General features: G+C 38.9%; 3 protein-coding genes and 1 long non-coding RNA gene across 6 annotated transcripts; all 4 read right to left on the bottom strand.

The window, feature by feature from the left end:
* Positions 1–56533: 56533 nt before the first annotated feature.
* On the bottom strand, positions 56534–57600 carry LOC133874347 (membrane steroid-binding protein 2-like). The gene is made up of 2 exons (XM_062312244.1): positions 57144–57600; positions 56534–57039 (listed from the first exon to the last, which is right to left on the bottom strand). Exons 1-2 carry the CDS (start codon positions 57476–57478, stop codon positions 56817–56819), a joined length of 558 nt encoding a protein of 185 aa, XP_062168228.1. The 5' UTR covers positions 57479–57600; the 3' UTR covers positions 56534–56816.
* Positions 57601–60538: 2938 nt separating this feature from the next.
* On the bottom strand, positions 60539–63302 carry LOC133874040 (uncharacterized). The gene is made up of 3 exons (XR_009901194.1): positions 62859–63302; positions 61330–61358; positions 60539–60826 (listed from the first exon to the last, which is right to left on the bottom strand). It is a non-coding gene; the product is annotated as an uncharacterized LOC133874040 (long non-coding RNA).
* A 9777-nt stretch (positions 63303–73079) lies between these two features.
* Positions 73080–93869, bottom strand: LOC133872940 (chaperone protein dnaJ 72). Of its 2 annotated transcripts, XM_062310611.1 has the most exons (4): positions 93361–93869; positions 81348–81407; positions 74230–74299; positions 73080–73370 (listed from the first exon to the last, which is right to left on the bottom strand). In XM_062310611.1, the coding sequence occupies exons 1-4, from the start codon at positions 93753–93755 to the stop codon at positions 73203–73205; spliced, it is 693 nt and encodes a 230-aa protein (XP_062166595.1). In that variant the 5' UTR covers positions 93756–93869; the 3' UTR covers positions 73080–73202. The 2 variants fall into 2 exon arrangements, with proteins under 2 accessions (XP_062166595.1, XP_062166596.1); XM_062310612.1 differs by lacking the exon at positions 81348–81407.
* A 22716-nt stretch (positions 93870–116585) lies between these two features.
* LOC133872280 (heavy metal-associated isoprenylated plant protein 45) lies at positions 116586–117228 on the bottom strand. Of its 2 annotated transcripts, none has more exons than XM_062309758.1 (3): positions 117166–117228; positions 116988–117063; positions 116586–116914 (listed from the first exon to the last, which is right to left on the bottom strand). In XM_062309758.1, the coding sequence occupies exons 1-3, from the start codon at positions 117211–117213 to the stop codon at positions 116589–116591; spliced, it is 450 nt and encodes a 149-aa protein (XP_062165742.1). In that variant the 5' UTR covers positions 117214–117228; the 3' UTR covers positions 116586–116588. The 2 variants fall into 2 exon arrangements, with proteins under 2 accessions (XP_062165742.1, XP_062165743.1); XM_062309759.1 differs by having other exon boundaries at positions 116586–116911.
* Between the last annotated feature and the right edge of the window lie 26951 nt (positions 117229–144179).

The following is a 144179-nucleotide window of genomic DNA, read 5'->3' as shown; positions in this document are numbered from 1 at the left end:
CTGAATCAAAAGTAATAATATAGTAGGTGAGGATGTATGTAGTTATTTCTAACAATGAAACTTCTACATACAAGCTCAGCTATGTAGTATGCTTTAATTGTTTTCTATTAGCCGGTGTCTACTATATCAGCTATGGGAGTTTTGCAAACACAAGCTTATAAAATTGGTGGCTGTTACAGTGTACGCATGACTAAAAATGAAAAGTTCGTTCTTTGCAAAAACTCAGTGAATAGTATACCTCAGAGGTCTTAGTGTATTTATTTATGCTAAGACGGTGGGCTCATAATTCCACCTATACGGATGTGGCAAACCCCCACAACCGTATAGATGATGTTTCTTTTGCTGCAGGTACTCTGGTCGTAGTTGATAACGTAGTAGAAGTGTACTTGAGATATTATGACCGAAGCTCGCCACGACGGTCGTAATTGTGGGACCATGGGCGTCATCTGTTTGATGGGTTTTGTTTATGGCATGTGACGCCTATGCCACTTGTTATTATATAAAGTCATTTATATTATATATTTAATTTGAGAAAAAACTTAAATAGATAGATGTAATATGGGCTCTTGATTGTTGTGCAAATATCTACCTAAATAAATAGGCAAATACTTGTACGTTTTACTCGCAAGTGCAAAAGATCAAAACAATAGTATAGCAGACAAATATGAGACCATTCCCACGAGGATTGGTATAAATTGTATTTAAAGAGAAATTTCAAAAAAAGATATCTTGAATAAGACAGATAAAAGATTGAATTAAAAATAATAATAAGAAAAGATAAGGCTTCAATATCCACCGCTAATCAAACTCAAATAAGATTTGCAATATGCACAATACTACAATCATAACATGATGCTTAATGTTTACCAACCACAAGGGAATGGTATTTTCTCCTAAAGCTATTGATTTCCCTAAGCAACGAGTTAGGCATGGTATCTACTCTAACTCTTTTCTTCCTTGAAGGATTTAGCATGGTATTTACTAAGTTGTTCTTCAAGGAAGCATAAATCTATGGAAATCGGTAAACACACTCAGATTGGAATACGGTATCTATTTCAGTTGTCTTTATGTTGATTAATCCAAGAACCTGTGTCGGGGTTCTTTCGTTACTCTATTATGCCCAGGACTCAGTCATCGAAATTGACATAAATAATAAATCTATACCACATGTATATAATGACTAAACATAAACATGCGAGAAATTCAAGAAATTAGAATTAATCAAGTTAAGCATTAATATATAAATTGTAGCAAAGCAAATTGAAAAACTTAAAGAGACATGATTAAGGCTTCAATCGAGCCCTTACTAAAGTATTAGTTACAACTTATATAAACTAAAATTATATACATAAAAAAAATAAATAAAGGAAGAAAGAAAATAAAAGCTAGAAAGAACCTCTTTCTTGATGTAGCCTTTGATTTTTCCTCAAAGCTTGTGTGTATTTTTCTTCGAAGGTTAAAGGCCCATTTATAAGGATTAGAGAAGCTCTAGAAATCCTAGAACAATTATAAATAGGTCTTCTAGTCCAAATAGAATAATTACAAGTCTTTTCCTTTTATGAAATTTCCATCCAAGTAGGAAAATGATTCCAAAATTTCTACAGATTTGCGGTTCTTTATTGCGGGACGATTTTGGTATAGTAAACTTCCGAATTAGGAAAAACCTATTTCTGACATATTTATTTCCTTTTGTCATAGCTTTCTAACGCCACTTATTTTTTTGCAATACGATACTTAAGCCGAAAGTTATAATTAAATTACAGAGACATGTTCATTCTGGATTCTTTCCAAAAATAACGAACTTTTGCCAACTTCTCTTTCCTTAAATTCAAAATTGATTGGAATTGAATCTATCCAAAAGTGAGTTTGCCGACTTCGTTATACCCGAAAGGGTTATCACCGTTAAATCTTGGGAAATCAAGATGGAAGGTACGGGTCTATATGTGTCGATCATCTGTATGAAACTCTAGTTCATCATCCTCCTGATGAAACCGTCTGTCCTCCATATCATCCCACTTATCTTGATCTTGCTGGCATCGTTCATATCTACTAGGGGCATATTGTATCTGGTCCAGCGGTGGTCTAGGCTGATTAGCCAGCAAGGTTTTGAGATGTTAGTGGACATTTGTGTTGCTAGTGTGTTGCTGGGTTATGACATCCTAGCATTCCTTAAAAGATTCAACGAGTTGAAACAAGCGAGTACCCTCGGCCATGGACAACGAAAGTGTTAGTTTTTGTGTTGACTGCATTCTGTTGGACAAAATCACTATCATGTACTGTTGCTGATTTCACAGGGATCCCGTATCAATTCAGAGTCTTCAAATATTTATAGTTTATTTCTCTGATATGGACAGGGCCTCATTATGACAAGATCAGTGTCACAAGCGTCAAGTAAGAATGCCTGGACTCCAAGAGGACTCTGCAAAGTCTATAGCTCAGCAAAAGTCGGATCCCGAGTTTATCGTCCAAACAGCCTAGTGAAACGTCTAGACATTCATCAGTCAGTAACATAAACAATGATGCTTTCAATTTAGGGTTTAGTCAGTTTTCAAAAGTCTTCTTCAGAGATATGTTTCTAGAAGATTCTGCACAGATTCCAAGTCAAAGAAATCGGATCCCTTGCAACCGTCCAGATGACGTAATATTTTGTCCGGACAACAAGACCCTTCCGTTCGGACCTTCCTCTGTGTCGAGAAGCTTTGAACTGTTCCAACTTGCATCCGTCTGGACGTTTCAGCAGCACGTCCGGACGCCACTCAGTGTTCAATCAGCTATGAGATTTCTTTCTAAAACACAGATATGGGAAGACAGATGCAACAATCTGGACGAGTGGATTCCCGCCCGGACGCGCTCATCCATAAGGCAAGCCACGCATTCAAAATTGCGTGCATCAGATTCACCGTCTGAACGACAGATGTCATGGTCCGAATGCGCCAAGCCTTGATATGGAAATTGCGTGCATCCGATTCACCATCCGAACAACAAATGTCATGGTTCGGACGCACCAAGCCTTGACATGGAAATTGCGTGCGGCTAAAGTGCGACAATCCGGACGATAGGGCAACACCGTTCGAACGCGGCTCAATTCAGGAAAGAATTTCTATGAAATTTGGAAGGCCGATCGCACAGTTGTCTGTCCAGACGCCTTATGTCTACCATCCGGACAACGCCTAGGTATTTCAAGCCAGATGCTCATTTGAACCTGCAGCCTATAAATAGAGGCTCCTAGGCTTGAGAATTGTAAGAATTCAGTAGTACTTAGAGAGTTATATTTTAGAGTTACTGTGCTAATCTACTCACCCTTAAGCCGTTGCCAAGTGTTGTTGCTGTGCTAAAACTGAAGTCTATTTTAGGGGTTGTCCCTAAGGTAAAGGATTTCATTGAAGACCCCTTCAAGTAGGTGACTTGGTTGGGAGGCGTTCGTGTTGGGTTACACGTCAAAGTTCAAGGTATGACAACTGCATAAGGGTATGTGAGTGCTACTGCTTTGTAACGAGCTTTGTCTTCTGAATAGTGGATATCCTGGGTTTGGCTGCCCTGGAGTGGTTTTTCTCTTAATTGAGTTTTCACTTCGTCAACAAAATATCTGTCCCTTTATTTTTCGCATTGTGATATTTTGTTGCACACTATTGCACACAATTGATAAATTAGAAGTCCAATAATTTTCAATTGGTATCAGAGCAGGTACACTCCGTTTAAAGGATTTAATTCCTAAGTGTGATCCTCATCTCTTTGTAACTTCTATTTTTTTTATTACAACTTTTATAATGGAATTCTCTCGGTTCTTTAAAGAAAATTATGATACTAAGCTTTCTAAAGTTTTTGCTAAATTGGATAAATTGTTTCTCTAAAAGAGCTTAAAAAGTTGAAACAAGAAAAAAAGTCTTTCATTGTTCAGTTATCTGAATCACATGTTTTGATTGACTTTTTGAGATATGAGAATACCATGCTATTTGACATTACTGATACACTTGAGAATAAATTAAAAGAATCTAAAGATCTCTTGAAAAAATTCTCAAGTGATAATTTGAAAAGCAAGCTTTGTATTCATTCAGATATTTCTAACAAGCCTGCTTTAATTGTTGATGATATGAGTACTTCTACTTCACATGCTTCTGATTCTGAATTAGATTCTATTGATATTAAGCCTGTGATAGTAGATACAATTTGTTTAGAAAATTCTTGCTTAAATAATCATGTGATGCCAAAGTCCGAGAAATCAGGAACACAATGTAAGTTTGTTCCTACTTGTCATAATTGTGGGAAAATTGGTCATATTAGGCCGAATTGTTATTTGTTGAAATTCCACAAGCCTTGGATTAAGCAGGATGCTCTGAGGAAAAGTGAAGTTGAAGATTCTTCCTCATCAAAATATGTCCCTCCCATAGGAGACATATAAAAGGTAAGGGCAATGTTATTTGTAAGAATACTAACCATAATTTTGCAGAGAATGTCAAGAAGCATTCAAACAAAAGAAGCTTGCCCACCTGTCATCACTGTAGCATCACCGGTCACATCCGACCCAAATGTCCACAGCTCCAGGCTCAGAAGTTGAAGGTTCAAAGGGAGCTGCCAACAAGAGCTACATCAGGCACTCTACCTCCTACGGCATTTCAGGCTCCACGGCATCAGCAGCAGTTTGTTCCTGCCTATCAGAGTGGCAAATCAAAGAAGAACAAATCAAGGCTCCACAAGAGAAAGCTGTAGAAGCCCACTAGCAACCATGGCTATGAAGGGTTGCTGAGCCTGATGCAAGGTATGCTAAGAAGAATGGCCAACATGGACATAACCCGCAAACCATCTCCACGGGTCAAGCAGGTATGGGTCAAGAATGATGAGACCATTCACCCCTTGAGGGGGAGTGGACTCACCTAGTAAAGGTGAAGTCTTCCATGCCTAGAATTTTGGTTCTTAAATCCTAGTGCATGTTAGGTATGTGTGAATTGCATTGTTTATCATATCGTATCTTATTCATGCCTTACATTCTGTTTGACGAACCATTATTCTATCCCCATATTTTCTCTTGTTGTCTTGAGAAATATCTACAGGTATTTTTTTTTGGGACGACTGTTAAAAGCACGTTAGGCGGCTGCTTTTCTATCTAGGTATTTCTAAACCTCTCTCCCTGAGGACATGTTTGATTTTACCTTACATGCTGGGACTAGATGTCATTTCCTTTGCATAAACATGTTTTGTTGTTTTTTTTGTTTATTGGTTTTCAACAAAAAAAAAAAAAAAATGGGGGAGAAGATGCGGAATTTTTTATTTTTTATTTTTTCTTTTGATAGCTTTTCAGATATTGTATATGTTTTTGCCTGATATTTGCTAAGTTTTCCTGTTGCAGCACCAACAAGAACCAAGCAGTATTCTTCTGAATCCTGTGTTATATGCTTATATTCATTGCGTCTGTGCTGAATTAGCTTTATATCTTGTCCTTCATGGTGCAAGTAAAAATTTTATCTTGTCCTTCATGGTACAAGTAAAAACTATTAGGTGCTTCATCTTAGTGGGGAGTATATCAAATGAGGGTGGCTAGGCCTTAGTAAGATAAGGTTTGACTTTTGACTGATCTATCATTGATTTTCTCTCTTGCTTAGAAAATCCAGTCGCTTCAAGTCATATCAGTGAACTTCATACCTTATTGAGAGAGCTATCACACACACACCTTTGCATGAGTTGAGTAATCTATTTAAAATTTCCATCTGCAGGGAAATTTGTGCTTATTGAATACTTAACTCTCATTTATATCTTTGCATATTTTTGCAATGCTATTTGATTGCTTTATCAGTTGATCTCGTATTCGTGTTCTGAAGCTAACTTTAGGGAAAAATAGTTTGCTGCAAATTTTTCTCCAGTTTCAGATTTTCAGTGTGAAGCGTTCAGATGGACCTATTCTTACATCCGGACAAGAGCAGTCTTGCCATACGCTGCCCTAGCAGTAGTCTTCTGGACGGTTAAGTGACACGTCCAGACGGGATCTCTACAGGTTTAAGACTTGCGTCTTTTTCTCTGCCTTACACACATCTCTACATTTTTAGTGATTCATCATGTCATGTTGTGTGTTTTTCTCGCGGATTTTTCTCTATCTTCCTTTATTCCTTTAAGTTTTTGTGCTTTTTAGAATATTGGAATATTTGGTGATTGGAATATTTTCTTGAGATACTGTGCATGAAAATCCTATTATGTTTGTGTGTTGGGTTGATATTGATATATCTGGGTCATTTGGATTGCAATCTTTGCTTTTGTAATACTTGGGCATCCAATTGACAGCTGTCATAATACCACTTTCTTTTTGGGACTAAAAGGATCTAATATTTCTTTGTGGTGTTATTTTGGAAATATTTCCGTTTAAATCTTTTCAGGAATATGTTTTCCAGTAGCTTCCAGTACAATATCTGACAGATGGATCATTTGGAAAACTGACTATTGTTGAAGTCGGATGTTCAAATTCCAAAGGTCTCAGGATTAAGATGAGCTTTTTCACCTAGCTCATGTAGAGCCTTTCGTAGCATTCCCTCAGATATGTATCAGTTAGAGGTTCAGTGGTGAATCTCCTCATTTATCTTGCAGACCAGTTGCTTAGAGGATATCAATCTGCGGATAACTAGTTTAAGGCTTTGCAAAATCGAGACTGAAGGTTTTTCAGTCCATGGTTCCCGGCTTTCGAAACTAGAAGCCGAAGTAGTACAAATCCAGTCTTTTTTACAGATTTATCTCCACTACTTCATTTCAGTGGATCAGCGAGATTCGGTACTAGAAGGATTCTTTTGTTCCTCTCTTTTGGGCTACTTGCAGACTCTTCTCTATTTTCCTTTTTTTTTGGATTATAGAACTTTTTGTTTGTGGATTTTATATACTCTGTTTACCCTTGTCCTGTTGAGACATCAAGGGGGAGTATTTTATTACTGTGGTATTTCTATACTCTGTTTTACCCTTTATCCCTTTGAGACAAAAAAGGGGAGTATATGTTTCATTTGGACTGGGATTGTATGTTTAACCAGTCAAGTAATTTTTGTCTCAGAATGGCCAAAGGGGGAGTTTGTTAGTTTTTGTGTTGGCTGCATTCTATTGGACAAAATCACTATCATGTATGTTGCGGATTTCACTGGGATGCCGTATCAGTTTAGAGTCTTCAAATATTCGGAGTTTATTTCTCTGATATGGAAAAGGCCTCTTTATTACAAGATCAGTGTCACAAGCGTCAAGAAGGAATGCTTGGACTCCAAGAAGACTCTGCAAAGTCTATAGCTCAGCAAAAGTCGGATCCCAAGTTTATCGTTTGAACGACCTAGTGAAACGCCTTGACACTCATCAGTCAGTAACATAAATAATGATGCTTTTAATTTGGGTTTCAGTTAGTTTTTGGAAGTCTTCTTCAGAGATAGGTTTCTAGAAAATTCTGCACAGATTCCAAGTCAAAGAAATCGGATCCCTTGCAACCATCCGAACGATTTAATATTCCGTCCGGATGCTTAACTATCCAAGCATCATCCGTCAAGACAACGAGACATTTCCGTTCGAACCTTCCTTTGTGTCGAGAAGCTTCGAATTGTTCCAACTTGCATCTGTATGGACATTTCAGCAGTACGTCCGGACGCCACTCAGTGTTCGATCAGCTATGGGATTTCTTTCTAAAACACAGATATAGGAAGACAACTGCAACTGTCCGGACGATGTGGATTCCCGTCCAGACGCGCTCATCCATAAGGCAAATCACGCATTCAAAATTCAGACGTCCGAATGACAATCTTCATGGTCTGGACGCTCGAGCTTCATATATGGAAATTGCGTGCAATAGATTCACCGTCCGGACGACAGATGTCATGGTCCGAACATGCCAAGCCTTGATATGGAAATTGCATGCAGCTAAAGTGCAACAGTCTGGACGACTGGGAAACACAGTCTGGACGAGGCTCAATTCAAGAAAGAATTTCTACTAAATTTGGAAAGCCGATCGCACAGTTTTTTGTCCGGACATCTTATGTCTACTGTCGGGACGATACCTAGTTAATTCAAGGCAGACGCTCATTTGAACCTGCAGCCTATAAATAGAGGCCCCTAGGCTTGAGAATTGTAAGAATTCAATTGTGAATTCCGTAGTGCTTAGAGAGTTATATTTTAGAGTTACTGTGCTGATCTGCTTACTCTCAAGCCGTTGCCAAGTGTTGTTGCTGTACTAAAACTGAAGTCTATCTTAGGGGTTGGCCCTAAGGTAAAGGATTCCATTGAAGACCTGATAAGGTTCGAATGTTACACATTCAATCCCCTTAACTTACATATGTTAATTTCTTAGCATTGTCATTTGTTTGATTTTGTGTTGTTTTAATGTTTTCAGGTTTTAAATAAAGATACAAGTAATTCAACTGATTTTGGGCTTAAAACACACTTTGAGAAGACCTAAAAGATATTGATAAGCTTAACCAATTATAATAGAAGACTTCTATGATGTGTTTAAGTTTAATCAAATCAAATGAAGGATTAAATCGAAATTTCTCCAATAAAAGTCAAAATCGGATTGGATTCAAATTTGGATTCTGCATATGTCTCAGTATTTGGATCATAACGTTTGCGTAGTATATCGGATTACAATGAAATTTGTGGCATTAAAAAGCTAATAAAAAATGCAGCAAATATGTCAAAAATAGCTTTTTCCCAATTCGAATATTTACCATGATAAAATCGCCCCGCAATAAAAGACCGCAATTCTGGACGAATTTGGAATCCTTTTCCAACTTGGATTGAAGTTTTAATCTCCTACTTGGACAAGAAGACTCAAGAGATGATTTTTTTGAAATTCTAAGAGCTTCTAGACCTCTCCTAGTCTCTATAAATAGACCCCTAAGCTTCAAGAGAATGTGTGCTTGTGCTTGTGCTTGTACTTAGCTTTAGACAGAAAATTTTTCTTGGAGGCTTGACAAGTTGAAAAGGAGAAGAACATGGCAAGAGGCCATCCCAGCTCCACGATGAGCGGCAAAAATCTTACAAGGGTGTTGATGTAGCCCTTTGCAAGTAACAATTGGTTGATTGTATTTTAATTTAGGATTTTCTATATGCATGATGGTTGTATAACCGTGAGAATTGATCTTAATGTTTATATTCAATCATTATGAATTTCTTATCTTGTCTTAGAAAGTCTTTTATATTGATTGAACTCAATCCTTCATATTTTTTGTGATTATGTGAATAATTGTTATATAATGGTTTTAATTGACATATGATCAAAAGGGTTAGATAGACCATGCTTAGGGAAGACGGATTGTACTACACCCTAGTTTAGTGTAATTTAGGTATACAATTCGTACCAACCGAAGATGAGTTATACCTTTCCATTGATTGTGTGTATCCTATTAAAGACGTAGCTAATCCATACCTAAGGAAGACGGGTCGTACCACATCTTAGTAGTTAGGTGGACAGTCCGTGCCAACCGAAGATGGATTATACTTATTCTTTAGAGGTAATTTTTTGACTACCCTATTCTTTATCTCATCCCTACTCTATTTACATCTATGTCTTTTTCTTTTATGTATTTATTTTTAGAAAACAAAATCAAATCAAACATCTTCTAAATTAAGTTATATTTAATCTCGAAAAGCTTGATAATAATACCTACGCAGTCATTGAGGTTCGACACCCTTAATATAGCCCTATCCTAGAAGGATTCGTACTATTGCGAGTGGTAATTTTATTATTGATATTTTTGTAAAGACCAAGAAACTAAATAGGATATTTAGCAATTAATAAGTCAAATATGGGTTTAGTAATTATATTCTAGGTAATAATATTTATATTATGTAAATATAATAAGTCTAAGTTAAAATAATGGAGTTAAAATAAATAATAACAATAAATCCTAGTTAAATAAATAATTAATTATAAGTGTAAGTTTTAATGGAATTAAAAATGATGGGCAAAATAACAATTTATAAATGATAGAAATAGTATAAAGTGGGACTCCTGATGTAATTAATAAAAGTTGGGATTTAAAAGCAAAGAGAATCCTATCCTGCCACGTGTCATCACCTGAATGGTTAAGAGAAGATTACCCCATCTTCTTTCAACTACTCTTATTGTGCCACATGTCCCACTCTCTCTCCCTCTGTCTTTTCTTTTCTTTTCTTTTCTTCCTTCCTCTCCTCTCTCATCCATGCACAACACCCTCTCTTTTCTTCCTCTTTCTTTTCTTCCATCTATTTTCTTCTTTCTTCTCCTCCAGAGCACGCTCACTGCCACCCCCATTCTGCAGCACCCGATCCCTCTCCATTTTCTTCTCTTTTCTTCTTCTTCTTTGCACGCAGCAGCCTTACGTTGCCTCCCCCTCTTCTTTTTCTTTTCTTTCTCTATTCTCTTCACCACATACGAACTGAAGAGGACCCGATTTGTTGAAGGATCACGATGCCGAAGTGAAGGAGACGGAGAAGCCAACGGTCCATGGGGTTTCGGTATTTGAGAACAAAATGGTAAATCCCTAAACTTTCTTGATACTTTCTTGTTACCCATTGTTTATAGAGCATAAAAATCATGTGAATGGTAATGGGTTCCGATTTTTGAGAGATTATTGTTGATATTCCATCATACCCATTAGGTTTATAGCTTGAAACCACATTAATTCGTGGGGTTTCTAGTTGAGTCTGAATCTATGGTTTTGTTGGGAATTTTCGGGCTTTGTTGTGATGTTGGGTTGATGTTAATTGGTATTGAGTATTCTCCTTGCATAGCCGAATGGAATGGTATGGTGGTGATGGAATTTTCATTTGGTTTCATGAAAGTTGGACCGTGTGGGTTGTTAGTGTTCTTGAAGTTGAGTTTTGGAGTGGTTTGAAATTCTGGTTTGATGGATGTGTTGGTGAAACTTAAATTTGGTTTGAGAGTTTTAAATTGAGTGTTGATGTTGGTTTATAGTAGTTTGTTAGAACTTTGGTTGAGTTCCATGGTGGTTGGATTGATTGGTTGTTATGGGTTGGTTGGTTTGCCTTTGTGGTATTTTTGAAGGAGGTGATTTGCTTGCTTAGGTTGATTTGCTAGAATGGATTAGTTTTTGGATAATGTAGTTTTAGTTAGGTTGGGTTGTTATGGATTGTTGGGTGATGTGGGTTTTATGACTAAATGAGAAGTTGGTTCTAATGTGTATAATAGGATTTTAAAGTATTGATCAAGTAAAGTTTAGTTAATTATGATATAGAAATAAATGGGTATTCCTACGTGATTTTGTAGAAAATCTATTAGTACCTCACTTAGGAGTTAGGAATTCATTTGAATATGGTTTGAGTTGATTTTTGGTAAGGCTTTGGATATTTGGTTGGTATAGGGCCAAGTATGTATGTGTTAATGTGAAATGAGATTTTAGTGTTGGCTTGAAGTTGGTGTAATTAGACCCTCTTGGTTTAAGGGCAAATGCGGTTGAAATGGAGAATGTGATGTTGTGGTCTCTAATTGAATAAATTGAAAATGTAATAGTTAAATAAAAGAATGGACGGATAAAGTAAGTGAATAACTTGATGTAAAAGAAATACAAAAATTGATAATTGTATTAGTCAAATAGACATAGATAGCGAGTTAAGTATTGAAATATTAACATAACTAATATCGAGGTAAAATTCCTAAGAGATAGGAACTAATAACAATAGGTATAATACCTAGTTTAGAAGTCTATGTATATATTTCAAGCTTTAGTAAATAGATGTGTTACAAATAGAATTATAATCTAATATAATATGAGTTATTAAATTGATATGTTAAATAAGGATTAAGTATTAAATGTAAGGTTTAAGATAAGAATGTCATAGAAATTGTAAATAGCCTAAAATAACCCAAAGACAACAAATATAAATTAGTAAGGTTATAGATATGCATAAATACGCTTCGGATTCATTTAGTAATGTAACTAAATAATTAGTGCGTTTATCTATGTATTGTAAGTACCTAAGTGTATTATGGGGTTATGCTTAATAAGCATTCTATACATATACGTACATATATATATATATATATGTATATGGACTAAATACACTTAGTTAGCTTAAGTAGATAAACAAATTATAAGGTTAAATAGTTAATAATGATAATAAGGTAACTAAGTAATTAATTTACCTATTCATGTATACAAAATATTTAAGTGTATCAATGGATTAGGTTTAACTATTGTATGTGTATATGTATATATGTATGCATATACATGTATATGGTTAAAATATATATATTGTTAACTTAGGTAAATGAGTAACAAGCCATTAAAGGATTAACAATGGTAATGTGAAATAACAATAATATATAAGCTAATGAAAATAGAAAACAGGCCTTAGTGTTAAAAAACAAGATAAAATATGAGCCTAAACCTAAATGCTAACCAAATAATAGTTTAGGATACTTGCCTAGTTTTAGAAGCAAGTAACGCATCGTGTGAGCACGCGAGTAGCATATGTGTTATAGAGTGTAGAGTTCAATAGCGTAGTCTAACGGCACCAATGTTTGCAGGATCATGTCATAATTGGAGACTTCAATGGGTTATCAAATATAGAGTCCGTGTGACTAGAATCTAAGGGGATGTTCAAGTCAAGAGTCCAATGCAACCAAGGTGAGTATTCTACTCATTGAGAAGTATTGTTAGTTTGTAATTGGCCACATTCTGTTGGACAAAACCACTTCTTTGTAATGATGCTCTTTAACAGGGATTCCGCTATTTAGAAGTGTTTCCAGAAGATTCTGCACAGTTTGCAAGTCAGAGAATTCGGTTCCCTGCCAGCCGTCCCGACGACATGTAATACCGTCCGGACGCCCAGCTGTCCAAAGCACCAACCGTCCGGACGACGTGTCATACCTTCCGAACGCACATTAGACTAAAGCATCATCCGTCCGGACGATGTGGATTCCCATCTGGACCCTCCTCTGTGTCGAGAAGCTTCAAATTGCTCCAGCTTGCATCCATCTGGATGATTCAGCAGCCCGTCTGGACAACCCTCAGTGTTCGACCAAAGCTTCAGGATTTCTTTCCAAAACACAAATATGGGATGATTGCTGCAACCGTCCGGATGACGTGGATTCCCGTCCGGACGCGCTCATCCATAAGGCAAGTATCGTAATTCAAATCCAGACGTCCAGACGCCAGTCATCATGGTCCAGACGCGTGTGTATCAAATATGGAAATTGCATGCATCAGATCAACCGTCCAGACTCGCGAAGCCTCTATATGGAAATTACTTGCAGTGAACATTCGACCATCCAGACGACAGGGCAACACTGTCTGGACGCAGCTCTCAAATAGGAAAGATTTTCAGCGAAATTTTCAGAATTTCAGTTGCACAGTTGTCCGTCCGGACGGCGCCATGTTTTATCAAGCCAGACGCTCATTTGAACTGTCAGCCTATAAATAGAGGCCCCTAGGCTTGAGAACTGCAAGAATTCGGTATTTAATTCCATTAGTGCTTAGAGAGCTATATTGTGAGATTATTGAGCTGAGTTGATCTCTCTGAAGCCGTTACTATGTGTGCTGTTGATGCGCTTAATCTGAAGTCTATCTTAGGGGTTGGCCCTAAGGTAAATGATTCCATTGAAGACCCCTTCAGGTAGGAGACCTGGTTGGGAGGCGTTTGTGTTGGGTTACACGTTAGAGAGCAAGGTACGACCACTGCATCAGGGGTATGTGAGTGTTACTACTTTGTATCTAGTCTTGTCTTCTGAATAGTAGATATTTTGCCCCGGAGTGGTTTTTCTCATATTGAGTTTTCCACTTCGTTAACAAAAATCTTGTGTTATTTAATTTCCACATTATTTTGTTAGCACATTGTGCACACACACACTTGCTTTATATTAGAAGTCAATTTCAATTTTTCAATTGGTATCAGAGCTTGGTACAGTCTTTTAAGATTCAATTCTTGAGTATTTTTTTTTTTTTGGACTTCTATCTGTTAAAATGTCTCAAACTCTTAATATTGTTCCTGCCTTTGACGGTATGAACGATGGCTATTGAAAGGCACGTATGCAGTTCTTTTTAAAATCTATTAACTGTTGGAGTATTGTTGAAACTGGTTGGACTAAACCAGCGGATGCAGCACTCGAACTAGTCCCTCAGAAGAACGCACGACTTTCAAATGATAAAGCCCTCCATGCTCTATGTCAAGCACTTTCACAGTCTGAATTTGTAAAAATTTCAAACTGTGAATCTGCTCAAAAAGCATGGAAAATCTTGGAAACAACATATAAAGGCACTAAACTTGTAAAATCTGCCAAACTTCTAATGTTGATTTCCAGATTTGAAGAAATTAAGATGTTGGAAGAATAGACATTTGGAGAGTTTTACCCCAAGATGAGTGACCTGAGAAACTCCATGGTGGGTCTTGGGGAGCCTGTCTCAGATATAAAACTCATACGAAAGATTCTAAGATCTTTGCCTGAGCGTTTCAGGATGAAGGTGACTCTTATTGAAAAGAGCAAAGATCTTGAAGAAATGAAGATTGAAGAGTTGGTGGGATCTCTTCAAACTTATGAGCTGTCTCTGCCCCCGGTCAAGAAGCTAAAGACCATCACCCTGAAAACTTCCAAGAAAAAGGTAGAAGCCTCATATGAAGATGACTCTGAGGAAGAAGAAAAAGCTGTGGCTATGTTGGACAAAAATTTCAGAAGACTAATGAGAGATGACCGATTCAAGAAGAAGTTTTCTGAAAAAATGAAGAAAGCTCCCAAAGAAGCTGAACCTAAGGAAGAAGAAAAAAAGGATCCCAAAGGTCCAAGATGTTTTGAATGCTCAGGATTTGGGCATATACGAGCTGATAGTGGGAACCTCAAGAAGGGCAAGGGGAAGGCTTACAGTGTGACTCTTAGTGATGAGTTAGAAGAAGAAGCTCCTGAGTCTGAAAAATTTCTAGCCTTTGTGGCTCCACTTGTTGAAGAGGAGGATTCTTATTACTCGAAGCATAGTGATAATGGGGAAGAACTCAAGGAGGCGTACAAAACTCTCTATATAGAGTATGAAAAGCTGAGGGAAGGACATAAGCAGCACCTCCATGATCTGAATAGTTTGCAGACTAAGAAGAGTTCATTGCTACTCAGAATACAAGAGCTCAAGGAAAAGCTACTAGAGACGCAGCTCCAATTAGAAAGAGTCACTGATGAAAAACTGACTCGCATGCTGTCCATTCAGAAGAGCCCAACCGACACAACTGGTCTCGGGTATATAGCTCCTCCAACTGACACTCCCTCTACTTCCAAGACTGTATATGTCAAACCTGCAGTCCCAGAGCCTCCCCCCATTATTGAAGATAAAGGGAAGGACAAGATTAATGATGATGTTCCAGGAACTCAGAAGCCTCTTTCCATCAGAAGATTTCCTGTATGCCACCACTACGGTCTAAGTGGGCATGTCCGACCCCAATGCTCTCTCCTTAAAGTACAGAAGGCGAAGGCCAAGAAAGAAGTGCCCAGACAAGCTAATCATGGCACTAAAACTCTGACCTAGCATCAGACTGCATGGTATCAGGCTCTTTACCAAGCTCCATGGAGGCAAGCACCAAGGCATCAAGCTTCTCAATATCAAGACCCTTGGTCTCATGCACCTTGGCACCAGGCATCTCAGCATCAGCAACCTCAGCAGCGATTTGTACCTGCCAATCACAGTGGCAAATCCAAGATCAAATCCAAGCACTCTAAAAGGTCGTAGAAGGTGGAAGAGGATCAATACTACAGTGAGCCACCTATTTGGATGCAGAGCATGATGAAGTGGATGGGTCAGCAGATGAAGTCCTGCCAGTAACCACCCACTAGAAGGTAGGCTTGGGTCAAGAAGAAGAATAACATTCACCCCATGAGGGGGAATGGACGAACCTAGCAGGAGAAGGTGTTCATGCCTAGGATTTGGTTCCTAATCCTAAGGCATCAAGTTTGATTGCTTGAATTTTACTTGTTATATTTTGTATGCAATCTAGGAACCAATTTTTTTTTGCCCCCTATTTATCTTGAGAGAGCATTGGAGGTACTTGTTGAGGAAGACAGAAAAAGCAGGTCGAGCGACTATTTTTTTATATTGGCATCATCGAACTTTCACAGGTTTGATCTTGCCTTACATATGATGTTATTTCCATATTGCCAAAGAGGGGAGTTTGTTAGTTTGTAATTGGCCACATTCTATTGGACAAAATCACTTCTTTGTAATGATGCTCTTTAACAGGGATTCCGCTATTCAAAAGTGTTTCTAGAAGATTATGCACAGTTTTCAAGTCAGAAAATTCGATTCCCTGGCAGCCGACCAGACGACATGTCATACCGTCCGGACACCCAGCTATCCAAAGCACCAGCCGTCCGGAAGACGTGTCATATTGTCCGGACGCACATCAGACTAAAGCATCATCCGTCCAGACGACATGGATTCCAGTTCGGACCTTCCTCTGTGTCGAGAAGCTTCAAACTGCTCCAACTTGCATCCGTCTGGATGATTCAGCAGCTCGTCCGGACGACCCTCAGTGTTCAACCCAAGCTTCAGGATTTCTTTCCAAAACACAGATATTGGAAGATTGCTACAACCGTCCGGACGACATGGATTTTCGTCCGGACGCGCTCATCCATAAGGCAAGTATCGCAATTCAAATCCAGACGTCTGGACGCCAGTCATCATGGTCCTGACGCGGGTGTATCAAATATGGAAATTACGTGCATCAGATCAACCGTCCGGACGACCATACTCTTCGTTCGGACGCGCGAAGCCTCTATATGGAAATTACTTGCAGCGAACGTGCGACCGTTCGAACGACAGGGCAACATCGTCTGGACAAGGCTCTCAAACAGGAAAGATTTTCAGCAAAATTTTCAGAATTTCGGTCGCACAGTTGCCCGTCCGGACGGCCTATGACCACCGTCGGGACGGCGCCCAGTTTTATCAAACCAGACGCTCATTTGAACTGTCAGCCTATAAATAGAGGCCCCTAGGCTTGAGAACTGCAAGAATTCGGTATTGAATTCCATCAATGCTTAGAGAGCTATATTGTGAGATTATTGAGCTGAGTTGATCTCTCTAAAGCCATTGCTGTGTGTGTTGTTCCTGCGCTTAAGCTGAAGTCTATCTTAGGGGTTGGCCCTAAGGTAAAGGATTCCATTGAAGATCCTTTCAGGTAGGAGACCTGGTTGGGAGGCATTCGTGTTGGGTTACACGTTAAAGAGTAAGGTACGACCACTGCATCAGGGGTATGTGAGTGTTACTACTTTGTATCTAGTCTTGTCTTCTGAATAGTGGATATTCTAGGCTTTGCTGCCCCGAAGTAGTTTTTCTCATATTGAGTTTTCCACTTCGTTAATAAAAATCTTATGTTATTTAATTTCCACATTATTTTGTTAACACATTGTGCACACACACACTTGCTTTATATTAGAAATCAATTTCAATTTTTCAAGTATGATTTTCATATATGATGAATTGCAAAATATATAATGTTCTACAAACCTGAACCAACAGTATGTTGATTATGAACTGTTTTAGATGATTTGAATACTTTTGAGTATATTGAAGTTATGATGATGTTTTGAAGTATGAATATGATATGTGGAGTTTTAATGAATGGTGTGACTATATGTTACGGTTGGGAGTTTTGAAAATTGTGTTTGCAATGGAACATGAATGTGATTTTAAAGTGAGTATAAAGTTTGGGAACATGATGTTTATGAAATTGATACATGAACGAAAGGTGTTTGAATTGATTTAAAGGGGTATGGATGTGTGCTATGGTTGGGATTTAAATTAGGCAAATATTGATTGATGAATTTATGTGTAAAACTGTTTATGGAATCTTATTGAAGGCATGTGTTAAAGCATGATCATGGAATTGGAAAAGATATGTATTGTTTTAAGGCATGAAGCATGAGCATATAAACGCTGAACATGGAACGAAGTGAGGTTTACAACCCACGAGAAACGGTAATCTCAAAGGGACAAGTCCTAAGGGCAAGCCCCATACAGTAATCTCAAAGGAACAAGTCCCTTGGGCAAGCCCCATACAGTAATCAAAGGGACAAGTCCCAGGGGCAAGCCCCATACAGTAATCTTAAAGGGACAAGTCCCAAGGGCAAGCCCCATACAAAAATCTCAAAGGGACAAGTCCCAAGGGCAAGCTCCATACAATAATCTCAAAGGGACAAGTCCCAAGGGCAAGCCCCATAGAGTTCACTACCTCGGGGCAAGCCCCATACAATTCACTATCTCAGGGCAAGCCCCATACAGGTAAACTTGCATGAGCATGTATAGCATTTTTTATTTGAATGTGATGTTTTTATACTATGAGTAGTTTTGCTAGACGTATTAGTATGCATAAGAATCTTAATGGGAAAGAACTTATGTACATCTCTATCGGATGGTTACATGATTTAAATGCCACTGTTTTTAAGTCTCACTGAATCAAAAGTAATATAATATGTAAGGATGTATGTGGTTGTTTCCAACAATGGAATTTCTACGTATAAGTTTCAATATGCTTAAAATTTTTTCTATTAGTCAGTGTTTGTTGTATTAGCTATGGGGGTTTTTTAAATAAAAGTTTATAAAATTGGTAGCTGTTATAGTGTACGCATGACTAAAAACGAAAAGTTGGTTCTTTGCGAAAACTCAGTGAATAGTATACCTCTGAGATCTTAGTGTATTTATTTATGCTAAGATGGTGGGCTCATAATTCCACCTGTGCGGATGCAACAACCCCAGCAACCGTGCAGGCTCTAATGTTGTGACTGCAGGTACTCTGATATAGTGGATGGTTTGGTAGCAGTGTACTCTGGATGTTATGACTGAAGCTCGCCGCGACGATCATAATTGCTGGACCATGGGTGTCCACTGTTTTATAGGTTTTATTTATTGTGACCCTTACGTCACGTGTTATTGTATAAGTCATTTCTGTTGTGTAATTAATATGTATCTGGTTTGAAGAAAGACTTAAACAGATAGATGTAATATGACTCTTTGGTTATGATTAGATCATAGTAGAGTTTATATTGTGATTTCCGCTATTCAGGTTTATGTTTTCCGTTGCATAGTTAAATAAATGTTACTCTGATTTACCAGGTACATATTATGGGGTATGTACCATATGTTGGCTTTGCGACACATCGTCATGCCACTGTGAGGACTTGTTTATGTTTGTATATAAAATTAAAAAAAAAAGGGTCGTCACAAAACGATCACATCAATTTTTGGCGCCGTTGCCGGGGACTGCTTAACGGTTGCGTTATTATGTTTCAAAGATTAAATCTAGCTTCATTATTTTTTGTTTCTTTTTATTTTTACTCTTGATTTTTGTTTCTAATTTTGCTTTTAGTGTTTTTTTTTTCCCTTTTAGTTTTCCTCACTCAGCACCATCAACATCTGCAGCAGCTAAATTCCAGCATTCTTACGGGCCGTTTGTGAGCTTTTTATTCTGTTTTTACCTTTATTTTCTTTTGTTCTATGCTGGGTCGTCGTTCTCTATCATTTCCATTTATTTGTTGTGACCCCGACATTGAACGCACTCTTAGACAACTTAGATCCGAAAGGAACTCTAATTTGCTAGGAGAGCGCACCACTGAGACTATGGGTGACAATAACCCTAAGGCTTTGAGAGATCACTATCTCCCTACCACATACACTTCTCCAATATGTCTCAGGCTGCCGGATGTTATGGCAACCCACTATGAGATTAAGCCTAGCACTATACAAAGTTTACCATCTTGTCTAGGACTTAGTATTGAAAATCCTTACTAGTTTCTCGGTGAATTCCTAGCAATCTGTTCTACCATTAAATTGAGCGGGTTCACCGAGGACGCTCTAAGGATGCGTCTCTTTCCCTTCTCCCTCAAGGAAAGAGCCAAACATTGGTTTCATTCCTTAGCACCAAACTCCGTTACTTCTTGGGCTCAATTGCAACAAGAATTTCTGAATAAGTATTTTCCCATAGGAAAGACCAATGATATTAGGAGAGCTATCACTAGCATCTCCCAATATAAGGGAGAACAACTGTATGAGACCTGGGGAAGACTCAAGGACCTACTTAGATCATGCCCACACCACGTTGTCTGATGAATATCTTTTGTTTTGTTTTATTTATGTTTTCTTTTATTCACCAAAATCAAACCCTTTTTTGGAACTAGGTTAGGATTTGATTAATTTAGTCATAAATTTTGTTTTCAAAAACACAATTCCCTGTAGGATTGACCTCGCACTTGCAATCCATTAACTGCAAACGATGCGTGCACAATTAAAATTTACATCAAGTTTTTGGCACCATTGCCCGGGACTGCAAACGATTATGTTATTAAGTTTTAAAGATTGAATTTAATTTTTTGATTCTTTTCTGTTTTTATTTTCTTTTATTTTTATTTTGGTTTCGTTAATTTTATTTTTTTTCAATTTTTGTTTTAATTTTCCTTTATTTTATTTTATTTTTGTTAATTTAGTTCATGTGGGGAGGCATTCCAACACCTCATAGACCATGTTCATATTGCTATAGTCCTTATCACCATGTTAAAGATTGTCTTACTGTAGGACAATTTTCTAACTATTCATATGAGCATATGAACGCACAATTCTCTAGACCAAGGAATGACCCTTACTCTGACTCCTATGACCCGGGATGGAGTAACCAGTCTAATATCTTATGGCAAGCTCAAGCTCTTGAAAATTATGCTCCACAATTTCATGAACTGTACCATCAGGCATATCTGCAGTTCAATGATCAAGTGGCCTATCCACCATCTAACTACCATCCTCTCCACCAGCAATGGCAAGCATCTCCATATTGTGCTGACTTTGAGGATAACTGACAGCCTTCTTCTTAGGCTACACCATCACCTCAATCAGATTCTGACGTTCAAGCTCAGATATTGAAGCTTATGGGTGAGATCAATCAGAAACTCACTCAGACAGTGACCTCTCTCAGTCAGACATTGAACTCTCACTCTGAATCCATTGCCAAGATAGAAGCTCACAAAGATGAGCAATCTCCCATCTATTGGCTTCCACAACAACAATCTCAACAGGAACAATACACTCAATCTCAGGCTGAACCACCTCCTCCAATGAGTCCTAACTTACAAGATCAGATGATGAAATTTATGAGCAAGATGGATCAAATAATAGACTCTTAGACTTAGATTATGAAATCTCACCAGGAAAAATATACCCCTCAATTCTTCGCCGAGATGGAAGCCAAGATGGATGCTCACTTTGAACAAATCATGAACCACCTCAATAGAGAAGAAGAAGAGTTTCAAAGATAGTCGGTGTCCAATCTTGATGGACACTACATGGTGGATGAGAGTGCTTCTTATCATGAGCAAGCCATCACCACAATGAAGAATGGAGAAGTGTTCAAAACTCACATGAAATAGAGGAAGAAGGAGCAAATTGAGGCCCCACAAACTCTACATCGGGCAAAAGGCAAGGAAGTGAACACTGAGGCTCCTTCATCATCCACTCTTATTCTCGAAACGCCATATGAACCCCAAGCCCCTATTGCTTATGACTTACCAAGAGGTCAGGAGAGTAGTTTGTTAGGGCTGTTAGAAGAGCAAAAAAAGACCATCGAGGTAGAAAACTTCCTTGTGTATTATCCTCACTTTACTCCAGTTCATGATTCCCTTCCAGATGAGAAACTGTTTGAGAATACTCAGAAGAATCTACCTCGATATGCGGATATTTGGAATTATCTTTTTGTAGGTAAAGTTGATTCTCTTTGGTCCAAGAGAAGAAAAGATTGGTGCTTCAAATTTAAATTTAAAGGTCAGAGAGCACTGAGCGCATCAAGGATGTAGATTCTGTTGGCCTGACGGATCCCATATATTTTGACTAAATGAGTCAGCTTCATAGGTTCGAGCACAGGCCCTATGTGCTCGAGTCCTCCATCAAGCCAAGGTACATGATCTCCTTCCAGGTTTATCTTCTCCATTGTTGTTTCATTCTTAGTTTATATTTTTACAACAATGTGCTGCACTTGACTAGTTTTTGGTTGAAGTATCACTGTCTTTTTCAAGACGTGTTTTTACAATAAAGTTTGGGGGTATGATATGCCCCGTATCTGCTCATTCAGATATTCCTATCCTCTTATTGTTATGTTCAATTCTATACACACATTGGGGACAATGTGTGATTCAAGTTTGGGGGTATGAAAGAACGAAACACTGTCCAATATTTTGCTATGTTATTCTTTAGCATGCTGTTGATCATTAATTTTGATTTGTATTTCATTGGTGAGCTTAACATGTTGAATAGATGATCACTTGAATAGGGAATTAAGAAGTTTTGTTATTTTCTTTGGCAGCATGAGATATTACCTATTTCAATTTGATTCTCACAAGCACACTAGCATGTTGTCTATGTGGTATGAAATTTGAAATCAATTATGTCTATTATCAATATCTTGGATGCAACTGGGTAACTTATTAGAGGAATAACCTTGGCATAAAAAATAAAAAAAAATAAACAAAAAAAAGAATAATATTGATCACTTTAAGCTTTTCACTGAGTAACCGGATCTTTTGCCTCATTAAGTGTTAGTATTTTGGCATCATTCTGTGTTTGGACAAAATCACTTAAGTGTAAAGATGCTGTAAACAAGGTTTCCACTATTCAGAGTCTGCAAGCCAGAAGAATTCAAGTTCCCTATCAGCCATCCGGAAGATCGAGCCATCCCGTCCAGATGCCCATCTGTCCACTGTTCCATCCGTCCGAACGACGTGTTCTACCGTCCGGACCGCCAAGATAGATCAGCATCATCTGTCCGGACGACATGATCATTTAGTCCGGACGCTATACTGTATCGAGAAGGTTCTATCCAGCTTGCATCCGTTCAGAAGTTTCAGCAGCATGTCCGGACGACTCTTAGTACTCGATCAGTTTCTGATTTCTTTCCAAGTTCCAAGAAAAGGAAGATCAATCAACCGTCCGGACGATGTGATATCCCGTCTGGACGCGTGTCTCCTTAAGGCAAGAATCGCAATTCAAATATAACCGTCCGGACGTTTGATAGATATGGTCTCGACGCGCATTCATCAAAGAAGGAAATTGCTAATTCGACTTCAACCGTCCGGACGACTGCTTCTCATGGTCCGGACGCTCATCCCCCATGGTCCGGACGTGCGAAGCCTTATAAGGAAATTACTTGCAGCGGACGTGCGACCGTCTAGACGATGTGCCATCCCGTCTGGACGAGGCTTTTAAACAGGAAAGATTTCCCCGCAAAATTTTTGGAAAATCTTGTCGCACAGTTGTCCGTCCGGGTGGTCAATGTCCACCGTCTGGACGGCGCCCATGTATATTTTGCCTGACGCTCATTTGAGCCCCCAGCCTATAAATAGAGGCCCCTAGGCATTGAGAACTGAAAGAATTCGGTATTCAATTCCACAACTGCTCAGAGACGTGATATTTCCTCTGAAGCCCTTTTCAAGTGTGCTGTTGCTGTGCTACAACTGAAGTCTATCTTAGATGTCGGCTCTAAGGTAAGGAGTTCCATTGAAGACCCCTTCAGGTAGGAGAACCTGGTTAGGAAGCGTTCGTGTTGGGTTACACGTCAGAGATCAAGATACGACCACTGCATCGGGTATATGTGAGTGTTACTGTCTTGTATCTAGCTATGTCTTCTGAATAGTGGAATTCCTGGGTTTGGCTGCCCCGGAGTGGTTTTTCTCTTAACTGAGTTTCCACTTCGTCAATAAAAATCTGTGTGTCATTTACTTTCCGCTGTGCTTTAATTTTTGTTGACACTTATGCACACACTTTATTTTTAGAAGTCAATTTCATTTTTCAAATGGTATCAGAGCTTGGTACACTCTGAGAAGATTAATTTCTTGAGTGTTATTTTTGACTTCTATATTTTGATATGTCTCAAACTCTTAATTTTGTTCCTACCTTCGATGGTTCAATCTATGGCTATTGGAAAGCTCGGATGCGATTCTTTTTAAAATCTATTGACTGTTGGAATATTGTTGACTCTGGTTGGACTAAACCAGAGGATGCAACTCCCGAAACAGTCCATCTAAAAAATGCCCGACTTTCAAATGATAAAGCCCTCCATGCTCTATGCCAAACACTTTTTCCCTCTGAATTCGCCAAAATTTCAAACTGCGAATCAGCCAAAGAAGCATGGCAAATCTTGGAAACAACATATGAAGGCACGAAATTAGTTAAATCTGCCAAACTTCAAATGTTGAATTCAAGATTTGAAGAAATTAAGATGTTGGAAGAAGAGACTTTTGGAGAGTTTTACTCCAAGATAAGTGACCTTAGAAACTCCATGGTGAGTCTTGGGAAATCTATCTCGGATGTAAAACTCATCCGAAAAATTCTAAGATCTTTGCCCGAGCGTTACATGATCAAGGTAACGACAATCGAGGAAAGCAAGGATCTTGAAGAGATGAAGATTGAAGAGCTAGTGGGATCTCTTCAAACATATGAGCTGTCTCTGCCCCCGGTCAAGAAGCTGAAGACCATCGCCCTAAAGGCTTCCAAGAAGAAGGTAGAAGCCTCCTCTGAAGATGACTCTGAGGATGAAGACAAAGCTGTGGCTATGTTAGCCAAAAATTTCAGAAGACTGATGAAAGATGATAGGTTCAAGAAGAAGTTTTCTGATAAAATAAAGAAACCTCTCAAAGAAGCTGAACCAGAGGAAGAGGAGAAGAGAGATCCCATTGGACCCCGATGTTTTGAATGCTAAGGCTTTGGGCATATCCAGGCGGATTCTGGGAATCTTAAAAAGGGCAAGGGGAAGGCATACAATGTGACTCTCTGTAATGAGTCAGAAGAAGAAGCTCCAGAGTCTGAAAAATTTCTGGCCTTTGTCGCCCCACATGTTGAAGAAGAAGACTCATATTACTCGGAGCATAGTGAAAATGAGGAAGAGCTCAAGGAGGCCTACAAGACACTCTACATAGAGTATGAGAAGCTGAGGGAAGGCCGAAAGCAGCACCTGAATGATCTGAACTGTTTGCAGACCGAGAAGAGTTCATTGCTGCTCAAAGTACAAGAGCTCGAGGAAAAGCTACTAGAGAAACAGCTCCAACTAGAGAGTCACTGATGAGAAGTTGACTCGTATGCTGTCCATGCCCAAATGACAAGACTGGTCTCGGGTATGTAGCTTCCTCTTCAAATGTTCCTTCTTCATCAAAGACTGTATTTGTGAAGCCTACAGTCCCAGAGCTTCCTCCCGCTGTTGAAGATAAACAGAAGGAAAAGGTCAATGATGATGTTCCAGGCACTCAGCAGCCTCATTCCATCAAAAGACCTCCTATTTGCCATCACTGTGGTCTAAGTGGGCATGTTCGGCGTCAGTGCTCCCTCTTGAAAGCTCAAAAGGCGAAAGCCAAGAAAGAAGCGCCCAAACAAGCTCATTATGGCGCTAGACATGCGGCTCAGCATCAGACTCCTTGGCATCAGGCATCCTATCAAGTACCATGGGGACAAGCATCAAGGCATCAGTATCAAGCCCCTTGGTCTCATGCTCCTCAGCATCAGCGGCCTTAGAAGCGGTTTGTACCAGCCAATCACAGTGGCGCCTACAAGAGCAAACCCAAGCAAGTGAGAAGGCCTCAGAAGATGCAATACTCTAGTGAGCCTCCTATCTGGATGCAGAATATGATGGAGTGGATGATGCAGTGTTAGTATTTTGGCCTCATTCTGTGTTTGGACAAAATCACTTAAGTGTAAAGATGTTGTAAACAGGGATTCCACTATTCAGAGTCTGCAAGTTAGGAGAATTCAAGTTCCTTGTCAGCCGTCCGGACAATCGAGCCATCCCGTCCGAACGCCCATCTGTCCATTCTTCCATCCGTCCGAACGACGTGTTCTACCGTCCTGACCGCCAAGACAGAATAGCATCATCCATTTGGACGACGTGATCATTCCGTCCGGACGCTATACTGTATCGAGAAGGTTCTACCCAGCTTGCATCCGTCTGGATGTTTCAGCAGCACGTCCGGACGACTCTCAGTACTCGATCAGTTTCTGATTTCTTTCCAAGTTCCAAGAAAGGGAAGATCAATCAACCGTCCGGACGCGTGTCTCCTTAAGGTAAGAATCACAATTCAAATATAACCGTCTGGACGTCTGACAGATATGGTCCGGACGCGCCTTCATCAAAGAAGGAAATTGCTGATTCGACTTCAACCATCCGGACAACTGCTCATCATGGTCCGGACGCGCGCATTGCAGATATGGAAATTGCGTGTTGAAGAATAGCCGTCCGGACGCTCGTCCCCCATGGTCCGGGTGTACGACCGTCCGGACGATGTGCCATCCCGTCCGGACGAGGCTCTTAAACAGGAAAGATTTCCCCGCAAAATTTTCGGAAAATCTTGTCGCACAGTTGTCCGTCCGGGCGGCCCATGTCCACCGTCCGGACGGCACCCAGGTATATTTTGCCTGACGCTCATTGAGCCCCCAGCCAATAAATAAAGGCCCCTGGGCATTGAGAACTGAAAGAATTCGGTATTGAATTCCACAACTGCTCAAAGACGTGATATTTCCTCTAAAGCCCTTTTCAAGTGTGTTGTTGCTGTGCTACAACTGAAGTCTATCTTAGAGGTTGGCTCTAAGGTAAGGAGTTCCATTGAAGACCCCTTCAGGTAGGAGAACCTGGTTGGGAAGCGTTTGTATTGGGTTACACGTCAGAGATCAAGATACGACCACTACATCGAGTATATGTGAGTGTTACTGTCTTGTATCTAGCTATGTCTTTTAAATAGTGGAATTCCTGGGTTTGGCTACCCCGGAGTGGTTTTTCTCTTAACTGAGTTTCCACTTCGTCAACAAAAATCTATGTGTCATTTACTTTCCGTTGTGCTTTAATTTTTGTTGACACTTATGCACACACTTTATTTTTAGAAGTCAATTTCATTTTTCATTAAGTATTGAGTGTTCGCGTCAAAAAGTTGAAGTTTTCTTTGATTGATAAAATGGCTAAGTTTAGCTTCATAGCCTTTTTGACTCGAGTTAGTAAGTCTTTAAGGTGTTTTACACCTAGTGTCCTAAAACCACCTGGTTTGGGAGTCATTGACCTAACACTTGTTACATGAACAATTAGAAAGCTTAAGGGAGCTAAGCATTGTACAACCTGCATATATAAAAATAATAATAATAATAAATATAATGGAGAGTCCAGCGAATTTTGAGTGTTGAATCATTCATGATTGAAATTAGTTTTGAAACCTCATGACTATGTGTTAAGTTCACTTTACACTAATTGAATCTTGTGATATCTCATAATGCCATGTTAGTAGCTTAATTTTTAATTCCCTGAAATTGTGAAGATGGAGTTTATTTTTTTTAAGCTTGCCAATGAATGAGAACTATTATTTTTATGATGCTACATTCTTGGAGATAACATGGTAGGAACAATGTTTGTGGGTATCATTCCCAGCAAACCCTCACGAGACTTCACTCGTCCACTAGGGAGTCCTAGGGGTTTAAAAGGCTTGTTACATATGCTAAATGCAATTGTACATCCCACGAAAGAATGATTTATCTTGTTGTTTTTTAATTTTATTTCTTGTTTTGTATTGCTAAGGAACTAGCAATATGTAAGTTTGTGTAACGCCCCGCCTTTTACAAAAATGTGTAAGTGAAAATTTTAAATTTTCACGTGACATTACGACATCATTGGAGTTAAAATTTGGCAGGGGAATATAATATATCCAACAGTCTTGGATTAAGTAACACGACAGAGCTTCTAACTGAATGACTTCTAGACATTTATAAAGATAATACTTAGAACAAATACATGGAAGCAAGTGTCAATAGTGACACAAAAGAATACATGGAAATCATTAGCAATCTTGTCAACATAAAATGTTATAAACACAGAAGACTACAAACAAAATACAAACTATGTATCCTTAGCTTTTAAACCTCTTGAGCTCTAATCCTCATTTATTAAACCTACACCATAATTTGAGCCAACCAGAAGTTGTTGACCTCTTGGTTTCATGTTTCACAGAAACCCTCCAAAATTGGTGGGAAAAACATCTCACTGATGAGTCCAGAGCCAGCATAAGAAGTGCTGTAAAGACCAATGAGGAAGGAATTCCTATATTCAATGAGAAAATTGGATTGGGAGATTCTGATGCTGTCAATACTTTGTTCTATACAATTGTAGAACATTTAATTGGCACCCTTAGTCACCTTACGTCTAGGATTCATGACCAGCTAAGTAACCTTAGATGTCCAACCCAAGTGACTTTAGATAGTACAAAGATGTATTCCTCTCTAAAGTCATGCTAAGAGATGATAGTAACCAACTATTTTGGAAAGAGAAGTTCATAAACGGTTTGCCTCATTTGGTCACCCATAAGATCAAACAAGTCTTAGTTAATGAGAACAACGTGATAGAGTATGATAATCTCGCCTACAGGAATATCATAAGCTCTATCCAAAAAGAAGGCCTTAAGATGTGTATCGATATGAAAATATCAAACCAAACCAATAAGGATAAGAAAAAAGCTAAATATGAAATGGGTAATTTCTGTGAGCAATATGGTCTGCTTTCGGTAGCACCATCTAAGAAGCATAAGAAGTCTCGTAAGCATGAAGAATATAGAAAGCATAAGAAAAGGTTTAAAAGATTCAAGAGAAGAAGCTTTGAGCCGAATGATTTCTATAAGAAAGATAAAAGAAAACCCAAGAAAAGATTTAAAAGATTTAAAAACAACAAAGATGGTTGTTATAAGTGTGGTAAGTCAGGTCACTTTGCAAAGGATTGCAAAGGTAAGGAAACTATTAAGCAGCTAAAAGTCTCTAACGAAGAAAAGGAAAATTTAATAAGAATGTTAGAGATAAAAGACACCAAACCAAGTGATTATGAGTCTGAAATAAGCTTAAGTGAAAGTTATTGCTCTTATAGCAATACTAAGTCAAGTCTTGATATAAGTCTTGGTTGTAATGACACTTGTTGTAAAACAATTAGTGTTATGACCAAAGAAGAAGAACAAGAAAAATTGCTTCTTGATCTTATAAGTAAAATTGAGAATCCTGAGTTAAAGAGACAATACTTAGAAAAGTTAAGAAAACTCTTAACAAAGAAAGAAGTCTCTAAGTGTAAAAGCCAAGAGATAAGCTTAAGTAATACACTTAAAAGATTTGATAAGCCCAAGGAACAAATCACAATAAAAGATTTGCAACTTGAAGTTAATCAAATTAAGTCCGAAATTAGAATACTCAAGGAAGAAAATCAAGATTTGAGACATGATGAAAACATCAGAAAAGTTGAAAAAGCCCTTTCAGCCTTAGAACTGAATAGGATTCACAAGCATAAGTTTCCTCCTACAAGTCTCACCAAGAATTGGTATCCTAGGCCTACCCCTCTGGATATCCAATTTGAAGAAAGAAGTTTTCAAAGTCAATTTGCAATCTCTGCTGATAAACTATACGAATGGAACATCGATGGTTTAGCAGAACAACAAATACTTGATAAGTTAACCCTTATGACCAAAAGTAAGAACTCAATCTGTTGAGTCTTTGACTTAATCAAGCTAACAGACTTAGAAATTGCATTTCTTTTGAAGGCATCTAATTGACCATTTCTCTGTTCACTCCACTCTCACCACTTCTTATTTCTAAGCTTCTTTAAGCTATACTCTGCTTTCGCCCCCTTTTGGTATCAAAGCCGTAAGTGTTGAGTTGATTCCTGCTTAATCAGTCATCCGCCCAAGTGGCAGGTTATTTTGCTTATTCTGCTATTGTTTCAGTTTGTTTGTTGCATCTATTCTCTGTTAAGATTCTAGGTTAATAGGAAAAGGACACTGCCATCAACGTGCCATCAGCGCAGTCTAGAGCCGAAGAAAAGGCTAAGTAAGTCGGGAGGATACACGGATAGGACACAGACGTATGACCTGGGACACCTAGTTGGAAAATAGAGATGAAGTGTGATAGAGAGATTTCTCGCGGTAGAGGGATCGAAACAATAAAAGTTTGAGTCAGGTAACCCTAAACTTCCAAAGATGAATAGATTGTTCAGATCTAATTCATCAGTAAGCTCTAAGTCCACTAAGATCCCTGAGATCCTAGAAGTTGTCAACGAAGAACACGTTGAATACCATGATGAGGATTCCTTCATTGATGCCAATGATTGGAATATCCCTAAGGTCCCTAGTAAATAAATTTATAGGAAGAAGTGGTCAATGGCATCATTTAAAACAGAACAACATGTTAAGACTGTTGAACAAGTCTATGCTCTGAACAAGGAGCATGAGTTATGTCTGCTTTTTAGCCCAGAAGCTATTAAGAGACATAGAAGAGAAGGCCATAACTTTATCCACATAGGATTAGTTCAGGTCGCCATTAAGCCCTTAACACGAAGAGGTCTTAAAGCCTTTGTAATGCTAGGATTAAGAGATGCACACTTCACTGACTGGAAGGATAGTCTCCTTGGAGTCATTGAGGCAACTATGCATGATGGGCCAGTCTACTTTGACTGTTACCCTGATTTCACCGTAAGTTTAAGTGATCCCCATATATTAAAAGTTCTAACCCTGAGCATCAGAACCCAAGGATACAGAGTCCTTGAAGGTGTTCAACCTTTAGCCTTGATATATAGGATCTACTATAAGTGCACTGGAACTAACATGAACTTCCAGGCAATAAACAGAAGCCCAAGGAATCAAACCATGTTGATTCAAAGTAGCCAGAGTAATGCGAATATTCGCGTTCCTCGAACTATTAAGTGGACTGAAGTTAGTTTGCCCAAAGAATGGGGGCTAACTAATGAAAGTTTTCAGCCTGAGATCATAACTCATAATCTAGACAACCTAGATTATATCCAGCAGTACTTGGATGGTACTATTAAGATCAGGTTCGATCGACCCGAGTCGAACCCTAAGTCTCATCTTCTCATAGAAGAAGTTGAAAGATCTAGGTCATCTAGATCTGAAGCCCCAAGGTCTAGTTCATCCCGACGTTCATCTCAACCTCCTAAGGAAAATACTCCAGCTAGGCATTCGTTTCCTGGTTCAACCACAACGGAAGAACTAAAGCGACGAGATCTAGAATTGGAAAAAGAACTAAGAAACCTTAAGTTGAAAGGAGTCCAAACGACTTCTCAAGTGAGTCACCCATGTTATGTAGCCAACACCCAGCTAGAAGATGAAGATTCCTAGGAAGGAAATGCTTCTCCTACGGAATCAGATTTTATAGATGAGTTAGTAGTAGACCCCCAATTGCGTACCCTAAGGAAGCCCTTCCAAATGAATTTTAATAGACTAAATGAAGATTTCATGTCTGAAGCAAATCTAGAACGAAGAGAAACTTATAAGGAAAGATTCAATCTTGAACAAAAGAAAGAATCTTAATGATCTGTTTGGCATTAGAAATGAAATTTTATTCCATCCGGGTTTTTTCTAAAACCCACCCACCCGCCCAAAAACCCGGATTTGACCTGAATTTTGTTTGAATTTTAAGCTGAAAATTTGAATACTGGCTGGGCCCCACGCGCAGGACAAACTGTCTCCCAAAAAGCGCGTGGGTCCCACATATAAATAATAAAATAATACAAATTTAAATAAAATAAAAATAAAAAAAATTAATTAAAAACACAAGGGGTGGCTGCCGGTTGGCAGCCACCCCCGAACAGCGGGGGTGGCCGCGCGGTCACCCTCGACCCTTGGGGGTGGCCGCGCGGCCTCCCCCGGCCACTGGGGCTGGCTGCCAATCGGCAGCCACCCATGCATCATTTTTTTTTTTTAATTTTAATTTTATTTTTTTTAAATAAAAATTATTTATTTATTTTTTAATTAAATAATCAATATATAATAAATTATTATTATTTAAATTATTATTTTACACAACTTTTCAAAATACCAATCATTATACACAACTTTTTAAACTTCCAATCATTTTTTACCATTAAAATATAATATTTTTCAATCTCAAAATTCAACATCCAAACACAATTTTTTACCTCGATATTTGTAAATAGAATTAGAATTCAATTCTAATTCTCAAAATTCAATACCCAAACGCACCATAAGTCACTTTAAGAAATACATAAGTCAAATCGAGATGGAAATCCCCTATTTTGATTTTGTTGATGAGTTTTACCCTATAGAAAACAAAGTACAAGCCATCTCTAAAGAAGAATGGGTAAAAGAAGATAACACAGTCGTATCCTCAAGTCACCCTCCACAAGAAACCATAGTGTTTAAACATAGAACCATTACAGTTAAGGCTTCGCCCTTTAAGGTTGTATCTGAGACCACAGATGTTAAGAAAGTCATTGAGCAAAATAATTACACCAACCAATACCTAAACTCCATAGGGAACCAGTTGGATAAAATTGAAGAAAAGCTCGATAATAAGCCTCCTCCAAAAGAGAAACATAAGCCTTTTAAGCAAGAAAAACCTATAATCAAGTTTCCATATATAAAACCAGGAACTAGTTTAAAGGTTAACAAGAATAAGTCATATGTTGAGAAAATAGAGGATATGATTAAGGATTTGATCAAACAAGAACAGCTCAGTAAGTCCAACACTGTGTCTGTTGCTAATATTCTTGAGTCTTCTGAGAATTCATCTGAGACAGAATCCTCTTCGGAATCTGATTCTGATGAAAACATCAGAAAAGTTAAAAAAAAAAGTCCTTTCAGCCTTAGAACTGAATAGGATTCACAAGCATAAGTTTCCTCCTACAAGTCTCACCAAGAATTGGTATCCTAGGCCTACCCCTCTGGATATCCAATTTGAAGAAAGAAGTTTTCAAAGTCAATTTGCAGTCTCTGCAGATAAACTATACGAATGGAACATCGATGGTTTAGCAGAAAAGAAAATACTTGATAAGTTAACCCATATGACCATGGTTTCTAGCAGTTATGTTATGAACCATAATTTGAGCCAACCAGAAGTTGTTGACCTCTTGGTTTCAGGTTTCACAGGAACCCTCCAAAATTGGTGGGAAAACATCTCACTGATGAGTCCAGAGCCAGCATAAGAAGTGTTGTAAAGACCAATGAGGAAGGAATTCCTATATTCAATGAGAAAATTGGATTAGGCGATTCTGATGCTGTCAATACTTTGTTCTATACAATTGTAGAACATTTAATTGGCACCCCTAGTCACCTTACGTCTAGGATTCATGACCAGCTAAGTAACCTTAGATGTCCAACCCTAAGCGACTTTAGATGGTACAAAGATGTATTCCTCTCTAGAGTCATGCTAAGAGATGATAGTAACCAACCGTTTTGGAAAGAGAAGTTCATAAACGGTTTGCCTCATCTGTTCGCCCATAAGATAAAACAAGTCTTAGTTAATGAGATGATAGAGTATGATAATCTCGCCTACGGGAATATCATAAGCGCTATCCAAAAAGAAGGCCTTAAGATGTGTATCGATATGAAAATATCAAACCAAGCCAATAAGGATAAGAAAAAGCTAAATAAGAAATGGGTAATTTCTGTGAGCAATATGATCTGCCTTCGGTAGCACCATCTAATAAGCATAAGAAGTCTCGTAAGCATGAAGAATATAGAAAGCATAAGAAAAGGTTTAAAAGATTCAACAGAAGAAGCTTTGAGCCGAATGATTTCTATAAGAAAGATAAAAGAATACCCAAGAAAAGATTTAAAAGATTTAAAAACAACAAAGATGGTTGTTATAAGTGTGGTAAGTCAGGTCACTTTGCAAAGGATTGCAAAGGTAAGGAAACTATTAAGTAGCTAAAAGTCTCTAACGAAGAAAACGAAAATTTAATAAGAATGTTAGAGATAAAAGACACCGAACCAAGTGATTATGAGTCTGAAATAAGCTTAAGTGAAAATTATTGCTCTTGTAGCAGTACTAAGTCAGGTCTTGATATAAGTCTTGGTTGTAATGACACTTGTTGTGAAACAATTAGTGTTATGACCAAAGAAGAAGAACAAGAAGAATTGCTTCTTGATCTTATAAGTAAAATTGAGAATCCTGAGTTAAAGAGACAATACTTAGAAAAGTTAAGAAAACTCTTAACAAAGAAAGAAGTCTCTAAGTCTAAAAGCCAAGAGATAAGCTTAAGTAATACACTTAAAAGATTTGATAAGCCCAAGGAACAAATCACAATAAAAGATTTGCAACTTGAAGTTAATCAAATTAAGTCCGAAATTAGAATACTCAAGGAAGAAAATCAAGATTTCAGACAAGATGTTAACATCTTAAAAATTGAGCACAAGCTTAAGTCAGCCGCTAACAATCAAAGTGATAGCGAAGCCGAACCTAAGCCCAAACGTGAAGACACTCCCCCACAATTTGAAGAAAATTGTCTAAGTCTTATCAACCGAATCCATATTAAAAAATGGTATTCAAAGGTTAGGATTAAGATACAAGATTTTGAGTTATCTGTAGTCGTATTGATTGATACAGGTATAGATTTAAACTGTATACAAGAAAGACTAGTTCCTGCGAGAAGTATTACAGTAAGTCAAAAGAAACTTTGCGTTCTGCCAATGGAAGCAAGATGAAAATTACTTTCGAAATAAACAAAGCCCATGTGTGTCAAGACAATGTTTGCTTCAAAACGAAATTTGTCTTGGTTAAGAATATGACTGACAAAGTCATACTAGGTTTACCTTTCATCGCCCTGTTGTATCCTTTTACAACAGACCATGATGGTTTAATTACCTACCCCATGGATGAAAAGGTTAAGTTTAAATTTCTAACAAAACCAAAGAAAAGTCAATTAGATGCCTTCAAAAGCAATGCAATTTCTAAGTCTGTTAGCTTGATTAAGTCAAAGACTCAACAGATTGAGTTCTTACAAGAAGAAATTAAGGTCAAAAGAATTGAGGAACAATTGAGTCAAAATTCCCTTCAACAAAGAATTCAACTCTTTGAAGATAGGGTCAAAAGTGAAGTTTGTTCTGATCTCCCTATCGCCTTTTGGCATAGGAGAAAACACACGGTAAGTCTTCCTTATATCAAAGATTTTGACGAAAGAAAAATCACCACTAAGGCTAGACCCATCCAAATGAGTCAAGAAGTCATGGAATTTTGCCAGAATGAAATAGAAGATTTACTTCGGAAAGGCATAATCCGTAAAAGTAAGTCCCCATGGTCTTGTTCAGCCTTTTATGTTCAGAAAAATGCTGAGCTAGAAAGAAGAGCCCCAAGGTTAGTTATCAACTATAAACCCCTCAACAAAGTGTTGGAATAGATCAGATATCCAATCCCAAATAAAAGAGACCTGATCAATAGGTTAAGTGGTTCTGTAATCTTTTCCAAGTTTGACATGAAGAGTGGATTTTGGCAAATTCAAATCCATGAGAAAGATAAGTATAAGACTGCATTTGTCACGCCCTTTGGACAATACGAATGGAATGTAATGCATTTTGGTCTTAAAAATGCCCCAAGTGAATTCCAAAATATCATGAATGATATTCTAAGTCCCCTAAGCAAGTACTCCATAGTTTACATAGATGATGTTCTAATCTTCTCTAAGTTCATTGAAGAACACTGAAAACATTTAAATTCATTTCTAGAAGTTATCAAGGTAAATTGCTTAGTAGTCTCTGCTACTAAGATCAAGTTGTTCCAAACCAACATCCGATTTCTTGGATTTAATATCCCTCAATCAAAAATAAGCCCAATCAGCCGAGTCATTCAATTTGCTGATAAGTTTCCTGATAAAATCCTTGAAAAAACCCAACTTCAGCGGTTCCTTGGATCTCTCAACTATGTTGCTGATTTCTATCAAAATCTTCGAAAGAAGTGTAAGCCATTATTTGATAGACTTCAAGCAAACCCCCCTCCATGGACAAGTACTCATACTTCCATTGTAAAAGAAGTTAAGCTCCATGTACAAACATTGCCTTGTCTTGGAATCCCGACCCTTGAGTCTTTTAAGATTGTTGAAACTAATGCCTCCGACATTGGTTACGTTGGTATTCTTAGACAGCAAATTCATTTCAACCAACCTGAACATATTGTTCATTTCCATTCAGGTGTTTGGAATTCAGCACAACGGAACTATAGTACTATTAAGAAAGAGATTTTATCTATAGTACTATGTATTTCTAAGTTTCAAGATGATCTTTTAAATCAAAAGTTTTTAATAAGAGTTGATTGCATGAGTGCAAAGCATGTTTTAGAAAAAAATGTTCAAAATATTGCATCTAAACAGATTTTTGCAAGATGGCAAGCAATCTTAAGCATTTTGATTTTGACATTGAGTATATTAAGGGAAGTCAGAATTCAATCCCTGACTTCTTAACTCGTGAATTCTTGCAGGGAAAAAATGGCTGACAAGAAGAAAGACAAGGCTCCAGCCACTAAGCCCAAACTAAGACCAGAAGCCAAGCCTTTTGCGCTTGTCACCCCAAGCCAATTAGGTTCCAAGGACCTCACCCTAAGTAATTCACCTCTTCAAATGGTGAATCGATTTACTACCCTAGGTAGTACCATAAGTCCAAGGCTATCTTTCCAGTCTGCCTTAGTAAGTCCACCAGGTCCTTATGATCCTTTTGAAGGTATTAAATCTCAAAGGTCTAATGCAAGGTACCCTAAGTCTTCCCCTCATTATGCCAAAGATCCGCCCCATAATCTTTTCATCATTGAGCCAGATTTTAGCCACCTAAAATCTCCTGAAGTCATTGCCAAAGCTTACTTTCCCCCCCGATGGCACTTTCGAGCTATCCACCCAGATAAATCCATTGAGTTTTACAGGGATATTCTCCTTGAAACTAAGTCAATCCAAATCAACCCTATTCCATGTCAGAGGACCCCTCGAAGAGTTGCTTTCCATTCTCTGTTCATTATGAAGTTTATTTCCCATAAGGATTGGGAAACTCCCCCTTATGTTTTAAAAAGCCTTTCCAACAGGAGAGTCCAATTTAGTTACCATGACTATGTTGAAGCTTGGTTCCCATTCCTGGTTCATTAATTTTGACAGACACTTTAAGAGACCAATCCCCTTTTGGTTCCATAGGTGGTGGCAAGTTCATGGACTTGTTCATGAGATCCTCCATGAGGAAGTAAGAGAAACCATTCGGTATTTCTCTACCATTAAGAGGCTTTCACAACAAGAAGCACAATTGCCTATAACAATCCATTTCTTTGCCCAATACAAAGTATCATGGATTTTAAAATGGCAATACATTTTTAATCAGAACTGCATCTCCAGACAGTTCTCTGTTAAGTGGTGGGATAAATTCAAGTTCTCTGCGATCCAAGCCCGCCTGAAGACTGAGTTTCCAGAAAAGTCCTTAACTATTCCAACAGTTGATGATCAAGTCCCAGCTCATCCTTTCCCTAAGGCTCCCAAGTCGGTTTCTTCTTCCTCTTCTAAAGGGAAGAAACCATCTAAAGAAGAAATTAAAGCTTTTGTCTGCGCCTTTACAGAGCAATATCTAGAAGCCAGAGTTGAAGATGATGTTGATGAAGAAGAAGCCTCTACAGTAGAATCTTCTACCCAACATTACAACTTCGACCCGTTCCAAGACGCCCAAGACCCTTTTGATGTCTATGACTTGGACTTGGACTCCTAAGTAAAGCAGTGCCTCTCAGTCGGTACAACAATAACCTGTCGGCCACCCGACAAAGTACTATTCATGAATAGTGACTTTTTCACTATTCACCAAAAGTTTCACCTTGCTTTCGGTGTGTTTTACCTCAAGTAAAAGCAGAAAGAATCTGCTTTCGGTGCACGCCTGACAGCACTAAGCATGCTGGCATCCCGTGATCCCAGCACTCAAGCCTTCTTGAAGTCTATTTAAGGGGCGGAAGTTTGAAGTTCAGGACAGAGCTTATTCGATAGTTCACCCAGATACTTCATTGTAATAGCCTTTCAAAAAGCCAAGCATTTGTAATGTTTCATACCAGTGTATCTAAGTTTATGCTTGTAATTGTTAGAGCCCCTTTGGCCATAGTTTATTTGTAAGTTTTCAAGTTTATGTTCAATTAAGCATTACTTTATTTTAAAAGTTTTCATGATCTTTGAATATTCTGTTATTTTATATTCAGATTTTGATCTTGAAATACGCATGCTTATTACTATGTTTTTATATGCTGACCATTTCTCTGTTCACTCCACTCTCACCACTTCTTATTTCTAAGCTTCGTTAAGCCATACTCTGCTTCTGCCCCCTTTTGGTATCAGAGCCGTAAGTGTTGAGTTGATTCCTGCTTAATCAGTCATCCGCCCAAGTGGCAGGTTATTTTGCTTCAGACATGAAATCTTCATTTAGTCTATTAAAATTCATTTGGAAGGGCTTCCTTAGGGTACACAATTGGGGGTCTACTACTAACTCAACTATAAAATCTGATTCCGTAGGAGAAGCATTTCCTTCCTGGGAATCATCATCTTCTAGCTGGGTGTTGGCTGTATAACATGGGTGACTCACTTGAGAAGTCGTTTGGACTCCTTTCAACTTAATGTTTCTTAGTTCTTTTTCCAATTCTAGATCTCGTAGCTTTAGTTCTTCCGTTGTGGTTGAACCAGCAAACGAATGCCTAGCTGGAGTCTTTTCTTTAGGAGGTCGAGATGAAAGTCGAAATGAACTAGACCTTGGGGCTTCAGATCTAGATGACCTAGATCTTTCAACTTCTTCTATGAGAAGATGAGACTTAGGGTTCGACTCGGGTCGGTCGAAGTTGATCTTAATAGTACCATCCAAGTACTGCTGGATATAATCTAGGTTGTCTAGATTATGACTTATGATCTCAGGCTGAAAACTTTCATTAGTTAGCCTCCATTCTTTGGGCAAACTAACTTCAGTCCACTTAATAGTTCGAGGAACGTGAATATTCACATTACTCTAGCTACTTTGAATCAACATGGTTTGATTCCTTGGGCTTCTGTTAATTGCCTGGAAGTTCATGTTAGTTCCAGTGCACTTATAGTAGATCCTATATATCAAGGCCAAAGGTTGAACACCTTCAAGGACTCTGTATCCTTGGGTTCTGATGCTCAAGGTTAGAACTTTTAATATATGGGGATCACTTAAACTTACGGTGAAATCAGGGTAACAGTCAAAGTAGACTAGCCCATCATGCATAGTTGCCTCAATGACTCCAAGGAGACTATCCTTCCGGTCAGTGAAGCGTGCATCTCTTAATCCTAGCATTACAGAGGCTTTAAGACCTCTTCGTGTTAAGGGCTTAATGGCGACCTGAATTAATCCTACGTGGATAAAGTTATGGCCTTCTCTTTTGTGTCTCTTAATAGCTTCTGGGCTAAAAAGCTGACATAACTCATGCTCCTTGTTCAGAGCATAGACTTGTTCAACGGTCTTGACATGTTGTTTTGTTTTGAACGATGCCATTGACCACTTCTTCCTGTAAATTTCTTTTCTAGGGACCTTAAGGATATTCCAATCATTGGCATCAATGAAGGAATCCTCATCATGGTATTCAACGTGTTCTTCATTGACAACTTCTGGGATCTCAGGGATCCTAGTGGACTTAGAGCTTACTGATTAGTTAGATCTGAACAATCTATTCATCTTTGGAAGTTTAGGGTTACCTGACTCGGACTTTTATTGTTTCGATCCCTCTACCGCGAGAAATCTCTCTATCACACTTCAACTAGTTGTCCTAGGTCATACGTCTGTGTCCTATCCGTGTATCCTCCCAACTTACTTGGCCCTTTCTTTGGCTCTAGAATGCACTGACAGCACGTTGATGGCAGTGTCCTTTTCCTATTAACCTAGAATCTTAACAGAGAATAGATGCAACAAACAAACTGAAACAATAGCAGAATAAGCAAAATAACCTGCCACTTGGGCGGATGACTGATTAAGCAGGAATCAACTCAACACTAATCTTCTCTAAGTCCATCGAAGAACACTGAAAACATTTAAGTTCGTTTCTAGAAGTTATCAAGGTAAATGGCTTAGTAGTCTCTGCTACTAAGATCAAGTTGTTCCAAACCAACGTCCGATTTCTTGGATTTAATATCCATCAATCGAAAATAAGCCCAATCAGCCGAGTATATATATATATATATATATAAACAAAAACATAAAATACCCTAAGTGAGTTAGTTGTTTCCAATAATACAATGAATACTGATTTATTTAATAAATGCAACATAATGTAAATATTGCTTTATAATCACATATATACGCAACATATGATCCATGGTAGCTAATCATGGTCATATATCGAATATAAACATAACCATAAAGCAGTAATATGATAATTTTAAATGCAGAGTTTTAAGTATTTTCCATTTTCCACTCCTCTGTTGGCCTAGAAACGGTTAGCGTTTTATTTGAAGCATTGGCTTCCTCACTTTAACTTTTAATTATATTCTTTGGGAGCCTTGGCTCCTGGCCCTGGTGACATTGGTACACCAGTTTTTGTATTTATTATTCTCTTTTCAGGTACTTCCTCATTCACTGAGAACCTTGGAACTCAAGGGAAGCCTCACGTACCCACTGTGGATCTTGATCCAACAGCTTGTTATTAGACAGATTATTAAAATAATAAAATATGCAAAGTCACATGCGCAAACAAGTAAATAAAACAGTAATCACAATATTATAGGAAAAGTCAACCAGCTTCGCCCTCAGTAAGTATAGAGATACTTACAGCCTTTTGGTGCAGTTCTCATAATAGTTCATTCTCTGCAATAAATATTTATTGAGATACAAAGTGTTAACATCATTACTTAGGGATATTCATTATTTCACTCTTAGGTGTCACATCTAACATGACGCCTTATTTGTTTATATTTATACATATATAGAAACATTCATGATTTTATTCATAAAATCATTCACACCTATTGCTACGGGTTTTAAGGACTTAACATAACTTGTTAAAATCTCACCTATTAACTTAATATATACATATAAATAATACTCAACCTTTTTTTATAAAAATACTAATACTTTTATCAAAACCCAATTTCATCGAGCCCCACACTAACCCACAACCATTTACACAGAAATTTCGGTATCAAGACCCATGAAGCCGTGACAGGAAAATTCACACGGTTTTCGGCCAGAACAACCAATCGCCAAATCCAAAACTAATACACGACCGAGGCTTCTAGTCTAAAAACAGGGAAGACATAGGCAATACCCATAGCTGAAACTTCCCAATAATTATCCAACAAAACTCAAATTTCCAAAACTCAATTAATTACCAATTCTCATAACCGGCTAAAACTCAGTAACAACTCTACAATTAGTATAAGGCTAAAATCAACACACAGGAAATGCACAATACTAATTCCCAAATTCAGAATTGGCTAAAAGGCTACAAAACCGAATTACACCACAACACACACACTCACCAGCGGACTGAAACAGGGGAGGCACCAAACATGGTTCAGCCGTGAATCAACAACAACAAAATACCCATCATCGAAACTTCACCCAAATCAGCCAATAATCATCAACAACCCAACCATAATCACCACATCAAATAAATCAACAATAAGCCAAATTAATTAAGCCAAATCACAAGAAATTACCTACAGATTTTCTGTTCAAACACAGAGAAATCCACCGTGTAAGACTCACTGAAATCGCTGGAAAAATAGACTCGGGTCGCCGGAAAATCGCCACTAGAAGTTGCCTGATTTCCGGCCAAAACCGCCAGAAATCACCCCCAGCTCAACCGGCCAACGGTTCACCGGATGTCGCGCCTCTGCTCCCCGGAAATCGGGCCTCCAATCGGGTCTTCTCCTGGCTTCTCCCAGTTTCACTCTCAGCTCCGGTCTCTCTTTCTCTCACGATCGGCGCCTCTTCTCTCTCTCTCTATGTCTCTCTCTGATTCTCTCTCTCTCTCTCGGGTCTCTCAGTGTCTCTCTCTCTCGTCCTCTCTGATTCAACGAGAAGGAAGAAAAGAAAGAAGACCAAAAGAAGAGAGAAGAGAAAAAGGAAAAGGAAGGAAATAAGAGGAAGAATCGGGTCTCATTCCTCTTTGTCTCCCTCACTTTCTAGCTCTCCCTTCTCCTTACGATCGTCTCTTACTTAGAGACTCGGATGGAAAAAGGAAAGAGAAAGAGCAAGAGGAAGAAAAGAGAAAAGAGAAGGAAGAAAGAGCTTCAATGAATTACATTGAAAGGTGCGAAATTTGCTTGAATGAGGGTTTAATTTATAGAAAGTAATAAACTATGGTTAGTTTTTACCTGAGTTTAATTAATCTGAGTTAAAAGTAAAATATCGGATTAACCCATGGTTAAATTTTACCTTAGTTAGACTAACCTTAGATAACCTTAAAAATATCTAGTTAACCCATGGTTAACTTTTATCTAGTTAGGTTAACTAGAGTTAATCTTTAATAATATATATAGTTAGCCCATGGTTAACTTTTATCTAGTTAAATTAACTAGAGTTACTTTTAATAAAACTAATCATTATTAATCATGATTATTTTTATATAAAATCTTTTTCATTAATGACTCACTAGGGTGTAATTTTAAACCCGTTTTGAGTCTAGTTCATTTCATAAATTATGTTAATTTTTGAATAACATTATTAAACAAATAATATTATTATATCACATAATATTAGGCCAAAATAATATCATGTACAAAAAATATTTCAAAATAATATTATATATCAATATTATTCCACAAAATATTTTCATATAATAATATTAGGAATATTATTATTCCAACTAATTCACCAAATATTTAGGTTTGTCTATTATCAAATAAGAACAGGTGACGCATAAATATGCAATTATCAAAATTATGTCGATCGAGCGATTATCAATCGACAGGTCGATCGAGCGATGGTCAATCGATCAGCAGAAGTGGTCCATCGAGCGATTGAAAGTGTGAATTAGTCACTACGGGTCTTAAATTCTATTTAAGGCGCCCTGTCTTAAAATCTAAGGTATTACAGTTTGGAGGTGTGATAAGCTTCGAATGTTGCACATTCAAGCCTCTTAACTTGCATATGTTAATTTCTTAGCATTGTCATTTGTTTGATTTTGTGTTGTTTTAATGTTTTCAGATTTTAAATAAAGATACAATTAATTCAATTGATTTTGGGCTTAAAGCACACTTTGAGAAGACCTAGAAGATATTGATAAGATTAACCAATCATAATAGAAGACTTCTATGATGTGGTTAAGTTTGATTAAATCAAGAGAATGATTAAATCAGAATTTCTCCAATAAAAGTCAAAATCGGATTAGATTCAAATTTGGATTCTGCATATGTCTTAGTGTTTGGATCATAACTTCTGCGTCAGATATCAAATTGCAATGAAATTGATGGCGTTGAAAAGCTAATAAAAACTGAAACTAATATGTCAGAAATAACTTTTTCCTAATTCAGACATTTACTATGCCAAAATCGCCCCGCAATAAAAGACTGCAATTCTGGACGAATTTGGAATCCTTTTCCTACTTGGATTGAAGTTTCAATCTCCTACTTCGAGAAGAAGACTCAAGAGATAATATTTTTGGAATTCTAAGAGATTCTAGGCCTCTCCTACTCTTTATAAATAGACCCCTAAGCTTCAAGAGAATGTGTCCTTGTGCGTGTGCTTGTACTTAATTTTAGACAGAAAATTCTTCTTGGAGGCTTGACAAGTTGAAGAGGAAAAGAACATAGCAAGAATCCATCCCAGCACTACAATGAGCGATTAAATTCTTACAAGGGTGTTGATGTAACCCTTTGCAATTAACAATGGTTTAATTGTATTTTAATTTAGGATTTTTTATATGCATGATGGTTGTATAACTGTTAGAATTGATCTTAATGTTTATATTCAATCATTATGAATTTCTTATCTTGTCTTAGAAAGTCTTTTATATTGATTAAACTCATCCTTCATACTTTCTGTGATTATGTGAATGATTGTTATATAACGGTTTTAATTAACATATGATCAAAAAGGTTAGATAGACCATGCCTAGGGAAGACGGATTGTACTACACCCTAGTTTAGTGTAATTTAGGTAGACAGTTCGTACCAACAGAAGATAGGTTATACTTTTCCATTGATTGTGTGTATCCTATTGAAGACGTAGCTAATCCATACCTAGGGAAGACGGATAGTACCGCATCTTAGTGATTAGGTGGACGGTCCGTGCCAACCGAATATGGATTATACTTATTCTTTAGAGGTAATTTATTGACTACTCGAGTGAGACGAGCCCTATATCATGGATAGTATGAATTTCTCTTGTCAATTTATGATTAACCATTGTTATGCGATAAGTGGTGAAATCAATCCCCTATTTTTTTATCTTATCCCTACTCTATTTACATTTATGTCTTTCACATTTATGTATTTATTTTTAGAAAACAAAATCAAATCAAACATCTTCTAAATTAAGTTATATTTAATCTTGAAAAGCTTGATAATAATACCTACGCAGTCCTTGAGGTTTGACACCCTCAATATAGCCCTATCTTATAAGGATTCGTACTATTGCGAGTGATAATTTTATTATTGATATTTTTGTACACAAAACGACCACAACAAGACCCCTTCAAGTAGGTGACTTGGTTGGGAGGCGTTCGTGTTGGGTTACACGTCAGAGTTCAAGGTACGACCACTGCAAAAGGGTATGTGAGTGCTTCTGCTTTGTAACTAACTTTGTTTGTCTTCTTAATAGTGGATATCCTGGGTTTGGCTGCCCCAGAGTGATTTTTCTCTTAATTGAGTTTCCACTTCGTCAACAAAATATCTGTCTCTTTATTTTCCACATTGTGATATTTTGTTGCACACTATTGCACACACTTGATAAATTAGAAGTCCAATAATTTTCAGAAAGAGAAGGAGAGAAAAAAAAAATTCAGAATGTGAAAGCATGAAGAGGAAGGATCGTAGTGCTCTGATACCAAATGTAAAGGTCTTTATTGCAGTTTTTGTGTTTTTGGGAATTTTCTAAGTGAATGGAAGAAGATAAAGATGAATAATATTGAATTTCAATAAAAACAAATGATAAAGAGCATTTCGAGAGCCCAATCTCCAGGTTGCAGCTATAGGGAATTCCTAATTCTTTCTTATCCTCTCTACGCCCACAAGCCTTCTGTATGTAGCCTTCCCATTCAGTTAGAAATCCTAACAAAATGTCCAGTTGTACTATTCTCCCTATACGCAGATGGAAAGACATACATGGGAAAGCATATAAAACACAAAGGCTAAAACATGAAATGCATAACTAGAATGAAGTACAAAACACAGGAATTTAAAATAAAACAAAACTTTGGTGGATGCTAGCTAATGCTTGAGATCCTTCCTCTGCTATGCATCACCTTGAGAGAAAGCATCACGTGTCTAAGCAAGCCAACGTGCAACTTGAACAAGTCACAAGTATCCTGGATGACACGTAGCAATCCCTCTTCTTCAACAGGTCACCTTCTACATCATGCCATAAAGCACCCTCTGAGACGCACCTGTAACAGACTTAGAGGCTTGTAATCCTCAGAATGGGCCTGGCCGAGTGGGATTATTCCCAACAATTACCCCCCAATTCCCTTATTCATGTTGAAAGCTTGAATAATGGGAATTTTGTCGCCTACATAACCTGGGGCTTAGTTCCACCTTGGGCTTCAGGCATTCTTCCATTTCTTCATATGACGTACTGTTTTTAACATTTATGTGTTTAAGCCTCGGGGCCCCGGTGGCAGTAAACTTCCGAGATCTCATACCCATGGGAGCACACGAGACACTTGTCCATGATTTGATGGTTCACCCGTTGCTTCAGCTGACAGGAGAATACAGAGCATCTTGGACATCATTTTTCTGCCAAATCTCAACAATATCATGGCCTCGAGGTGCGCTTACTCCCTGCAACTACTGGTTGATTCTACACATCTTTTGATGGACCCCTCATGATGAGCTATCTCCATATCTACGTGTCGCCCCCCCCCCCCCCCCCCCCCCCCCCGCCGGCGTTCCAACCATTGTACTCCCCAAGAATGCCAAATGGTGCATTAACTCGGATGTGACGGCGAGGGGCCTTGCCCGAGGTACCTAATGATTACCTTTGGGAATAACCATTGTATTGTTGGCACGTGTCCCTGAGGATTTTTATTATAAATACCCCATCCTTTCTCAACTCGCCATTCCTTCATTCGTGTTTTTACCTTTGAAAATTTCTTCCTCGCCTTCTCAACTTCCTTTCTCACTTTGCAACCCAACCTTCTCCTTCCTAAAAAAAAAATGTCTTCCTTTAGCAGTTCCTCTCTCTCCGACAACGATTTACTTGTAAAAGACAGCCCCACCCCCTTCTAGTCTTTGGCAGCGAGGATCAGCCTACAAGGGTTCTTTCGGACTGCGAAGCCTTGGCTATGAACGAAGCCGCTACTGATGAAGACACTCCTCCTGACTTAGAGTACGCTTGCAGGCTTCATTCCAGCCTCTACTGATGAAGACACTCCTCCTGACTTAGAGTACGCTTGCAGGCTTCATTCCCGCTTCGGACGAGACATTTCTCAGGCATAATTTTGACATTCCCGCTTCTGTATGTATCCACATTCCCTAGGCAAACGAGAGCGTCTTCTCGAGACCTGTCTCCGGGGATATTTGCTTTCATAAATAGATGCTTTTGGGCGGTCTTTGCTTTTCGCTCCGGCCCAATGCCCGAGAACTGCTATGCTATCTCCGAATAGCCCCTTTCTTGATAATGCCCAATTGGTAGAGACACTTTCTTGCCACATATCTCCTGTGGCCAGAGATAAACCTCGGGCATCAGATGTCTATCTCGGAGTTTTTTACTATCTAGTGGCCGGTGTACAATAAGAAGGGAGTGTTGGCTTCACCGTCTTAACCAAGTTCCAATTCATCTCAATTAAGCAAACTTACTTCAACAACAAGAATTGGTTCACAAAGTTCTTTTTTGTCTCAAGCACTTGGGAGTTAGCTCTCCCCAAAGCTTTGCCTGAAGATTAGAGAGTGCCTTGGGTGTGGGGCACACTAAAGAAGGATTGTGAGCACTTGCAATTTTTTTTTTTTTTTTTTTTTACTTGTCTTCCTGACTTTGTAGAATCTCTGTATATTTCCGTGTAGGGGAATAATTTCCCGACTTGACTAGTGCACAGAAGAAGCATGTCAACGCGATGCTCAAGTTCTCCAAGCTCGCAGTGAATGTTAAGAGGATGGACTATGACATCCCCAGGGGCAAGGCTAAGCTGAAGAGGAGGGTAAATTTTAAGAGGGCCAAGACCGCTGGGTCTTCGCAGCCAACAGTTCCTAGTGCTTCTCCTGCGAATAAAGCCTTGAAGGAGTGGATGAAAAGAGTAAAGTCCTAGTCACTAATAAGACTCGACCTGGGTCCCTTGAAGCTATTCCCGTGCCTTCGGCTATGATAAGCGTCAAATGTTGCACATTCAAGCCCCTTAACTTGCATATGTTAATTCCTTAGCATTGTTATTTGTCTGATTTTGTGTTGTTTAATTATTTTAAGGTTTTAAATAAAGATGCTACTAATTCCATTGATTTTTGGCTTAAAGCACACTTTGAGAAGACCTAGAAGAAATTGGTAAACTTAACCAATCATAATAGAAGACTTATATGATGTGTTTAAGTTTAATCAAATCAAGGGAAGGATAAAATCAGAATTTCTCCACTAAGAGTCAAAATTGGATTGGATTCAAATTTGGATTCTGTACACGTCTCAGTGTTTTGATCATAACTTTTGGCTCAAATATTGGATTTCAATTAAATTGGTGGCGTTTAAAAGCTAATAAAAACTGAAACAAATATGTTAGAAATAGATATTTCCTAATTTGGACGTTAACTATGCCAAAATCGCCCTGTAATAAAAGACCGCAATTCTGGACCAATTTGGAATCCTTTTCCTACTTGGATTGAATTTTCAATCTCCTACTTGGACTAAAAGACTAAGTTCCGATTTTTTTTTGGATTCCTATGGCTTTTTTAGTCTCTATAAATAGACCCCTGAGCTTCAAGAGAATGTGTGCTTAGCTTTGGACAGAAAATTCTTTTTGGAGGCTTAACAAGTTGAAGAGGAGAAGAACATGGCAGGAGGTCATCCCATCACCATAATGAGCGGATAAATTCGTATTATGGTGTTGATGTAGCCCTTTCCAAGTAACGATGGTTTGATTGTATTTTAGTTTGAGATTTTTTATATGTATGATGGTTGTATAACTGTGAGAATTGATTTTAATGTTTATATTCAATCATTATGAATTTCTTATCTTGTCTTAGAAAGTCTTTTATATTAATTGAACTCAATCCTTCATATTTTCTGTGATTATGTGAATGATTGTTATACAACGGTTTTAATTGACATATGATCAAGAAGGTTAGATAGGACATGCCTAGGGAAGACGTATTATACTACACCCTAGTTTAGTGTAATTTAGGTAGACAATTCATACCAACCGAAGATGGGTTATACTTTTCCATTGATTTGTGTATCCTATTAAAGACGTAGCTAATCCATACCTAGGGAAGACGGGTCGTACCGCATCTTAGTGGTTAGGTGGACGGTTCATGCCAACCAAAGATAGATTATACATATTCTTTATAGGTAATTTATTGACTACTCGAGTGAGACGAGCCCTATATCATGCATAGTATGAATTTCTCTTGTTAATTTATGATTGACCATTGTTATGCAATGAGTGGTGAAATCAATTTCCTATTCTTTCTCTCATCTCTACTTTATTTACATTTATGTCTTTTACTTTTATGTATTTATACTTAGAAAACAAAAATCAAACATCTTTTAAATTAAGTTATATTTAATCTCGAAAAACTTGAAAACAACTCCTAAATAGTCCTTAAGGTTCAACACCCTCAATATAGCCCTATCTTACAAGGATTTGTACTATTGTGAGTGGTAATTTTATTATTGATATTTTTATATACGAAACGACCACATCAGGCTACTTCTCCTTTTTCCCTGGGAGAGCCCCTGCCCAAAGCTCTGTCTTGCTTGACCAAGAAACGTAAGACATACAAGGAAAAGGCCAAAGTTGGAGAGCCTTCTAAAAGGCCTTGGCTCGAGAATCGAGAGGGGCAACTCTCCAGCTTCCTTTCAGGGACCCTTGCATCCTTTTCCCGACCGAGCTTTCATCGAGATGGGCGATTAAGATCCAATGGTCATTCCTCTGGTGACAGGGGAAATGTTGGACGCTACCACGCCGACGACCGTGCCCCACCTCCTTGGTTCTTCTGGACCTGAGGACATCGTTCTGCAGGGGTCACTCACCTTTTCAAGCTTCTAGTGAATTCTCCGAGGATTACTTTTTGGTCTAGGGCTCCCAAGAAGCAACCCCCTGAGACACAAGTGTTATTTATAGGGTCCTCCAATGCTGGGTGCTTCCGATCAGAGGGCGCCTTTGCTTAGTATCAGAGCCTTCTTAGGCACACACCCAGATAACCCTAGTATCCTTCTCTCTCTCTCTCTCTCTCTCTCTCTCTCTCTCTCTCTCTCTCTCCTCCTTCTTCTTCTTCTTCTTTTAAAAGGTAGGCTCATCATCGAATTTCATACCTACTGTCATGCCCAATTTACCTGCCCAATTTACCTCCTCCAAACCTTACTTTCCATGAGAAATTGGAAGGACCCAACTACCTTAGTTGGCTTACCCAAATCCTTCCTATCATGCGAGCTAAGAATCCATGGGCATTGTTGATTGAACCGAACCATGCCCTCCAAATTTTCTAGTTGACGACAGTTATAAGCAAATTCTTAAACCAGAATTTGCAATATGGCGAAGAAAAGATCAAACTATTCTCAGTTGGAGCAACGTTACCTTGTCCAAGAAGGTCTTGTCCACTCTTTATGGATTTGATACTTCACGGCAAGTCAGCCTTGGCCAATCAATTTGCCAACAAGTCCAAGTCTCGAACTGCCAATCTTAAGAAGCAATTACAAAGTCTACATCAAGGCTCCAAAAATTGCTCTGACTACATTCAAATTGCCTAGGAGTGTTCTGATCAATTAGCTGGGGTTGGTATGCCCATTCCTGATGAGGATTTAATCACTTCCCTCATCAATGGAATGAACTCTTCCTTCAACAATTTATCACCACTATCTGCATTATGACTCGTGATAAACAAATGAGTTTTAAAGATTTTCAACATGAACTCTTGAACCATGAGATACTGCTCAACCATCAACCAGTCAAAGTTGTGGACACCTCTACTTTTGCCTTACTCAATTAGAAACAAGGTAATCGTACCTTCTCCCCTAAACACCGTGGGCCATAATCACCAAAGTTTTCTCCCATAAACTTTTGCTCCAGATTAGATGCAGTAGCATATGCACCTATCTCTCAGTACATTGCAATTCCTCCTCCTGCCAGGTACTCTGTTCCATCCAAGTACTCTGTTCCAACCAGGTACTCTGCTCCTCATCCACCAGCAGATCGACTCTTGCCCTCGGATCCCATGCCAAATCTGTGGCAAGCTCAATCACCTTGCCTTTGACTGCTTTCATAGGATGGAGACAACTTTCATAGGATGGACTTTGCATTCCAAGGAAGACGTCCTCCTCCTCAACTGCATGCCTTGGTAGCTCACACCAAAACTGCCTATGATGATCAAGAATGGTATGCAAATAGGGTTGCTAATGCACACATCACTCATGATCTAGACAATCTCCACATCCAGTAGCCATTCCAGAACACTAATGTTGTTGCTGTCGAAAAGGGATCTGCCCTTGCCATAGCAAACTCTGGTTCTACAATCCTTCACTCTTCGCAATCTGATTTCCACCTTCAAAACGTGTTACGTTGTCCTAAAGCTGCTACTAACCTTGTTTCTATTCAAAGATTCTGTCTTGATAATGCTTGTTACTTTATATTAACATCAACTCAATTTTATATCATTGATCTGCAGACACAAACACTCCTGCTGGAATGGAAGAGTGAAAATGGCATGTATCCTCTACGGCTTGGCAAGAAGTCTCACAAAGGCAGCAAGGCTTTCATAGCCATGTTAGGAATAAAACCCACCTCTTTAGTTTGGCACTTTAGATTAGGTCATCCCTCTTCTGATGTTGTAACTTTAGTGGTTCAGGAAAATAAACTACCTCTCTCTTCTTCTGATTTTAATAAAACAGTTATTTGTACTTCTTGTCAATTGAGTAAAGGAAAGAAACAAACCTTTCACGCATCCAATCGCATCTTTGCATACCCTCTCCAATTGATTCACACTAATCTTTGGACCTCTCCAGTATCTTTCTGTGACTGGCTATAAATACTATGTAGCCTTTGTCAAAGACTACTCATGATTCACTTGGATATATCCCCTACACACTAAATCATAACCATTTGATACCTTTGTCAAATTCAAACTTCTTGTGGAAAATCAATTCTCCACTACCATCAAACAACTTCAACCTGATGGAGGAGGTGAATATGCCTCACTTCAATTCCAATCATTTATGACTCAACATGGCATAGCCTTTTGAAAACCATGCCCATACACTTCTCCTCAAAATGGCATTGGTGAAAGAAATTTGAGGCACATACTTGAAATTGATTTAACCTTATTGGCCCATGCCTGCCTTTCCAACAAGTATTGGGTTGATTCCTTCCTCATTGCTATGCATACTATCAACAAACTCCCGATTGCTACACTCAAACATCTATCACCTTATCAGAACTTATACAAAAAATCTCCAGATTACTAGCAATTTAGAGTCTTCGGCTCCTTGTGCTATCCCTTGTTGCGTCCTTATGGTCTCCACAAACTAGAATATCAATCCAAACCTTGCATCTTCTTAGGCTATGAATATGCAGGCTATAAGTGCTTAGACCTAGTGACAAACAAGGCCTATCAGTCTCACCATGTTGTGGTTGATGAGACCTCTTTCCTTGCCAAGGATCATGCTGCATGTAATGTCCCGAATTTTAAATTACGTTTTAAGAATAAAATTTAGTGAATAAACGACTAAGATTAATTAGATGACTCGAAAATGCAATAGGACGAGCAGTGAATAATTTTAAAAGTTCAAGAATTGAAGAAAATAGAAAGAAAATAAATAAATAAATAAATATTAAATGGCCGTGCGTCCGGACGCCAAACCTGATGCGTCTGGATGGCATACCTTTGGGCGCACGTCCACTAAAGGGACGTGCGTCCGAACCGCACATGAGGTCTGTCCAGACAGGACCTGAATTAAAATGGGCAGACCACCCATTTCTTATGGGCTCCTCCGAAAATTCTTCCCCTCTCTCGGTTTTTCACCTTGAAATGCCAATCCACGGAGATCCGACCGTCTAAACTCAATTCCGACTTTGGAAACGTGATTTACAAAGCCCGATCTACGTTTTTATCGATTGGTTTGAGGATTTGAATGGTTTGGAGTTCCCTAAATGTTCACCAAGTGTTGGACTTCATTTGGGTGAATTTTGTGATACATTGCAAAGTGGCATCTAAGAGTCGTAAGCTTGATATCCGCGCAGCCAGGTGATTATTCTACTCACTGAAGGATCTTAGGAATTTTGATATATGAATTGCTATGTTTAGTTTAATTTGATGTTAACTCTATGATGATGATTTGGTATATGTAATTATGAACTATATTGTGAGATATGTTGATGAATTGATGTTGAAGAATGCATGAGATTTGTATTGCGAATGATGGCATGACGTTGAATAGATGTTGAGTATTGCATGAGATTTATGTTGTGAATATGATATATATTGATGAATTGATATTGAAGAATGCATGAGATTCGTATTGTGAATGGAAATGTGATAATAAGATAATGTAGAGATATGCATGAAAATATATGTGAATGAGTTTGTGAGATATTGGTTGGAGAAATTGTAATGATAAATGAATGTTGATGACATTGGAATGTATTTATGGTCATGGGATAAGATAATGTAAAGATATGCATGAAAATATATGTGAATGAGTTTGTGACATATTGGTTGGAGAAATTGTAATGATAAATGGATGTTGATGACATTGGAATGTATTTGTGGTTATGGAATTGTTGATAAAAATATATGTGATTGTGTTGTGAATTATTGGATTGAGAATTTGTGATGATAATATGATGTTGGATGGATGATTTGAGTAGCATGAAATTATGTTATAAATGTGATTGTTTTGTGGAAAGTGGTATCATTGAAAAAAAGATGTTTGGGGATACAAATGCGATTATATATATATATATATATATATAGAGTGTGGATACCTTGGTATCATGGGAATCTGGTAATTGATAGATGGTAAGTCCAGTGTTGTAGTATCTGACATAGTGGTAGGTCAGAGGGTAGTAGCTCTTAGCTGAGATGTGTGGTAGGCCAGAGAGTAGTAGCTTTTGGCTGAGATGTGTGGTAGGCCAGAGGGTAGCAGCTCTTGGCTGAGATATATGATAAGCCTAGAGTTGTAGCTCTAGCACTCGTGAGAAGTGTGCCCTGCGAGCTGTAGCTTTAAGGGCGATGTTGACGGTAAGCCTAGAGTCGTAGCTCTAGCAGTTGTGAGTTGTGTGCCTTGCGGGTAGTAGCTTTATGGGCGATGTCAATAGATGTAAGCCTAGAGTTATAACTCTAGCACTTGTGTGTTGTGTACCCTGCAGGTAGTAGCTTTATGGGCGATATTATGGTAAGCCTAAAGTCATAGCTCTAGCACATGTGAGTTAATATTTTGGGTTCTATGCGTAAGCCTAGGGTTGTAAACCCTAGCTGCGGAGTTGGTGAGTTCGGAGTATTGTTTATGGTATGTATGGTATATTGTTGTTGGAAACTGTGATATTATAAAGAGTGTGATGAACGGTATGATTCTTATGTGATGATGTATTACTATGTGAACTAATGATTATGATATGAGAAAGACATTATTGAATCTTTCATGTATATGTGTTTGTGTGCTTTGTTTACTTAGTGAGTTTTATACCACTGAAGCCTCGGTAATAATTACTGAGGCGGTGAACTCATACTTTCACCTATACGGATGTGGCTACCACCAAAACCATATAGATGAAGCTCCTTTGGTTCCAGGCATACATGATGCGGAGGATGATTCTGTGGCGAATTACTTGGAGTACTACGGCTAAAGCTTGTCGCTTGAGTCGTAGGGGTGTCAGACTTAGATAGTCCATTTTTTATGTATATTTTGTATATGGCTAGTGTTGCCTGTAACACTAAGTATTAGTCATTCTTTTGTTGTGTATAGCTTATGTTTAAACCTTAAACAGGTAGACGTTAATTGGCTCTTTTGCTGTAATTAATGTTGTTTATAAATGTGCTTTCCGCTATGTTGATAATCTCATTATGTGCTATCCGCTGCGTAGAATGTGACTCTGATTATCAGATACATGTTATGGAATGTGTACCATATATTGGCTGAACGACATATAGTCATGCCACTATGATGACTTATTTATATTTTTTTTTTAAAAAAAAAAAGGGTTGTCTCTCTCCTACCTTCTCAACTGTCTTCCACAAGTGATTCTGCTTTTTCTTTCCCTCTACTTCCATCTCCTACACATACTCATACTACTCCCATTGACCCCTTATCTCTTGCAGCATCATTGTCTCCAACAGCTCCTTCCCCTTCCCATGATCCTCCATTGCCTGAACCTCTATCAAACTCCCCTCATAATTACTCTCTCCAAGTCTCACACTCATTGCCTGAGACAAATTCCCTAAAAGCACCAATACCTCTTGCCTCCTTTTTTGTTCCATCCTCACTACCGGCCTCGCAGCCAATACCTCATGATCCACCTCACTCTATGACTACTAGGTCTCAAAGCAGTACACTTAAACCCAAGAAATTCCCATGATTTCAACTCTTTCACACCAAATATCCCTTCCTCAGCTATCACTCTATTTTTCTTGAAACTAAATCTTCTTGCTATAGTAAGGCTGCTAATGATCCCCGTTGGAGAACAGCCATGCCTGCTGAGTCTGAGGCCCTTATCTCTAATGGTACCGAGACTCTCTGTCCATGCCCACACAATCAGCATGTTATTCATAACAAGTGGGTATACAAGATTAAACAAAAAGTAGATGGCTCTGTGGAGAGGTTTAAGGCCAAACTAGTAGCAAAGGGTTTTGAGCAACAATCTTGGATTGACTATACCAAGACCTTTAGTCCAATCATCAAGCCCTCTACAATTCGTCTTATCCTTGCACTAGCAGTGCCCTTTGATTGGTCTATTCGACAGCTTGACATCTCCATTGCATTCCTTCATGGATCTTCAACTGAGCAAGTCTATATGAAACAACCTAAGGGCTTTGTTGACGAGGAAAAATCTGCCTGTGTGCAAGCTTCATAAAGCAATCTATGGTTTCAAACAAGCCCTTCGAGCTTGGTATACCAGATTATCCAATTTTCTTTTGGACCTTGGCTTCTCGGCCTCTCTCGTCGACACCTCCCTTTTTATTCACACTTCTGGTAGTATCAAAATATTTCTCCTAATCTATGTTGATGATATAATTGTTATAAGTACTCATTCCCACATCATCTACTCTCTCATTTACCAAATGCTACAAGAGTTTCCGGTCAAGGATTTGGGGCCTTTAAGCTACTTTCTTAGCATTTAGGTTACTCGCACCTCTGAGGGTCTTCACCTGTGTCAATCCAAGTATGTGACTGATCTTTTCACTCGGACTCACATGGCCGATGCCAAACTTGCCAGGTCCCCTTGTGCCTCTAGTTCCAAGCTCTCCAAATTTGATGGTGAAGACTTACATGATTTCACTGAGTACCGTAGCGTGGTTGGAGCACTCCAATATTGCACACTTACTCACCCTGAAATTGCGTACTATGTGAATCAACTCTACCAACATTTGTATCATCCCACTTCCACTCGCTGGTCTGCTGTCAAACGAGTCATACGATTCCTCAAGAGCATCGTTGATCATGGTCTTACTTACTCCAAAACTAATATGTAGCTCAATGCCTTTTGTGACTGATTGGGCTGGCAGCTCAGATGATAGACGTTCCACCTTAGGCTTTGCAGTGTTTCTTGGTGACTGCCTCATCTCGTGGAGTGCTAAGAAACAACCAATTGTGTCTTGCTCCCGCACTGAGGCCGAATACCATTCCTTAGCATTGTTACTGCTGAATTATTTTGGCTTCGCATGTTCTTCTGTGAACTCTTTTTCATCTTCGTGTTGCTCTCATTGTATGGTGTGATAATGTTAGTGCACTTACATTAGCCTCAAATCTTGTCTATCACGCTTGCACGAAACACATTGAAGTTGGTTACCACTTTGTGAGAGAGAAGGTGCTTAATAAGGATATCTCGATTGCTTTTATCTCCACCGTAGATCAGGTTGCAGATGTGTTCACCAAAGGCTTATCCATTGCCCGCTTCCACATTCTAAAATCCAAGCTGAAGATGAATGCTTACCCTGTCACCTTGAGGGGGGATGTTAACCATAATGAAGAACACGCAGCTGCAAGATAGTATCTTGGAGATCATACAACCAAAAATACTGTAGCAATATCACCCTACGCATATCACTCAGTAATGCGTGACACCAAAGGAAACCCAGCAAGGCAAATGTGGCTAAAAACAGCAAGTCAATGTTTACCTTGCTCCTCAAGTATCCTGAGATTCAGCCGTCGCCCGCACACCATGGAATTGCAGAACACAACTCATAAGGAAGAAAAGCTTGGAGGAGATAGTTCTCATATAGGAATGATTTTGTATTAATTCTGATTGATTGTAAATTAGAAAGATCTTCCAATGTAAACGAGTATATAATACTGTGGGCATCACTTGCAATAACATCAAGGAAAATTCTCACATATTTCATCATGTTTTAATTTTCGGTTAAATTGATCAATGTAGATCTACATCATTCTCCAATATAAAACAGTTGGTGTGTAGTTGTAGTCTTGCAGGCTTGCTATTCTAATATCGTTGCAACAAGGAAGTTGTAACTTAAAAGCAATTTAGAGGTCTCACATATTTAGCTCAGTTACAGCTATACATACACCAGTAAACCACTATATAAGCTGAAGCAGATGGAAGAACGAAAATCAGGAAAATGAAAGCTTTTCACCAACAAATTTAGCTTCCTGAGTCGTTGGTTGTGGGACAAGCAAGGTGGCCTACTTTCACATATTTTTCCATGAATTTATCTTCCCAGTCCTGTAAAATTTCAAGCTCTGACGCATCCAGACCTTGAAGGTTACCATTGAGGTCTTGGGGCTTAAAAGACAGAAGCGCAAGGGCTCTGCTGGCGTCCCTTCCAGCGAACATTGCATACGGCCCACCCCGACCATAAAACATCCTGCACATAAAAATTACTTATCAAATAAGACTTCAAAATTGGGAACAAGTTTTGAGCGAATCAACAAATAGAGAAATAAAAAAACGAGGAAGGGGGGTGCGTACCTGGAGCTAGAGACGTCGTAGATCTGACCTTTGATGGCCATCAAGATGGGCTTATTGGGGTCAGAACCGTCGTAAGCCTTCAGTTGATGCTCAGTAACTTCTCCCAGCTGGAGCGGCTGTGCATCTTTAGTATTACTAGAATTGGTCATGTTTAAAATGTTGGAATTGAAGTTGGCCGTCACAACGGGCGGCTTGTTGAAATCTTCGGGGGCAACAAACATGCCGCACACCGTTTTGTAAACCACAGCCATCAGAGCCACGATCGTGAACAAGGCCGCCGGTGATAGCCCCGTGTACCCTGTTATCTCTTCCATCACAGTCGTATACAGCGCCATCACTATACCTACTTTTCTATTTTGTTTCCTTTGCTGATATAATGAGGAGGAGGAGGAGGAGGATATTCCAGGCTTCAGGCTCCAAGCTCACCCACCAACTTGTCTTTCTTACTTTCCTACCTACCACCCATGGGACTCTGTGGACTTGCAATGTCACACGTTCCACACGTGGGTGGAGTCTAAGATGGCGTCCGTTTTTTATTTTTTATTTTTTATTTTTGGTTCGTTCTAAGCACTTGGAGACCGTCCCACGCATCATGATTCATGAAGAATATGGAAGTTTCACAATATTATTTGTTTTTTTTTTTTTTTTTTTTTAAGATTTCACAATATTATTTTACACGTGTAAAATTAAGAATATGATTATCAAACAATCCTTTTTAATACATAAACGGTAAATTACACTTTACCCCTCAAACTTACACTAAGCCTCTAAACTACGGCTCACTGTAATTTGGGCCTATAAACTATAAAAATATCAAGTTCTACTTGAGTCAGATTTTGCCGTTGGTTTGGATGCAAATTTTAACATGGGCCAATCACATGCACATAAACTGTTTATTATGCCAAAAATACTACAGTTAGAAAGATAAAATTACAAAACTATCCCTATCTTAGTGGTTGGAGTGGGGAGCGACTGCAGCCACCATTGAAAAAGACTTCTTTGGCTGTCGCACAACCATCCTAGGAGAAAACAAGGGGTGGCCGTGTGCAATTAACCACCCAAGGAGAAAAACAAGGTCACCCTAAGAGAAGATAAGGGTGGTTGCATGGCCACCTCCAAGAGAAGAGAGGGTGGCTTCCTCCATCGCTTTTCCACCATCGTCCCCTTTCCCTCGTCTAGAACTCAATGACATCGCATTCATCACCATCAGTATAACGTCTAAGATATTCATTATGTGCTAAAAAATAAATTAGACTAATTAAGTGAGTAATTAGGTAAAATGTGGGAAATAGGACACTTAGAAAACATTCAAAATTGGATTTCTAAGTTGGGTGTCTAGAAAGGGCAGTTCTGTGTTCGGACGGGTCAAGCAATAGGTTCTTGTCTGCTGCCATGGGCCAGACTGGACAATTTCGTGTCCAGACAACCTTGGCCGAGAAATTCAGTTCATGCTCATGTCTGGACAAGCCAACCCCAAAGTTGAGATACATGACTACAAACACGCGTGTCCGGACAACTTACCTGTCCGGACAAGCGTGGGTAGAAATTGGTTGAGCGAGTTTTAAGCTCATTTCTCTCCCACTTCTCTATGTTTGTCTCACATGATTTCTCTCCTCCATCTCTCATAGGGTTTGCCATCAACCCTAAATTATAGCATTTTGAAGCTTCCAAACTCAAATCCGACACCGGAAACGTGATCATCATAACAAGATCTAAATATTCACCAATCGTTTTGAGGTAAATTCGAAAATCCTAGTTTTCTTAGATTTGTGTTGATTTTTGAAAGGTTTGAGCTTGATCTCTCCATATTTTTTAGGTGTTGTGTATTTTGAAGTGTTCTAGACAATTTTCAAGCATTGGGTCTCATTTTTTGTTAGAAATCAAGGTAATACCTAAAATCTTAGATTTTTATTAAGTGTTGAAAATTGATAGATTTTGTACCTAACCCTAAGATTATCTTATGGTAAAAGTTGTATAAGTGTGAAAGCATCTACACAAAGCATATAAGCTATGAGAGCACGAGCTAGCATGTTATGAAATTATGAATGCTGAACGTAAGCCGTAATCTTATATCAATAGTTTTCTTATGATGTTATGTTAGGGAGTATGCGTATACCTGTATTCCACAAAGTTTTAGAAGACTTGTATGCGCATAGGGCCAAAACATAGTATCAATTATTTCCTTGCTTAGATATACCCATATGCCTGTATTTCTCAAAGGTTGGAAAGCTTGTATATGAATGTATCCGAGCGACATGATATATATGTAATGGTGTGTATATTGTATAATATTGGCTTATATTTATAAATGTCATTGTTTACTTTATCGGCTACGAAACCTTTTTATGAAAGTCATCAATTCACAAAGTAGCTGTTATTGTTAACACACGGTAGAAATAAAAGAGTTGACTCATTGTGAAAACTTAGAGAGTTTTATACTACTAAGTTGGTGAACTCATACTTTCACCTATATGGATGTGGCTACCACCACGATCGTGTATATGTTGATGCTTTGGCTGCAGTTACCACAGACATCGATAAGAACCCTATGGCGTTGTATTTGAGATACTACAATTGAAGCTCTTTGCGACAGTTGTATTTGTTGGACTAGTGGATAATCCATCTTTTATATAGGCATGTTATATATATGGCTTGTATCGCATGTGATACTTATTTTGTATAACCATTCTTTTGATGTAATTAATATTTAATTAAGCTTTAAACAGATAGACAGTTATATGGCTCTAATGATGTAATTACTCTTTTTAGATAATGAATTTAGTTTCCGTTGCAATGTGTTATGTCTGATATATTATGCATATGTTATGAGATGTATTAGGTTAATATTAGTTTATGACTAATACTTTGATGTTTCTGTTTCGTATATAAAAATAAATAAATGGGTCATCAAAATCACGTTCATTCCCAATCCCTCTAGCATAGCTCAGTAGCACCTTGAATAGCAATGAAAAGCAACTCCTTGACGTCTCTTCAATCACACCTCCCAAAAGTATTAGTACTCTCATTTATTAAGTTTTAGAAATTGATCTTATTTGGTGTTCAAAATCATACTTGTTTATCCCTTAATTCTCCCAAGTATTTGGTGTAAAAAATGAGGTTTTTAGAGGGTTCTGCGAACTTTCGTCACAAAGCCGTCATGACGATATCTCATCGTGAAGAACAAATGCTCTTGCATTGCTTCAATCAAATAGCCGTAAGAAGCCCGTCATGACAATGTATCTCAGAAGAGTCTCAGTCTGCTTTTGTCAGATAAACGTCTGTAACGACCTGCTTTTTACAAAAAAAACGTAAGTAATTATATCTGAATAATTACGTGTCATTAAACCTTTCAGAGATGATAAATCTGGCAGCGGAAAATACGAATATCTTTTTTTTTTTCAAACATCAGGGGCAATTTCCTTACAATACATTCAAAGATTTAACTTACATCCTCTAGAAATACATTAAAAGTCTTTACACTAATTACAAAGAAACATGTATCACATATAACACGAAAGCATACATGGAAACTTACTAAATACAAGTAAATTCCTAAACATGTTACATACAAAATAATATAAACATTTACAAGTACAAAGCACTAAAATCCTAACTACAATAGCTTTAAATCTCTTAAGCTAGCAGTTAATCCATTCTATAATCTTCAGAACCTGCGCAAACATCTATGAGACGGTGGTTATAACCACAACCCCATAGTTTCGTAAGTGAGCTAACTGTCATTCAACAACATCATGTTTTATGCGTTATTTAAAGAACAAAGATATGACACAATGATGCAGTGATAGTTTTCTATACAAAGTTTAACAGTTCAATATAGTCATCGCACTCCTCTCGTATAAGGGTCGTACCCCATGTCAGCGTGTTTGAGACGTTCGACGACGTGTCTCCTACATTACATTTTATTAGCATAGTTTCCGCACTAGCAAAGTACGTTCCATGTCACTCTACTAACACTTTGAGAGACAGTAGCAATCAATATGAATTATTGGATTTTCGGTTCCAGGCACTATTCCCATCCTGAACCTTTGGGAAACGTAGCGCCCAATATTAATAGGTTGATTATTAACTATATGCAATGATCATTCACACGCATCTAATTAAAATAAAATATAAACACAACACTATTGAAATCCAATACTACCCTCCGTAAGTAATTTATACTTACAGCCCTTTTGTGCAGTCTCAGTTCATCATCTGCATCAAATACATATACATGTGCATTGAAGATTAATTTCATTACTTTTTATAAATCCATGCCTAAACATGAATTCTATTTCCATACATAGAAGCAATCATCTATTAATTGGAAAATCATTTACATTTATTAACACTTAACATGGTTAAGTCTTAATATTTGCTTAATCAATTAACAAATCAATACCTTAGAGTAATATCTAATCTAGGTCTCAAGTAGCACTTGAGTACAATCTAAAATTCTTAATATCATTTTCTATAGCATAAATATATCAGCCAACAAGAAACCTATGCATATTTCTAGCAAGATATTAATATCACATTGTTAACTTCAAAAGCTTTCAACCATAATACACAACCAAACATAAAAGATGTTTGAACATAATTATAAGTAAGGAGAACTCAACATATGAACATGTTTTCATATTTAAACCATATAACAACTCAATAACAATATTCATACATTTTCCTTAGATTATATGACTCATTTACATAATATTCAACATTTTTCATTTTAAAAGAATTCCCTTTAAAATATCAATTCATTAACATCTTTAGGATAAAAATACCACATAAATTATATTTGACAAGTAAACCAAAATACCAATAACACTTACATATATCCAATTCTAGAAATTACAAACACTCGAGTAAAATATCATATATTAATTATCGACAACTAAACGTAATTCCTAATACACTTAGCTTTAACCGAAACAGGGAAACATGTCCAATATTGGTTTAACTAAACAGTACCAACATTATCTATAATCCCTAGAATCTCCAAATAACATTCCAATATCTATTCAATTGAAACAACCTAAAACAAATATCCAAAACACTATATGGCCAACATAGGAAATCTATCCTTTAAAATTCATCACTGATCCGGTTACTAAAATACAAATACACTCAAATATTCTTTCAGCTATTCTAACCCCAAAATCAGGTATTTGTTTATTTTGAAAATCCCCAAATCTTTTGGTTAAAACAGGGGCATCAGCAACACATACACAACCGGCCAGCAAGACCTAAATTCCTGAATATAGACCAATCCAACCAGCACAAATATCAACTCAAATCAGTACACACTATAGCCAGAAAAATACTCTACAAACCCATGATCACCTCAGCCGAAATACACAGTAAGGTAAATCATCAACAAGAAATATCACAAGTCCAACAACTACAAATTATCCCATACACGGCCACCCACAGTAAATACAACATCCGACCTTAAATCCACAACACTCAATTCAATACCCATAACACACTCAATCATTCCGTCAACAGGGAAAATACACAACCGGGTCTCACACATAAGACACACGGCCAATCAAGAACACAAAACAGGGAAATCAACATCCAAAAATATCCCATCATTAATCAATAAAAATCCCCTAACCAATCATTAGAAAACCCCCAAATATCATCAAACCCTAATTCAACAATAATCAAATCAATCCATAAAATAAATCATCATAGGTTATAAGAAATTACCCAAAGGATTTTCATAGCAAATCCACCGAAATTCGCCACTGATTCCGCTGGAAAGGTCGCCGGAAAACGCACATGGAGAACCGGGTCTCCTCTCGGGTTCAGCGGGTCGCGGGTTCAAGCTCCTGGGTTTCGCTGGAGCTCCTCAATCGCCAGATTCTGGTTCTGGACGCCGATCATGTAGGATCAGACCTCCATCTCTCACTCTCGGTCTTTCTGTCTCTCTCTCTCTCACCCGATCTCTACTTCTCTCTCCCTCGATCTCACTCTCTGATCTCATCTCTCTGACTCTCGGTCTCAACTCCCTCTCAGTCGCTCGATCCCTCGATCTCTCTCATATCTCTCCCTCTCAATCTCTTTGTCTCTCTCGGTGTCCGGGCAAGAAAGCGAAGAAGAAAGAAGAAAGAAGAAGAAATAGAAAGATAAGGAAGTGAGGTGCGTGAAGAGTAAAGGAACAGGGGTCGGTTTATTATAGGAGAGAGAAGATATTATTTTTTTCTTAACCATTAACTTTATAAAATATCCTCTATAAAATATCTCTTATAAAAATATCTTCTGTAAAAATATCTTGAGGAAGATCTGTGAATATTTTTACATTGGATCTTTACAAAAATGTATAATTCATTAAGATTATAATCTAAATCCGTTTTGGATCTAGTTCGTTTTATTGATAATATTATTACCTCAATAATATTATAACACCATAAACATATACCAAATATATATTTATAAATTACACGGTAATATTACACAATCAATATTATTAGAGTCTAATAACATTGTTCTTTATTCATAAAATTACGGTTCATAAATAATAAGACCAAGGAATATTTATTTTCATAAATATTCGTGTATTCCTTATTATTTACCGGGGATTAAAATATCTAGTCAGAAGCCACATATATTATTAACTACTAGATGTGAATATTGTTTCCTACAATATTAAGCCGTTCAAACGTCGAGTCTTGAGAATCGAACGTCAATTCTAGACTTGCCTATTTTACTTAGTCTTAAATTCCAATTTAAGACATTTTATTTAATTACTTAAAATCTGGGGCGCTACAACGTCAATAGCCCGTCATGACGATGTAGCTTAGAAATATGTCTTAACCTATTTTAGTCATAGAGCTGTCAAAATCCCGTCATGACGATGAAGCTTAGAAACGACGCATGTCTACATCAGGAAGCCATCGTGACTTCGCCTGCAAAATGTCATGCAAAATGTCAAAAAGTTAGCGATGAAACCCTAGTTGCCGTCATGACGTTGCGCCACAGACTGCACTATGCTGAAGGCTATTTTGTGTGTTTTTTAAGGAGTTCATATAAATAGAAAAAGATGTTTATTGTGGATCTTAAGTACGGAGATTAAGAAACACCTAAGGATAGGTTCTAGAGGTACCTTGCTTCACTTTACCATGGATTCCAAGAAAGGACGTGAACAAAGCTTTTAGCTTACCCACTCTTGTGTTGTGATTCCCTTCTTCAAACCACGCCATACACTAACTTGGTCCACCAAAAGAGTCTACCAAAGGAGCCGATAAGAAAAAGCACTTGAAGAAGATTGGCTAGCTCAGAGGCAAGTAGGTTTAATGTTGTCGTACAGAGTCTAGGATTAATAAAAGGCCGTAAGTTTCCTTGTGTCTATATTATTGATCTTCATTGTTACTAGATTTTCCGAGTTTAGCTGCCCAGGAAGGGTTTTCCTCTTTCAGGTTCTTAAAGGGTTTCCACTTCGCCAACAAATCCTTGTGTTGTGGTTGTGTGTTTGACTGAGTGGTTGTTGGTTATGATTCTCTAATTTAACTTTTCTAATTAGTAATTATTTGTGCTTGTATTGTTAATTTAGGGTTAGAAGCATTCATTGGTTCTTTCAATTGATATCAAAGTAAGATCGCTTGTGTTTTGGACTGACATCCGGAGTGTGGTTCCTAACCCCTTGTAGTCATGGATTCCCCTCCCCATGTTGTTATCCCTTTCTTTGATGAGTTGTATTCTATGAAGGATTTTGATCAATCTACGAAGTCTTGTTTAACTGCCCAAGAGTCATGTAACTCTGAAGATGCAAGAAATAATATATCTTCAAAAACTCCTGAAGATTTGGTGGTTGTATCAAACACATCACAACATACTAATGGTGAGACATCGAGTACCATCATATTGCGTCTTAGTGGGAGGATCGCCAGGACTCCTGACAGATTCATGTTCTTAGGAGAAGCTCATAAGGCTATACCTAATAAACTTGAATTAGATCCAAGAACCTACAATGATGAAACTATTAATAACGTGGATGTAGACCATTGGGTCAAAGCTATGAAAAATGAGTTGGAATCTATGTATTCCAATAATGTATGGACTCTTGTAAAAGTTTCGAATGACATTAAACAAATTGGTTGTAAATGGGTTTATAAGAGAAAGAGAGGGGTGGATGAGAAGGTTGAAACTTTCAAAGCAAAGTTGGTGGGAAAGGGTTTTACTTAAAAAGAAGAGATCGACTATGAGGAAACCTTTTCGCTGGTAGCCATGCTTAAGAGTATTTACAGCAGCTTTCCTCTATTTTTTTGTTCCTTGGAAATGCTATTATGGTTCCCAATGCATTGGGAAACACTATAGCATTCCCAAGCATTATTATAACCATAAAAAAAAGTTATCTCTCCTCTCACATAAATAATCATAACTAAAAAAGTATAAAGAAAGAGTAAAGAAATAATATTTAATTGATATAGGGAAAGATGAAGGGAAGAAATTGTGGGTTATTTTTTGATAAGGAAACAAGAAGTAGTTTTGTTCCCTATATTTGGGGGAAATGGTTGGGAAGCTGTTGTGAATGCTCTAAGTCAATCTAGATACTCTTGGCCATTTCTGCTCATTTTGACTATGAAATTTGGTAAATGAGCGTCAAGATAGCCTTTTTAAATGGGCAACTTGACAAGGACAGCTATATGATGCAACCAGACGGATTTATAGATAAAAACCAAGAAAATATGGTATTTAAATTGCAAAAGTCCATTTATAGACTTAAGTAGGCATCTAGATCATGGAACATTAGGTTTGATGAGACAATTAAACAGTTTGGTTCTGAATAAAGCCTCAATGAGCCATATGTGTACAAAGAAGTGTCAAGATAAGGTAGTAACATTCTTGGTGTTTTATGTTTATGATATCCTCCTCATTGGGAATGATGTAGGGACATTATCAACAGTAAGGATCTGGTTGTCTAATCAGTTTGATATAAAGGATTTGGGAAAAGTAAACTATATCCTAAGGATCAAGCACTTACGAGATCGCATAAATAGGATGATAAGTTTATCCCAAGTTGCATACATAGATAAGGTCTTAGCAAGGTTTAGCATGCTGTACTTCAAGAAATGGTTACTTCCCTTTATACATGGAGTTCCTCTTACAAATGAGTACTGTCCTAAGACACCTCAAGAGAAATAGCAAATGAGAGTTGTTCCTTATACTTCAGTTGTAGGAAGCCTCATCTATGTTATGCTTTGTACTAGACCAGACATATGTTTGGCACTTGACATGGTCAGTGGATATTAGTTAAACCCTAGACCACCACATTGGGTAGGAGTGAAGCATATACTCAAATATCTTCATAGAACGAGGGTTTATATGCTTGTTTACCAATGTGAGGATTTGACAGCAATTAGTTACACAGATTCTGACTTTTAGTCAAATTGTGATTTCCGAAAGTCTACCTCAGGGTATGTCTTTACCTAGGTGGATGAGCCATTAGTTGTAAGTGTATTAAGCAGTCCTGTACTATTGACTCCACTATGAAAACTGAATTTGTTGTGGCTTGTGAGATAGCAAAAGAAGTAGCATGGCTCAAGAACTTCTTAGTGGATCTTGGTGTTATGAGGATAAAGCAGTCTCCTATTACGTTTTTGCGACAACAATGGAGTAGTTGCACAATCCAAGCAACAAGGAACCAGAGAAAAGAAACGCATCGAGCGCAAATATTATCTCATTAAAGAGATAGTATCTCGAGGAGATGTAATTGTAGCAAAGATTCCATTGGCTAAGAATTTGGCAAACCCCTTCACTAAGACCTTGCCACAGAAGATTTTCAAATCTCACTTAGAGGGAAAGTGAGAGTAAGAGTCAGATATATGCCTATGTAACGCCCCGCTTTTACAAAAAGCGTAAGTGAAAATTTTTCGAATTTCCACAAGACATTACTAACTTATCAGAGGTAATAATTGGCAACGGAATAAATGTAATATAAATTGGGAATAGGTTGACACCTCAGAGCTACTACTGAAATATCTCAAAATATATAATAAGCCAGTCAGCATAATTATACAAACAGTAATACCAGTCATGCCTCACAGGGCTAGATAATTATGCAAGCCAAATATCAACATATAACTGGAAAATTATAAGTACTGTCTTAAGTTAGGCTAATGAACTACAGGGTAGTCCCAAAAGGTAGGCTATCCAGCCTTACAAAAACTGAACTAGGAATCATCTATGTATCGGGATAATCCTGATAATCCTCTTCTTCTTCATAGCCTGAACCATTACAAATGCCATACAAAGAGAAGAAAACAACATAAACACTAAAGTGAGTCCGCTGTTTCCAATAATAATATGAGTGCTGATTTATTTAACTAATGCAACACAATGCAATGGCCATATAATCACATGTATATACAAAATATAATCTATGATCGCGAATCATAGACATAAAGTGAACATAAACGTAATCATAAGGCAATGACAGTTTTAAGTGTAGAGTTTTAGGTATTTCCCTTTTTCCACTACTCTGTTGGCCTTGGCACGGTTAGCGTGTTATTTAAAACCTTGGTTTCCTCACTTAACTTTTAATTATAATCTTTGGGAGCCTTGGCTCCTGGAAACCTTGGTTTCCCTGTTGACCTTGGTACACCAGTTTTTGTATTTATTATTCTTTTCAAGTACCTCCTCATTCACTGAGAACCTTGGAACTCATGTGAAGCCTCGCATACCCACCGTGGATCTTGATCCAATAGCTTGTTATTAGACAGGTTATTAAAAATAATAAAATATGCAAAATCACATGCGCAAACAAGTAAATAAAACAGTAAACATAATATTATAGGAAAAGTCAACCAGCTTCTTCCTCAGTAAGTATAGAGATACTTACTAGTTTCTGCTCCAAAAATCTTTCTCTACAACTGCATAATTCCAATCATATAGTAATACTAAATTAGTGAAAAGATGCTACAATATGTTTACTATATTTATCCTTAAAGTATCATTTTAACCGTTGTCCTAATACTTCCGTTTTTGGTTCTCTTAATCAAGATATTGAATGCCATCTTAGGTTATTGAATAATGAAACTAAGACATCCTCTTTTACTAGCCATTAACTCCAACTAGTATGTTGATATATATATAACTCCCATTCATACCCATATGTAGCCAAAATAATACTTTCTACACACACACACATTAGCCATATACCCATATACACTTACTTACTAAGTTTATACTTTAATATTCTCATTCATGCAGGGAATTCCAGCATACAACACACACACACCTTCACTTCACACATTCCTTTTCTTTAATCAAAACTCCTACATTTCAGCAACTCATTCCCACACAAAAGTATTAAAGCAAAGCTACTATCTTGCTTGTTTAAAGCTTAATGAGTGTAATTCTTTTAAGAGGAGAAACTACCCATGATCCTAGGGAACACATACTGAATTTTAAAGAGTAGAATGGAAGATTTACTTACCAAAATTCGCACCCAACAGGTTGGATAGAAGGGAGGGGTCTAACTCCAAAACAAAGTGCTTGAAATGAGTTGGAAGTTGCTGGTTTTTTGAGCTAGAATCAGAGAGAGATTTCAGATGTTGATTTCTGGTGTTTTGTTGAGAAACAAGAGGAGATTTAAGGCTTCATTTCTGGCTATAAGTGCTGGCTTTCACAGAAGAATGAGAGAGATTTTCCATGGGAGATTCAGCACCAAAACAGTGAAGGGAAGAGGAGCTTACGTGAGTGGTATGGGGAGAGCTTAGGCTGGTTTTTGATGTCCCATGCATGCTATATTTAATAACTTCGAATGGCTGAGATCAATCCAGCACAAACTCTTCCAATGGTCGAATCTTTGACAGCAAGAGAGAAAAATATCCATGCAAGATCATCTAATATCCAAGATTAGATTTTCTTCCATATCTAGTGTCATGATTAAATTGTACCACCATATCTAGTTCAATTTCAACCAAACTAAGCTAACTTAGGCTAACTAAATAAGTTTCAATCATTTGGAGCCGTCCATAAGCGATGGGTTCAAAATCAAAGGTAGAAAATCACTTCTCTACTGTTTACCCGTAAGCTGCGTCGCACTGGATAAAATCGCTCGATCGAAACTTAGTCGATCGATCGACATCGACCTATAATCGCTCGATCGACCAGAAAGTTGCTTGATCAATTTCAACTTTACTGATCTATTTCTTTACATGCATAAATACATAATTTTTATTAGACTATATAGCAATTCTTAAACCTTGCACTCATGCACATATCTTAATAACTTAAGTAGGGTGTTTTTCCCGAGTATTACAGCCTAATTGAAGTTAAGGGCAAGTAGGAGTTTGTTGGGAATTATACCTTAAATCCCATTGGAGTGTGTGATGCCTCTTAGGAGGTCACTATAAATGCGTAGGATGCTTTTCTTGTCTCCATAATTATCCTAGGGCATGTAATTTTTATTCTCTTTTCTATTTCTATTTGTTTTCTTTTCTCTTTCAAAGTGGCTAGTTTTCTTAGTGTTTGCTCATTAGAGGTTGTGGTAGTTTCTTGTAGTTGTGCCTTTGTTAGAGTATTTCATTTTTCTCATATGTCAATCTTGGATGGTTCACTCATTTTTTCAGGATGAGTACTTCATTGTGGCTTAAATTGGCATATATGATGGATTTTTTTTTTTTTTTTTTTTTTGCGTGCGCGCGCATTTGGTCAAAATGGTTTGGTTAACTCGTGTCTCATCTTCTTGCACATTGCTTCACATGCTTGAGGTACACTACATGTGTTAGTCAAGTTAGAATTTTCTGTGTGTGGGTGTTGTTGTATCTAAGATCAAATTAACCACATGCTAGTTGAACCTAAGGCAAAAATACTTATGACATCACCTTTTCAATAAAAAGAGCAAAATGTGATTAAAGATCAAGTGTTTATCAAACAATGAATTATTTCAAAGAAAATAAACATAACATTTGCAATGTTTTGCTTCTTAAAGTCTTTATAGAAAAAACCGGTGTCCTTTCATTGCGGAAAAATGTGAATTGCCTACGGGACTTAAGATTCAAAATTCTTGAGTTGACTAGGAATGGGTGTGTAAGTGCCTTTTGGTCCTTGTAGCTATAAGGATTGACTTTTGAATCTCATGGTCTGCCTAGGTCCCATGTAAGGTTGTCTCACCTTCTTGCATATGTAAAGTTCTTTCCTCACTTGTGGAATATGTCACACACAACACTTGACATACCTTAGCCTTGTCATTTCTTCCAATGCCTTGTGTGAGTTTGCAACATGTTTATTTACATTTTGAGATTATTGTGGTACACTCTTGAATGCTTAAGTCTATCCTTCTTATGACTGTTCATGTGTGATTATTGAGATCTCTTTCAGTTGCTGTTTTGCGGTTACCTTCCTTTGTCCACTGTGACAAAAAGGGGGAGAAGTGTTTTGGGTCCATGTTGTTTGTGCGCTTTCTTTTTATATCTCTGTCTCTCATTTAGATTTGAGTTATTTGAGGGGAAGTTAAGCTTGCTGTCATGAGGGGGAGTTGTTTGTTATCTTGAGTTATCTTTTGTCTGGTTTGAGCGTTGTTACATCCTAAGTTGTTTATGATCTCATATATGGAACATGAAAGTTGTTCTTGTTAAATCTCAATGCTTGTAACGAGTTTGTTGTTGTCTGTAGAGAACAAGTATACTGCACTTCTCAATCAACCGTAGTTTAGTAGTGGTTTGTTAGGTTGGGATGGGATGGGATGGGATGGAATTGTAACTGTTGTTTTTCCCTGTATTGTTTTTGTCTCCGATGTGTTGGGATTTTCACAGAATGGCCAAAGGGAGACATTGTTAGGTTTTATAAATTGGCCTTATTTGGTGTTCAAAGCCATACTTGTTTATCATTAATTCTCCCATATATTTGGTGTAGAAAAGGATGTCTTTAGAGAGTTCTGTGAACTTTCATTAGATAGCCGTCAAAAGGCCATCATAACGGTATCTTATCTTTGAAGAACATATGCTCTCGGTTTGCTTCCATCAAATAGCTATCAGAAGCCTGTCATGATGATGTAGCTCAAAAGAGTCTTAGCTTGCTTCCGTGAAATAGTTGTAAAAAAAGCCCGTCATGACGATGTAACTTAGAAATATGTCTCGTCCTGTCTTCATCAGAAGCCATCATGACATCACCTGCCAAATGTCAAAAAGTTAGAGATAAAACCCTAGTTATCGTCATGACACCCCGCCGCTGTCATGACGTTGCGCTGCAGACTGCACTATGTTAAGGCTATTTTTGTGTTTCTAGAGAGCTCATATAAATAGAAAAAGATGGCTATTGTGGAGTTTAAGCAAGGAGATTAACCTCCAAAAGAGACAATGACGAAAGGCACCTGAAGAAGATTGGCTAGCTTGTAGGCAAGTAGGTCATTGCTTGTTTTCGTATAGAATCTAGGATTTGCAAAGGGTTGTAAGTTTCCTTGTGTCTGTATTCTGAATTTTTGTTGTTAGTAGTTTCTTAGGTTTGACTACCCCGGAGTGATTATTCGCTTTGATATGCTCCAAGGGTTTCCAATTTGTCAACAAATCCTTGTGTTGTGATTGTGTTTGACCGAGTGATTGTTGATTATGATTCTCTAATTTAAATTTTCTAATTAGTAATTATTTGTGCTTGTATTGTTAATTTGGGGTTAGAACCATTTATTGGGTTCTTTCATCGTTGCTGTTAGTTTTGTTATCTTGTTAGTTTTTGTTATCTACTAGCAACAAAATTTGCTTCTCTTCATTTTGAATCGATGATCAAGGCCATTTATACGACCTCGGTGTTGAATTCAGCTTCTTCTTGCCTATTTCATTTGTAAAGTTAGGGCTTTTGAGGTTGGGATCTTCATCGTAGAAGATGGAGTTGTCAACAGCAAGTAGGTTGGTGGTGTAGTCAGCATTGCCCCAGATCTTGTTTCAAAGGTTGATTGGTCGTGGGGGTTCTTGAAGGAGAACTCCACCTCGACAGTGATCTTACTAAGGACATCACGGTACTTCTTCAAATGGCAAAGCTTCTCCAAGGGTGGGGGCAGTCTTCTCTTGCGGTGGCCACGCGGCTACACATTTTTTTCCTTTCGGGAGGTGTAGACACCAGAGGAGAAGGGGTGCAACCACCCCTTGCCTTCTCTGCCACCCTGGCCACCCCTCCCTTCTTTTGTGGTGGTTGTATGGCCACCCTAGTCTTTGTTCGGGGTGGCTAGTCACCCTCACCCAAGCCACTATAAGGGAATAATTTTGTACCTTTTTCTCTTACCGGAATATTTTTAGCCAAATAAATTGTTCATGTGCACGTGATTGACACATGTTAAATTTCCATCTAATCTAATGGTTAAATATGACTCAAGGTGTAACTCAAAATATTTTAGTAGTTCATAAGTCCAAGTTGCAGTAATTAAGTCGTAGTTTGGAAATCGAAGTACAAACGAGATGGGAATTTGTGGGGGTAAATTGGCCATCTATAAAAATGGACAGACAATTTATACCAAGCACATTTCCAGTTGCTTTTCTCTAGCACCGCCAGTATCATTTCATCGTAACCCTACAGGCAAATTAATTTCCAATTTCAAAATGTACTACAACTTCTGGAAATTCTAGGCAGAAAGGTTGACTAATATTAGTAATTTCAATCGTATCTTTCACCCCACTATGAGCCAGCAAAATGCATGTTAACAATGCTCATCCACATTTGCGCAAACAAATGCTAACAATGTTCATTTGGATATTTTCTCCCAATGAAAAAGTAAATAAATAAAATAATGCAGTAGTAAAACAGCCCGATGAGTTGAACCACTTGTTCATGCTGAGGTAATGAAATATTTCTCTCAAATCTGTGACATCTAAACATGCGCTCTTACAGGAACCAACAACATGCATACGTGAAACAGGAAAAAGATGAACAAAGGTAAGAAAGAAAATGAAACATACATAACACAACCAAAAAGGAACACTTGGGAAAGCAATGTACTTCATTCTCCAACAATGCTAAAACCCTTGCATATATCATTATCTTATCTATATATATCCAGACTACTTACAGTAAAGGAGAGGGCATTTTCTAGTCTGATTAGTCCAAGGCAAAGGAGGGGCATCAACCATAGCCCTCTGACATCTTACTTTCAGATGAAGGCATCTTATCAATATGTGCTTTAGACTTCAAGACTTCTTCGAGTGATCTTTGAATGGCATTTTCAGATTCCTTAATTGAATCCACGGCTTCAACTTTCTTAATTGAATTTATGGCTTCTTCGAATGATTTCTGAATGCAAAATCAACTTTTCCCATAAGAATCTTCAAAAGTAGTTTTACTTAAAAAATCCTAGTTGCAAATTTTAAACATGATCAAAGACAATGAAAAAGAAAGAGTTCCGAACTGCAGCTAAAGAACTTAATTCGGAAAAAATAAAAAAGAAGTAAAAAGAAAAACACAGAAACAAGAAGACCCAATACAAATAGAAAACAACTCCACCAGAAAGAAAGCTAAAAAGAAACCCAACAAATAGTAGCCTATTATCAGATGGAACCTATAATGGAACCAATGCAATTCTGGAGCCTGGATAGTAATTATACTATTGTTGTGGGTCTCTTTGATCTCAGAAGTCAGCCCTTCTATTCTGCATCAAATTATCATGTGGATTTCATATAAAGAAAGGTAAACTATATGGTACTTTTGATGTTTTTGACATAATTGCTACTATTGAACCAAGGCATTCTATAAAATATCTGCCAACAAAACTGACAGAAACATCAATAATCAGACACAAAAAACAATGCAGGCATGTGCCTCAATAAAATATCTTACTAGGGAAGTTGAAAAGTCTTCCTTAAGAGTGAAAAATTATATAAGTCAAATAAAAGAAAAGAGAAACAAAAAAAGAACGTATCTAACTGTATCAAAACAGAAATATATATGGAGCTGTCTATTGTATCATCGGTTACGCTGAAAGTTGTCATAGCACAGCAGTTAAAACATTTCTGGACTGAAGCAGGTTTCGGGTTATATTTGTTATATATCACGCTATTATATCGACAGCCATACTTGGAAATAGAGATAGAAAAAGAGAAAATCTCGGAAGAACTGGAGATGGAAGGGCTGGGAATAAAAATCAGTTACATACCCCAGAGTTGTGCATCTTCCATATGGCCTCCATGCTCGTATCAATTATAACCATTCCACCTAACAAAGCACTGCATAAAAATCATGTATCAGCAATTTCAAACGGAGAAGCTGCTTAATATACATACACCTTATTTGATAGCCACAGAACTAGGAATAGTTTCGAAGTAATATCATCTTTAAATTGCTAGACAAATTGTAAGGCATTCAACATTACAAGTAAAATAACAGGAATTCAATAAGATATAAAAACCCTGGCCACCTACTATTATTTCATCTTTAAAAACAAATATTTGGCTCAATGATGATGCAATACTCAAATCTAGCTTTCACCCTAAAAAACTTCAAAATATATAGTTGTAAATTCCAATAAACTATAATTAGGAAATACCCAAGTTAAAAAAGAAAGGGGTCTAAGTTTTTAGCAAAGGATAGAGTTTTAGAAGAAGGCTCTACTTTTTTTTTATTATTATTATTTTATTATTATTATAAGAAAGCTTTACCACTTTTTTGGGGTACCAAATCCTTGGTTTACATTTTTAATTCTAATCTATTGAATATTTTCTTCAAAATTTGTGGGCCCTAGAGCATGGACAAGTAAAGGATCCCAATTGGACTTCTCAGCAATACAAGGACAAAAATTTCCAAACATCAATAATTCCACGGAGTGATAAAACTACACCAATCACATTTGGAACTACCTTTACCCTCCCCATCTCATACATAAATTAAATGATCTATCAACTTAACTCAACTCAATTAAATCTTAAAGTCCTCTCTCTTGGGTCTGGGCTTCTCTAGCGTAGCCAAGAGGAGAGTGTGGAAGTCCCTGACGTCTTCTTGCTGCTAGGAGGTCTTCTAGTCGTCTTAGGCCTGGGCAAGACCCCTGTCTTGACCAAGTCAGAGATGGAGGAGTTAGTTGAGAAGTTAGGGGAGAGTATGAGACTTTTGGAGGGAGAGAAGTTGAGCATTGTGATCACAGAAGACGATACGGCAGACTTGAGACTAAGAAACGGTCGTTGTTTGATTGGGCGCATAATGTCCGAGAGAAGAGTCCAAAAGGAGGCTTTCAGGGCTTTTATGGCTCAGCTGTGGAAGACATCAGGAAAAGTGGCCTTTAAGGAGCTAGATGATAACTTTTGGCTTATTGAGTTCTCCTCAGAAGCAGACAAAAAGAGAGTTCAGGAGGGCTGTCCCTGGTTGTTTGATAGGAATATTCTGATTCTCAAAGAAGTGGAAGAGAGCACCCCGCCAGCTCAAATGGACTTTTCTAAGTCCCCGTGTTGGATTCAGGTTCGTGATATTCCTCTCATTTGCAGAAATAAAGAAGTGAGGTACAAGATTGGAGAGTCTATTGGGAAAGTAGAGGATGTGGATGTCTCTGGAGAAGGGACAGGCAGGGGATGTAGCCTTCGGATCAAGGTGCACATAGACATCACCAAGCCTCTAGATAGAGGCCGTGCTCTTTGGCTGAATGGGAAAATGGTCTGGGTCAACTTCAGATATGAAAAGCTCCCACACTTCTGCTTTAACTGCGGGCGCATTTTCCATAACAAGATGCAGTGCAGTGATAATAAGAGCTCCAAACAGAAAGCCGAGGATTCCCCAAAACTATGGGAACCTGGCTCCGAGCAGAGGAGCCGCGGACTACTCAGGGAAGACTGTGGCTTGGTAGGGGAAGAGCGCGTAGTCCCTTTCGGCTGGAGGCTGATCAGAGGGGAGGTGACAGCAGGGACGACGATGCATCGGATTTGCAATCAGCTGAGAAGAGGGAAGAGACACCGGTCCACCAAAGTGCGGACCCCAACAAATCTGTCAGTGCACACAGCGTTGGGAATGACAATGAAAAGCAGATTTTGCAGACCACTTTGGGGAAAGAGGTGTGGGACACAAAGGCTGCTGAGACAGGACAGTTTCAGAGTCTCAATCGGCGATGTGATTTCATGGAGTTAATGCTCACTCCAGACCAGCTGGCTAAGGCAGATTACCCTTCGGTTACTGAGGGGGCCACTGTTAAGACCACTGAGATTATTCCCCTGGAAGATCCCTTGGGAGGCTCGAATCAAGATGGGCCAAAAAGCGGGCCGAGTGAAGGAAAGTTGGACAACACCTCTTCAGAGGATGGGCCTGGGGTGGAGGTGGACCCTCAGGAGGCTGGCATTGGTCAATTTATGGAAGAAAACAGAGTTGATGTTCACGTGCATGGAGATGGGCCGACTCGCAGATGGAGACGTAGAATCCGTTCCCCCCCATTGGTCCTAGACCAGCAGAAGGGGGGCAAAAGGAACTCGGTGCAAGCAGGATTAGCTGACGGGGATGACTCCACTGAACTGGAAAAAAGGGGAGAATTGGATGCTGAGATGTTGTCTAATATGGCTTGGGCGGAGGCTGGGTTCCAGCCCCGCCAGCCACAATGATACTCCTAAGCTGGAACTGCCGGGGACTTGGGCACCCCCGGAAAGTTCGGGACCTCCACCAAATGGTGAAGGAGAGACAGCCCACTTTTGTTTTCCTGATGGAAACCATTAGCTCCAAACAGTATATGGAGGTTATTTGTAGGAAAATTGGTTTTGACAGGGTTTTTGTGGTCGACCCGATAGGAAGGAGTGGGGGGTTAGCCTTTTTGTGGAACTCGGAGTCTGCGGTAGAAGTGTGTTAAGGATGGGGATAATAATCCATGGTGGAAGCTCACTAGATTCTATGGTAACCCGGACTGTGCTAGGAGGGCTGACTCGTGGGAATTGCTTAAGTTCCTGAATACTTGCCATCCAACCCCTTGGCTTTGTGCAGGGGATTTTAACAAGGTTGTAGTGCAGGAGGAAAAGGAGGGCTCAAACCTCAGGAAGGAGTCTTAGTTGACAGGCTTCAGGGAAGCTCTGGAGGTCTGTTGGCTAGGAGACCTGGGGTTCTCCGGATCTTTATTCACTTGGAGCAACTGGAGGACAGATGGTACCTTTACGAAGGAGAGGCTCGACCGTGCTTTGGCCAATCCAGAATGGTGCTCTATTTTCCCTTCGTTTTCTGTAGTGGTCTTGGCGGCAAGAACCTTCGATCACAGTCCCATTTTGGTTAACTTCTCCACTAGTTACAGGAGAGGTCAGGGTCAAGGAAAGTCTGGAAGAGGCTTTAAAGTTGAAGCCAGCTGGTTGAACGATGTTGAGTGTGGGGAAATCATTCGTTCGGCTTGGATCAGTGGTCCTAGTGACGCCTCCCCGGCTGAGGGGATTCAGCAAAGACTTTCGGAATGTCGTAGGGCTCTGCTAAAGTGGGGTGGGCAAAAATTTGGGAAGGTGGAGGAGGAAATAAAGAAGAAAACTCATCAGTTGGCTACTCTCCAAAGCAACGAAAGCCCGGCCTTAGCTACTCAGATTAGATCTCTGCAAAGGGAGATCGATGACCTGATGGAGTTTGAGGACATGAAGTGGAAGCAGCGGGCAAAACAACATTGGCTTCGGAATGGTGACCGAAACACAGCTTTCTTTCACTCTTGGGTTCAGCATAGGAGAAAAATCAATCACATAAGGAGTGTCATAGATGAGCAGGGCAAAACGTGGAGGAAAAACAGAGACATTGGAAAGGTTTTCCTCAATTTCTATGAGGAGCTTTTCACCTCTCAAGGGGCTGGCAGGGTGGAGGAGTGCATAAGATTGGTTGCACCCGGGTCACTAATGACATGAATAACCGGCTCCTTCACAGATTCTCAGAGGAGGAAGTCCAGAAAGTATTTCAGATGCACCCCTTCAAGGCCCCCGTACCGGATGGCTTCCCTGCTGTCTTCTATCAGAAAAATTGGTCCACGGTGGGCAGAGATGTTTGTAAAGCTGTTTTATCCTTTCTCAACGATGGGCAGTTTGACACGCGGATTAACTCAACCAACATTGTCCTAATCCCTAAGGTTAATTCTCCTTCTAAGGCTTCTGATTATAGGCCTATCAGCTTGTGCAACGTTTTATACAAGCTGATCTCCAAGGTCCTAGCTAATAGAATGAAGACCATTCTCCCTCATATTATTTCTCCGGAGCAAAGCGCCTTTGTTTCGGGCCGTTTAATTACGGACAATGTTCTTGTTGCCTTTGAGACCCTCCATACCATGGCAACTAGGGTTTCGGGGAAGGAGGGGTACATGGCTTTAAAGCTCGACATGAGCAAAACCTATGATAGATTGGAATGGGACTTTCTAGAGTCTATGCTTCGAAAGCTCGGTTTTGCTGATAGATGGACCAATCTCTTAATGGCGTGTGTCCGGTCTGTTACCTACTCCATTCTCATCAATGGTAGGCCTTTTGGGAGTATCGTTCCTTCGCGTGGCTTGAGGCAAGGTGACCCTCTTTCCCTCTACTTGTTCATTCTATGCGCGGAGGCCTTGAGTTCTTTAATTCGCAATGCTGAAAGTGCTAGAGGGATAACAGGTATCCCGATTTCTAGGGGAGGTACTCGGATACACCATCTATTTTTTGCTGACGATAGTCTACTATTCTGTAAAGCAAACCATAGAGAGTGGAGCCAAGTTGAATCTATCCTTGAGTGCTACGAGCGGGCCTCAAGCCAGAAAATCAACAAGGAGAAGACTTCCATCTACTTCAGTAGGAATACCCCCTCAGAAGCCAAAGATGAGATTCTGTCCAGAGCTGGTGCGGGGCTGGTTCAGTGCTTTGAACGGTATCTTGGACTCCCAGCCCTAATCGGGCATTCTAGGGTCTCCTCTTTTAACTTCATAAAAGGGAGAATCTGGGCTAAGCTTAATGGATGGAAGGAGAAGTTCCTTACGCATGCCGGGAAGGAGGTTTTGTTGAAGGCAGTCATACAAGCGATCCCGACATACACGATGAGTGTGTTTCGACTCCCAAAAGCTTTGACCAGAGAAATCAATGCTATGATGGGGAAGTTCTGGTGGAGTTTCAAGGAGAACACCAACAAGATAGCTTGGATGGCTTGGAGAAAGATGGGCAGAAGGAAGGATCTCGGGGGGTTGGGCTACAGAGACATTGACTGCTTCAACACGGCCATGCTAGCAAAACAATGCTGGAGGCTTCTGAAGAGGCCGGAATCCTTGGCTGCTCGAGTTATGCGTGAAAAGTATTTCCCTAATTCGGAATTTCTAGAATCCAATCTGGGAAAGAAGCCTTCATTTGTTTGGAGAAGCATTTGGCAGGCAAAAGGCCTTCTCCAGGAGGGTCTAATGTGGAGGGTGGGGAATGGTCACATGATCAATCTGTGGGAAGACAAGTGGATCCCAGCCACTCCTCACAAAATCCCTGATCCTGTCAGGATGCTTCCAAGAGATGCAAGAGTGGCTAATATCATCAACAGGGAAACCAATTGGTGGGATATTCCCCTCATAGAACAAATTTTCTCAGAGGATACTGTGGAAAAGATATGTAGCATTCCCATCAACCCTAGGTCTCAAGAGGACAAGTTAATATGGAGTGGGACTAAAAATGGAGGATTCTCGGTCCGTAGTGCCTACCACCTCGAAGTGGGGAGAAGAGACAGGGATAATTGGAGTTCCTCTACGGTGAACTCGGCTTCCCACCTATGGCGGCATCTCTAGAGTCTAAAACTCCCCCGCCATATCCTCCTATTTTTGTGGAGAGCATGCAATGAAATTCTACCTACGAAAAATAATCTCTACAAGAGGAAAGTGGTTACTGACCAGTTATGCCCGATGTGCAGTTCCGAGGCAGAATCCGTCGGTCATGCTTTGTGGAGATGCGTCTCGGCTCAGGCAGTTTGGGGTAGCTGTAAGGGACCCATCCAGAAGAGCTCTGTCGAGGCAGAGGAGTTCTTTGAGATCTTTGCTGCTCTCTGTGATAGGCTGGAGGACAAGGATCTTGAACGATTCGCCACGGTCGCCCACAAAATTTGGTCCCGGCGCAACAAGGTGGTTTTTGGGGGCGTTGTTCTGCCTCCGAACGTCCTGATTAAAGAAGCCTTTGATCTTGTGGAGGAATTCCGGATTGCTCAACTGCGCGCTGAAGATCTAGGGCAAGGGGGGCAGTCCTCTAATGGCAGATGGGTCAAACCAGCGCCGAATAACATTAAAATCAATTGGGACGCAGCTCTGGATGGTCGGAAGAAACTAATGGGGATGGGGATCGTAGTTAGGGACTCCCAAGGGGAAGTGAAGGCAGCCATGTGCGATGTCATCCCTTACATTAGGGACCTCGTAGCGGAAGCCATTGGAGCCCGGTGTGCTGTTCAATTTGGTCGAAACTTGGGGTTTGAGTCGATTGAATTGGAGGGTGACGCCCGTGAAATTATCCTGGCTCTAAGGAATCCGGCGGAAGTCGATTCTATTCATGGATATTTGTTGACCGAGACAAGGCAGTTGTTGGACTCTTTGTCTTCTTGGAGGGTCTCCCATGTTAGAAGGGAAGGGAATATGGCTGCCCATCTTCTAGCTAAATTTGCTTTGTCTAAACAGTCCCAACGTGTGTGGCTTAACTCTTGTCCCAGTGTGTTGTTGAGTGCTGTAAATGCTGACCTTTATTAATGGAAGCCTATGTTTCCCTTCAAAAAAAAATTAAATCTTTATCCCAATTGATGCAGATCAACTAAGTGAATCCTTTCCCCACAGTTATTGGGATCGATTAAAAGGAGAGTTTTCCGTAATCAATCCTTTAAAACTATGTTGTTGTCCTTTCATAAAATTTACTATCTATGCCCTCATCATTTCTGGTCTCCATTTAATTCTTGTTGCTTCACCGGCTTGAGTCAATTCACTCCTTCACAGCAGTTGTAGATCTTTATTGAAAAAGAATAACTTACCAATCAGAAACAGAAAAGGAAAAAAAAAAAAAAAAAAAAAAAAAAAAAAAAAAAAAAAAAAAAAAAACCTTTAATAAATTCAAACCGAAGCAAGAATAAAAAAACACATTTTACTTTGAGGGAAAGCTTGATTGCTGCAAATGACGTTTCCATTCCCATTTAAAGTTTTTCCCATCACAATTCTTGGTGCACTCATGTTAAGGAATGGAAAGCCACAAGATTTTTCCATCCCATGTTTCTTGTTCAAGGAATGGGAGTAAGATTAAAACCAAAAGATATAAAACAAAGTAAAAAATGGCCTCATGCACTAATAGATCAGATGAGTTTGATTGAGAGATGAGAAAAGTAGACCTGACGAGTTCTGATTGAGAGAAGTGGCAGTGGGGAGGTAGCATGAAGAGAGAGGAAGAGCTGATAGAAAGGAGACAAGAAAAGAGAAAAAGAAAAATAACTAAAAAATAATAAGAATTTTTTTACTAGTGTATGGTAATGACATTACTAACAATATAACAAACAACCTTATTTTCTTAAAGAAATAAAAAAAAAAAAACCTATACCATCTACAATAAATTTTAGTTAAAATATGACACAATTTCCCAAGTGGTCCATTGCTTACAAAGGACACATTTGGAAAATTTATTTATTTGTTTCTCAGGTGTGTGTGTGTGTGTGAGAGAGAGAGAGAGAGAGAATTAGATGTGGCTACCTTCCATTCTGGAAATGGCTGACAAGTTCTTTGGTGATGTATATGGGGTAGAATATGGCTTTAGACGTTTCAATTCACACTTCACATGTTTCACATTGAAGTTTTGACTCTAAAACCGATAAAAATAATAGATGCATAAGAATTTCACTACTATAATAGCATGGTCATCTCTGACATCAAGGCCATGGACAGAGAAAATGATGCCAACTCAGGTATCCAACTTAATGCAACAACCAGTCAATATTTAAAAAAGGTAAAAATTCTAAACCACATCTAAAGCATATTTAGTGATTTCTTAATGTGATTTTTTTTTTTTTTTTTTTTTTTTTTACCTTTTCACTTTATATTGATTGGAGTACTCAAGAAGCAGGGGAAATTCACCCTCTACACTCCATTTTCTCCATCTTTAGCTTCAATCGGATCTGCATTAGTAGCCTTCAAGTTAGCCATGTTGTGAAAGCCATCTCTACTAATACATCAAGGATTTTGAAACAGAATGCAGGGAGAAACAATGCAAAATAGTACAATGTAAACTCAATGTTTTTCTTTGGTATAAACAGGGGAAAACCACCCTCAGTGTTGTATTGTACCCATCTCTAGCTTCAACTTTTAACCCTTATCAAAAAAATCTTTAATATTAGCACATTCTGATTACTGAAACTCTGATACTAAATGTTGTGTAAAATCTTTGCCCAAAATTAGGGCATGGAGAAGAAGATAAGCAAGAACTGATATAGAAACTAAACACATCATTACACGTGTAATTTCATATTGAACAAATGTTCCTTATTGAAGAAGTCAATATTAGTATAAAGATATAAAAAGACCACTACCCTTATGAGTTTCCATTGCTGGACTCGGTGATTGCTAGTGTTTTTGACAACATCATGGGTAGATTCTTCTTTTTGAATTATCTTCGACTTGGGGCAAATCTTTCTGCATTTGGATTATTGAGCAGGGTAAGGGCTACTCTGGTCGGTTCATTTGGGAAGAGAATGTGTTTTCTGGCTTCAGTCGACAGTGGATGAGGTGGCTCGTCTGGACAATAGTGTGGGGTTTATCCGAAAATTCAGAGACTCACAAAGTGCATTCCTTTGCCTGAGAAGTTGCAATTCTCAAGGTGCCAATCTGGCCATTGAGGAGTTCAGTGGCGACAGGGTGTCATTCCCTCCCCGAAGGCAAGAAGAAGTGGGGATGGTGTGGCTTTGGTGAGGTGTTGCATTTTCTGCTGTCACTATTCATCACCGTGAAACAAGTTCCCCCGGCCGCTGCTCCACCATCGCAGGCTCCGCTTGGTGTTTCTGTGGGCCGACCATTCGCTCAGGTTATCTCAGGTTCAAGTATTCCGGCCAACTCAGATTTGCACAGTGGCGCTCAAGGTCTCTGTGCTTCGTCGATCTCGTCTCCATTGCCCATGGTGGAGGTGCAGCACACCAGGACAAACCAAGGTACGGTTGCAAAAACGTACATGGAGGACGTGGTTGTCCTTCCTAGCAAACGAAATGGGACAAATCGAGGAGATGCTGGAGGTAATGAACGAAAAGGGACAAAATGGGGAGGCACTGGCAGTGGGTGCAGTCCTTTTCCCTTCGTGGAATTTACAAAGATCCAAAAAGGGTAGCTGTCAGCTTCTGAAAGCTGGCATTGGTAAAAATGTGTATTTGCATGGACGAGAAGGGATTTAGACACGTGGAATCGGGAAAATCGCACAAGACCCAAGCGTGGAAGCCGAGAATAAACTCATCCAAAGTGCAAGTGCAAACTTGGTTTGGTTGTGATTTGGGCCCCATGGATATCTCTAGCTCATGCCAGTCAAGACTTGTTTTTTTGGGCCAGCATTCTCCTAACCGCCGTGATCCAGACCCTTTAGCCTTTTCCTTTGGACACGTTCTTCTCATGAGCTTCTCTTATTTGCTTTTCGACGACCCTGGTGTCTATGGGTTTGAACCCGTTTCTGGTAACAAGCATTTGGCCAGAGCTGCGTCTCTCGGGGTGCCTCCATTCTTCAGGCGAGAAGTTTTTGTGGGCAGTTCACGGGTTGGAGCCGATACCAGAATTTTAACATCGTCCTTCGGCGAGCTCCGGGATGCTAGTGAAGCTCGCGTCCAAGTGGGCGGTAGATCCTCCAAGAACGACAGCGAGCTCTGTTTAGGTACCACTGGTGGTTGAGCTTCCTCCGGAGCTGGTTTTACAGTCTCGCCCTTTCAACCGCAAACCAGCAATCCAGCGCACCAGCGAGCAGGTTTTACAGTCTCGAACCATGTTGGATTCTCTCTTGGTTGTCAATACCAGTCGTCCTTCATGTTCTAGAGTGGAGCCCAGCAAACCAGCGAGCTTGTGTCTTCCAGCTGAGCTTGCACTCACAGCTCCTGCAAGGAAGGAAGGAACATTCCTTGGAGAAACATCTTGGCCGCTCCTGTGTCAATCATTCCAGTGCTTGGGGTCCTCTCATGTCAGTAGGGTGGTGCCTTCAGAATGAGTTAAACAACCCATGTATAGTCTAGAAAATTTCCTGGGAGTTTCATATGAAGCTTCTGAGGAGGAGGTTTCGGATTTATTTTCTGCTATTGAATCCTGACGCAAGGAGCACTCGACCACTCCAAGACCTCTCAAAAAAGCTTTAGGGAGCAGAACGAAAGTGTTTAGAGAACTCATCAACTTGTGCAGCTCAGTGAACTACGACTCTATTAGTAACCAGTCCAAATCCCGTTGTCAAATCCGTGGTAAGGCTTCCACCCCACTGTGAATTTAAAAAATTTTAGATGCAGTTTTCGGATACAGGATATCCATCCTACTCACTCGTCATCCTCACCTCATCCTCCTGCTTATCACCGGCAGTTTGCTCAGGGTTCCAATGTTAGAGGTATTAATGATGTAGGGAAAAGAGTTAGCATCAACAATTTTTTGAAAAGTTGGAAGCCTGATGTAGTATGTCTCCAAGAAACTAAGATGGAGAGTATTATAGTGGGAATTATTCAGAGCTTGTGGGGAGGCCCTTTCACGGGTTGGGTGGCTCTTCCAGCATCCGAAGCCTCTGGTGGTATCCTATTAATATGGGATAAACGTGTTGTGGAGTGCTTAGAAGAGGCAGTGGGCTCATTCTCTTTATCCTACAAATTCAAATCAGTTTGGGACCAGTTTATCTCAGATTTCTTAGGGGTCTACGACCCTAATAATGAATTTTTATTTTTATTTTTATAAGTAATAAGCCAATTTCATTAAAAGCGTAAGGCGCCCCTTAATGCACTGGGAGTATACAAAAGGAAATGCCTAATTACAGAAATGAGCTAGAAAAACAAAAAAGATAAAACATAAAAGGGACACGTAAGCCGTAGTCCAAAAATACAAAGTATGGTAAAAGGAGGATAAAATCTCTTCTGAAATCTTCTCCAAATCCTCAAAGCTCCAATTATTTCTTCCATAAGCACCAAAAGAGGCAAGTAGGCACCATTTTCCACACCGTAGCACTTCTCAGCCTACCTGAAGACCACCAACAAGCAAGCAGATTGAAAGCCCATCGAGGCATAACTCAAGACATCCTAAAGCGACTGAAAAGTGTATTTCACAAAGCAAAAGCCACATCGCAATGGATAAGAAAATGATCCACGGACTCTTCAGTCTTTTTATGCCTGCAACATCTGTTTATCACGATAACATGGCGCTTCCTAAGATTGTCCAAGGTGAAAGTCTTTCCAAGAGCCGTTGACCACTTAAGAAAGGCTGCCCTTGAAGGAGCTTGAGTCCAACATACTCTTCCAAGGAAACCGAGTACCTTCAGAGCAAGCCAAAGAGTAGAAGAAAGACTTGACTTTGAACAAACCTGTTTTAGAAGGGACCCACCAGAGCTTGTCTTCACTGCCTCTTCTTACCTTAGCTGAATGCAGCACTTAGAAGAAAGAAGCAAAAACATCAATCTCCTAATCATGTGCCTTTCTAGCAAAGCTCACATTCCATTGGTTGGAACCGCCCAAAAACTTCAAATTATTCACAACAGAGGCTATATCAAAAAGGGCTAGGAATGCTACCTTAAGAGCCATATCCCCACACCACATGTCATGCCAAATAATCCTGATTCCATACCTCACTTCGAATCTGGTGCAGCCTGAGAAAGCCTCCCAACCTTTTCTAACATTCTTCCACAACTCAACCCCAAAGACTCCTGCGGGCTCAAGGGAGCACCACTCACCCCATAAATTGTCAAATTTGGAGTCCACCACAATTCTCAACCAAGCATCACTCTCAGGATGCGTTTGGCATTGCGATTTCGTAGACAAAAGTGCAATTTTAAACCAAATCACATAATATGAATTGTTTGGGATTACGCTTTTAAAGAAATTGCGATTTTAAAGGCTAAAATGCGATTTTGCCAAACGCTTAACAGCGTTTTTAAAAATCATTTTTTCAAATAGCACATTTTAAAATCGTTATATTTAAATCTCACTTATTGAAATCGCAAACCCAAACAGACCATCAATTCCATAGCACCACAACCATTTACCTAGTAGAGCATGATTGAACATCCTCAAGTTTTGAATACTCAACCCTCCCTTAGAGATCGGAAAGCAAACCTTAACCCAGCTAACTAGATGATATTTAAATTCTTCACCTATCCCTCCCCATAAAAAGCCTCGTTGGAGCTTCTTAATTCGATTAGCTACACTAGCAGGACTGGGGAAGAGGGACAATAAGTACGTAGGTAGGTTGAAAAGAGTTCTCTTAATAAGGATGACCCTACCTTCCATGGACAAATACATTCTTTTCCAACTGGCCAACTGACGCTCCATCTTTTCCACAATGCCATCCCAAATAGACTTTGCCTTATAAGAAGCCCCTAGCGGAATACCAAGATACTTTAGGGGTGGAGGAGGAAGTCCCACAACCCAATATACCAGCCAACTCATCTACGTTATCCACATTACCCATAAGAACCAAAAAAAAGACTTGGCCAGATTAACCTTTAAACCAGAAACAGCTTCAAAAAATAATAAAAGAACACAGAGATAGTAAAGATGATTAGGGTTGGCCCCACAAAAAACCAAAGTATCATCCGCGAACAACAAGGGAGATATTTACGATAGGAGGCCTAGATTCCACAAAGAAGCCTGAGAGAAGACCTCTATCAACAATAGCAGTAATCATTTTGCTCAAAGCCTCCATGACTATTACAAATAGAAAAGGAGACAGAGGATCACCCAGCTCAACTCACGAGAGCTACTAAAGAAACCAGATGGAGAGCCATTTACCAAGATGGAGAAGCGTACTGAGGAAATGCAATGCGCTATCCGAGAACACCATTTCACCCCAAAACCACATCTTCTCAGCATGTAGAAAAGGAATTTCCAGTTGATATGGTCAAAAGCCTTCTCAACATCCAGCTTGCAAAGCAACCCAGGTTCGCCAGACTTGATACGACTGTCCAAACATTCACTAGAAATGAGGACTGAATCCAGAATTTGCCTACCTTTAACAAAAGTGTTATGGGACTTTGAAATGATCTTCTCCATAACACTACTCATTCTATTAGCAAGAACTTTAGCTATGATCTTATAGACCCCACTCACAAGACAAATAGGTTGGAAGTCTAAGATATCAATACTTATCCAAAAAACAGTCTAAGATATCAATCGCCCCAGCTTTCTTCAGAATTAGAGCAATAAAGGAAGCATTAAGGCTTTTCTCAAAATTGCTACGAGCATGGAAGTCAAGGAAAACCCTCATGAGATCGAGTTTAATCACATCCCAGCAGTCTTGGAAGAAGGCCATAGAGAAGCCATCAGGACTTGGAGCCTTATTTCTATTCTTACCTTTTACCACATCTAAGACCTCCCTCTCCTCAAACGAAAGCTCTAGCCGAGAGGCCTCCTCCACATCTAAAAAGTCAAAAGCAAGATCATCTAGTCTAGGCCGCCAGTTGTAATGTTCTGAAAATAAGGTATCATAGAATTGAACAATGTGATCTGATAATTGGTTGATCGGAAGTAATTGAGCCGTTTACAGAAAGGGTTCGAGTTAGCAAGCCCATGGAAGAACTTTGTGCATTTATCAACTTCTTTAAGCCAAAGAACCCTTGATTTTTGCCTCCAACTAATTTCTTGAAGTGTAATTTTTTCCAGGTTACAGGAGATCAGGCTTTTACCAAACTTCTCTTCAGAATCTAACCCTCTCTCTTCCTCCAGTCTATCAAAAGTGCATAGTTCCTCAAGGTGACATTTTTTAAGAGAATCCATATTACCAAACACCTGAGTGTTCCACCTTATTAAATCGAGAACTTTAAAGCCTTTAGTTTCTGAGCCAAAATAAAGCTAGGAGAGCCTTGAAAACTATAGGACAACCACCATTGCCTCACCCGATCCACAAAAACCAGCTTCCTTCAGCCATATATTCTCAGATTTAAAAGGTCAGAGCACAAATCTAGGAACCCTTTTTCTAAAATAACCCAAGATATTTAGCTTCCCAATCCGGAGAAACGAGAAACCGATCAAGTCTTGACTAGAGAGACATTTATTGGGGGAGGAGTTGTCAGGGGTATCTCATTGGTGGGATGTTCCATGGTGCATCGGAGGGGATTTTAATGTTACCCAGTTCCCTGATGAAAGAGTTGGGGTGTCCTGTTCAACGCTTGCTATGTGGGAATTCTCAGAGTTTATTTCAGATCAATGGTTGCTGGATTTACCTTTGACTGGAGGTTCTTTTACTTGGTCCAATAACAAAGATCCCTGTCCAGGATTGATAGATTCTTAGCTTCTCCTCTTTGGGAAGAGCATTTTCCAGACTTGATTCACCGTCGTCCTCCTCGTCCCTTATCAAATCATTTCCCCTTATTGGTTGATTACAGAGGTATGACCAGAGGTTCAGGGTCTTTTGAATTTGAAAACATGTAGCTGAAAGTAGAAGGTTTTGTAGAGCTAGTCAAACAATGGTGGGATTCTTATCAGTTCTTCGGCACTCCCTATTATGTTCTAGCTAACAAATTAAAGCAGCTAAAGGCTGACTTGTATTTTTTGAACAACTATGTTTTTGGGATTGTAGAAATAAGGAAGAAGGCCTTGTTGGAGGAGATTCAAATCCTTGATGGCTTAGAAGATGAGAGAGAGTTGGCAGAGGGGAGAGAGTGAGGAGAGAAAAGGCGAAATCTGATTTGGAGAAAATGGCCCTTAAGCAAGAAATCAGTTAGAGGCAAAAATCAAGGGCGACTTGGCTAAAAGAAGGGGATCACAACACAGGTTTTTTTCCATCGTCTTGCTAATTCTCATAGAAGAAACAACTTTATCTCCAGTCTTTGTATTGAAGGTAGTGTTACTTCCGAGCAAGAGGTGATTAAAAATACTATCTCTCAGTACTATACGAATCTCTTTACCGAAATAGCTCCTTGGCGCCCCAAATTAGATGGATCGGAGTTTCACTATTTATATTCTTCATAAGTGGTTTGGCTGGAGAGACTATTTCAAGAGGAGGAGGTTCTTCAAACGTTGCTTAGTATGGATGAAGACAAAGCTCCGGGCCTTGATGCCTTTACTATTGCTTTTTATCGTTCTTATTGGTCTATTGTGAAGGCTGATCTTATGAGAGTCTTTTGTAACTTCCATGAGCATGAGAGGTTTGAGAAGAAATTTAGTGCTACCTTTACTGCTCTTATCCCTAAGAAGATTGGACAGATGGAAGTAAGAGACTTCAGACCTATCAGCGTGGTATGGAGTGTTTATAAGATCTTGGCAAAAGCTCTTGCTAGTGGATTTAAGCAAGTGTTGGGAGCACTTGTTTCAAATAGCCAGAATGCATTTATTGGTGGGAGACAAATTCTAGACTCAGTACTTATAGCCAACGAGTGCTTGGACGACAGGATGAGACTGGGAAATCCTAGAGTTTTCTGCAAACTAGACCTGAAAAAGACTTATGACTATGTCAACTGGGACTTCCTCTCTTATCTTTTGAGGCGTAGTGGGTTTGGCTCTAAATGGAGGAGGTGAATTTTTGCTTGTATTTCCATGGCCCGTGGCTTCTTCGGGAGTACTCGGGGCTTTCGCCAAGGGGACCCTCTCTTGCCCCTTCTCTTTGTGATGTCAAGGATGCTCTCAGTAGAATGCTCTCTAGAGATTGGGTTGGGGGTTTTTTATCAAGATTCCGAGTAGAGAGCCTCAACGATAACCCTTTGGCAATATCTCATCTTTTGTTCGTGGATGATACATTTATTATGTGTGACGCAGACCATGATCAAATTCTTAATTTGGATCACATTTTCTTGTGTTTCAAGGCCATTTCAGAATTGAAGGTTAACCTCCAAAATTTGAGTTAGTCACCATAAAGGAGGTTCCGCATATTGAGGAGCTGGCCAGTATTCTCTGTTGTAACATCTCTTCTCTTCCTCTGAGATACTTGGGTCTCCCTTTAGCTGCTCCTTTCAAATCAAAAGCCATTTAAGATGGGGTAGTCGAGAAAATGATAAAAAAGGTTGGCTAGTTGGAAGAAGATCTACTTGTCTAAATGGGGGCGCCATACTCTCATCAAGATTACGCTATCTAGTATTCCTACATACTTTTTATCTCTCTTCCCTTTACCAGTAGGCATAGCTAGGAGATTGGAGTGCCTTCAGAGAGATTTTCTTTGAAATGGTCCAGGCGGGGAACCCAAATTGCACCTGGTGAATTGGAAGATTGTTTGCTCCCCAATTCCTAGAGGGGGGTCAAGCATAAAAAATCTCATGCTGTTAAACAAAGCTCTTCTTAGTAAATAGCTTCAAAGATTCAGAAATGAGGAAAATTCTTTATGAAAACGGGTGATTGATATGAAGTACGGGATCCAGAGAGGAAGTTGGTGTTCAAAGGAAGTTCGAGGTCCTTACCGGGGTGAGTCTTTGGAGGACTATTAGAAACGATTGGGGATCTTTTTCCCACATTGTTTCCTATACAGTTGGGGACAGTTCCCGCATTCGCTTCTGGCATGACGCGTGGTGTAGAGAAGGGGCTCTAAAGTATTCTTTTTTATAATTCTATTCCATAGCCCGTAACAAGGATGCCTTAGTGTCGGACTACTTGGACCTCTCCAATTCCCAAATCCATTGGAATCCAAGCTTTCATTAGGGCAACCCATGATTGAGAACTTCAATCTCTTGACTTCTTTCTCAATCTATTATACTCCTTGAAAACTCATTCTAGAGAAGTGGATAGTATGTTGTGGACACCTTCGAGCCGCCACGGCTTTGCAGTGAAGAGCTATTACAATATGCTACAATCCTCACAGAGGATTGTATTTGGAAGGTGAAGGCCCTTCCTCGCATTGCTTTCTTCTTATGGACAGCAACAACGGTTAGAATCCTCACGGCGAATAACCTTAGAAGGCGGGGTTTCTATCTAGCTAACTAGTGTTGCCTTTGTAAAAAGAATGAGGAAACTATTAATCATCTTCTCATCCACTTCGAGTATACTGTTGATCTCTGGCACTTAGTTCTTAAGATTTTCGAGGTTTCTAGAGTCATGCCTAGTAACATTCTAGAGCTTCTTCTTTGCTGAAAATTTCAAGGGTGGAGACACTGCAAAGAGGCAATCTAGAAACTGATTCCTATTCTCTTAATGTGGAGCATTTGGAGAGAAAAGAATCAGCGTCTCTTTGAAGATAGCGAGTCCAGTGAGCTTTTTCAAAAATCCTCATTTTTTATATCTCTTTTGGCTTGGGTTATTGAAAATGTCCCTAATTTTGTCTTAGAAAATCTGGTAGATTTGATTTGTTTTTTAGATTGTAGTAGCCTCTAGGGTATTTGGCTCTCTTGTATAATTTTCATGTACGAGGACTTGGCCATTTTATTTCTATAAAAATTATTAATATTCATCAAAAAAAAAAGAAAAAAGAGAGAGATATAAAAAGACAAGACACTGCAATTCTCTGGAAGCAAAGTCACAGGTGTGCATTACAAGAAGGTAGATATATTGATTATCTCTTGAAACACTTGGCTAAAATATAGCATAATGAGACGTCATCAGTGTATTGTTTTTTATATATAATTCAATCTCACAAGCCTAGTACACAAGAAGTACACAAGAAAAAATCCCTAATATGTAGAAAAAGAAGAACAAAAATCCAAAAACTCAGGAAAACTAGAAAATGGCAGACTATTAAAACGCTACTATCCATGTGTAGGGATTTGACCCGAAATATTTTTCAACTCTAACACCGAAGTCTCTCAATCTTCAAAACTCCTTCCATTCCTCTCTCGCCAAATACGCCACATTAAACACGAAGGAGCCAACCTCCAAACTTACAAAATATTATGACTTTACATCTGTCCTCTCCAACTCACCAACACCTCTCTCACCCTACTAGGCATAACCCAATCAACACCAAACTCCATAATTCTCTTGCTATTTCAAAATGGAGAAGAAGATGATCAATGGATTCCCCACTCTTTTTACATATACAACACCAATCAACAACTATGACATTCCTCTTCCTCAAATTATCCAAAGTCAAGGTTTTCCCTAATGCCACCGTCCATAGAAAGAACGACACTCTTGAAGGAGCTTTAACTCACTAAATACTTTTACAAGAAAAAGAGGAATTTACAGGAGTTGATAACACATGATAGTAGGACTTCCCTTCAAACTTTCTCTTTTTGGAAGGGATCCAACAAATTCTATCCTCACCTTCTTGCCTTACTCTATGAGAATACAAAGGCTCAAATAAAGAAGAGACCCCTTCCACCTTCCATATGATCCGCCACCCACACATTCTTACAACGTGCAATACTAAACAAGTCCGGATAAGAAATCTTCACGGGTTGTTCCCCTAGAACACCAACCTCCCCACAAACTATCATACTTAGTTTCTACCACCAACCTCCACAAAGCCACAAAGCCTCCCTCTCCCACACCGTAAGGGCATTGTTCACAAGAACTAGAAAGTTTCTAGAGACAAAAACAGCTGAGGCGCTCAAAATAGGTTTATCTTTTCGCTTGATTGTTTGCCTCCAGTTTAAGATAGCCCAAGCACGGAGCAGATTACACTATAACTCTCTGTGCACTCTAATCCAGCAAATTCTAATATTGGCTCAGGGAGCCAGAACATCAGGAGAGAAAGAACTTAAAAATCAAGGTGATTATCCTCAGCCGGTTACAAATAGTAGAAGTCCGCAGCACTAAGCTCTCTTTCTTTGTCTCTCTCCATATGCGGTCCATAAGCTTTGTCAACTATCCCCACACTTTTTTATGTCTCAGTAAATGCATGGACCTCATCTTCCACAAGAAAGTATAATTGGGTGCATGTTTCTCTCTACTTCCTTTTGGGGGGTTACCTTGGCATCTCTCCTCTACTAGGGTATTTGCCAAATGATTTCACTGATGAAATTAACATCTCTTAAAGGATGACACACAACCCAATCTACATAGTCCTTGAGCAGATTTGTATGAGTAAAAGACCGATTCTCAAGAAAATAAACACTTCACCAGGACTATATGGATAAAAGAGATTTCACATGTAAGAAAGAATATGGCGCAAAATATCATACAAAAGAACAAACAGTTCAAACTCGAGAGGAAGAAAAACTAGAAAAACAATATAGTATAAGAAAACACAAATGTTTTCAAAGAAGAAGCGACATCATATTCATCTAAAAAAAATAAAATATAAATAAGACAAGTAGGAGAATAATAATAATAACAATGGGAATACCCTGCAAAGCTAAGATTGCGAAGAAAGGCACGGGTTGTGAGAAAGCGAAGCGCAGACTCGAATGTGGATGATTCATAAACTTTGGCATTCCAACCACGACGAGAATGATCGTAATTGTAATTGTTATTGTTATAGCCATAACCATAACCATAAGCATAACCACCAGACCTAGAAGGAGAGCGGAAATTGAAATGGGCACGCTTACGCTCATCGCTGAGGACCTCGTAGGCCTCGGAAACCTGCTTGAATCTAAGAGTTGCATTTTCCCGAACGGCTTGAGGCGATTGAGAGTGCTTGTCTGGGTGAAGCTTGATAGCCAATTTTCTGAATGCTTCTTTGATTTCGTCTTTGGTGGCGTTCCTGTTCAACCCCAGAACCTTGTAATGATCCTCCATCTTCCTTCCGTATATGAATTTGATTCATCGGTTCCAATCCATATTTCCTTTCTTTTATTTTATTTCAGTCTCAGAGAGTTGTGGACCTCGTGGCGCTGCTACAGCCGCTTTCTTTCTCTGATTTCATTTTTTAATTTACGACTTACTTGCGCCATTATATATATGTATGGAAACAAAACTAGATTTACGATCAACTTAATTAAAACTCAATGTGGCATGAATGAGTTTTATAAATGCCACGTGCCCCTTTTTTTTTTCTTTTTTTCTTTTTTTTTTTGTAATTATCCCACTTCAATAATTCACTTTATTCTATTTAGAGCATTTTGAAATTGTGATTTTTTAAATAAAAAGTGTGATCTTAAATTAAATTGCTGAAAATAAACTATTTGAGAATTATATTTATAAAAAATTACGATTCAAAGAATGCGAACAAACCAAATTCACTTTATTCCACTCAGCCTTTTATTGTGTTTTACAATTGAATGGTCTTGATTCTTTCACGCACAAACAACGTTCACGGTGAGCCCATCACCACATAGAGACAGACAACACATAACAACTTAAAGCTCAAAGGTTGTACACTTGTAGGTAGTGTGGGGAGTGGGGTTTGAGGACAAAGACAATGGTACTCAACCATTCTACCACTAATAGGATTTGAGAAATGGTATTTAGCAATCTCATGACATAATTATTGATTTTTCTTTTTTTTTTTTTAAATAAAATAAAATCCACAAAACTAGACCCCGGTTTTGTAGTTTTTTTAAAATAAAAATAAAAATCAATAATTGTATGGTGGCCAAATATCATTTCTCAATAGAATTTACAGAAAAAATATTTCACAATGCAGCTGGGGTTCACATAGCTTACTTAAGCCCAAGCCTAATATCTCAACAACCAACTATTGTTTGAGTAATTCCCCCTTTCATATATTCAAGCATAAGACATGGTTGTTAATTCCATGAATGGCAATCTTAAGAGTTTGAGGACGATGTTGGTGATTATTCGTTCTACAAACAATATCTTCATTTTTAATCTTTTACTCGAAGCAGCACACCAAACTTGATTGCGTACAAGAATCCTTCAAATTTCAAATGGTAGCAATTCGCAACATCCTCTAATATTTTGCCATTATCTCCCTCTAGAAAATTCCAATCGACAAATTAACTCTTGCATTGGAAACTTGCAGAAATGCCCTCGAGTAAAATTGCTACAGTAGCTTCAAATTTATATGCTAAGAGGTAGAGAATTAAATTGCAATATCTTGGCTTTAATTTTGTGATAGAAGCTTTCATTGCGGAATCAAAATTCAATATTAGGAAAGTTTAAGGGATTAATTGATTAGATCAAAAATAAATATTAGAGTTCAATTGCATCTGTTTAGTGGAATTAAATGTAATTAGTTGGGAGCCAAGTGATAGTTACAGAGTTAACTGGGTCACATGCCTATTCAGGTAGTTTTTTTTTTTTTTTTTTCTTTTTTTTCTTTTTTTTTTCTTTTTTTTTTTGGGTTCCTCACCAAGCTAATGTAATTTAACCAAGTCAGGCTTTTTATTTATTGGGTTGCTTGTTTTACTTAATTAAAACATGTGTTAAAGAGAAACTATGCATGATATGCAAATAGGGTAGATTGGGCTTTACGTAAAACCTAAGTCCAAGGGGACTGGCATGGGCCAGGGAATTTTTTCCTTCTCCATGCGTTAACTCCATGAGGTGGAAGGCTAGGGTTTTCCAAGCCCTAGCTGTCCACCCCTAGTGGAGTTCTAGTTCTACTAGAACTTCCACTACTACATACTTGTCCCACATTGCTTACATCTCCCACCCTCTTTGTATTCTGAGCTTATATATAGATATGCTTGTAACTCTAGAAAGAATAACTGTAGTCTGATCTACATAGCTCTCTAGTTGCTAAGAACTAATATTCATGAGTTAATTATCGAAAAATAAGTTTAAGTTTGAATAGCAAGGTGAGAAGACCTGAAAGTCTCATTATCCCTAAAATTGCACGTTTTTCTTGAGAAGCAAGAAGAAAAGTTATGCCCCAAAAGCCAAGGAGTAGTCGTGATATTCACGTAAGTGTTTCTACTTTGCAGTTTAATTTTAAAATAGAATTGTTCTTCACTTGTTCTTTATAAAGTTCGATCTTGGCTTGAGAATTTTATTTTCCATTGCACAAACAAGTTTTTGCAAACCAATTCCCAATACAAACAACACTTTATTTTCACAAACATTTTTCACAATAGAAGTAGAAGTCATGGAAGAACAATTATCCATAAAACCAAGTCCATATTTTTCACGACATGGCTCTCATATCGATTGAAAATAATAGCCCAAGAATCCAAACAACATTTAGAAGTAGGGTGGATTAGGTGTTTACAAAATAATGTGAAATTTAAAAATTTAGAGGTAATTACCTTTTTTCCTCATGAACTACCAACAAATGCGCTATGCCCTCATGAACTACCAACTTGACTAAAATAGAGCATTCAACTACCACTGTAAAGTACTTTGCCCCCTTCAGTCAGTCTTCCTAGTTAAAATAGACGGTCAAAGGGTCACGTGACCCTCACATGCCGTCTAAGCCCTTTTTATCTCCCATTTGCCCTCTGTTTAGTTTTGTAAAAGAAGAAATTACCCTCCCTAAATATACCGCCCGAAATTGAAAATGATGGGGTGTTGAATTACGAATATGCCCTTACTTTATCATTCAAAAAACCTGAAATGCCCGGTGAAGAACTAAGACAAAGACTGAAGTTAGTGACCTAACTCATTAAGCGCCGCACAACCCGTCTTCTACACTTAGAAACCCTAGAAATTTTCTAGAACCAAAGACTCGCACTTCGAACCTGACGGACGCTAGATTCACACGAAAAAATTGGAACAAACTCAGATTCGCACTTAAAGGTCACACTTGTTTCAGGTATCGGCCGACTTTCACTTTTTCATTAAAATAAGAAAGTGTGTTGTTGTTGTCGAAGTCGGAGTGAAAGCAAAATTTCACTCCAACATTCTGTGTGGTTGTTGTTGTTTTGTGCGATAAAGTCGATGGTTTTGTTGATTGTTTAATTTTTTTGTTGCTTTTTTTATTTTATTTTTCCTGTAGTGGTCCTGCAAGGTTGTCGTGTTTTCCCTTTGTCGGTGGTCCCGAATGTCTTTGTAATGGGGGAAAACATTGGGAATAGGATGGTCCACAACTAAAAAATATGTTTCGGTGGTCCACAACTTTGTTTGTTTACATTTATCCTCTTAGGTGGTCCCGAATGCTTTCGTAATGGGGAAAAACGGCCGGAATATGATGGTCCACAACTAAAAAATATGTTTCGGTTTATGTATAAAAACAATTGTCTCAAATGTGTAGATTACATTTCGTTCAACCTGAAGAGTTTATTTAATTGTTTAGAACAGATTTAACAATTAATCCATTAAATAATCACCATTAGGTACGTAGAATCTTACAACTTGAAATTATACTTTGTATCTAAAGTACTGCCTCTATAAGCATTAACAATTAATATTCACTTTGACTGACTTTTTACTTTTCCAGAAATATATGTATACTAGACCTAGAGTTAATAAAAATACCTCTAATCTAGGGTTTGATAACATAATGATATTTTCATATATATGAAGTTGATAGGTAAGCACATGTAGTAAAAATTTGCCCTAACAACAAAAAATCAAAATCTTAAAAACTTAAGCTAACACAAAAATGAATTCAAGCAACTCATACACAATTACTCATGCGTAAATACTCATATTAGTTTATATCTTATATGTGTAGTGTCAAGCAACCGGCATATACAATGGCAAGCAATGATGTGATTTTTAGGGTTCATTATGGGGGCTGGTTTGATCGGCGACATAGGTGCACGTATGTTGGTGGGAATATATGGTTGTATGAAGAACCTTATGACCTGGATTGTCTGTCATTTTTTGAGATCGAAAGAGTAGTTACAAAATTTGGATACCATCCAGGTAACCTTGTTTACTATGATGGAGCCGGTAAAGAATTAGAAGACGGGTTAGTTCTGTTAACCTCAAATGAGGATGTCGTCAAAATGGCTGATGTATTTTTAGGCCATAAACTTGTTGTGCTGTACACTATTGCCTTTTCAAATTCTGCTGATGAATTAGTCCCAAATGTGAGTGAGGTTGAAGAGGGTGAGGATGGTGGAGTTGAGGAAATGAGGATGAAGGTTGTAAATGACCCATACCGGAGGGCATTGATGAGTGATGATGAGAGCGATGCATAGGACATGCTTGATGAATCAGAAGATAGTGATTCTTATTTTGATGAGGAGGGTGGTGATTCTGGTGAGGATGAGGGTGGTGATGGTGAGGAATGTGGTGATGAAGGTGGCTGATGAGTGCCAAAAAGTGTATATTTGGACCCCTTAATTTACGTTAGTTAAACCTTTAACTTTATTACTTTCTGATGTTTTGTTTAGTTTTGGTGAATTTACGTTTTTGCAGGACATAAAGAGAAAAATGGTTATTTTCAAGTGAAAATGCATAAAAGCTGGAGATTTGGAATTGCTGTGAAGTCGATCGATCGAATCTCAAGTTCGATTGATTGAAATTTTTTCGATGTCGATCGATCGATCGAATTTATGCGGAGCTGGAATTTCAGAAACCCTAGCTAACTCTAGAAATACCATTCTTTTCTAATTTTTAGAAGAAGAGCCGCGGAGGAGGCCGCTTAGGAGTGCCCTAGGGGCCGATTTCACTGTATCTTAGGGTTTTTGGGTCGATTTTGACATAGAACTTCAATCTTTTGTAAGTTTATTCGTTTTTAATGCATTCTTGTAGTTTATTTATGCTTTCTTTGTTCATGTCTAGCTAATACTTTCATCTAAGGTTGAGGATGAAACCTCACCAGTGAATAGAAACTGAGTTTCATGCTCGTTTATGCTATTTGAGTTTATGGGCTTGATTTCTCATTGTTCTATTTCGGTTTTTGAGATTATTTTTGGATATCTCTTGTGATTTCCGGATACAAGTGATGATTTGATATGGTTTCATTAAATTGATGGCTTGGGTTTTCATGTATATTGGATATTCATTGTGTTTCATTCTATGGATACATTTGATGATTTAGTTGAAACTAGATATCTTTTATGATTTGTGGAAGAATGGATTCATTGAATGATTTAAACTATTTTTGAAGCAAAAGTAGAACATACCCAAGATTTGCAATTGAAAACCTCAAAATATGTGTGATGAGCATGAGATTAAGTTGTTGTAATTTGGTGAGTGTGGATTCCAAAACCCTAGACCCCTTTATTTTCATTTATTTTGTTTATGTTTTATTTTATCAAAAACCCCTAAATTTGGAACTAGGTTAAAATATGATTAGTTTGAATAGAGATTAATTTTCGCAACTCAATTCCCTGTGGGATCGACCTCGCACTTGCAAAACGCTATATTGCAAACGATTCGTGTACTTGCGAGTATTATAATTTGCACAACAGTGGCCATGAAGAGGCAGTCCAACAAGATACCACTCATGTTGGTGGGTTAGGCGATCTGTCTAGATGGTTGGATGACGAGGAAGAGGATGAGGTATCCTTTAATTTGGCCAGAAGTGATGTTTTGGTAAGTCCTCCTAAAAGTGATGAGGAGTTTGAGGCGACTAGTGGGGTTCGGTGTGTTACTAGGGTTTCTCAATTCGAAGATATGGACATGGAAGAGCCGCATTTGGATGTGGGCATGTCATTTGATTCAGCAGCTCAGTTTAGGAAAGCTGTGAGGGAATACAATTTGTTCAGGGGAAAGGATGTTGAGTTCACAAAAAATGATGGGGAGGGGGTCATTGGAGTCTGCAGGAATAATGCCAAGGGTTGTCCTTGGAGAGTTTATGGTTCATTGGTACCGGGTGAGATGACTTTTATACTTAAGTCACTGAACCTTGACCACCGGTGTACAAGATGTTACAAGTCCTCAATTTTAACTTCTAGGTGGATTGCGAACAGGATGTTCCACAAATTCAAGATACAGCCAAACTATCCACTTGCAACTCTATATGACAATGTAAAAAGGAAATAGAATGTGGATGTCAATTTTAGACAACTGTACAGGGCTAAGGTGAAAGCCAAAGAATTTATAGAAGGTAAGCACAAAGAGCAATACAAGCGGCTATGGGATTATTGTGCAACAGTTAGGCAAACAAATAGAGGGAGCACAATGTTGATGAAAGTTGAACGGCCTACTTTAGATGCGCCACCTACTTTTCTATGGTTGTATATGTCTTTGGCAGCATGCAAAGACAGTTTCGGGCAGGCTTGTAGGCCTATGATAGGTGTGGATGGATGCTTTCTCAAGGGACGCTATGGGGGGCAACTGTTGGCTGCTGTTGGGAGAGATCCCAATGACAACATTTATCCCATTGCCATGGCTGTGGTTGAAGCTGAAAACAAGGACAGTTGGAGTTGGTTTCTAGAGACATTGGTGGCTGACTTTGGTCCAAATGGAAGTAATGGGTGGACATTCATCTCTGACAGGCAAAAGGTATGTTACTTTGCTTAGTTTCAATATTAAATTATTGTTGTTTCTTCATAATTTTTCATTGTTTTTTAATTATTATTTATTATTTATTTGTATTATGTTGTTTTGTGCCTAGGGTTTGATTCCTAGTTTCGAAGGTGTGCTACCAACCACCCCACATCGCATATGTCTAAGACATTTATATGCGAACTTTAGGGGTGATGAGCATACATGATTGGTTTTGAAGGACAAGATGTGGAAGGCAGCTTCAGCCTATAATATTCAAGGATTTGACAGGGAAATGGCAGCGATGAAGAGGTTGAGTCCAGCTGCACATGCTTACTTGGAGAAGATTGACCCACATACCTGGGCTAGGGCTTATTTCGACATAGGCCCGAAGTGCGATTTGGTAATGAACAACCTATGTGAGTGCTTCAATTCGTACATTATCAAAGCACGGGACAAGCCAATCCTTACCATGCTAGAGATGATCAGGAAGAAGTTGATGAGGCGGTACCAGAAGAAAAGGTAGGGAATTAGGGAGTATGTTGGGGAATGGTGCCCGAAGATAGTGGCGAAGTTGGAACAATGTGGAAAGGAGGCTAAAGAGTGCACTGCACATTATGCTAGGGATGGACTATATGAAGTCGAGTGCAGTTATGGCACATTTGTCGTCGACCTAGCGCATCGTACTTGTGGGTGCATGCAATGGGACATGATTGGCATTCCATGTCCACATGCCATCTCAGCCATCTTACATAACTCCTCCAAGCTTGAGCAGTACCTACATCAGTATTACAGTGTTGAAAGTTATAAGAAGGCATACAACCCAATGATATACCCAGTGCCAAGCGAGGACCAATGGGTAAGAACCGGCCAAAACGAAGTGGATCCACCTATTATTAGACCTACCCCAGAAAGGCCAAAAAAGATTAGGAGAAGGGGTCTGGACGAGCTAAAAAATCCATATTGCATGAGGAAAGGTGGTGTAACCATGCTCGAAGTGCAGGGCAGTTGGCCATAACGCCAGGACTTGCACTAGGAGGAAGAGAGTGTCCAATCCTAGTAGCTCATGAGTAAGTGCACCCACAAGTACTGCAACGGAGTTGAGCTTGGATGATGTAAGTCTGTTTTCGGTTTTATATATGCTTATAATAAAATGTCATTGCCAACAGAGTTAATGATTTTACTAACTTTAATTATTGTGTTCAGATGCCTTCTCAGCCAGTTCCTGATGCTTCACAGCCTACACAGTCATCCGCATATGCACTACCTGTTTCAAGGCCCAAAAGGAGACATGCATATACTACTGTTGGTGTAGGTATCATTAAGTTGAGTGCAGTTATTACAAATATGAGTTATTTCTAATTGTTTTATGTTGCATATGCAGCCTACTTCTACCAAAAGGAGTAAGACAACTCCAGCTCCCTCAGTGCAACCTGCTCCACCTCCCTCAGTGCAGCCTGCTCCAGCTCCTTCAGTGCATACTCGGGCATCACCTAAAGGAAACCAAACAGCTGTAAGTCAATACAGATTTACACCCCTATAGGTAAACAGATTTTTAGTTTCTAACTCATCATGTGTTGCACAGGCTCGGAAGCCCACAATTGCCCACGTTGGACAGAAGACATTGGGCCTTAAATCTGTTGCTGCAAGACCTCTTAGAAGGTCTGGTAGATTGTTAGCAACATTTAAGGAGTCCGATCCCAACAAAGAGATACCAACTATTGACCTCACAAGTGATGCTGGTCAACCAGCAACTGCACCAGTAGTGTTCAATCGACAACCGGCTAGGGCAAACAGAGTTTTCATTCGGGAACCAGCAAGAAATGTAACAAGGGTGGTGGTACCAACAGTGGAGAAGGGTATGCAACGAGTAGAAGCAAAAAACAAGGGAAAAAGACCAATATGGCAGCCTTGATGGGTTTTTGGAGACTGTCTTAGCTTGATGTATCAGTTTGTTGGAAAAAGGACAATTTCTGGTTTTTGTATTGTTGGTTGTTGGAAGTATGGAAAGAAAAAATTCTGTTACTGTTGGCTATTTGTTTTTTGTACAAGTTGTTGGTAATATGCAGGAACTGTACTTGGACAAAATTTTATTATGGCACATTTATGTAGGAACAATTTGTAGTTGTAGTTGGACAAATTTGATTATGTTGATTTTGAGTAGCTGTTGTTGATAATTGAGAATTACAGGTTAATTGAGAATTACAGGTTCTAACACAATAGTGCTAGTTTGATATGATGGGCCGTATGTTGATGCTAATACAAAATTTGCATGCTATACACTTTGACTAATTATTTATATATTCTCCCATGAACTACCTGTAATTGTCACAATGCCACCATGAACTACCTTGGATTGTCACAATGCCACCATGAACTGACAATCCTCACCAAAATAAGTCATTGAACTACCATTTCAAAAATACGATTTGGTAATGAAACTTTTTGATGCATTAACAACAAATACACTACCATATAGAGCATTCAACAGTATGCTTCCAACCGAATTCAATTCAGATAGCTACCAATAATATGATAACATGCAACAAAATGAACATCCCATTTCATAGAGCAAAAAGGCCATTAGTCATTACAAAGTTTACAAATACATTAGTGATTACAAAGTTTACAAATACACTAGTCAGTACAAAGTTCCAAAATTACGCATATCACTAGAAAGTTACATTTTTAATAACACAAGCCATTTTGTTTCATGGTAGTCGTTTGTAGGACAAATGTCTTGCACCATGATAGTTGCCCTAAAATACAGCTACGAAGACAACAAAAAAAATCCAAGAAAATGCCAAAAGATGACTAGTTGTCTTTGAAACTTTCACTTGCATGTCATATCGAATTGCTTAAATCTCTAGCTTGGCCTTCAACTCTATAACCTCTTTGTTTAGCATCGCGTCCCTATGTTGCAAACGACCCATCACTCATTTAGCATGGTCACACATGTCAGTATCTTTCCATTGGAAGAATCCACAAGAGCGACCGGCCTATTCAAATTACAGGCCATATAAATAAACGAGGATTAGTTTATTAGTTTTGAAAAAATTCAACAAAAGCATTCATTCTAAAGTAAAGAAATCCATCAACATTGCACCAAAGGACTGCATACTAGCTAACAAGGAGTAATTATTAAAAGAAAAAAGAAAAAAAAAAAGCATATCAGATGAAAATATATGATATCTTATTATGAGTCCCGAGCTTGGAGGATGTTATATGTAATAATTGAGGTATTTAATATGTTAGGTGAGATGTGACCCAGATTAATTAGTTTATAATTAAGATATGACAAAAAAAAAAAAAGGCATATTTCTTATTCGTATACAATGTAAAAGGAAGATTACGAAGAAATCATGCTCTAATTTGAAATTGCCATCATCTAACTGACTACCACCAAAGTTGAGGACATGAGATATATTACTCTAAAAAAAAAAAGCTCATTACAAAGATTACATGGAAAATTTTGCTTGGATAATCGAAATATATAACTATATTACTCTAAAAAAAAGCTCAACTTCAGAAGCTTAAAAAATAGCTCAACTTCAGTTACCCATTGTCCAAAAAAAAAAAATAATAATCCAACAACAAGAATCCAGAACTAAGATCTAAACTTTCAAACCCTTAAAAAATTACCCATTGTCTACAAATAGAAGTGAAGAACCCATCACATCCTCAAATCACAGAGGAAATTTACAGATCTATAAAAAATAATTCTCACCTCAAAGTTAACACAACCGTAGAACAAACGGCCGAAATTTTCCTCAGTGAAGGAAGTCTTCAAAGGTGCTGGAAGTCCACAACGACACATGGACTCCACAGAGGTTGCTTCGCTATTCATTGAACAAGACATTTTCCTTCTTCTTTCGTGAAGTCGGCTCCTCCTTCTCTCTCGGGCTATTTGAAGTTTGGAAGAGAAATGGAAGACAAGCTTCGAAAATGAAAGGAGCTTGTCTTTTGATTCCTTTTTTTTGAATTATTTTGAATTATTTACTTATTTTTATTTTTTAATTCATAATCGTTAACCACTACAGGTGAGGGAAAAACAGAGATAAAAAGGGCTGAGACGGCACGTGAGGGTCACGTGATCCTTTGACCGTCTATTTTAACCAAGAAGATTAACGGAAGGGGGCAAAGTATGTAACAGTGGTAGTTGAATGCTCTATTTTTGTCAAGTTGGTAGTTCATGGGGGCATAGCGCATTTTTTGGTAGTTCATGGGGGGGAAAAGGTAATTACCCCAAAAATTTAACAACCACACAAACAATCACTAAATGTTATGAAAGCAATAAATCAATCAACACAAGTAAATTGGTGACGAAGTGGAAACCTTTTGAAGAACTATTCAAAAGTAAAACTACTCCGGAACAGCCAAATCCAGGAAATCAATCCTCTATAGAAGAATGAGAAATTACAAAATGTTCATACTTACCAAACCTTTGCAATTGACACACCCTTGTACTAGACAAGCGACCCATTTGCCTTCTATCGTAGTAGTTCTGTCAAAACCTCTAGATAATTCTTGAACTTAATCTCATTTATAGGAACTGCAATAGGCTTTAGTTATTATTGATGAAAGTTTGTGGTTTATAACAAAGACTCTAAGAGAGGTGCACTTGAAAGCGTAAAAATCTAAACTCTATCTCTTAGAAAATGAAGAAAAAGGTACTTTTTTTTTCCTCTTGAAATATTACATTCAATTCCATAGAACATTGTGATCTAAAAGCCCTTAAATAGACTTGAGAAAGTAGCCCAAAAATCATAAAGTAGATTACCCAAAAATTGTAGATTTTTGGTGCTCGTTGTACGAGGTTGCAGATGAGGCATTCAGCCAAAAACTCGTCTGCAAGCTCGTTCGTAGAGATTACAGTCAAGCTATTATGTGAAGGGCTCATTCGTACACATTGCAAGCGAGTTTGTAGACGAGTTGTTCTGTCCAAATTTCCAGTCTTCTCATCACACCCCATTTTTACCTAGTAAACGTTAAATTCGGAAACATTTCATGAACTACAAAGTTGTATCATTTTGAGTCAGCTTTCTAATGCCACTAATTTGGCTTCAATCAAATTATGAATCAAAAGTTATGGTCATTTTAACTTGACTAGGTCAATGTTCACAACATACAAAAACTTGAATCATCATGTCTTGGATCAATTTTTTCACTGACTTAACCCTTAGACTAAAAATTACAATCAATCATGTTTTGATACTAAATTTTTCAACACTAAAAATCTAACACATTTTATATATGTAATAAAATGGATTTGTATGTCTAGATCATGTTATTGAATTATACATGGTTAGTAAATACTTTCAACATGACTGACTTCTGTTGGACTCAATATTTAATTTATGAAGCAACAAAACAAGTCAAAGTTAAGAAATCCTCTGGATTTAGTCACTTCCAAACAACTAATCAGGTTAGTGAAATATACACTACTTTAGCGAATGTGATTCTAGCCTTTAGTTAGGGAATTTATCTTCATATCATATGAAGCAATGTTTTTTTGTAATTAGAATATTGTTTCAATGATGTCTTGAGAACTCTCACAAACATGATGTATGATATAACGCACAATCTCTCCAGATGGATTTGTACGATGAAAAACATCTACAAGTGGCAACAATAATTATATGTGAACCAATGAAAACAAGAGTAATTACCCCCACCCCCCCAAAGTGGAATCAAGCCTCGAAGAATGCAAACCTAGCCTATAGTCATGGAGTTCAAGCATCATATCAAATAAAGGGATGCTCAGGTGCAATTAGAGCATTGCTTCAATGAAGTTTTGAGACACAAGCATGTAGTTAAATGTCACATACAACCTCTGCAAATGCACTTTTCCAAATGCACTTATTCAATATGAAACCTCTACAAATGGAAGATATAACTGCCTATTGACCAATGGAAACTGATTGCGAGGTGATGAACATTGAATATTGCATATTCAAGCCGCTTAGCTCGCTTATATTAGGCTCTTAGTTTTATTGTGATATGATGTTTTGCATTGTTTTTATGTTAACAACACTCTCAGGAACCAAGGGAAAAACACAAGTAATATTCCGGACTTAAAGGCAAAATTCAGCAAAACCCAAATCCAGCATTCACCAAGGCAACACACTCGAGCACATCACACTAGGCTCGAGCGCAGAACCATTCTACTAAAGCGCACATCAGCTAGGCCTCGAGAGCATTAGGCCATGAGGTTCAAGTGCGCATCAGAAGCTCGAGCGTAGCCGAAAGACATGTGCGCACAGGACACCATCACATTGGGCATTAGCGCAGGAAGAACTAGGCTCGAGCTCAACATGGGCTCGAGCACAGTAATGCCGGCGATTGAGCACAGTCGTGCGGCAAAGTTGATAGCAAGACACCAAATTCACTTAGCAGTTGTTTTATGATTTCTAGTTGAATTATATGTTCTTGTATGTACAAATCTGATGAGTGCCAAATATTGTATATTTGGACCCCTTAATTTACATTAGTTGGACCTTTAGCTTAGTTATTTTCTAATGTTTTTGGTATTTTACAGATCATAGAGAGAAAACGGTAATTTTTAAGTGAAAAAAGGCAAAGTTTGGAAGTCAAAATCGGATTGGATCAAATTTCAGGTTCTGCACCAATTATAGTATTTTGATCATAACTTTCAGCTCAAACATCGGATTAAAGAGAAATCAGTGGCGTTGGAAAGATAATTCAAAATGCTACAAATCATTTTGAAATAGAATTTTCCTAATTCGAAAGTCTGCTACGTCATAAATGCCCCGCAATATAAGAGCGCGAATTTCCTTGTTTCTGGCGGTTGCAGACACTCCAAACCCTAGCATTCTTTTCTCTTATTAGGGTTTTTGAGGGGTAGAGGTGCCATTTTTGAAAATATGGCCCTAAACCCTAGCGTTCTTTTCTCCTATTAGGGTTTTTGAGGGGTAGAGGTGTCATTTTGAAAATATGGCCCTAAACCCTAGCGTTCTTTTCTCCTATTAGGGTTTAGAAGGGTAGATGTGCCATTTTGTAAAAATTGGGTTTAACCTAATTTTCTGCTATAAATACCCCATGCTATGCACCACTTAGAAGACACATCTCAACATTGTACATAGCAGTAGTTGGGTTCTTTTGCTTCTATTCTTTGTAAGTTTTTATTTTTATATTCTTAATGAAATTTAGTATTTTCTTTTTAGTAATGAGTAGCTAATTTTTCAACTAAGGTTGATGATGAAACCTCACCTTAGAAGAGCAACTATATTTTCATGAGAGTTTTTGCTATCCGATTTTATTGGATTTAATATTTTCAATGTTCTACTTCTTTTCAATTTTTGAGATGATTTCTTGGATATCTATTGTGATTGTGATTTCCGGATACATGTGATGATTTGAGAATAGTCTCATTTAATTGATTGCTTGGATTTTTCATTTATCAAAATATTGGATATTCATTGTGTTTCGTTCTGCGGATACATTTGATGATTCGGTTTAAACCGGATATCTATTGTGATTGTGATTTCCGGATACATGTGATGATTTGAGAATAGTCTCATTTAATTGATTGCTTGGATTTTTCATTTATCAAAATATTGGATATTCATTGTGTTTCGTTCTGCGGATACATTTGATGATTCGGTTTAAACCGGATATCTTTTGTGATTTGTGCAAAGAACGGATTCATTGAATGATTTAATTAATTTTTGAAGCATAGTAGAACATTCATAAGATTTTTACGGTGAGAACTTCGGATGTGTATTAACGAACATGAGAATATGTTGCTGTGATTTGGTGGGTGTGGATTCTAAAACCTTAGTACATTTTTTTTTGTTTTATTTTATTTTTCTATTATTCACCAAATTTGGAACTAGGTTAAAATATAATTAGTTTAAATAGAAATTAATTTTTGCAACGCAATTCCCTGTGGATACGATCTCGCACTTGCACATACACTATATTGCAAACGATTCGTGCGCTTGCGAGTATTAAAATTTGCACATCAAGTTTTTGGCACCGTTGCCGGGGAATTGTTTGTTTGTGGAAATTGATTTTTGTTTGAATTGATTTTATTTTTCTACTAGTTTAGGTAGATTTTTGTTTTATTTTTCTTCTTCCAATTTTTGTTTCTTTTTCTTTTTATTTGTTTTTGCTTTATTGTCTAACCCCCCCCCCCCCCCCCCCCCCCCCCCAAAAAAAAAAAAAAAGCAAGGGTTTCTGTTCTATTGTTATTTCAGGTTGTGCGGAATTTTGCGAAGTCAATCGATCGACACTAGAGGCGTTACCTGGAAAAGTTCAGTAGCAGAAATTTTTTGCCAAAAAATTATTTTTGGTCCAAACTTGTAAGTTTTAATTCTTACCTTTCTGGTGTCTTTGTTTGTTGTATGCATTTGTGTTAGTCTTCATTTTTTTGTATTTATTTTGTTTGTGCTATTTTTCTTTTAATCTTCAAAATGAAAATAAATAAATTTTGCTAGTGTGGTCTTACGGCCCTATCCAAGTGTCTAGGCAAGTTCTGGCTAGGAAAGTCTTGGGATTTAAGTGTGTCCGGTGTGACCACCCTCACTTTCCTGGGAACGAACCTGGGCTCTTGGAGAATTCTGTCTACCTCACTAGCATTTTCTTTTTTTTTTCTTTTTTTTTTTTTTTAAAAAAAATATTGCTAGTGTGGTCCTACGGCGCTATCCAAGTGTCTAGGCAAGTTCTGGCTAGGAAAGTCTTGGGATTTAAGTGTGTCCGGTGTGACCCCCCTCACTTTCATGGGAACAAACCTAGGCTCCTGGAGAATTCTGTCTACCCCACTTGCATTTTCTTTTAGCAAAAAAAAAAAAAGGGTTCATATTTTTGGTAGGAAGTGATTCTAAAACATGAATTATCACTCATATGGACCATGTTCACGTTGCTCTAATCCTCATCATTGTGCCAGTAATTGTCCATCTTGGGGACAATTCCATAATTTTTCATATGAGCAAATGAACACAAATTTCTCTAGCCCGGGGTTCAATTCAAATTCCAATTTTTACAACCCTGACTGGAGCAACCATTCTGATTTCTCGTGGCAAGCTCAAGGCATGGGAAATTGTGCTCCCCAATTTTAGGAACTGCATCATCCTGAATATCTGTAGTTCGAAAACCAAGTCCTCAATAATTCATCATATGATCCCCTTCCTCAAAAATCATTAGAAGATTCACTGAAGAAATTTATGGAGATAACTGGCCAATCCACCATTCAAGTTTTACAACCAGAGTCGTCATTGGAGGATACGCTGAAGGAATTTATGGAGAACACTAGCCAAACCATGCAAGAGCTTAAGAATGTCACCATGGTTGATAGCTCAGCCATTCGAGAGATCAAAGATGACACTATGGCCAATACTTCAGCAATTCAAAGGTTGGAAGGACAACTTAATCATCTGGTTGCTAAGTTTAACAGACTGGAGGAAGAAGAGTTTCAAGCAGCTGATGGCTGAAGGGCACTACATGATTGAAGAGGATGATTCTAACTATCTTCATTATGAGCATGTCCAAGCCACCACCGCACTTGGGAGTGAGGTAGTTTTTGAAAAGATTGTTAATGAGCCAAGTCTGGAAGATCCTTTTGAAGAGAGTTGTGCTCAATTCGAATTTGACCTTGACTTTGTACCTAAGCAAGATGAGGCTTTATTGGATTCTACTCCCGAGATACAACTTGAGAATGGGGAAACCACTGAGATATCATTCCCCAACACATCTTCATTAGTGGCTGAGAATGAAGTGAAAGGAGAGCACTTGGAATATATTGAGCACCTTGAGCACACAGAGCCCCTGCCAAATCCAAATATGTCCACTAACAAGGAAATGAGTACTGAAGCTCATTCCTTCATCACAATCACTCTTGAGACATTTCATGAGCACAAAGTTTCAGTTCTTCAATGTCTCCAAATGCCATCTTCTGCTAAAAGCCTCAAGGATCGATGCACACAAGAACAAAAATCTAGGAACCATCGTCCTACGAAGATCCTTCGAAGCACACAAGTTAGCCACCTAAGACGGCGACACATTCTTTCAGAGGGGTATCAAATTCTAAAGAAGAAAGGGTGGAAGGGATTGGTTGGACATCCACGTGATCGGGGAAGGCGTAAATTTTCTTTTCCCTTTTATTTTTTGTACATTTGATTTGTTTCAGTTGATTTCTTGATATTTTATTTTTGTTTGGGACAGCAATTAACTTTTTTATGTTTGTTTCTATGAGAAAATGTTGCTGTTAGTTTTGTTAACAGGTGTTTGGTGTTTAAGTTTGGGGGACTCCCTGGCCTTTTTCATATCTCGGATTTTCATTCCCTTCTGGTAACGTATTTCTATACCACACATTGAGGACAATGTGTAATTCAAGTTTGGGGGTATGGAAAAAAACACTCTGTCTGTTTGTTTGTTTATTTATTTATTTATTTTTTTTTTATGTTTGTTTGTTTATTTTTAGTTGTCTTTTTGTTCTCAAAATTTTGAAAAAAATTAAAAAAAAAAAAAAAAAAAATTTGTTGTCAAGTTTGAGTTAAACCGTAGCTGTGGTTTGCATTTCATTGGCTTGCTTAAAGTGTTGAACATTTCATCATGTCATTAGGAATCTATGTCTTTTGACTTATTTTTGGGCTAGTAAGACTTCACTTGTTTGAGATGAATTATCACGAGCACATTAGCATGCAATTTGTGGGGTATGAATTTGTGCTTAATCATTGTGTATTTTGAGAATTGTTGGATGACCTATTGATAAATAACCTTGGCCTGCAAGATATATTTACATTTTTTTTTTTTTAAAAAAAAAAGAAAGATCACTTTTAGTTTTTCACTGAGTAACCGGGCCTCTTGCCTCATTAAGCAGTGAGTGTTCGTGTCAAAAGGTGAGAATTTCAATTTGGTTGATTGTATGGCTAGTTTGGCTTCGTAGCCTTTTTGACTTGAGTAATTAAGCCCTTAGAGATGTTTTTACATCTAGTGCCCTAAGACCATCTGGTTTGGGAGTCACTGGCCCAACACTCGTTACATGGGTCAATTAGAAAGCTTAAGGGAGTCGAGCATTGCACAGCCTACACAAAAAAAAAAAAAAAAAACTATAAATAAAATAAAATAATTTACATATCGTGCCTTGGTTGTTTCATTTGATAGGAATTCCAATGATTTTTGAGGTACTTATCTTAAGATTTAAATGAAACCTCATGATTGTATGTTAATTTCACTCTACACTTTTGAGAACAGGTGATGTCTTATTTGTCCATTTATGAGTGATTCGATGTTAGATCCCCTGTTGATGTTGATGTTGGTGTTTGTCTTTTTAAGCATGCTAATGACATATGAACCATGGTTTGTGTGAAAATTCTTTCTTGTTGACAACATAGTGTTTCAATGTTTGTGGGTATCATTTCTGGCAAACCCTCACGAGACTTCACTCGTCCTCTAGGGAGTCCTAGGGGTTTAAAAGACTTGTTGCATGCGCTAAATGCAATCGTCCCTCCCACAAAAGCGGATTTATGTTTATTACTTTGATTTGATTTGATTTGATTTTTTTATTTTGTTTTGCTAAGGGACTAGCAAAATGTAAGTTTAGGGGTATTTGATGAGTGCCAAATATTGTATATTTGGACCCCTTAATTTGCATTAGTTGGACCTTTAGCTTAGTTATTTTCTAATGTTTTTGGTATTTTACAGATCATAGAGAGAAAACGGTAATTTTTAAGTGAAAAAATGCAAAGTTTGGAAGTCAAAATCGGATTGGATCAAATTTCAGGTTCTGCACCAGTTATAGTATTTTGATCATAACTTTCCGCTCAAATATCGGATTAAAGAGAAATCAGTGGCGTTGGAAAGATAATTCAAAATGCTACAAATCATTGTGAAATAGAATTTTCCTAATTCGAAAGTCTGCTACGTCATAAATGCCCCGCAATATAAAAGCGCGAATTTCCTTGTTTCTGGCGGTTGCAGACACTCCAAACCCTAGCATTCTTTTCTCTTATTAGGGTTTTTGAGGGGTAGAGGTGCCATTTATGAAAATATGGCCCTAAACCCTAGCGTTCTTTTCTCCTATTAGGGTTTTTGAGGGGTAGATGTGCCATTTTGAAAATATGACCCTAAACCTTAGCGTTCTTTTCTCCTATTAGGGTTTAGAAGGGTAGATGTGCCATTTTGTAAAAATTGGGTTTAACCTAATTTTTTGCTATAAATACCCCATGCTATGCACCACTTAGAAGACACATCTCAACATTGTACATAGCAGCAGTTGGGTTCTTTGGCTTCTATTCTTTGTAAGTTTTTATTTTTATGTTCTTAATGAAATTTAGTATTTTCTTTTTAGTAATGAGTAGCTAATTTTTCAACTAAGGTTGATGATGAAACCTCACCTTAGAAGAGCAACTATATTTTCATGAGAGTTTTTGCTATCCGATTTTATTGGATTTAATATTTTCAATGTTCTACTTCTTTTCAATTTTTGAGGTGATTTCTTGGATATCTATTGTGATTTTCGGATACATGTGATGATTTGAGAATAGTCTCATTTAATTGATTGCTTAGATTTTTCATTTATCAAAATATTGGATATTCATTGTGTTTCGTTCTGCAGATACATTTGATGATTCGGTTTAAACCGGATATCTTTTGTGATTTGTGCAAAGAACGGATTCATTAAATGATTTAATTAATTTTTGAAGCATAGTAGAACATTCATAAGATTTTTACGGTGAGAACTTTGAATGTATATTAACGAACATGAGAATATGTTGCTGTGATTTGGTGGGTGTGGATTCTAAAACCTTAGTACATTTTTTTTTTTTGTTTTATTTTATTTTTCTATTATTCACCAAATTTGGAACTAGGTTAAAATATAATTTGTTTAAATAGAAATTAATTTTTGCAACGCAATTCCCTATGGATACGATCTCGCACTTGCACATACACTATATTGCAAACGATTCGTGCGCTTGCGAGTATTAAAATTTGCACATCAAAATCCATGAAGGATTTCACTTGTACTCTCTATAAATATCCTAGACTCATCCAAATTAAAGGATGGAGAGATTAGTTTACATTAAATAATATAACCAATAAGATTAGAGGCTAGGGTTTTGGAGGAAAAGTGAAGATTTTTCAGCAATGATCTAGGATGTATTTCTCTTTGACAAAGATGATTTCAATCATCTCCATGAGCGGCTAAATCTTCCATGGGGTATTGATATAATCTTTTCCAAGTTGTAATGGTATAATTGTGTTTTCTCTTGGGAATATTATGAACATGAATATTGGTTTTTTAATCTTGAGATTATTTTTAATGCTTATATTCGATTTTGATAAATCTTTTATCTTGTCTTAGAAAATTATTTGTCTTGATTGAACTCAACGTTCATATTTTCTATAATTATGTGAATGATGGTTGAACAACGGTTTTAGTAGACATGGAATCAAGATAGTTTGATAGGCCATGCCTAGGAAGAATAAATTGCTTTACACCATAATTAGTTTAATTTAGATAAATCAATTTATATTTGCCGAAAGATGAGTTATACTTATCCCTTGACTATGTGTAAGCTAATTAGGATATTTGATAGCCCATGCCTAAGAAGAATGAATTGTTTTACACCTTAGTTTAGGTAGAACATTCATACCTTGTAGAAAGATGAACTATGCTTATTTCTTAATAAAAGAATTTTTTTACGACATTGTTGAGTGCTTGACACACACACGAGTCATAATATTCATGTACGTAAAATTTTCATGTTAAATGCAATTTACCATTATGATGAGGTTAGAGGTGAGATCAATCTCCTATAATATTTCTCCTGACTATCTTATTTTTACTTTTATGTTTTTATTTAGTTTCAATTACAAATCAAAAATACTTTCTAAATTAAATTAGAGTTAATTTTAGTAACTTAACAACCAAACCAACAATCTTTAAGGTTAGATACCCTCACATAGACCTATCCTACAAAGATTCATTCTATTGCGAGTGACTATTTTTATTATTGATACACTCAAGACCACATCACGGGCTAACCTATTTTGAGATTGGAGATCATCCACATTGCATCGTGTTCCTAAAAATATAGTTAGAAAAATTATAGTATCAATCAAAATATTAAACTACAAAGGGATGATAACTTATAAGCATCCAATTAAAGCTAACACCATAGCTATTAAAAGCTTACAGTGTGGATGTTGGGGATTATGCCCTAAATCACAATATATTCATTTATATCACATTCCAATTTGTAATGAATAAAATTATTATTTACTGATTTATTTAATTGAGAAAATATATTTGTTTTTTATTTTTATTTTTTTTTTCTCTGCACTTTCTACTAATGGTGAAAGTGTGAAGCTTCAACAATGCGCAGAGGCTAGAAGAATGCTTTCACCGCCATCCATTGACATATTTTTATCTTTGGTATCTTTCATTAATTTGCTAGACATGTTCATTTCACTTACCCTAAGACTGATTAATACCTTTGGTATCTTTCATTAATTTGCACTATGCATGATGCTGTTTTATTTTTACTTTTCTCTGATATTCGCCATTTATTGATTTGTTCCACATTCTAAGAGCATTAGCGATGCTTGTCAAAATTCAAATCACATGTTAGTTTGCAGATTTCCATTGAAGGAAACATGGCAAAACAGTTGACCGGGATGGTAAATTTTAGTTTAGTTTGCATGAAGAAGTTGTATCTAGCGTCTCTAGCTTAAGGCGGCGTTTGGTATGTAGAATGGATGTTGCATTAGGAAAATGAATAGTTATTACTATCAATAGAAGAAGGTAGAATGAAATAGCTATTCTTATTCCTTGGTTTGGCTGTAACATTGGAATAGAACTTCAATTGTAATAAAATTTACTAAAACATCCAATAATACAATTTTAAATTACAATTTTGATGGACTTTTTTTCTTCTCACACAAACAAGTCGAGAGTGGAAGGCAACAAGCTTATGCAAACCCAGATTCAGAAGCTCTAATTAATGGCATTCAAGCGAAACCACCTCTCAAGCACTATTCCCTACCTCTCCAACCTCACAACTCTCAGGCTTCTATTCCTCTCCGCGGAGTTCCCGTCGTCTATACCGATCGACATTGTCCTGGCTTTACCACCTTGACTTGTTGTACAATAGCTATTCTATAGGATTAGTTCTTCCATTCCACGAGTTTAGTTCTTGTACCAAACGTACCCTAACAGTTTTTTGTTGTTGTTGTGTTTTTTTTTTTTTTTTTAGAACCTTTTTGCAGATATCAAGGGCTGTTGTTGCTGCTGCACATGGAAATATGAGTGCCTACTTTTCTCTAAAGTTTTTGTTTGTAATATTCGTGTGGACCTTTCTTTGTATATGCTTTGTTTTATTACCTTCTCTTCAGCAACATCATTATTGCAATCTCTTCGATCTATATCACAAAATTTAGATAGAGATCATGTCTAATTTGTATATGTTTAAGTTTTCTAATTTGGTAAATATTTACTGCTGATTTTGGTTTCTTTATATGAATGTGATTTTACCTTGTTAGATATATGGATGTTGCCAAGAATAGTGTTGAGTCATGGTTCTTACTGCAACAGTTTGAACTACTCATTTTATAAAAATCTATTGGTTTTTTTTTTTTTTTTTTTAAAAAAAAGTACAAAGTTATCAATGAGAACATAGTGTGCATGTCGTTATTGATAACGTATCATTTGTAACGACACGTTTGTTTAGGTTTTTAAGCTATCTCCAACGACATTGATGTCGTCACTAAAAATCTTTCTCTACTGAGCAACTGCGATGACTTATTAGCTACGACTTTTGGTCGTGGCTAAAGAGCAAAATTCTTGTAGTGACTTTCTATTCTTTGAATTAATTATAAAAATTTATTTATGATCAAATGCATCTTCAACACAAACTTGTTAGAGTTTAGGATAATTTGTAATATTTTTTACTTAAAAGGTCACAAACTTGATGAGTTTAATTTAAAATAAGCAAGTTGAATCTATATGAGTATTCTTAAGAAGGCTAAACTAAGGGTTTGTTTGGGTTTGCAATTTTAAAAAATGCGATTTAAAATAACGATTTTAAAATGTGCGATTTGAAAAAGCGATTTAGTTAAATGTTTGGCAAAATCACAATTTAGCATTTAAAATCCCAAGTTAACTTTTAAAATTTTGCGTTTTAAAAAAAGCATTATCTTACCTGCGTTTTCAAATTGCAATTTTTAAAAACGCAGTTCCCAAACGATTTATGTTATGCAATTTAGTTTAAAATCGCATTTATTGTCTACGAAATCGCAATCCCAAACACACCTTAAGCTGAGGAAGAGTTTATCGGAGTATTCATTTTAGATATGATTTTGGAATTATATAAAGTAAATATATAATCACATAATGGTGCAATAGGCATTAACATTATCATCACTGAAAAGATGGACAGTTTGATCAGAGACCGTTGAGTATGCTTGGTCGGGGAAGTATCCGTGTACATTTTCGTTAAAGCCATGGCGGTAGTAATTATAGGAAGAAGATTGGTTAGACTCGTCTAAGTACGTGGATGCATACGGATAGTATTCGGAGTCGTATGGGAACGGCCAAAACTCTGCCTTCCTTCCTGTTCTTCTCACCACCTTCAGGACCTTCCTCTGCTCAATGTATCCCGTCACCGTCACCTTTTGCTTGTCCATGTCTATTTCCAAGCTATCGACACCTGCTTCAGCCATTTCAATTCCATGAAGATTATAAAACCCAAATAAAATATAACATATATATATATATATATATACCATCTATTTTGGAGATTGCTCTTCGAATTCTCTTTTCGCATCCTTCACAATCCATATGCACCAAAAGTTCCACAATCTGTCACAAACATGAAACCGGCCTCATTAATATATGTATAGACAATTACCAATCCAGCAGTGGCATATATATATATATATATGTAAGAGAGATAGCACTTACAGACATGGCATTACATAATTCTGATCCCCTACCTCGCCAACCAAACATGATGTTTGACGCTGCTTGCTGCTTGCTGGTGCAGAGAACCTTAAAATGCTTCTTTATATATCAGAGTGAGCATTTTATCCCTTAACATCACTTGCTTCATAAGCTACTCCTTTTCTTGTGTACGTAGCCAGATGTATAGCTTGTGTCACAAGCTCACCATTAATTCATACTTATGTTCCAATCCTTTCATTTCAAAAATATATAAAAAAAAAATATGATACCAAACTAGCCCAACAGTACGAGTATGAGAACATTCTATGAGCAAAATGTTCAAATTGGTTTCAATTCGAATCAATCCTCTCAACTTGATTCTTTCTTCTTTTTGTCTAAAAAATTCCTGATTTTACATTATAAATAAGCTTTCTGGGTAATGTAATATGCTTTTAATTATTTCATCGAGGAACAATGACCAAGTCACATAGTTTTTGCCAAATCAACAACTTAATGAACGTTTATTTTTTATTCGCGTTTTGTTGCTGGGACGTGCAAGTTGAGTTGAGGACAAATTTCTGGAAGGGAATATAAAGAGGAAAGGGACCTTTGATTGTTATTTTGGAAAGACAAGTTGCCGTGGTTTCTGGCATGCACGCTCAAGGAATCTGTAGCTTTCACATGCACCCATCTATATATGGCATATGCTTGTTTGTATTGTGTATATAGCTTCACTATTTGATAATGATAGGAACCACCGGTCCCTTAAGAGTTAGAAGCCTAATCAACTTCACTTGGGTGAAGCATTCAATCCACGTGATCTTTATCATTTAGTAGATGGGTAGTTAGATAATTATGTTATCTTATCTTTATGTTGGGTAGACTATGTTGTTCAAGTCTAGAAGTCATATAAGTCAGGTTAGTTTATCAAGTCTACACAAGTCAGGTTAGTTAGTTTGTTATTATTAGTAGGAGTCTATTATTTCTAATAAATTAGTTTGAGTAGATGTTTATCACCACTTGGTTGAATCGTAGTAGGAAATGATCCGGATTGTGGTTCAATCCTACGATACTATATATGTTATCTATATATACGAAATAATATATATATACACTAAATAATATTAATCCAAAAAAAAAACCTTAACAATAGATAAATAGAATGCAATTAAAATATAGAATAAGGAAATATTACACAATGCTATAGAATCATGCAAGACTGTTGTTCTGAAAGGTTGATTTTGTGCCCCCAAAGGTATTCAACTGGGTGCGACTAGGTCTTTTGACACAAAACCTCTTAGGATTCGACTATAGCGTACGTCTACCTTCGTCAATGACGCACTTCTAAGTACAAAGGTCAAATAAACAACCCTTTGATATAATTAGAAGACTCAGTAATACAAAGAAGATGAAAAAATTGAATAGCAAATAACGTTGTCTCTCTCTTTGGTAACAAAAATATATTCTGGAGCATGAACTAAAATTTACTAATGAGTATGTTGATACAGTTTTCCGATCAATGACGTGTCACCCTGCGATTTGTCTGAGTTCTCCTTCTCTTGGGATCTAAACATAAGAATTGTGTCAGGGATGCCGACAATCCCGCGATGCTTAAGTCAGCATAGAATTTGAGAGAGAATGTTCAGAGTAATTTTTAGGAGACAATAAAAAATGTATTTAATACCTGGAAAACCCTCTGTATTTATAGAGGTTTTGGGTATAACTGAATAACTCTGCACATCCTGAATTTCTGGGGATCTACAGTTAGTGGCGACGTGGGTTCGAATATGCGGGTCGTTCGGGGTTCTACCGTTAGTGTCGACATGGGTTCGTGGTGCAATTCTGGTTGCACGTGTGGGAGTGAATATATGGGATCTTTCAAAGTTCCTTGGGTGATTCCGAGATATTCGGGATCTTAGGTCATCCCAAAATTCTTAGAATGGTCCGTTTCCAAGATTTGGGATACCAGGACGTTTTGCATCCTGTGGAGTTTTATATCCAAGATGCTTCAACTCCAAGACGGGCTTTCATTCGAGGCTTTATAATTCGAGAGGGTTTTGACATATAAGGTCTTGATAACCTCCGAGGTGGTTTATGACCGAAATGACCTGGCCGGATTGGCCTTTTGGGCTGGGCCCTCAAGATCCGACTTTGGACCCAGGTATCTTCGGAGCTGATTATTTCCCTAACAGTTACCCCCCAATTCACTTATTTGAATTTAGAAGGTAAGGGTGTCTATTTTGAATTTTCAAAGTCTCTTTGGTATCTGCACCTGTCAGCCGCTGAATCCCCGACGCAATAATCACCGAATCTTCACGGCTAATGATGGCGCCAATTTTTGAATTTCGAGCTTCAATTTTCGAACGGACGCATTGATGGGAGATTTGATTTTCAGGGTTTTGATTGATGGATGCTTCAGATTTTAGGAAATTGCAATAATGGCATTTTTTTGGTTCTCGAGGCGAGTGATAATGACGCCACTTCAATTCTCAGACACGTGTGGGAGCATTAAAATTACCCCCTTTAAATATTCACACTTCTCACTTTCACTTCTCATTTTCACTTCTTGCTTACTTCCTTCTTCCTTCCTTGAACTTCCGGTGAACCCGAAACTCACCTCAATAAGCCTCTAACCGTGTTGGGATTGTTTCGACATTAAGGCCCTCGGAGAATCACCAAGAGGCAATTCTTTTCGAGGTACACGAGGAGATCGCTCCGCGGTCTGTTCGATTATTTTTTCAAGACTCAACCACCAGGTCAATAAATGGCGGTGACATCACTCTGTTCCAGAGGATGTTCATGGTTGGTTTATGCCTTCTGTTAGTATTATTGGCCTCATTCTGTTTGGACAAAATCACTTGTATGTAAAAGATGCTGTTTTACAAGGGATTTCGCTATTCAGAAAAGTTTCAGAAGATTCTGCCTGCAAGACAGAAAATCTCCGGTTCCCTGTCAGCCGTTCGGACGATCGTGCCGTCCCGTCCGGATGCCCCATCTGTCCAATGTTCCATTCGTCTAGACGACGTGCCTTACAGTCCAGACGCTAGACAGACAAAGCATCATCCGTTCGGATGATGTGCATTTTTTCGTCCGGACCTCTACTATATCAAGAAGCTACTGTTCCAGCATTGCATCCGTTCGGACGTTTCAGCAGCCCATCTGGACGCCTCTCAGTGATCGATCAGCTTCAGATTCTTTCCAAGTTCAATTTAAGGGAAGATTGCTTCAACCGTCCGGACGACGTGGATTCCCGTCCGGGAGCGCTCATACATAAGGCAAGAATCGAAATTCAAATATCACCGTCCGGACGACAGTCAGCCTTGGTCCAGACGCACGTTCTTCAGTTAAGGAAATTGCCAATTCGACTTCAACCGTCCGGACGACTGCCTATCATGGTTCGAATGCGCGCATAGCAGATATGGAAATTGCGTGTTGAAGTTAAGCCGTCCGGACGCTCATCTCCCATGGTCCGGATGCGAGAAGCCTTATATGGAAGTTACTTGCAGTGGACGTACGACCGTCTGGATGACTGTATCTTACCGTCCGGATGCAGCTCTCAAACAGGAAAGATTTTCAGAGAAAATCTCAAAAAATTTTGTCGCACTGTTGTCCGTCCGAACGGTCCAGATTCACCGTCCGGACGGCGTCCGTACATATTACAGCAGTCACCCATTCTGCATCTCAGCCTATAAATAGAGGCCCCTAGGCATTGAGAACTGCAAGAATTCGGTATTGAATTCCACAAGTGCTTAGAGAAGTTACTTTGAAGATTGTTGAGCTGATTTAGTTTCCTCTGAAGCCATTGCAAGTGTGCTGTTGCTGCACTACAACTGAAGTCTATATTAGGGGTTGGCCCTAAGGTAAAGGATTCCATTGAAGACCCCTTCAGGTAGGAGACCTGGTTGGGAAGCGTTCATGTTGGGTTACACGTTAGAGAGCAAGGTACGACCACTGCATTGGGTATATGTGAGTGTTACTATCTTGTATCTAGCTTTGTCTTCTGAATAGCGGATATCCTGGGTTTGGCTACCCCGGAGTGGTTTTTCTCTTAACTGAGTTTCCACTTCATTAACAAAAATCCTTGTGTCATTTATTTTCCGCATTGTTATTTTTGTTGACACGTTAAGCACACACTTGCCATTTATTTTAGAAGTCAATTTCAATTTTCAATTGGTATCAAAGCCTGGTACACTCTGGTTAGATTTATTTCTTGAGTGTTATTATTTTTGACTTCTATACTTTGATATGTCTCAAACACTTAATTCTGTTCCTGCCTTTGGTGGTACGAACTATGGCTATTGGAAGGCACGTATGCGTTTCTTTCTTAAATTTATTGACTGTTGGAGTATTGTTGAAACTGGTTGAACCAAACCAGAGGATGCAGCACTCGAACTAGTCCCTCAGAAAAACGCACGTCTTTCAAATGACAAAGCCCTCCATGCTCTATGCCAAGCACTTTCTCCATCTGAATTCGCCAAAATTTCAAACTGTGAATCAGCCAAAGAAGCATGGCAAATCTTGGAAACAACATATGAAGGCATGAAACTTGTTAAATCTGCGAAACTTCAAATGTTGATTTCGAGATTTGAAGAAACTAAGATGTTGGAACAAGAGACCTTTGGAGAGTTTTACTCCAAGATGAATGACCTGAGGAACTCCATGGTGAGTCTTGGGAAACCTATCTCGGATGTAAAACTCATCCGAAAGATTCTAAGATCTTTGCCTGAGCGTTTCAGGATCAATGTGACCACTATTGAGGAAAGCAAGGATCTTGAAGAGATAAAGATTGAAGAGCTGGTAGGATCTCTTCAAACATATGAGCTGTCTCTGCCCCCGGTCAAGAAGTTGAAGACCATTGCCCTAAAGGCTTCCAAGAAGAAGGAAGAAGCCTCATCTGAAGATGACTCTGAGGATGAAGAAAAAGCTATGGCTATGTTAGCCAAAAATTTCAGAAGACTGATGAAAGATGATCGGTTCAAGAAGAAGTTTTCTGAAAAAGTAAAGAAACCTCTCAGAGAAGCTGAACATGAGGAAGAAGAGAAGAAAGATCCCAGAGGACCCCGATGTTTTGAATGCTCAGGCTTTGGGCATATCCGGGCCGATTGCTGGAATCTTAAGAAGGGCAAGGGTAAGGCATACAATGTGACTCTCAGTGATGAGTCAGAAGAAGAAGCTCCGGAGTCTGAAAAATTTCTGGCCTTTGATGCCCCACATGCTGAAGAAGAAGACTCTTACTATTTGGAGCACAATGATAATAGGGAAGAGCTCAATGAGGCCTACAAGACACTCTATATAGAGTATGAGAAGCTAAGGGAAGGTCGCAAGCAGCACCTCTATGATCTGAACAGTTTGCAGACTGAGAAGATTTCATTGCTGCTCAGAATACAAGAGCTCGAGGAGAAGCTGACTCGTATGTTGTCTATCCAGAAGAGTCCAACTGACAAGACTGGTCTCGGGTATGTAGCTCCCTCTTCTGATGCTCCCTCTACTTCAAAAACTATATTTGTAAAACCTGTAGTTCCAGAGCCTCCTCCCACTACTGAAGAAAAAGGGAAGGACAAGCTCAATGATGATGTTCCAGGCACCCAGAAGCCTCATTCCATCAGAAGAGCTCCCATATGCCATCACTGCGGCCTAAGTGGGCATGTTCATCCTCAATGCTCCCTCCTGAAGGCTTAGAAAGCCAAGGCCAAGAAAGAAGTGCCCTAGCAGGTTAATGGCACTAGATCTGCAGCCCAGCATCAAACTCCATGGCATCAGGCACCTTACCAAGCACCGTTGGGACAAACACCGAGGCATCAATATCAAGCCCCTTGGTCTCAAGCTCCTAGGGTTCAGGCATCTCAGCATCAGCTGCCTCAGCAGCGATTTGTACCAGCCAATCACAGTGGCAACTTCAATAACAAATCCAGGCAAGTTAGAAGGCCTCAGAAGGTGGAAGAAGGTCAATACCACAGTGGACCACCTATCTGGATGCAGAGCATGATGGAATGGATGATGCAGTCCTATCAGCAGTCACCCACAGGAAGGCAAGCTTGGGTTAAGAAGGACAGTCACCTTATGAGGGGAAACAAACGGACCTAGCAGGATCAGGTGTTTATGCCTAGGATTTGGTTCCTAATCCTATGGCATCAGGTTTGATTGCGTATCTCATTTGTTATATTTTGTATGCAATCTAGGAACCCTTGTTTTTGTTTTGCCCCCTATTTCTCTTGAGAGAATTGTGCAGGTATTTGTTGGGGAAGACAGAAAAAGCAGGTCGAGCGACTGCTTTTCTGTATTGGCATCATTGAGTATTCACAGGTTTGATCTTGCCTTGCATATGGTGTCATTTCCATATTGCATGTTTTGTTTTCTTGTGTTTTTTTTTTTTTTTAAATATATATATATATATTTTGGGGAGAATTGGCAGGATATTTTTTTCTCTTGGCATATCAGATATTGCATGTATTTTCTCCTGATATCTCAATTCTTTGGGTATTAATTTACTTTGCTTAGATATATTTGAGAGTTTCTGATTATAATTTGCCAAGTGTTTTCCTGTATATGCAAAAGTAGGATAGCTTCTTTTCTCATGCGATGAAAAATGTGCACTATCCACGACTCCCCTAAAGGTACATCTTTCCTTCTCTGACTTTGTGTTTCTAGAAATTCTGGATAAGAGAAGAGGTCTTTGATAAGATGGCCAAATTGACCACATGCTAGTTGAACCTAGAACCTAAACACTCTGGCATTCCCTCTAGGTTGCAGCATCATAAGAATTAAGCAGTCATTCCTATGAATTATGTGCTTTAAATTCTATAATTACTGCTTATGTGCTGAAATTGCAATATGCCTTGCCCTTTACGTGTAAGTAAAAATTTACTCTGTCCTTCATGGTACAAGTAAAATAATTAGGTGCTGCATCTCAGGGAGAGTGTATCAGATGAGGGTGGCTAGGCCCTAGTAAGTTATAAGGTTTGACTTTTGACTAATTTGTCACTGATTTTCTCTCTTGTCTAAGAAATCTGGTTGCTCTTTGTCATGTCATCGAAAGTCTTACCTTCTGGGTTTTTGTCTTCACAAACTGACACATTGCATGAGTTGAGTTGTCTATTTGAATTTTCTATGTTCAGGAAAATATGTGTGCTAATTAAAATCTTAACTCTCTTTTATATCTCTGCTTAATTTTGAGATGCTCTCTGATTGTGTTATCAGTGGTTTATACATGCGTGATCTGAAACTGACTTTTGAAAAATTTGATCTCTGTAAATTTTCCTCAGTTTTCTGATGTTTCAGTGTGGAGCGTCCGGACGGTGGTTTCTTGGCGTCCAGACGGGGATGGAGCTTAGACGTCCAGACGGGAGTTGTTTAACGTCCGGACGCGCGTAGCCAGCATCGGGCAGACGGTTAAGATTAATCGTCCGGACGCAAGCGACCAGTCTGCTCATTTTCGAGGCAGCGCACGTCCGGACGACATTAATATATCGTCCGGACGGGGGACCCACAGAGGCTATATATATACCCCAGATTGCCGCTCACTCCATCCTACCCCACAAAATCCTACTTTTTGGCAGCTTGTGAGTAAAGTTTTGTGAGCTTTCAGCTTTTTATTGCTCCTTCTTGTCTTTTTTAGCATTATTTCACATTCCAAGTATTTTTTTTAACCTTTTTCTCTTCAATTTCTTTTTAAAATTGTTTGAATGTTGGTTTCTTTAGGAATGTTTGTGTTTATGAGGAGCTTATGTCTGCCATATTGGGAGTATTTGTGGTGCTACTTTTTAGGACTAAATTGTGATATTTTCTGTCCTTATTTTTGCAAAAGTCCTTTGAACTGTTGTTATTCTGACCTAACAAGCACATTTTTTTTGGATTATTTTTTGCAAAATCTTGTTGGTCTTTTTGTGTAGAATCATGTCTGCCATCAGTTCCCAGCGCAGGGTTCGCCAAAGGACAGAGGAAGAGAGAAGCGCCCTACAGACCAAAATCATGGATCGCACAGTCATTGCGGAGCGCAATGTGGTGAGATCTGACATTATGGTGCCTCCACTGGATAGTATTTATGAGACTATTTAGACTTACCACTGGGGATACCTCTACACCTGTGCCTGCATCGTCCTCACCAGGCTGGTCAGACTCTTCTATGCCAACTTAGAGGTGGCACAGGATGATGAGCGTGGATTGGTACTGCAGTCTACCGTTGACGGGCACATCATAACTGTTGATCCTCAAATCATCAGTCACTTCCTTGGGGTACCAGTCCTTGAGCTACCCGACAGTCCCTATAATGAAGTGGTGCTTCCTCCCTCTATGGACGATCTTCTAGAGTTCTTCCATGCAGTCCCACAGGGAGAGGAGTGTGCTACCACCATACGAATCGGTGCCCTGTCTCCCTCTCATCGCTTGCTGGCCAAGATAGTGCAGCATAACTTATGGCCAGTTGTCAGGCGTAGTGACTTGGCTCTGAAGAAGGCCCAGTTCGTGTATGCCATCCACCTCTGCTTGCCTTTCTGTCTGTGCAAGCATATTATGAGCGTGATGTTGGAGGCCCGTGATGAGGGTAATACCGGTCTCCCTTTTGGATGCATGCTCACTCAGATCATTCTTCAGTCCAACATCATCATTATTGGAGAACCGAAGATGAAGATTCAACAGCCCATCGGCAAGCAGACTTTGATGAAGTCTAATGCACAGCTGCGGAGAGATGACTCCGATGATGAGGTGCCCATTCCTGCTGCCATGCCAATCGGTTTGCCAGACATGGCCTCATCCTCTCAGACTGTCCCACCTTCAGAGCCAGAGATCAATTTTTCACAGATCATGGAGGCATTAGCTGCTATTCAGGGAGGCATGAGCACCATGCAGCAGTCCATCACCTCTATGCAGCAAGAGGTGCACTCCATCAACAAGCAAACTGAGCAGACCCAGTTGGATCTCAAGGAGTGCCTCAAGTATCATCACCCTGACAGTAGTGATGATGAGGAGGTTGCACCTAGGATTGCACCTATGGCAGAGGATGACTGAGTTTCTTTTTGTTTTGTGTTGTTTGAGACATTTTGCTATTTCATTTTGTTTGTAAACCTGTTGGACTAATATTACTCTATTTCCCGGGTACTTCTGAGACCGTTAGGGGGAGTAATTTTTATTACAGTTGTGTAGTTTTATTACTCTGTTTTACCCTTTGTCCCTTTGTGATAAAAGGGTGAGTAATTTTTGACTTGGACCGGGAATGTATTTTCAAACCGGTCAAGTAATTTTTTGTCCCAGAATGGCCAAAGGGGGAGTTTGTTAGTATTATTGGCCTCATTCTGTTTGGGCAAAATCACTTGTATGTAAAAGATACTGTTTTACAAGGGCTTCCGCTATTCAGAAGAGTTTCAGAAGATTCTGCTTGCAAGACAGAAAATCTTCGATTCCCTGTCAGCCGTTCGGACGATCGTGCCATCCCGTCTGGACGCCCCATCTGTCCAATGTTCCATCCTTCTGGACGACGTGCCTTACAGTCCGGACGCCAGACAGATAAAGCATCATCCGTTCGGATGATGTGCTTTTTTTTGTCCGGACCTCTACTATATCAAGAAGCTACTGTTCCAGCATTGCATCCGTCCGGACGTTTTAGCAGCCCGTCTAGACGCCTCTCAGTGATCGATCAGCTTTAGATTCTTTCCAAGTTCAATTTAAGGGAAGATTGCTTCAACCGTCCGGACAACGTGGATTCCCATCCGGATGCGCTCATACATAAGGCAAGAATCGCAATTCAAATATCACCGTCCGGACGCGCGTTCTTCAGTTAAGGAAATTGCAGATTCGACTTCAACCGTCCGGACAACTGCCTATCATGGTCCAGACGCGTGCATAGCAGATATGGAAATTGCTTGTTGAAGTTAAGCCATCTGGATGCTCATCCCCCATGGTTCGGACTCGCGAAGCCTTATATGGAAGTTACTTGCAGCAGACGTGCGACCGTCCAGATGACTATGTCTTACTGTCCGGACGTGGTTCTCAAACAGGAAAGATTTTCAGCGAAAATCTCAGAAAATTCTGTCGCACTGTTGTCCGTCCGGACAGCCCAGGTTCACCGTCCGGACGACATCCGTACATATTATAGTAGTCGCCCATTCTGCACCTCAGCCTATAAATAGAGGCTCCTAGGCATTGAGAACTGCAAGAATTCGGTATTGAATTCCACAAGTGCTCAGAGAAGTTACTTTGAAGATTGTTGAGCTGATTTAGTTTCCTTTGAAGCCATTGCAAGTGTGTTGTTGCTGCACTACAACTGAAGTCTATCTTAGGGGTTGGCCATAAGGTAAAGGATTCCATTGAAGACCCCTTTAGGTAGGAGACCTGGTTGGGAAGCGTTCGTGTTGGGTTACACGTTAGAGAGCAAGGTACGACCACTGCATTGGGTATATGTGAGTGTTACTATCTTGTATCTAGCTTTGTCTTCTGAATAGTGGATATCCTGGGTTTGGCTGCCCCGGAGTGGTTTTTCTCTTAACTGAGTTTCCACTTCGTTAACAAAAATCCTCGTGTCATTTATTTTCCGCATTGTTATTTTTGTTGACACGTTAAGCACACACTTGCCATTTATTTTAGAAGTCAATTTCAATTTCACCTTCCCTTCCTGAAGATTGCTCAGGACTTCTTCCTTTTCTTGATGGTGGCTCTGAGCCAGATTATGCCCAATGCCTAGAGGTACCTCTTGGCCTCCTATATCCTATGGAAGACAGTGCTCGGGACAGAGATGAGCATCAACCAATTCTTCAACATATATCATCTGAGGTAGAAGCCGGTTGGTACAGTTGAGCTAGCAGTCCAACACCCTCCTATGTTCATATAGCTGAAGAGTGGATATTCAAACAACAAGTTCTGGGAGCAGCAAGTGTTTCAAGTCTCTGGAGAGTTGGATTGCTCCGAGTCTACAGTGCTTTCCAAGGACCAAAGGTTTCCTCGGCATTGGAGAATTCTGGACAAAAATCGACGTGAGATTCCTTTCATTAACAATGGTGACTGAGCCGAGGTTGATAAGCTGACTGCATGGTCTGCGGAGAGATCAAAGGCCAAAGTGTTTGATGAGATCAACTTCGACCGACTTGTGATGGATGCGGCCATGAGGGATCACCTCGGATACAACATTCTCGAGAACAAGACTTTGCTTAACATGAAGGGCAAAGCTAAGAAGGCGGTGGGTGTTGTACTCGGGGCCTCTTGTAACGACCTACACTTTTACAAAAAGGCATAAGTGAAAATTTCAGTTTTCATGTATCGTTATGACATCATCAATGACGTCATCAAAGTATAAATTGGCAGCGGAAAATAATTTTTCTTTACAATGACACATCAGAGTTGACAAAATAACCTCAATATATAAAATAATAACCTTTCATTCTAATATTAATATTACATTAAAATTAAAAACATATGTGCCACAAACGACACTTAATAAAGTATCAGTCATACCGTAATAAATATCATAGCACCAAAGAAACATATGAAAAGAATCTGACACATGTGCATGAAAGGATAGACTAAGCAGGATAGTCCACCACATCCAAGAGTCCACAACATAGGAGGCAACCTAGCCTCAAAAGACCTCCACTAGTATCCATCTAAGCATCTGAATAGTCCTGATACTCTTCGTCCTCAAACCCTGTATTAATAAATAATACAGATAGAAATAATAATACAAAAATACCTAAGTGAGTCACCTATTTCCAAAAATATAATGAATGCTGATTTATTTATGAAATGCAACACAATGAAATATAACTCTATGATTATATGTATATGCAATTCATGTATATATATATATATATATATATATATATATATATATATATATATATATATATATATATAATAATAATAATAATAATAATAAAGCAATGATAAGATAGTTTTAATGCAGATTTTTATTCATTAAAGCAACAACTTTCTTCTTACCTAATTCTAGTTATAGTCTTTGCTTGGTTAATGGCTTATTATAGGAACCTATGCTCCTTCCAATTGAAGCCTATGCTTCGTATATTTAAAGCCTATGCTTATTTTCTCGGGGTGAAAAATAGATGACGTCTAATTTACCAAGTGTGTGCAATAGTGTGCAACAAAATATCACAATGCGGAAATTAAAGAGACAGATATTTTGTTGACGAAGTGGAAACTCAATTAAGAGAAAAATCACTCCGGGGTAGCCAAACCCAGGATATCCACTATTTAGAAGACAAAGCTAGTTACAAAGCAGTAGCACTCACATACCCTTATGCAATGGTCGTACCTTGAACACTGACGTATAACCCAACACGAACGCTTCCCAAACAAGTCACCTACTTGAAGGGGTCTTCAATGGAATCCTTTAACTTAGGGTCAATCCCTAAGATAGACTTCAGTTCAGCATAGCATTAGCACTTGGCTACGGCTTGAGAGAGAACGCTTCAGCACAATCACTCTAAAATTAACTCTCTAAGCTCTATGAAATTCAATACCAAATTCTTACAAACAAGATGCCTAGGGGCCTCTATTTATAGGCTACAGGAATCCAAATTCGGGTCTGACTTGAATTACCTAGGTGGCGTCCAGACGGTAGCTAAGGGCGTCCGGACAGACAATTGTGCAACCAGCCTTCCAAATTCGAACGATATTTTTCCTAAATAGGGCCACGTTCGGACGGTGTTGCCCTAGCGTCTGGAAGGTTACACTTTAGCTGCATGCAATTTCCATATCAAGGCTATGAGCGTCCAGACCATGAAGACTGACGTCCGTACGGTTGAACTGATGCACGCAATTTTCATATATGAGGCTTGAGCGTCCGGACCATGAAGTCCGACGTCTGGACGGTTGAACTTTGTATGCACGACTTGCCTTATCGAGGATAGCATTCGGACGAGAACACACATCGTCCAGACGGTTACAGCTGTCTTTACATATCTGTGTTTTGGAAAGAAATCTTTCAACCTATCGAACACTGGAAAGCGTCCGGACATGATGTTGAGAAGTCCAGACTGATGCAAGCTGGAACAGTTCGAAGGTTCTCGACATAGAGGAAGGTTTGGACGGAAAGTTCTTGTCGTCCGGACGGATGATGCTTGGACAGTTGAGCATCTGGACTGAATATCACGTCGTCCAGACGAATGCAAGGGATTCGATTTCTCTAACTTGAAATCTGTGCATAATCATTTAGAAACATTTCTCTAAATATGAAGGCTCTGAAAATACTGAACCCCTGATAAAAAGCATCATTACATGAAAGTGATTTTGTTCAATAGAATGTAGCCAATTACAAACCAACAAACTCCCCCTTTGGCCCTTCTGGACAAAAACACTTGGCCGGTTAAAAATACAATCCTGGTCCAAAGGGTAAAACAGAGTATTAGAAAAACCACAAAAAATGACTCCCCCTAAATGTCTCGGCAGGACAAAGGTAAACAGAATAATAAATATCCAACAACAGTTCTAAAAAGCAAAGAACCTGTTAAAAAAAAAAACATTTTGCTGAAAAGGGAGAGAAAAACAACAAGGTTAGTCCCTTCACAAGTAGAGCAGCACACGCATGTATCCAATTCTGAGAAATCAGCCAAATTGCAAGTCAGAATTACACAGACATAGAGTCGATATACAAGCATTAGATAGGCAAAAATTTCCCTACAAACATAATAATTAAAATAGCTTGCTCAGCTCATGTAATGCGTGTGTGTGTGAAGGCTTTATCAAAAAGGTTTTGAAGTTCACTAATATGACTTAAAGTAACCATATTTTCTAGACAAGAGAGAAAATCAATGAAAGATCAGTCCAAAGTCAAACCTTATTATTTACTAGGGCCTAGCCACCCTCATTTGATACACTTCCCCTAAGATGCAGCACCTCATTGTTTTTACTTGTACCATTAAGGACAAGGTAAAATTTTTACATGCACCATAAATGACAAGATATAAAGTTAATTCAGCATAGAAGCAGTAAATATAAGCATATAACAAGGAATTCAGAAGAATAACTGCTTGTTTCTTTTTGGTGCTGCAACCTAGAGAGAATGATAGAATTTTTAGGCTCTAGGTTCAACTAGCATGTTGGTCAATTTGACCATCTTATCAAAAACATCTCTCTCATTAGAATTTCTAGAAACAAGAAGTCAGAAAGGAAAGAATGTACCTTAGGGGAGCCTTGGATAATGCAAATTATCTTCACATGAGGAAAGCTTTGCATATGTCAGACTTATGTTCTCAACCATATATAAGCATAATTCATCAAAGCACAATGAACCAATAAAATAGAATAAGAGGCATGAGATAGCTGACAAAATTTAAAAAGAACCACCCTGCTACAAAACTCCCAAATTTTTTTTTTTTTTTTTTTTTTTTAATTAAAAACATCATGCTGTTAGAGGACTAGACTTAAGAAACACAGAGAAACCTAATCCTAGCATGGAAACACATGTCGAGGACATGTCACAAACACCAATGGCTTTTCGAAGGGACTTAAACCTGCTACCATCAAGAGGCTTGGTAAGAATATCTGCCAATTGGTTATTAGTGGGAATGAAAGAGAGAGAAACTACCTCGGGTTCCACAAGATCACGCAAGAAGTGATGTCTGATGTTGATGTGCTTGGTTCGAGAGTACTGAACGGGATTCTTGGAAATATTTATAGCACTAGTATTATCACAATTGATAATCATGGTATCCTGAGTGAATCCATAGTCACATAGCAGTTTTTTCATCCACAACAATTGGGTACAACAGCTTTCAGCAGCAATATACTCAGCCTCAGTAGTGGAGAGAGAAATCGAGGCTTGTTTCCTACTCATCCAAGCTACAAGATTATTTCCCACATAGAAGCATCATCCCAAGGTGCTCTTTCTATCATCAGCATTTCCAACTCAATCTGCATCAGAGTATCCTGTAACAATAAGATTTGTTTCCCTGGAATACCTTATGCCATATAGAACAGTATCATTTACATACCTGATGATACGCTTGACTGCAGTGAGGTGAGATTCATTAGGATTTGCTTGAAAATGAGCACAAACTCCTACACTGAAGGCAATATCTGGTCGGCTGGTTGTAAGTGAAAAATGAAATTGACTTCTAAAAATAAAGTGTGTGCATAAGTGTCAACAAAAATTAAAGTACAGTGGAAAGTAAATGACACACAGATTTTTGTTGACGAAGTGGAAACTCAGTTAAGAGAAAAACCACTCCGGGGCAGCCAAACCTAGGAATTCCACTATTCAGAAGACATAGCTAGATACAAGACAGTAACACTCACATGTACCGATGCAGTGGTCGTACCTTGATCTCTAACGTGTAACCCAACACGAACGCTTCCCAACTAGGTTCTCCTACTTGAAGGGGTCTTCAATGGAACTCCTTGCCTTAGAGCCGACCTCTAAGATAGACTTCGGTTTATAGCACAATACACTTGTAAAATGGCTTCAGAGGGATTGATGACTTCTCTGAGCTCTAATGGAATTCACACCGAATTCTTGCAGTTCTCAGTGCCCAGGGGCCTCTATTTATAGGCTGGGGGCTCAAATGAGCGTCAGGAAAAATATACCTGGGCGCCGTCCGAACAGTGGACATGGGCCGTCCGGACGGACAACTATGCGACAAAATTTTTCGAAAATTTCGCGGGGAAATCTTTCTTGTTTAAGAGCCTCGTCATGATGGGATGGCACATTGTCCAGACGGTCGCACGTCCGCTGCAAGTAATTTCCTTATAAGGCTTTAGAGCGTCCGAACCATGGGGATAAGCGTCTGGACGGCTATTCTTCAACACGCAATTTCCATATCTGCAATGCGCGCGTCCAGACCATGATAGGCAGTCATTCGGACGGTTGAAGTCGAATTGGCAATTTCCTTCTTTGATGCACGCGCGTCCGGCCATAGCTGTCAGACATCCGGACGGTCATATCTGAATTGCGATTCTTGCCTTTAAAGAGATGCACGTCCGGACGGGATACCACATCGTCCAGACGGTTGATTGATCTTCCCTTTCTTGGAAATTGGAAAGAAATCAGAAACTGATCGAGTACTGCGAGGCATCCGACGTGCTGCTAAAACGTCCGGACGGATGCAAACTGGCACAGAAACTTCTCGATACAGTATAGGGTCCGGACGGAATGAACACTTCATCCAGACGGATGATGCTGGTCTGTCTAGCGTCCGGACAGGATGACACGTCATCCTGACGGATGGAACAGTGGACAGATGGGCGTCCGGACGGGATGGCTCGATCGTCCGGACGGCTGACTGGGAACTTGAATTCTTCTGACTTGCAGACTCTGAATAGTAGAATCCCTGTTTACAGCATCTTTACACTTAAGTGATTTTGTCCAAACACAGAATGAGGCCAAAATACTAACATAAGTGTCAACAAAAATAAAGTGTGTGCATAAGTGTCAACAAAAATTAAAGCACTGCGGAAAGTAAACGACACACAGATTTTTGTTGACGAAGTGGAAACTCAGTTAAGAGAAAAACCACTCCGGAGTAGCCAAACCCAAGAATTCCACTATTCAGAAGACATAGCTAGATACAAGACAGTAACACTCACATGTACCGATGCAGTGGTCGTACCTTGATCTCTGACATGTAACCCAACACGAACGCTTCCCAACCAGGTTCACCTACCTGAAGGGGTCTTCAATGGAACTCCTTACCTTAAAGCCGACCTCTAAGATAGACTTCGGTTTACAGCATAGCACACTTGTAAAACAGCTTCAGAGGAAATATCACGTCTCTGAGCAAGTGAGGAATTCACACCGAATTCTTGCTGTTCACAGTGCCCAGGGGCCTCTATTTATAGGCTAGGGGCTCAAATGAGCGTCAGGCAAAATATACTTAGGCACCGTCCGGATGGTGGACATGGGCCTTCCGGACGGACAACTGTGCGAACAGATTTTTCCAAAATTCCCGCGGAAAAATCTTTCCTGTTTAAGGACATCGTCCAAACGGGATGGTACATCGTCCGGACGGTTGCACATCCGCTGCAAGTAATTTCCTTTTAAGGCTCTCGAGCGTCCGGACCATGAGGGATGGGCGTCCGGACAGCTATTCTTCAACACGCAATTTCCATATTAGTAATGCGCGCGTCCGGACCATGATAGGCAGTCGTCCGGACGGTTGAAGTCGAATCGGTAATTTCCTTCTTTAATGCACGCGCGTCCGGACCACAGCTGTCAAACGTCCGGACGGTCATATTTGAATTGCGATTCTTGCCTTACAGAGACGCGCGTCCGGACGGGATACCACATCGTCCGGACGGTTGATTGATCTTCCCTTTCTTGGAACTTGGAATGAAATCAGAAACTGATCGAGTACTGGGAGGCGTCCGGACATGCTGCTGAAACGTCCGGACGGATGCAAGCTGGCACAGAAACTTCTCGATACAATATTGGGTCCGGATGAAATGAACACTTCATCTGGACGGATGATGCTGGTCTGTCTAGCGTCCGGACAGGATGACACGTCGTCCGGACGGATGGATCAGTGGACAGATAGGCGTCCGGACGGGATGGTTCGATCGTCCGGACGGCTGACAAGGAACTTGAATTCTTCTGACTTGCAAACTCTGAATAGTGGAATCCCTATTTACAGCATCTTTACACTTAAGTGATTTTGTCCAAAAACAGAATGAGGCCAAAATACTAACAAACTCCCCCTTTGGCCACTCTGGGACAAAAATCACTTGATCGGTTAAAAATACATTCCCGGTCGAGAATAAAAATTACTCCCCCTAACGGTCTCAGAAGGTCTCGGGAAACAGAGTAATATATATCCAAAAAGTTTTAACAAAGCAGAAATTGTCTCAAAATAACAAAAGACAACAATAAAAGAACTATAAACATAAGAGGGAATCAAACATCCTCAGGCATGGGTAAAATCCCATCTGCAACATCCTCATCATCACTGCTGCTAGGATGATGATACTTCAGGCACTCCTGAAGGTCCAGCTGGAGTGCACAGCTAACTGCATGGAACTCATGGACTGCTGCATGGAGGACATAGACACCTGCAAGCTGCTCATCCCTCCCTGAAGTGCAGCAAGAGCCTCCATAATCTGAGCATAATTGACCTCTGGCTCAGAAGGCGGCATAGTATGTGAGGATGAAGCCATGTCCAGAAAGCGGACTAGCATAGCAGTAGGTGGAGGCTCCTCATCATCGGAGTCATCTCTCCGCAGCTACGCATTAGACTTCATCAATGTCTGCTTGCTGATGGGCTGCTGGATTTTCATCTTCGGTTCACCATTGACATTGATGCCCGACTGTAGAATAATCTGAGTGAGGAGGCAACCAAAAGAGAGACCAGCAGTGCTCTCATCACAGGCCTTTAATATAACCCCCAAAATGTGCTTGCACAGGCAGAAAGGCAAGCGGAGGTGGATCGCGTAGACAAACTGGGCCCGCTTCAGGATCAGATCACTGCGCCGAGCAACAGGCCAGATGTTCTGCTGAACGATCTTCGCCAGCATACTGTGGGTGGATGACAGGGCACCAATCCGGATCGCAGTAGAGCGCTCCTCACCATGGGGAACGACACAGAAGAATTCCCTGAGATCATCCAGGGATGGAGGAAGCACCACCTCATTGTACGGGCTGGCCGAGATCTCGAGCACTGGGACTCGGATGATGTGGCTGATGACCTGAGGATCAACAGTGATGAGATGGCCTGCGACTGAGGACTGAAGCACCACTCCATGATCATCATTCTGAACCACCTCCAGATTGGCGTAGAACAGCTTGACTAATCTGGTGTATACCTGACAAGCACAGCTGTGGAGATATCCCCAATTGTACGTCTAGATGATGCCAAGTATGTTGTCCAACGGGGGCACCATGAGATCAGCCCGAAGAACGTTCCGCTCAGCAATGACGGAGCGGTCCATTATTTTGGCCTGAATTGCAGCCCTATCTTCCACAAGCCTCTGACGGACCCTGCGGGGTGGACTGCTGGCAGACATGATTCTGCAAAAGATCCAACAAGAATTGTCCAAAGAAAAATATTCCAAAAATATTCTTGTTAGGATAACACAAATTTGGCAGAATAACATCTATTTAAAGGACTATAAAATAGTCCAAAAAGCATCATCACAAATAATCCCTATATGACAGATCTTAAGCCCCTTACAAATATTCATAAGAAAACCAACATTCTAACAATTAAAAAATTGCAGAGAAAACGGTTAAAAACATACCTGGAATGTGAAATAATGAGCAAAAGGACAAGAAGGAGCAACAAAAAGATCAAAAAGCTCACAGACTTTACTCTAAAGCAGCCAAAAAGAGGGATTGTGTGGGGTAAGGTGGAGAGAATGCGGCGATCTGGGCAATATATAGCCGTTGTGGGGTTCCCGTCCTGACGATGAAGCCAGCGCCTGTTCGGACGTACAACACGGATCATTCGAACAACAAGACTCCAGCTCGGTCGGGACTCCAAACATGTACCGTCCGAACGACTGAACCCTACCCGTCCGGACACCAAGAGAGAGCGTCCGGACGCTCCACACTGAAACACCAGAAAAACTGAGAAAAATTTACAGAGATCAAATTTTCTCAAGTTAGTGTCAGAATACGCATGCATAATCAACTGATAACACAATCAGAGAGCATCTCAAAAATAAGTAGAGATATAAAAGGAAGTTGAGATTTCAATTGGCACAAATAATTTTTCCTGATCATATAAAATTCAAATAGGCAACTCAACTCAAGCAATACGTGTGTGTGTGGAGACTCCTTTCCCACAAGGTATGACTTTCCAAGACATGACATAGAGCAATTTGATTTTCTAGATATGAGAGAAAATCAGAGACAGATTAGCCAAAAGTCAAACCTTATAACTTGCTAGGGCCTAGACACCCTCATCTGATACACTCCCCCTAAGATATAGCACAAATAATTTTTTACTTGCTCATAGAGGGCAAGGTAAGTTTAAGCATATAAGCAGTGATTAAACAAATTTAAAGCACATAACTTTTTATGAAATACTGCTCTAATCTTATGGTACTGTGAACTGTAGGGAGTGCCAAAGTTTATAGATGCTAGGTTCAACTAGCCTGTGGTCAATTTGGCCATCTTATCAAGGACTTCTTCTCTTATCCAAAATTTCCAAAAACAAAGAGTCAGAGAAGGAAAGATGTACCTTTAGGGGAGCCCGAGATAGTGCACTTTTTCATTGCATGAGGAAAGAAGCTATCCTACTTTTTGCATAAACAGGAAAAACACTTGGCTAGTATAGTCAAAACTCTCAATTATATCTAAGCGTATTTAATCAATGCAAACCGAATTGAGATATCAGGCAAGAATGCATGCAATATCTAATAAGCCAAGAGAAATAAAATCCTGCAAATTTTCCCAATTTTTTTTTATTATTAAAAAAAAAAAAACAAGCAATATCGAAAAAACATCATATGCTAAGGCATGATCAAACCTGTGTACGCTCAATGATGCCATTATAGAAAAACAGTCGCTCGACCTGCTTTTTCTGTCTTCCCCAAAAATAATACCTATAAAGTTCTCTCAAGAGAAACAGGGGGCACAACAAGCTAGTTCCTAGATTGCATGACAAGCACATAAATATAACATAAAAGGTGCAAGCAATCAAACCTGATGCCTTAGGATTAGGAACCAAATCCTAGGCATGAACACCCGAACCTGCTAGGTGTGTCGGTTCCCCTTCCTGGGGTAACTAACCTTCTCAGCCCAAATCTGCCTTCCAGTGGGTGGTTGCTGACAAGATTGCATCCTCAACTCCATCATGTTTTGCATCCAGACAGGAGGCTCACTGGAGTATTGCTCTTGAGGCCTTCTCAAATGCTTGGGTTTGTTCTTGTAAGTGCCACTCTGATTGGCTGGTACAAACCGCTGTTGAGGCCGCTGACGCTGAGGAGCTTGAAACCACGGGGCTTGGAACTGATGTCTTGGTACTTGTCCCCATGGTGCTTGATAGGATGCCTGATGCCAAGGAGTCTGATGTTGAGCTGCAGGTATAGTGCCATACTGAGCTTGTCTAGGCACTTCTTTCTTGGCTTTGGCCTTTTGTGCTTTCAAGAGGGAGCATTGAGGCCGTATATGTCCACTGAGACCGCAGTGATGGCAAATAGGAGGTCTTCTGATGGAATAAGGCTGATGAGTGTCTGGAACATCATCATTGACCTTTTCCTTCTGTTTATCTTCAATAACTGGAGGAAGCTCTGGGACTGTAGGAGGCACAAACATAGTCTTTGAGGAAGAAGGAACATCAGAAGAGGAAGCTACATACCCGAGACCAGTCTTGTCATGTGGCTCTTCTGAATGGACAGCATATGAGTCAACTTTTCATCAGTGACTCTCTCTAGCTGGAGCTGTGTCTCAAGTAGCTTTTCCTCGAGCTCCTGTATCTTGAGCAGCAATGAACTCTTCTCAGTATGCAGACTGTTCAGATCATTAACTTGCTGCTTTCGGCCTTCCCTCAGCTTCTCAAACTCTTTGTAGAGTGTCTTGTAGGCCTCCTTGAGCTCTACCTCATTCTCACTATGCTCTGAGTAGTATGAGTCTTCTTCTTCAATATATGGGGCCACAAAGGCCAGAAATTTGTCAGACTCTGGAGCATCTTCTTCGGACTCATCACTGAGAGTCACATTGTAAGCCTTCCCTTTTCCCTTTTTGAGATTTCCACAATCCGCCCGGATATGCCCAAAGCCTGAGCATTCAAAACATTAGGGACCTCTGGGATCTCTCTTCTCCTCTTCCTCTGGTTCAGCTTCTCTGAGAGGTTTCTTCATTTTGTCAGAAAACTTCTTCTTGAACCGATCATCTTTCATCAGTCTTCTGAAATTTTTGGCTAACATAGCCACAACTTTGTCTTCATCCTCAGATTTATCTTCAGAGGAGGCTTCTTCCTTCTTCTTGGAAGCCTTTAGAGCAATGGTCTTTAATTTCTTGACCGGGGGCAGAGACAGCTCATATGTTTGAAGAGATCCCACCAGCTCTTCAATCTTCATCTCTTCAAGATCCTTGCTCTCCTCAATAGTCGTTACCTTGATCCTGAAACGCTCGGGCAAAGATCTGAGAATTTTTCGGATGAGTTTTACATCCGAGATAGGTTTCCCAAGACTCACCATGGAGTTCCTTAGGTAACTTATTTTGGAGTAAAACTCTCCAAATGTCTCTTCCTCTAACATCTTAATATCGTCAAATTTTGAAATCAACATTTGAAGTTTGGTAGATTTTACAAGTTTTGTGCCTTCATATGTTGTTTCCAAAATTTTCCATGCTGCCTTGGCTGATTCGCAATTTGAAATTTTAGTGAATTCAGATGGAGAAAGTGCTTGGCATAGAGCATGGAGGGCTTTATCATTTGAAAGACAAGCGTTCTTTTGAGGGACTAGTTCAGGTGTTGCATCCTCTGGTTTAGTCCAACCAGTTTCAACAATACCCCAACAGTCAATAGATTTCAAAAAGAAACGCATACGTGCCTTCTAATAGCCATAGTTCGTACCATCAAAGGCAGGAACAGAATTAAGAGTTTGAGACATATCAAAATATAAAAGTCAAATAAATAACACTCAAGAAGTTAATCTTCTTAGAGTGTACCAAGCTCTGATACCAATTGAAAATTTGAATTGACTTCTAAAAATAAAGTGTGTGCATAAGTGTCAACAAAAATTAAAGCACAGCGGAAAGTAAATGACACACAAATTTTTGTTGACGAAGTGCAAACTCAGTTAAGAGAAAAATCACTCCAGGGCAGCCAAACCCAAGAATTCCACTATTCAGAAGACATAGCTAGATACAAGACAGTAACACTCACATGTACCGATGCAGTGGTCGTACCTTGATCTCTGACATGTAACCCAACACGAACGCTTCCCAACCAGGTTCACCTACCTGAAGGGGTCTTCAATGGAACTCCTTACCTTAAAGCCGACCTCTAAGATAGACTTCGGTTTACAATACAACACACTTGTAAAACGGCTTCAGAGGAAATATCACGTCTCTAAGCAAGTGAGGAATTCACACCGAATTCTTGCAGTTCACAGTGCCCAGGGGCCTCTATTTATAGGCTGGGGGCTCAAATGAGCGTCAGGCAAAATATACCTAGGTACTGTTTGGACGGTGGACATGGGCCGTCCGGACAGACAACTATGCGAACAGATTTTCCAAAATTCCCGCGGAGAAATCTTTCCTGTTTAAGGACATCGTCCGGACGGGATGGCAAATCGTCCGGACTGTCACACGTCCGTTGCAAGTAATTTCCTTATAAGGCTCTCGAGCGTCCAGACCATGGGGGATGGGCGTCCAAACTGCTATTCTTCAACACACAATTTCCATACCAGTAATGTGCGCGTCCGGACCATGATAGGCAGTGATCCGGACGGTTGAAGTCGAATAAACAATTTCCTTCTTTGATGCACGCGCGTCCGGACCACAGCTGTCAAACGTCCGGACGGTCATATTTGAATTGTGATTCTTGCCTTACGGAGACGCGCGTCTAGACGGGATACCACATCGTTCGGACGGTTGATTGATCTTCCCTTTCTTGGAACTTGGAAAGAAATCATAAACTGATTGAGTACTGGAAGGCGTCCGGACATGCTGCTGAAACGTCCGTACGGATGCAAGCTGACACAGAAACTTCTCGATACAGTATGGGGTCCGGACGGAATGAACACTTCGTCCGGACGGATGATGCTGGTCTGTCTAGCGTCCAGACGGGATGACACATCGTCCGGACGGATGGATCAGTGGAAAGATAGGCGTCCGGATGGGATGGTTCGATCGTCCGGACGGCTGACAGGGAACTTGAATTCTTCTGACTTGCAGACTTTGAATAGTGGAATCCTTGTTTACAGCATCTTTACACTTAAAGTGATTTTGTCCAAACACAGAATGAGGCCAAAATACTAACAAAATCAATCGATCGATTCTTCCGTCGAATTTAAATCGATCAATCTACATTCGATCGATCGAAATCTCCAAGGCAAAATAAATCGATCGATCGATCGACTTCGGATATTTCAGAAAGATCTTCAGATGTCGGCAGCTTTTTGTGTGGCTCAAATTCATCCTCAAGTTGTGCGGTTCTAATGAGAAGTTGTCACCATCATTTTGTGCGGCTAAGAGTGATTGTTTGAGCTAGGTTTGTTGTACCAAATCCTCTATAAATAGAGGATGGACGTGAGAGATTAAGATGTAGAGAGTTTTAGTTAATATTTTCCTTTTTTAGTTTTTGTGCATTCAAGTGATGCACCATTTTCTTCATGTTTTCCAGAGAGCTTAGTTTCAAAGTATGTTAATGTTGTAAGTTATTTTAAATTCGTTTTTAGTAAAGTGAAGTTGAAATTTAGTTGATGCAAGTATTCTTTACATTTTCCAGCACTTCTTTCTTCTTCTTTCTCTTGTTTGTGCTATTTTATGTTGAATATAACTCTGGAATCCTTAGATTCTAGAGCCCGTAGCTTGTTCTTTAAATGTTCCTATTAGATTTTCTTTCCTTTAAAGCTTGTTTTTGAGTATTTTTAATTGTTAAGTTAGATTCCTTTATTTAAGTTAGTTGTTTTATATCTTGTTAGTGTGGGTTATAGTTTTTATATCTCTTAAAGAAATGGGTTCTTCTTCTTCTATAAGAGAATCCCATAACTCCATGAGTAGCTAATATAGTTGTAGGGTGTTGATAAACTCTTTCTAAGTGCCATGGGTTGATTGTGTTGTTCTTGGATTTCCATACAAGTGTAATGATTACATAGCCTAAAGATGGTTGTGTAATGGTGCTTATGACACAATTTATGTGAATTTGATAACTCATGCTAGGGAACACATATTACTCCACACTTTTTTTAGTTTAATTATTGCTTAAATGTTTTTCCATTCTAGTGTAATTTTATGTGGAGATTATATGTTAACTAAGATGGTTTATGCTTTTTCCATAGATGTATATGCTTATTAATAGGTCTTATAGTCCATACTAGGGAGCATGAATCATTCAATCCTAATTATAAGTTGAATGACTTTTGTATAAATAGATGGATTATCATTGTCTTTAACTAAAGTAAATTCATGTTGAGGTCGTCGTGTAATTGACAATCATTACGCGCTCGTATTACACTTGTGAAGGAAATCCGGGAGGAATATAGTATGCCATGTGTATGAGGATTGAGTGAAATCAATGCCCTATACTTTCCTTGTTCTTAAACTCTCCATTTTTACATATTTAGCTTAGTGATAAAACAAAACAAATCATCTTTTTCAAAATTAAATTAGGCAACGTCTTAAGTATTTCATAACTTAAACAACCCCCCAATCCTTGTGGTACGATACCCTCCTTAGTACTATACTACAAAGTCCCGTACTATTGCGAGTGGTTAAATATATTAAAATCCACGTAGTTGTGAAAACCGATAAATTGCAAAACCAAATTTTTATTTTTAATCATCGGTTGGATCGCTACCAATTTTTGGCGCCGTTGCCGGGGATTGCAAACGGTTGTTTATGAAGTATTTAGGATTTTCTCTGGTTTGATTCTATTCATATTGTATATTCTGTGCATAAGCGGTTTCGGTTCTGTCTAAAACTGTTTTTGGGTGTATAAAACCTTTTTGATTCTGTTTCTGCAGAATAAAAAAATCGATCAATCTATTTTTCAAAACCAAAGGAATCGATCGATCGTATTTTTATTCGATCGATCGAATTAACTCAGTAGCATCCCAGCAGCTGTTTCAAGGCAAAAACTAAATTTTCTTATTTTGTCAATATTTGTCAATATTTCATGTTTTTATGCATATAGGATTCTTTTAGGATCCAGTAAAATCTGTTTTCGGTAGAGAAGATTCGATCGTGCTATACTTTATTCGATCGATCGAAAAATCGATCGATCCATTTTTTAATCGATCAAGCGACTTGAGTGGAGCAACAAAAACTGTTGCTACAACTGGAACTCTGCTGAAACCGGTATTTTTTCTAAATCCTTGTTCTATATATACTGTTTTATTTTTTTTTTAGTTTATGTTTGGTCGACGGTCGCTATTATTGCCTATTATTCCATACGACCTAGACCTAGAGCGGATTCCTAGACGTCGTAGATCTGAACGGAACTCACGTCGAAAAGCCCGCTCGAAAACACCTATGGCTGAAGAACAAAAGCCCGTGTTGTTGAGGGACCATTATGTTCCCACTACATACACCCCTTCTTCAAGCCTTCAGCTGCCGGACATTACGGCAGCTCATTATGAAATTAAGCCCAGCATTATTCAAATGCTCCCATCTTTCTATGGGCTTGATAACGAGGACCCCTATAAGCATCTTGATGAATTCCTTGAAATCTGTTTAACCATGAGATTACAGAACATCTCTGAAGATGCTTTGCGTATGCGTTTGTTTCCATTTTCTTTAAAAGATAAGGCAAAATATTGGTTGAATTCCCTAGAGACTAACTCTATTACTTCTTGGGCTCAAATGCAACACGAGTTCCTTAAGAAGTACTTTACCATAGGGAAAACAAACCAAATACGGAAATCCATAACCGGTTTTTCACAAATAGAGGGGGAACCTTTTCATGAAACTTGGGATAGGATGAAGGACCTTCTACGAAGGTGTCCACATCGTGCTGTTCCTAAGTGGCAGCTTATTCAGTGTTTCTATGATGGCTTAACAGAGCCTCATAGACAAATGGTAGATGCCTCCTGTGGGGGTACGTTTATGCTAAAAGTGAAGATGATGCGTGGATTCTTTTTGAAAACTTAGCTGAAAATTCTTTACACCATTCATCATTTGGTCGTAGGGCACCTGCATCTAAGAACCAAAGAAGTGAGACAATTTTTGGAGTAAGCCATTCCTTATATGTGACTACTAAGGTAGATGCCTTATCAAGAAAATTAGATCAGATTATGGCTGCTGGTTTTGCACCTACAACTATTTCTCACATTCCACCTCCACAGGAAGTTTGCTCATTTTGCTCTAATCCATCGCATCAGGCGAAAGATTGCTCCGTCATAGGACAATTCTCTGAAGTTCCTCATGAGCAAGTAAATGCAGCCATCTCCAGACCGGTTAATGATCCATATTCTCATTCATATAACCCGGGATGGAG

Source organism: Alnus glutinosa, chromosome 7 (genome assembly GCF_958979055.1).
Source record: "Alnus glutinosa chromosome 7, dhAlnGlut1.1, whole genome shotgun sequence".
NCBI lineage: Eukaryota > Viridiplantae > Streptophyta > Magnoliopsida > Fagales > Betulaceae > Alnus > Alnus glutinosa.
Note: the sequence above shows the minus strand (reverse complement) of the source record. Positions and strands in the feature narration are given on the sequence as shown.

Coding starts and splice junctions, on each gene's coding strand:
- LOC133872280 (XM_062309758.1), bottom strand. CDS start 117,213: ATGTTTGGTTGGCGAGGTAGGGGATCAGAATTATGTAATGCCATGTCT. Junction 117,064..117,165: donor AATTATGTAATGCCATGTCT/GTAAGTGCTATC, acceptor TGTTTGTGACAG/ATTGTGGAACTTTTGGTGCA. Junction 116,915..116,987: donor AGCAATCTCCAAAATAGATG/GTATATATATAT, acceptor AAATGGCTGAAG/CAGGTGTCGATAGCTTGGAA.
- LOC133872940 (XM_062310611.1), bottom strand. CDS start 93,755: ATGGAGGATCATTACAAGGTTCTGGGGTTGAACAGGAACGCCACCAAA. Junction 81,408..93,360: donor CGCAATCTTAGCTTTGCAGG/GTATTCCCATTG, acceptor CCTTTCTATCAG/CTCTTCCTCTCTCTTCATGC. Junction 73,371..74,229: donor GGAAGATGCACAACTCTGGG/GTATGTAACTGA, acceptor TTTTGCATTCAG/AAATCATTCGAAGAAGCCAT.
- LOC133874347 (XM_062312244.1), bottom strand. CDS start 57,478: ATGGCGCTGTATACGACTGTGATGGAAGAGATAACAGGGTACACGGGG. Junction 57,040..57,143: donor TACGACGTCTCTAGCTCCAG/GTACGCACCCCC, acceptor TTTTATGTGCAG/GATGTTTTATGGTCGGGGTG.